At 43.6% G+C, this 144179-nt stretch overlaps 2 protein-coding genes and 1 long non-coding RNA gene across 8 annotated transcripts; 2 read left to right on the top strand and 1 right to left on the bottom strand.

Annotated features, from left to right (window-relative positions):
* Positions 1-33043: 33043 nt before the first annotated feature.
* Mael (maelstrom spermatogenic transposon silencer) lies at positions 33044-58976 on the bottom strand. The gene is made up of 12 exons (XM_048421561.3): positions 58822-58976; positions 58545-58637; positions 57174-57273; positions 55564-55719; positions 54276-54317; positions 47207-47331; positions 46216-46270; positions 45965-46106; positions 37197-37259; positions 35996-36128; positions 33889-33964; positions 33044-33401 (listed from the first exon to the last, which is right to left on the bottom strand). Exons 1-12 carry the CDS (start codon positions 58951-58953, stop codon positions 33214-33216), a joined length of 1305 nt encoding a protein of 434 aa, XP_048277518.1. The 5' UTR covers positions 58954-58976; the 3' UTR covers positions 33044-33213.
* Positions 58977-59938: 962 nt separating this feature from the next.
* LOC125391772 (uncharacterized) lies at positions 59939-62335 on the top strand. The gene is made up of 3 exons (XR_015001136.2): positions 59939-60488; positions 60936-61051; positions 61878-62335. It is a non-coding gene; the product is annotated as an uncharacterized LOC125391772 (long non-coding RNA).
* An 11485-nt stretch (positions 62336-73820) lies between these two features.
* Positions 73821-136240, top strand: Ildr2 (immunoglobulin like domain containing receptor 2). 6 transcript variants are annotated; one of them, XR_007229201.3, is made up of 11 exons: positions 73826-74000; positions 89723-90055; positions 90880-90999; positions 109860-109916; positions 112796-112942; positions 113937-114113; positions 122630-122743; positions 126984-127197; positions 128097-128775; positions 130047-135216; positions 135325-136240. XR_007229201.3 is itself a non-coding variant. In XM_048421092.3 (10 exons), exons 1-10 carry the CDS (start codon positions 73955-73957, stop codon positions 130080-130082), a joined length of 1923 nt encoding a protein of 640 aa, XP_048277049.3. In that variant the 5' UTR covers positions 73826-73954; the 3' UTR covers positions 130083-136240. The 6 variants fall into 6 exon arrangements, 5 of the variants coding, with proteins under 5 accessions (XP_048277051.3, XP_085544099.2, XP_085544100.2 ...); XM_048421092.3 differs by having other exon boundaries at positions 130047-136240; XM_048421094.3 differs by lacking the exon at positions 113937-114113 and having other exon boundaries at positions 73821-74000; positions 130047-136240.
* The last annotated feature ends 7939 nt before the right edge of the window (positions 136241-144179 follow it).

Raw genomic sequence — 144179 nt, 5'->3', positions numbered from 1 at the left:
TTGTGGCACAGAGACAACGCACCAGGTCTCAAAGGCAGAGCTCCCAGGGCCCGGAATACATCAATGGCAAGTGCTGAGATCGCTCCTGTTCTGAGCCTTTCCCACATCTCCTCTGTGTTCCTCCCAACAGCCGCACGAGCTAGATGCTGTCTCAGTCAGTGTTCTGTTGCTGCCAGAAGACACCCGTGTCCACAGCAACTCTTATAAAGAAAAGCATTTCATTGGGGTGGCTTAGGGTTTCAGAGGTTTAATCCATTGTCATCACGGCAGGGAGCATGGTGACATGCCGGCAAACACAGTGCTGGAGAAGTAGCTGAGAAGTCCATCAGGACCTGCAGGCAGCAGGAAGAGAGCAACACTGGGCCTGGTTTGGGCCTTCAAGGAACTCTCATCGTCTATACCAGTATTTACAAGCAGACATTGTATTGTGGGCGGAGATTCTAGAAGCTTCTCTGGTCTTGGTTCTATATTGTTTCAGGGCCCTAGTGGTCTTCACAGGTGATCTTGCACGAAACAGGGTCCTGTGGGCGGAGCCTCTTTGACCCCGCCCCTTATTTGCATGCCGGGATTGTTTCTCTCCAGGGCTCAGGTCCTTTTCCAGAAGTCCCCAGCAGATGTCTGTGATGGCCTCTGCTTGCTGTGTGGCCCCAGTTGACCATGTTGGCTTTCTTCTTTGAGTCTTCCTAGTCACACACTTTCTTCAGTCTTGAAAAAACCTTCTTCCAGTTCCAGTGGAGTCAGCTCTGCCCGAGCACTCAGTTTTAGGGGTAGAGCAGGGATGTATCGAGTTCCAAGCTCATCTCAAGCGGGCACTTGTTCCCTGTTTGCCAGGCTGTTGAACGGGTTTTCGTTTCAATTAAGATAAACCAAACTGCTGGAGAGACGGACTTAAAAATTTGTAGTGGCTGAAAAAGCAACGGAAGTTGCTTTCTTGCACACTAACTTGTTCAGGAGTTGGTTCTCTCCCTTGTATCGTGTGGGATCCAGCTCAGGACACACCTTTACCCACGGGTCCACCCACTGACCCTCCCATCTGCCTAAGCCACAGGTGGGACAGTCCACCCTCAGGGACCAGGGCGTTGTTTGCTGCCAGTCAGCACAGCAGACAAAACACACAATAACGGTTCAGGGAGCACTTTCAACTTTGGCCCTGAGGTGACCGCAGAGATTCTGCTCAGGCCACCCGTGAGTCGCCATGTTACACAGCGTCGTCAGGAGGCAGCAAGATGCCAGCTGGTGATATTGGCATGGGGAGAGCAAGAATTGGCTGCTGGTTTCGGCCAGCCTCCCCTCATTCCGGCCTCCACAAACAAGGAGACTAGGAAGTCCAGAGGAGACTAGGAAGTCCAGGGGAGACTAGGAAGTCCAGGGGTTAATGACATTAGAGGTGACAAAGCCAGGAGGTGGCAGGTGAGGATGAGAATCGGATCTGATGATGAAGGCCTTGCTCTTGCCCCCTGATCACCCCTGCTCCTGGCCCATGCACAGGCAGAGAGTAGGCACAAGGTAAAAGGGAGCAGAAGCCAAATCAGAGCTGCTTGCTTTAAAGTTTTATACACATGAGCTACATACCGAGACTTTGCTCAGAAAGCAATCAGCTTGTGTAATGAGTTTCTGTGTCATCGGGGATGAGTCATCCCTTGTACCTTTTGAAGGGACGGGGTGACTCATCCAGCTCTGTGAGAATGTAAAGGCTTATTCACTGAGAGTCTCACTTACCGCAGCACAAGTCTCCCCAAAAGGGACCTCAGAGATAGTCAGATCCTATTTGGTGGGGACAAGTGTCATTCATTCCCTTTCAAGATGCAGATGGGGGGGTCCTTAGCCATCTGCTCCTGCAGCAGTGCACCTAGGCACCAGAAGAGGAGGGATGAGGGTACCTACACACACACATAGCGTGCAGGAAAGGGGCGTGACCTTGCAGGACTTCCTCCCTACACATTTCATCTTAAACTATTTTATTTTTCAGTCCCAAACTTAAGACCAGGTCCAAGTATGATACACAGACCTATGCTTGAATGGTGGGAAATAAGTTGCCGACACACTGTTCATGCTAGCTTTAGTGTGGCACGCTGAACGCTTGGTGAGTTTCCTTCGTGTAAGGATACTCTCCCATAATTCTCCAGTAGATCTACCCAAACCAGGAAAGGACACCATCACCTTCCCATGACACCCGTATCCCCAAACCTATCAAGTCCAAGGAATGCCATGGAAGCGAGAAGGCCCAGGTTAGATTAGCTCACTGCATTTACGCCTCACACAGATTTAGTTTTCATTAGGCTAGACCAGTCTTTCCTTCTTTCCTTCCTTCCTTTCTTCCTTCCTTCCTTCCTTCCTCCTTCCCTCCCTCCCTCCCTCCTACCCTCCCTCCCTTCTTTCCTTTCCTTTCCTTTCCTTTCCTTTTCTTTTCTTTTCTTTATATTTCTTCTTTTTTTTCTAGATTTTTGTGACGTCGACACTTCTGATGACTACAAGCCAGCTTTGTGAAACTCCTCTGAGCTGCCTGATGGTTCCTCGTGACTAAACCTGGGCAGCCCTGATGAGGAAAGCCCAGAGGGAAGCTGCGCTCTTGTCCCTGCATCCCACCAGTTGGGACAGGCCTTCCTTCCCGGATTCCAGCTTCCCTATTGCTGGGAATATCAACTTTGTTCACTGGGTCATGGTGGCATCTGCAAGATTTCTCTACTTGCTTCCCATGGCAAACACTTGGAAGAACTGGAAGGATCTCAGGCAAACATTTTCTCCTCAACCTTTATTCACCTACTCATGACGTCCCTCTAGAATTTTGTGCTCCTGTTTCATTCTCCAGGTTAGAATCCACCCCTGACTTTTTTCTCTGGTGCTTGGATCATTCCACATTCCTAGGGAGCTCTTCCTTGGCCACTGGCATGTCTCTACCATTTCACATGTGATATCATGTTTTACTGTGAGCTTGCTTTGTGTCATTTCTATTCCAGCTCTGACATCAGCGGTTTCTCCATGAACTGCCAGTCCAGTTTAGGATAATGGTTTCCAGGAAGTGAGATGTGCTCATCGCTCTGAAGGAATCACTGCTCTCTGACTGTCTTAGCAGTGGACAGACCTACGACATGAAAGGCACGTGCTCTTGTGTAGAGAGCTGCATGATGCTGCGCCTTAAAGGTGGCACTGGTTTCCACCTTCCACCTTCCCGATGGTGAGTGCTCTCAGCTGTGAACAACTCCATATATGGCTAACGCTAAGGATCTGGCTTGCTTCCACATTTCTGAACCTATCTGCGTTTCCCACGTGGCCGGTTGTGGTGGTGCACGCGGTAGGATTTGCTGAAGGGGTGAGAGGGTGCGAGTGGGTGCGAGAGGGTGAGAAGATTATTCAAGGATCCTGAATAAACCGCAGTTAGAAGAGTCTGGTGTTGTGTCTTCCTTGCTGGCGAGGTTGAGCATGACAATTGGTGGCCCATACGGGGAACAACAAGTGGTGGACGGGGAAGGGGACAAGTAGTGAGCCGTACGGGGACACAACTTCTTGTCTGGACTCAGAACTTGCTGTGCGCAGGGTAGTGCACTGGTAAGTGCCCACGACAAGAGTGGGGTTAATGACCACGACAAGAGTGGGGTTAGTGACCGTGACAGTGACCGCGACAAAAGTGGGGGTATGCATGTTATGTTGATTGTGTTGTCTTTTGTGTTCTGGACAGGAGAAAAACATTTGATTTTAGGAACTGCTAAGAAAGGTATTTTGACTTTAAAATATGGGCCTAAGGATTTGATGTTTTGGAAAAGAGGTTCTGTTTTCGTCTCCACAGAAAATGAGAGCCTAAGGGTTTATTCGAGATTCATGTGGTTTTAATCATCGAGACCTCCTGAAATGTTGTAGTAAATACCCCTAAGAATGCAGCATCCCTGCTCAGCAGGAAGTAGCCAGACAGACTGACAACGCCCAAGTTCCCTAAAAGATTGTTTAAGTGGGGTCCTTTCAGTGATTGCAGAGCAGCAAGCCTGCTTCCCTGAGTTCCGCTCCACTCCATGCACCAGTTTGGACCCAAAACGAATGCACCTGGGGCTAGAAGGCAGCTGGAGCAGAGCTTTGCTAGGTGGCTGTGGTAAAAGGCACATTGCCCCAGCCCAGTCGGTGCCTAGCCTGGCGGATGCCACAGCAGTGCCAAGAGTGTCAAACCGGAAGTAAGAGCGGTGCCACAAGCTGTCGAACTGAAAGACCTGCAGTGTACCTGGAACTGTGAGGGGCTCTGAGGCTGGAGTGGCTCCGGCTCCACTGGGCTAAGCTGAACTGTGCTGACCTCTGGCAGGACTGATCGTAATTATCATAATAAAAGCGCAATTAAGGTTTAGACTGGCAGTAAACAGGCAGTACCATATTACCTCTACATGGTGCAGCTTAAGTTTTTAAGAACTGCTTAAAACCCTTACCCTTGGATTTTAAGGTGATTAAGTCCTTGGCTGAATCTGTGAGAATTTATGGGATTACAGTCTCTTTTACTGTGGCACAGGTGAAAGCCTTGACTAGATACTGCATGACACCTGACGAGGAAAACAGATATTGGACCAGGCCTATGTGGAGTTAGTTAAATTGCTTGAAGAATTTTAGGCTGGGAGGGATTATTAAGTAATCTTAGGTAAGTTAGGATAAGTTAAGATAAGTTAAGATAAAATAGGATAAATTAAGATAAGGTAGGATGTTAGGATAAGATAGGATAAGTTAGAATAAGTTAGGATAAGACAGGATAAGTTAGGATAAGATAGGGTGCTTTAGATTCTCCGAGGCAATTGACTAATGAGACAAGAAAGGCTTTACAAAAGGTAGAAGAAAGATTACAAGATGCCTTATTGCAGAGGTTTCGAGAAGGTCGGGATATTGTCATGTGCATTCTTCCTACATATTACCAGCCCACAGGACTGAGAATGCTACCCGTGCTGCAAACTTGTCTAAGCAATTGTCTAGTTATCATTTAGGTAATGGGACTGGAGAATCTGATACCATGATGGAGCAGCTGAGGGTGGTCATTGTCACGGTGAACTCTACCCGAGTGAATGCAGAACTAACCACAGGATTGTCATCGTGGATTACTGCCGCCATAAATCATCTAAAAGAATGGGCGGGCTTGGGAATGTTAGCAGGCCTCTTGGTGTTGGTCTCCCTGGCTTGCCTGTGGTATATATGCAATATCAGGTTTCCTCAACAACGCAATGCAGTCATGATTATTCAAGCCTTTACAGCCATTGAAGCAGGACAGTCCCTCATACATGGTTGATGACCATAGAATTGTTACGCTCAGGATGCAGGGCTAAGCACTGCACTCAGGGTCAGCCGCTTTGGGCCCAGAGAAGAGCATGCCTGATTGCATGTGGGTTGATACCCTAGATCCCACCTCTGAAAAAAGGTATCAGACTGGTCTGGTACTCTTCGAGTGGATGACACCTGAATGAGGATCAGTACAAGGTCCCAATGTCTTTCTATATTCAGAGATCAGGCCTCTACTCTTGCCTGTTGTGTCTAAAACAAAAAGGGGGAACTGTAGAGAGCTGAGTGATGCCGCGCCTTAAAGGTGGCACTGGTTTCCGCCTTCCACCTTCCCGATGGTGAGTGCTCTCAGCTGTGAACAACTCCATATATGGCTAACTCTAAGAATCTGGCTTGCTTCCACGTTTCTGAACCTATCTGCATTTCCCACGTGACTTGCTGGGGTTGGCTACCCAGAGGTTATTTAAGCTGTGGGCTGGCTCTGCCCTGGGTGAGAGGGTGAGAAGATTGTTCAAAGGTTCTGAATAAACCGCAGTTAGAAGAGTCTGGTGTTGCATCTTCCTTGCTGGCGAGGCGGTTGTGACACTCTTGAACTTACGTCTGTTTTCCTGTTGGAGAAAAATGTTCCTGCCAATGTCTCCATTTCCCATCCAACAAGCCAGAGGGTTCATTTGAATTTCCTTTGGCTGCAGGAAGCCAAAACCCCGTTTTCTTTCTTGTATTTACTTATTTAGGCAGTTTCTCTGTACTGTCAATCACTTCCCTCTCTATGCTGTGACCTAGCCCAGCCCGTGCTCTGCCTTCCCTGGTGAGGAGCCTGGCTTGTAAAGAGAGCCACTTACACTTCTTCCAGAAGCGTGGAGCTTCTGCTCTCATATTCAGTTGCCCTATTCATATTGACTTCTGGGTGCAGCGTGAAGGGTCAAACAGGAGCTGAAGGGATTTTTGCCTACGCAGCTGTGTACACAATTGTGTCAGTATCATTTACCAAAAGGCTTCTTTTCTCCCGTGGACCTGTCTTGGTATCTTGGCAAAAAACCAACTGGGGATCTGAGTGTGAGTCTGTTTCTGGATTCCTTCCCCTTGAGTTGTTTGCCTGTCCTTAAGCCAATACTGCCCTGCCTTGGACACTATACTGCAGAATATGCCTTGGTTGCAATAAATTAGTTAAAATCTCTGAAGTGCTTTTAAAGGATGCTTTTGTCCATTACAGATTCTTTGATTTTCTGTATCATATGAGAATTAATTTTTACATCTATAAAATAAACTCTTGGAAGTTTAGTTAATACATGAAACCGAGAAGTGATAGTAGAATGTTGACTCCTTGTAGTTGATGAAGACGCACATCTTACCTGTTATTTAGATTTCTTTAATTTCTCACAGAGATACCTGCAAATTCAAGGATAGGGTTTTGCAGGTATTTTGTTCCATTTAAAAATACTTTATGGTTTTGATACTATCATAAATGAAATTGGTTTTTACATTTTCATTTACTTTGCTTAATTTATTTTGCATTTCTATTAGATACACACATTTAAAATAATTATGTCTTCTCATTTAATTGATCCTATTGTCAGTAGTAAAAAGTGTTATTATCTAGCTATGCCAATACTCCACCTAGAAGTTTATATTAATAAATGTCAAACATAAACTGATATGTTTATAGATTATAAGCCTTTTGCTCTCATCATTTGTTTTGACATTAATAAAATATATTAAGAAGGCATATATATGTATAACCCTATGGTGAGGGAGTAGGAACTATGATTAATACAAACCTTTACTTTTTAAAGTTCATGTGCATGTGTGTGTGTGTTTGTCCATGTGAATGTGTGAGTGTCTGTGTGTGTTTGCCCTTGTACATAGGTGCAGGGGCCAGAAGGAGTTGTGAGCCTCCCAATGTGAGTGCCGGAACTGAACTCAGGTCCTCTGTATGAGCAAGAAGCATTCTTAATCACTGAGCAATTGCTCCAGCCCATAAAAAACATTCATGCTTCCTGTTTTCATGATACATCTGTTTTCATAATTTTGCATTTAATATATTTATGTAATTGTATCTCAATTCGATTTCCCTTTCCTAATCAATGCCAACAATCTCTTGACCTGGAGACAAGATTTTATTATGGGGCCCACACTGGCCTTGAACTCATCTGCTTACCTCTGCCTGCAGGATGCTGGGATTAGAGACATGGACCACAATTCCTGGACGTTCGCAGATTTATTTAAGCCTATTATTTTGTCATTTATTCTTTATGATTTTCTTTTATTCTTTTCCTTTGTGTCAATGGAACATTTGAAAACATTTAAATTCCCTTGCTCTGTGTGTGTGTGTGTGTGTGTGTGTGTGTGCATGTGTGTTAGTATGTACTCAGTACATCATTAATTAAGCCCAGTTTTGTTTTCTATTAGGAAAGCTGAACATATCAACCTCACAAGACTCTACTGAGAGGCGTCATAGTATTAATGTTGGCAGACAGCTCATAAGGTTCTTTGACTTTGGATGTGATGAGAGTCAGGCTTTCATCTCTGACCAAACAACAAGAAAGGAAAGGTTTCTGTTAGCTCACAGTTTCCTAGGTTTCAGTCTGTCATCACCTGGCTCCACTGTTTCTGGGCTTGTGCATGGGGAGCTATGGCAACACTGTGGGGAGCGTGTGCTGGAGGTAAGGGATTCACATTATGGAGGACCGCAGGCAGAGAACAAGACAGAAGGGAGTCCAGGACAAGACATGTCCCTAGGAACACACACACGTCCAGTAACCTACTAGAGCCAGGACTTTACAGCACCGCCCCAATAGTGTCCCCTTGACCCTGCTCTGAAGCCAAAAGGAAAGAAGAGAGGGAGGGAGGAAGAGATGAAAAAGTGGGAGAGAGAGGAGAGGAGAGAAAAAAGGAAAAGGAAGAGACAGTGCTCTGCTTTGGTTTGCAGTAGCTGTGAAGTCACTTGGCATGTTGTGCTAGGGAGCATCACTCAGAGCTGCAGAGAAACCACGGCACTGGGAAGAGTGGAAGGAGATGGAGAGGCTGTGATGTGGGGTTAGTCTAAGAAGCTACGGGGCAATGCTGGAATCTCTGGACTCATTTTGCTGCTGTAACCCTAAGCGACACGGCATAGTCACGATCACACTGGCCAGTGTTGTCCTCTCTGATCTTGCTAGAGGCCACATGTAGGTGACATGTAGCCCACAGTGGCGCCCTGCAGGAAGTATCTCCCCCATGGCCCTTCCAACCTCCTGCTTTCTGTCCACCACAAGACGAGCAGACATTTTTTTCTTCACTACGTTTATCTGTTGTAATTCTTATCACAGGCCTGAGAGCAATGGGGCCGGCCAGTCATGGACCAAAACTCCCCAAACCATGAGCCAAAACCAATTCTTTGCTCCTTTTCAATTGCTTCTCTCAGGTGTTTGTCATATAGCAAAAGTCTGAGCAGCAAACTGCCTTTGATCACCAGATGCCAAGGGAAGTGACCCAATGTCAGGCCACATCCCATACCCCCTGAGCTCCCTTTCCTGAAGGTAGAAGGGAGAAGGTTGTAAGAAGGCATTGAAGATAGTTATAAAGTTCAACAGAGATAATGTCTTCAGTCATTGCTACTATCTCACGTTTCCCCTGGTATTTGACTAAGGACCCATCTCGTGGCTGGATCTTCTGTATTTCCCGTTCCTTTATTCCTTTATGGAATAGTTCCTTAGCTCCTTCTTCCAGTTCACCAACTCTAGGACAGGGGTTGGCTCAGTTCAGGCTCCTCTAGAAGCAGAGCCTAGCATCAAAGTGCTTGTGTTCAGTGCCAGCAGGGAGCAGAAGTGACGGAGGAGAGGGAGGTAGGGAGAAAGACAGCAGTCTGTTCTGGCATTGCCATTGCTCCAGGCAAGGATCCAGTCCCACAGGGGAATCATTGAGAAACTTAGAATTGCTTCAGGTTGTTGGTCCCTCTAAGAGATGGCTAGGTAAGGCATTAACCTACTAACTGCTTGCTATTCCAGAACAAGGCTCTGCTGGATCTACTGGTTACAGACTGTAGTCGGACAGTGTTTGGGCCACCAATTTACAAATAATGACACAGAAACTTCTTATTAAGTATGAAAGCTTGACCTTAGCTTAGGCTTGTTACAAATTAGTTCTGAAAACTTAAATTTATCTGTTTATAAGAATCTACATTCTGCCACAAGGCTCATTACTTCTTCTCAGTCCTTTACATCCAACTTCCTCCGCCTCTGTTCCCCATCTCAGATTCTTTCCCGGAGTTCCTATCTCGGCTCAGTTACTATCCGGCTTATCCTCTCCTGCCTGGCTATTGGCCGTTCAGCTCTTTATTAACCCAATCAGAAGGTGCCTTAGGCAGGCGAAGTAAAACAGAGACACATCTTTACACAGTGTACAAAAAGATTATCCCAACAACAGGCCAAGTTAAACCAAACTTGGCCTAAATCATTATTTAGGGAGCTACAGTCTAACTCAATAAGTAAACAAATGGAAATCCTAACAACTGAGGAATTGGCCTTTATGAGGAATAGCTGGATCCCAACCACTCACAGTCCCGAGTGTCAGCCAATCACAGGTGGCCAACTGTTCAAACTACAGATAAAGCAAACAACCATCACCAACCCAATCTGTGCACCTACTTCCGTTCTCTGTATGTCATTTCCCTTTCTCTTGCTATAAATGCAATCTGCAAATGTGTTGAGCTGGAACATTCTGTTACGCTGGCAGATTCTAGAGCTGCAAATAAAAGCCAATTAAGACTGCAAAACTAGATTTGTTGTGATCGTCTCTCTAATAGGGATTTTCTGTGGCTGTCAGCTCTCTAATACTTGCTATATATGCTGTTGTCTAGGTAGGTGGCCTTCGCAGGCAAAAAAAGGATAGTGCAGTGTACACTACAGTAGCCGTGGAGGGACAATTCCTGGACCTGCCCATTACCGCTGTGCTGAAGTCAGGTGGGCAAGGGAGTGAGGCCTAGAGACCCTCAAATGTTTGTTTAGGCCCTAGCCCCTGAGACTACAAGGCTACCCTACCCTCAGGAAACCCTAATCCCTAGTGAGACCCTTCCTGGTTAAAAAAAAAAAACAACAACAACAAAAACAAAAAACTAAAGTTCCTCTTTAGGGCACTTCCTCTCGTGACGGCAATGGAAGTCTCCAGGGAGAGCAGAAGTTGGAACCCTGTCAAGAGCCTCTTTCTTTCTTTCTTTCTTTCTTTCTTTCTTTCTTTCTTTCTTTCTTTCTTTCTCTCTCTCTCTTTCTTTTCTTCCTTTCTTTCTGTTTCTCTGTCTTCCTCCCTCCCTCCCTCCCTTCCTTCCTTCCTTCCTTTCTCGTTTTTGTTTTTGAGACAAGGTTTCTCTGTAGCTTTGAAACTTGTCTTAGAACTAGCTCTTGTAGACCAGGCTGGCCTCGAACTCACAGAGATCTGCCTGCCTCTGCCTCCCGAGTGCTGGGATTAAAGGCGTGCACCACCACTACCCAGCTAAGAGCCCCTTCTTACCACTGCTTCTGACGCAGCACGCTTTGATGCCTCTGACCACTGTGTCATGCGCCCATGTTTAGAAGAGACCGACGATCATGCCTTTCCACAATGTCTGAACACACTGACTAATAAAACCTCCACAAGCTGTATCAGTTTTGTTAGCTGTGACAGTTCATCTTGGTTTTGCTTGCTAGCTGGCTGTTGGCAGCAACAGGTTTGTTTCTTTCAAGTACTAAGATTAGCTCTCGGATCACGTATTGTACTTAACACAATTTTAACCCACACTTGCGGATTACAGGGTGGCTAAGAAAGGGTTAAAGTGGCTGCAGAGTTCAGAAGCCCCTACTACAGTTGGAGGCCAGGACTGGCATAGGTGGAAAGAGGAGTCTTTAGGGGACACGGTAGGAGGTCTCAGATTCAGGAGCAGATGTCCGATCGGGGTGCAGGCCATTTTGGTGGTCAGTTTGATATTAATTGTCACGTGTAGGAGAAAGTACGATGCAACTGGAAACTGGGGACAAAGGCAGGGGTCCTTTCCTGGGATGGTTTTCCTGGAAGAGGCTCCATGGCAAACGACTGGGTGGCTAGTCAGCCTGCTCGCCAGCTCAGCCTTGGCATGCTCCTTGGTGAGGGGCTCCATCTGTGCGACTGATAAGCTCATGCGTCTGGCATTTCTGGTATAGCATGTTTTCAGGTATTATCATTCATTGGTGCGGATAATTACGAGTTTGGGCCTTCCAGTGTGCTGGCAGGTGGCAGTTGTTTATGTAAACAAGAAACAGTCTTTTCTTTTGTGGTTCTTAGACTCAAAATGGAGTACTGTGGGTCAAAGCCCTTGCTTTGCAAGATGGGATTACTCAATACAACACAATGTAATCCAGAGCAGGTTCAGCTTGGCCTCACAGGGTTGCAGTACTGGGCGATAGCAGCCTACTTTCTCAGCTGTGACACCTAGGGAATGGTTTGTCCAAGGTAACACAGAAGAGAAAGGGTCAAACTGAGCTGTTTCCCCAGGTTGAGAGGCCTAGATCTCAGTTCTGAAGCCTCCAACTTGCTCACTTTTCTCCACGGATTCTCTCCCTTCTCCTGCTGCAGTAACACCGTCCTACCTTTGCACACTGACCTGGGGCTACACCTGTTGACGTAAATGGTGTGCAGAAAACCTTGGAATGTGTTCTGTTTATCAGCGGTCCCTCAGGCCAACTCCACCTAGCAACGCGTGGAGTGGCCTCTACTTGGGCAGTGTTTACATCAGGCATTTTAGCTTCCATAAAAGGATACCTTATTACCTCCTTCTCGCCTTGACTGGAAGAACATCTTTCACCTAAACTAGGCAAAGAGTATTTGCAGTCCCTAAACTTCAAGAGACTAACTTTGGGCTCAATGCCAAACGAAAATTCCAAGACCCAGTTGAAGAAATTCTACTTAGAGTGAACTGTTTGAAGCAGGCAATAATTACTCTGCCCTGTTTTCAAGGCAAGCTCTCGGATCTGTATGCTTGGCTGTACCACTTTGACGTGGGAATTATTTTACATAAATACTTGGCATAATTCCACTGGGTGCTGTAGGGAGTTGTCAGAAGTAGCGTTAAGCCCCCACCTTTGTATTTATAGCTAGGATGTTGTTGAAGGCATGGCTGAGGACACTGCAGTGATTTGTTGAAAAGAATCCCCCTGAGAATTTTCTCTCAAGTCAGCCCATTAGCAAGATCATTGCTACTCATAAACAATGGATTTGCTCTGCATTATTTTAATTTAAAGACACCTCACACCCCAATTTCTTTATTCTTTGCAATGGTTGCTAGGCAACTCAGAGTGAAAACTGAACAATACGGAAATTTTCAAAATGGAGTTGGTGAACAAATTTTGTTCATAGTTTCACTTCTTTTTTCCGTTCTTATCTTCCCTTTGATGCTATCTCTCCTTAGTTTCCATCTTCTGTGCATTTATTGAATCTACCTTACAATCTTTGAAAAACAAGGCAGGGTTGAGTTAGCAATGAAGCAGAATAGTAACAACAGTTTTGGGGAATGAGGTTTAATGTGTGGAGCTCTGGAGAGGTGTGACTGATTTTGGGCTTTTGGGTCATGGGCATCAAAGAGGGGAGGATTCAGTCATGGTGGTATTCTGGGATCTAGGATTTTAGGGCGGAAGCAGGAGTAATCGTCAAAAGTTCTAGTCTACTGTATTAGTCAGTGTTCTCCAGGGCCATGGAACTTATGGAAAGAATCAATCTCTCTCTCTTTCTCTCTTTCTCTCTCTCTCTCTCTCTCTCTCTCTCTCTCTCTCTCCACACACACACACACACACACACACACACACACACGAACTTATTGAATGACGTACAGGCTGCAGTCTCACTGGTCCAACAATGGCTAGCTGTGAGCGGAAGTCTACGGGTCTAGAATTTCTCAGTCCCACGAGGCTGGGTGTCTCAGCTGGCCTTCTGTGTCTGCTGGAGTCTCAGAGAAGCAGGTTCCGATGCCAGTGAAGGAATGGATGTTGGGTGTGCTGACAAGGGGAGGAAAGCCAGTGGAGAGTGAATCCTTCCTTCTTCCATTGCCCTTGCAGAGGCTTCCAGGAGAAGGTTGTGGCCCAGATTAGAGGTGTGCCATCCCACCTCAAGATCCAATCAAAAGCCTGTGTCTTCCTGTTTCAAGAATGGGATCACAAGTGTACCCTCCATTTTTGGATTGTAATTCATTCCAGATACAGGCAAGGTGACAACCAAGAATAACCACCACAGCTTCCCTGTCAGCACAGGGCTGCCTAGACTGCAAGGTAAGACCTTGTTGGAGAAAAAGAAACCAGTCTCCCCCGTCCAAGAGAGAATGAAAACAAAGCAAAAAGAAGGGTGAAGTAGTCCTGGGTGTGGGAGAAATACCTTGGATTAGGGCAAGTGGTGAGAAAGGAGCGAAGGCCCCTTCTGGGGACGTGTTTAACAGCAGACGGAGGAACAGAACTCGCAGAGGAGAAGGGAGAGGCCCGAGGGAAGCCCAAGGCAGGTGACCCACAAAGCAATAGAATATACAGTACTCTCCTCCTTTAAATTATTTTTTAAAAGCTTCCAGGTTTCTATTCTATTCTGCATAAAACCAACCAAGCACAGCTTATCTGAGTTGTGACAATCTTCTGATTCTCCCCCTGCCCCCCCATAAGTCAATGCTAGGCTGCTCACAGCAATAGGCTTTTCTCTTCCCCCACATTCCCACCAGCCTTGACACACCTCAGTGTTGTGTGCAGCCCAGGTGAGGCAAACCTTCCAGCATGTTCAGGCCAAGGAGTGTGTGTAACTGGAGGTTTCTCTCCTGCCTGCCAATGGCTGAATATCCACTCTGAAGCTTGATATTTATTACAAACTGTTTGTCTGATGGCTCGGGTTTACTACCAACTAGCTTTTACATCTTAAATTAATCCTGTTAATCTATGTGTTGCCACGTGGCCAAGGTGTTACCTCACATCTTTCTTTTCTGGTGGCTGCTGGTGTCTCCCTGACCTTGCTCTTCTTTTCCCAGTATCTCTGATTGGATTTCCCCCCTATCTATGTCCTGCCTGGCTATTGGCCAAATCAGTTTCTTTACCAACCAATGGTAATAAAACACATTCACAGCATACAGAGAGGCACCACACACCAAGTGTGCCCTGGATGATGTGATCTCAAAGCATCCGAGACCCAGTGACACCATTGTCCACTTAGTATCTCTGGAACAGCAGGGAGGCAGAGGGCACTTCTGCAGGGAGACACCTGGTCTCTTAATTTAGGCCGCTTTCTCTCCCTGCCTCACTTAGCAATCAAAACCCGAGAAGCAAGAAGCTTTAGGTTCCTTTCAGCTGCCAGAGAGAAGGCAGGCTCTCGGGCTGATGGGAAATCACTTCATAGTGCTCTAGAAGGAGCAGTGGCAGCAGCTGTACTGGAACAGGGGTTTTGTGGGATCTCAGCATCTCATCTCGCTGGGCATCTAGGAAGAGGCTTCAGATCCCCCTCCCCCGAAACACTAACGAGCAATTTTCTGGAGAAACCAGACTCAGCTCCCCTCAGCTTGTCATCCTCCCCCTCCCCCCCCCCCCCCCCCCCCCCCGCCTTCCCTGCAACCTCTTACACGTGCACATTCGCTTCATGTTGCCAAAGGTGGGAATGTGTGGAGAAGCGGCCGCCAGGAGACAGAAGGAACACGAACTATATAAAGCAGAGCGAAGAAACCCGACCCATTCCAACCATGTCATATTGCCAGTTTTTTTTCAAACTGTAGATAAACTGAGTCTCGGAGTATTGAAGCAGTTTCTCAGGAGCCATGCTGGGGCCAGTGACAGGTCTAAGTTCTGGGTTTACTACTGAACACTTCTTTCTGGAGGTGCTGGGGGAGTAGAAGCCTTAAGGAAATGTTAATTGCTTCCATCTACTTTTCATATCCCAAGCCTTAGCCTTCCCTTAGTACAGGACAACTTGTATGGTTAATCAGCTCAGAGCAGCCTTCCTGCGCCCCAGCGTGCTACTTTGATCTCCTTTCTCCCACTTTTCTCCGAGTGGCTTTCATTGTCTTGTTTTCACTGTGACACTGAAAACATCCTGTAGTCCCTTTGAACCTGTTCCACGAGGCTGCAGAGTTCTGCGCCTTGGCCCAGGAACAGTCAGACAGAAACAATGCCACCAAACACTGCGTAGGCAGGGTTCATCAGGCTGGCCCAGGGGTCCAGGCTGAGGGCTAGGGTCGCAGCAGCTCGGCTTGTCTCTGAGCACTCAATGACTGATCCTGCAGAAATAGCTCAGGAAGATCTGAACACTAGATGCCACAAGACTTGGATAAGTGGCAAGATCTCTGGAATTTCTTTCCCTTTATTGATGATGAGAAAAAATGGGGCTGAAGGTCCTCTTCCAGGGCAATCCGTCATTTTTATGGTAGGAGCAGGACTATAACTGCATCTTTGACTCTCTAGTATTGACTGTTCCAGTAATGGATAAGCAACCTTCCTAAAGAAAATAGAAACAGAGGGCATGAAATATGAGTATGTTCTTTTGGGCTTTATGTTGGAGCTCAGATCAGAAGGATGCCATCGTCTTTCCTATGCTCCTTGAGAAAGGAGAGTAAGTTCACTGCTGTGTTTCTTGTGTCTCCAACAGTGCTTGGACATCTTATGCACACAGAAATTATTCCATGAATAAAATATGAATGACATGAACCTGAATACCCAGGATACCTAACCTCTACTGTTACTGTCTTGAGATAGGGTCTCACTATGTAGCTCAGGCTGGCCTTGAACTTTTGATTCTCTTGTCTTTGTCTTGAGATTACATGTGTGCACCACCACGTCTGGCTTCCAGTCTTTCTTGTCTTACAGTTTGGAACTATAATCAGTGAGAACTACTTTTGCTCTTGTGCGTGTTTTAGAGTCCTGTGATACTCCACGGTTCCCTGTCGCCCTCTCAACCCCATTTTTATAAGTCTGGGGTCTTTTTGACATATTCTGCACTTGCTATAATTTGAGCCTGTCTTAATTTATACAGAAATGATTTGAAGTCTAAGAAAAGGCCTCATATGAGATGTGAGCTGACGATTCACAAGGAAAAGGTGAAAATTCACCTTCCTCCTGTGCAATGACACTTGCTAACCTTCCTTTATCTTACTGCAAGATGAATTTAAATCGAACCATTTCTCATCAACAAGGCTGGAAACACTCCAAAACCTGACCACATACTTATTGGTGTTGCTGTGATAAAACAAGAACTTTGCCCCAGACTAATAGCAGAAATAAAACACACATAATTTAGAGAAGTTTTTGCAAAACTTAGAGAAATTATATAAGCATTTACCATCTGACCCAGAAATCACGGCAGATATAAGGGACCTCGATTCAAAGACACATCTGCAAACGTATGGACAAGACAATGCGCAGTCATGACATTATGTGTGACAGCAAAGGACTAACAAAGCCTGAGCCAACAGATCCAAATTTCAAAAGCATTAGCCCCAAAGAGTCAGTTCCACTACCCAAATGACGAATTATTTTAACAATGCACTGATCTCTAGAGCACACTGGTCGCATTCAGAAAACCAGCTTCTGGTTACAGTTTACACAATGGACGCCAAGTTAGCAGTGGCGAATGAGACCAAGATCCAGGTGCAAGTTTCCAGGAATCCGCTCCAGGCACAGGCGCTGGATTTCCCAGACAGTGATGGGTGGCGGCCTGCATGAGGAATGGCTAACCACATAAGATTTGAATCAGTTTCTGTTTTTGTGTTTATTGTTTTTATTGATCACACAGACATGGCCTTCTATAGCTCAACTGACACTGTGTGGCCTAGACACCTACCATAGACCATAAACCCAGCATGGTCCAAGATCCCAGATAAAAGACTTTCTTACTGGCAAGGACATCCTAAAGACTTAGCAGTCTCTTCTTAGAATCAGCCAAGGGTCAGAATTTTCTCTGAAATGCGCAGGGTTTGAAACCTAGGCCATTTGAAATATTCCTTTACTACAAACTGGCCCAGAAGCAATGTAGGTTTGCAAGTATGCATGCATGAACTTTTAAAAGTTTATTTATTTAAAAGTATATTTATGATTGTACAAAAATAACTATAGCAATTCATTGGTCTGTTTTGAAAAGATGCTACAGTAGGCCACATGATTAACTTAAAAATAAGTAAATTAAAGACTTGTCTTTTTCCTAAATGACGAGAGAAATGAGATGACGATGTAGGGTGGAGGTAGAGGGATTCCCCTTTGTAAAAGTTCCTTAGCTTGGAAAAAGAAAAAGGAAACAAGGATCCCATTCTTTAGGAAGAGAAGCAACAAAACATTCCTCTCTTTACAAATGCTACATGAAAAAACAAGACTGAAAAAAATAAAAATATGATTCAGCATCTGGGTATAGCTATCAGTTTATGGGCATTATGTGGAATAATTATATTAAATGATCCATGAAGGCAGTCAGCAAAATCAGTATTACGTTGAATTTGCTGAATTACAGAGTGTGATTTCCAACTAAAACCTTAGTTTAGATGGCAAATTGGCAACCTATAGATTGAAAGAGTCATCAACAAATTAGTCTCTGATACTTAGTTATATCCAAATTTGGAGTACCAACTTATAAAACAAAAAGCAAACCAAAACACTTCCAAGACGACTAAGTATAAAGTACATTATATTGGTGATGTGTCATAATATAATAACAAGCTTAAGCTGATTAAAGGTGGGCTCTGGGTTGAGGAGGTTCTCCCTGTCTCTTCCAAAACCCTCTGGCCTGGAGCAGCCTGTTGTCAATTACAATAAAGTCGTCCCACACTAGCTCAGAATGGCATATATTAAAGGTCTCTTTATTTAGGGGTAACCGCACAGATCAGCAGTCTTCTGCATGAGTGGGGAACAGGAACCGGATCCAGCAGCCAAGGCTGTGCACGCTTTTTACATCTGTGCATGCGGCCACACCCAGAGCAGGCCAGTATCTTAAAGGCTATTGGCTAAAGGAGTTCCCACAGCACCTCCCTCTTTTGTCTAAATAAAGAAGTTTTAAGCCTAATACAAAACTATATACAATAAGAACAAATATCAAGTATAAAAATTAGAATTACAACCAGCATAAACAATATCAAGCAAGAAACATATGCTAAATGTTTTAATAGTTATTTTATCCTAAGGAGTTTAAGTCTTGTATTAGGAATGGCTTGGCTAAGTCATGAGAGAAAAGTAACTACAACTGTCTAGTCTTTAACCCCACTGAAGACCTTAGAAGGGAAACAGTATTACTTGAGTAAACAGGAAGCACACTCAAGCAATTTTCAAAGGGATCTATAAATGACAGCTGGCTACCTGGGCAGTCACCCAAAGTCTCATTTGTAACGTTGAAATAACCAACTTTGGCTAAGGCCTAGAGTAATTGACAGACCATTTTTAGAGATACGAAAATTTTAAAACCGCCTTACCCTGTCTTGGCAGCAGCCTGTTCCTGAACTCTATTTTTTGTTTCAGAAGAATTTCATTGTCTTTCCTAGTGCTCCTTGAAAAAGGAGAGTAAGTTCACTGCTGTACTTCTTGTGTCTCCAACAGTGCTTGGACATCATATGCACACAGAAATTATTACATGAATGAAATATGAATGAAATGAACCTGAATACCCAGGATACCTAACCTCTGTTGTTACTGTCTTGAGATAGGGTCTCACTGTGTAGCTCAGGCTAGCCTTGAACTTTTGAGGACAATGATGTTATCTGAGGTTATCAGTTCCTATTGAAATGGGGCTGAGAGAGTGGTAGGGGACCACGGAATATCACAGGACTCTAAAACATGCACAAGAGCAGACACAGTTTTTATTGATTATAGTTTTGAACTGTAAGACAAGAAATGGTGGTACATGCATGTAATCTCAACACTGGAAGGCAACCCTGGGAGATGCAGAGAGCAGCAGGAACAGGAAGGCTTCTCTGATCACCCGTGAAGGAGGCCATATTTTCTGACGGACTCTGAAGCAGGTCGTGAAACTATAAAGGGAGACCTGAATTCTTGTTTCCTGGTGGAAAGCAGCATCCTTGTCTCCAAAGCCCAAAAGACTGAGAGGCATCTGAGTAGAAGTTCTTGCTAAGATTTCCCCAGGCTGCCACCACTTGGTCACACTCTGTTTGACCTATCATAGTCCCCGTGACTGTCCATTCCTCAACAGGCTAAAATAACACAATACACATCATTGTTGCTAACACAGAGAAAGCAAAATAGCGAGTAGTTAAGGACATTAAAGCATTCTATGAGCTGGGAGTGGTAGTACATGCCCCAGCCCTTGGGAGACAAAGGCAGGCAGATCTCTGTGAGTTCAAGGCTAGCCTCATCTACAAAGCTAGTTCCAGGACTGCCAGGGCTCTGTTAAACAGAGAAACACTGTCAAAACAAATGAACAAACAAACAAAAACACACTGTGGGCTTGAGAACAACTAGGAGGGAATACATTTACAACTGAAGTCATTATTGTTTATCCAATAAGAAAAAAGTGTCTGCAGAGAAACTGAGAAGCCACCCTTACCCATGGCAATGGCAGAGACGACACTCTGCCTGGGACTGTCAGCAGAGACCACTCATTCATTTCCTGACTGCCCCGACCTGAATAATCACAGGTAATGTAATAATATTAATTACAACACCGTTTGGCCAATAACTCAGGTATATTCTTAGCTAGCTCTTATATCTTAAATTAACCCATTTCTATTAATCTGTGGATCACCACGAGGTTGTGGCCTACCAGTAAGGTTCCCGTGTTCTTCTTCTTCAGCAGCTACATGGCATCTCTGACTCTGCCTACTCTCTCTGTAGATCTCTGTTTGGATTTCCCACTTGACTGTACTCTGCTAAGCCATTGGCCAAAACAGTGTATTCATCAACAAATAAACAACATATATACAGAAGAACACCCACATCACGGGACTCTCATTTGGAAACTCCAGCTGAATGTCTCAGCTTCCCCACCGTTAAGTTTAGCAAAACTTTGTGTTGTGCCAAGCAATTAAAGAAATAAAAGGATGGGTAAGTGGGAAGGAATGTGTGCAAGGGAGTGATTGTACGGCTCCAACTTGAACTTTTAACATAATAAGAAACACAGGGGGTACACAGAAAGACCCAGAAATAACTGATGAAATCAGCAGGTTGTAGATCCCACGTGCAATAAGAAAGTTTTTGAACGTGGGATGTTAAAAAAAAGTCAGCTCAAAAATGGTGGTTGAGGCCTCACATGGTGATGTATGCCTTTAATCCTATCACTCAGGAGGCAGAGGCAGGAGGATCTCTTTGAGTTTAATAAGGCCAGCCTGGTCTATCTAGTGGGGTACAGGCCAGCCAAGACTACATAGTGAGACCCTGTCTCAAAAATACAAAACAAACAAACAAAAAAACCCCAGAGTTTCTTAGCAGAGTGTATCCTGCTTGTAATGGCGTGCCTAGAGAGATGTGTTGTGGGTAATGAGGACAAGCGTATAGATAAGACCGTGGACAGTAGAAGTGGGGTGAATCGCAAGTTCACCGAGGAGAGGAGTCATCAAGTTTTGAAAAGATCATCTCCATGGAAACCGAGACAACCATAACAGCAGTAGCATTAGAGAGAGTGACTGAGCAGAGCCACAGTCAGTGAGCCAGTGGGAAAGACGTGCAGTTGTTTTAAGGGCAAAATTTAATGGAGGGGAGGATTATTCATGAGTTCAGGAGAGGAGCCCTTGGCATGAACTGAGATTTTCTTTGGGAAGAGTATCGTTTTTATTTCTATGTAAGGCTTTCAAATGTGGCAAAATATCAGACGCCTGAGAGGAGCAGGCAATTTCACAAGGCCAATAGTATGGAGATGACATTTTAATGAGGCAAACGAAAGTGAGTAGTGGCCTGGGTTGGCCATGTGGGTCCCAGTCAGCTTCAGGTAGCTTTATTGTGATACAGCCTGGGATGGCATTGGTCTCAAGTCATCAAACGACATTCCATGCCTATCCAGTCCCCTTCACAGATTCATTAAAAAACAAGAGTATGCCTGATATGGAATGGGGTCCCAGGTACATCAGGCAAAAGCATCCAGGTCAGGCTTGAAGGACTGCATCCATGGTGTGGGCAGAGAAGGGGCCGAGGACACACTTCCGCACACTGGCTAGGCTAAGCTGAGGGAGATGCAGAGAGCAGCAGGAACAGGAAGGCTTCTCTGATCGCCCCTGAAGGAGGCCATATTTTCTGATGGACTCTGAAGCTGGTCGTGAGACTACAAAGGGAGAACTGAACTCTTGTTTCCCGGAAGAAAGAAGCGTCCTTGTCTCCAAAGCCCGAAAGACTGGGAGGCATCTGAGTAGAAGTTCTTACTAAGTTTTCCCTGGGCTGTCACCACTTGGTCACACTCTGTTTGACCTGTCACAGTCCCCGTGACTGTCCATTCCTCAACAGGCTAAAATAACACGTCATTGTTGCCAAAGTATGCAGGATTTAACATTTGCCGGCTCTTTGTTTGTTAATCTGTTTACTGTCACAGTACTTTGGCTCTGAACTCAAGAGCCCTAGGAATTTTTTTTCTGGTTTTTGAAAGGGACAATAACATGTTTGACTGTGCATAACAGATACACAAGAAGCTGACCACACTGATTGCCTGGAGTAGGTGGGACAATGGTGTCACGCCTAGGGACCGCGTATCTTTTGAATCTGAACTATACTACACATAGTATGTATTCCGAACAGTGGGGACAGCGAGCCAAGAGTCCTCTGGAGCCTTCTGCTTCGCAGTCTGGCAACACGTGAGACACGTGAGCATGTCAGTTTCTTCTGAGACAAGTGGCAGGTGCCATCAGTGGTCGGGACCACCCTGCCAATTCACTCGGAAAGCTGAGGTAGGATCACAAGCTCATAGAAGCCACAAAGTGAGATCTACTAAAAACCTAAACTAAATCTAACCAGGCTTGTTGGGGATTAACAACTAAAAAGGAGGTATATTTCAAATATATAACGGAAGCTATAAGCTGCTTGTGTCCAATTTTTCAAGTGCTGGCCTTCCTTCCACAGGTCAACAAGCAATAAGCCAGCGCTGGTTGTTCAGTGGTAAAGACCCAGAAAGTACTTGTCACTAGCAGCAAAGCTCAAGATGAACCAGTGCCAGGGGCTTTACATTGATCCTGATGCTAAAGGGTAAACTGATGAGAGCGAGCACGCCTAGCTATTCCTCCCTGGCACAAAGCTAACGGACTAAAAGGTAAACCCATGGCAATCAATACAGCTGTTATTCCTATCTTGAGCACTTCCTGAAGTTTAGGTCACACAAAGTAACTCTTAGCTGCCCACAAGCTTAAACCAAGTAACATCAAGATGAAATACTTCTGTTCTGTGTGGGCCTGAAAGGGTGGAGCACTGCTTTCCTGCTCAAGGCAGGCACAGGGCACCCAGGGGCGTGTGACCTCATCAACATACGACAAGGACAAAGGCCTAGGTCCCGGCTGGTGCTTTCCTTCCGGTCACGCCCCACTTGTCCTCCTAGGTGTCTCCACTTAATTCAACTCTCTTCAGACTGTGGTTTTCTATTTCTTCCTCTTCTGTGTCCTCTCCCTGTCCCCCCTCCCTAACGCTAATGGATGGTGTTGACAGAGGCTTCTGTTCCACCAGGTCCCACAGCCGTTTAATCCCAAATAAATACACAGAGGTCTACATTAATCATAAACTGATTGGCCCAGTAGATCAGGTTTTTCTTATTAATTCTTACATCTTAAACTAGCCCATTATTCTTGTCTATGTTAACCATGTGGCTTGGTACCTTTTTCAGTGAGGCAGTCACATCTTGCTTCCTCGGCCGATGGGTCATGACAGTGGACTGTGTCTTCTTCCCAGAATTCTCCCATTCTCATTGTCCCGCCTATACTTCCTGCCTGGCTACTGGCCAATCAGCATTTTATTAAAAGTAATACAAGTGATAGGATGAAAGACCATTGTCCCACAGCAGGATGGTCCTCCAGTTCCCTTCTGAGTCTGCATTTAAGCTCTATCAATGAGACCAGGAATCTGCGAAGGGGACGCGACCTCAGGTGACAGTAGTTGTGATAATAAATTTTAAAAAGTATTTGTTCTCAAAATGGGAGACAAAATAAACTAGTTTACTACAGGGTGAGAAGTGTTCCAGGACACTGGCAAGGCAGAGATGCCTGTGTTCTGTATGCGACAAGACAGGGAGGGCTGCCGAGAAGCTAGGCTGGAAGGTGGGCGCCGAGATGCGATTTTAGGGGAAGCGGCCCTCTCAGCTCCGAGGCAGGCATGCACAGCAATGCTTTGGTTTCCGACAAGATATTTAGTTAAAAGCAGTACTCAGAAAATTTGAAGCATTCAGAAAGGGAATTGATTGCACCTGGTAAAAGTCAAGGGTCTAATGTTACTAGTTAAGGGCTTTTAAGTGCTCATCGCTCTCCTTTATGACCCGCTCCATCATTAAAGCAGTTGTGGCTAACACCCTGGTGTGCCGGCAGGAGACAGAAAATGCGTATTATTTTTAGCAAGTTCTAGAACAAATGGTAGATTCGCCCTGGACTCCACTGGCAGATTTGCCTTCTGGCTCCCAGGAAGCCCAATTTATTTAAATTGTCATCCCTGTCAATTTCAATGGTGAAATGGGCATTTTGGCATCCTCTAACAGTGATGGGGGGTGAATAAAATCCCAACAAGGCGCACAACTCGGGCCAAATGCAAAGTTCCAGGACTTTTTTTTTTTCCTTTCAAAAATTATTAAGCGAGGACAAAATTCCAGCTCAGCTCTGAGGACACCTCATTTCCTGAGAAAGCGCGTCTGCTCTCCAAGCCTCTAGTAGCTCAGTAACTGTAGCCTTAGCATGTCCAGTCAGAGAGAATGTACTTAGGATAGCATAATTTCCACTGGTTGTGGTGAACGTGCCTATAATTATAATTTTCATATTCTCTCCAGTTTGAAAGATTTTTAAGTGAATGTAATTTCTTAAATCTAATGCTATCTAATGCAGATAGCAATAGTTTCTTTGGAAGGGAACTCTTACAGCATCATGTATCTTAAAAATCCTTATGGCCTGAGGATTAGCAGGGGTCATTTTCTTTTAAAGATTGTGAATGTTTCTCTTTCACATACAAAGTACTTAAGCAAAATGGGACTGCTCTTAAACAGTGTGGAGAAGTGAAAACCAGGCTTTCCCGTTCCACACTCATTTTGATGGCTCCAGGACAAGCATCTGAGTGACATTGTTCTGAAGGGCACTTCTGTCACACACTGCTGTTCCACGAGTGGGTGGGACGTTAGATTCTGTTCCTGTGGTTAACTTGTCTATCTTTACTTCAGGGATTCGGAATCTTAATGCCATTATAATTTTATAACACATTAATGAAGACATGGTGAGCCAAGTCCCGCCCATCACCATATTACTTCTCTAAGGGGTTCTTCTAGATTTTTTTTCACCTTTATTGTTCATGGAATTGACAGGTCTCATGAAAATGAAACTGGCATTTTGATTGGAATTGCACTAAACTAATCAGCTAAGGAAAACTAAAATCTTTATAATATTGTGTCTATCTACAAATATGAGAATTTCCAATTATGTTCTTACAGTTTTCCATTAAAACTTGATTATTTTCTGCATATAGTCCTTATATTTTGACCAGATTTAGTCCTTGACAGATTTTTTATTACAAATGTTGTGGGTTTTTTGGTAAGATTTTCTAAATGTTTATAAGGATGTACAGAAATATATCTGAATTTTGGTGCCGATCTTACAGTTGAATGAATTTTGTTTTACAGATACATAAATTCTTTTGACTGTTTATGTAGTCAACTATACATGCACAATTTAACTTTACTTAATGTGTCCTAAATATGGTGGGTTTTTATTCATTTTATGTGTCTGTGTGTGTGCTTGAGTGTCTATATGTGCACTAAAAGCATGCAGTGCCCAGAGAGGTCAGAAGAGGGCGTTGGATGCCTTGGAGCTAGAGTTACAGGTTGTTGTGAGCTATTGATGTCGAGAACTGCACCCAAGTCCTCTGGAAGAGATGCATGTTCTTTTAATTGTTGAATCATCTCTCCAACCTAAATACTATTTTTATTTTCTTTGTCATTTTACTCAGTCCAAACTTTAGTACAATGTCGAGAAGCAGTACTAAAAGGTTTTGTAATCTTGTTCTTGATTTTAAAGGAAATACTTTTATTGTTTTCCTATTAAAAATAATATTTGCCAGGGCTGATGAAATAACTCAGTGGATAAAGTATATACCATGTAAGCATGAAGATCCATGTTTGGAACCCTAGTGACTACACAGAAGTTGGGTGTAACCACACCCCTAGGAGTAGGGGATGTTGTACCAGGCTTATTACTTTTCTTACTTCTGCTTCTCTATGGCTGGCTGGCGGTGGCCTGGCTTCTGGCCCCAGGCATGTCCCTCAGTCTCTCCTCTCTTCTTCTCCTGTTCTCTTTTTGAGCCTAGATTTCTCCTATTTATTCTCTCTGCCAGTCTCACCCATCCTTTCTCTGCCTAGCAATTGGCTGTTTAGCTCTTTATTAGACCAATCAGGTGCCTTAGGCAGGCATGAGGAAACAAAAGCAACACATCTCTACATAATTAAACAAATGCAGCATGAACAAAAGCAACACACTTTACACAGTTAAAGTGATATTACACAGCGTAAACAAATGTAACACACCTTTACATAGTAAAAATAGTATTTGACAACAGGATGAGGCAGGAGGATCCCAGGGTCTTGCTGCCAGGCGACCAGCCAGCCTAGCTGAACTGCTGAGTGATACTTCTCTGATGTCTGCTGTGACACCCTTTACAGCTCCCTGTTTACTAATCCGTGGTTTGCTCTCCTTTTTTCCTCTCGCTAGTTTGGATAGGAGTTTATCAGTATCTTTTAAAACAGCCTTTTGTTGGATTCCATTTATGGCTTACTCTCTGTTTCTTAAGTTTCTGCTCTGTCTTTCACCAGTTTCTGCTTTGGGGGTTGGATTGCTCTTATTGGTCTTATTGCTAAGACCTTTGGGTGCATTATTAGGTTATCAGAGATCTGAATTTTTTAAAGTCAACAGTTATAGCAATAAACTTTCCACTTAGAACTGCTTAGCTACGTCCCAAAGGTTCTGATAAATTGTACTATCATTTTCATTTGATTATATGACCCTTTAAATTTTCTGTGTTGTCACCAATGACTGCCAGTTCAAGGTACCCGTCTCCCAAATATTTGTAGACTCTATGATCTGTATTGCCAATTTCTCATTTATTTTTAGTTTATCCCATCAAAGTATGGTAAGATACAAATCATTATTTTGTTTCTTTTGTGCTTATTATGGCTTTGTTGAAAACATATCTCAGCATAATAAAGGTCAGATATGACAAACTCACATTATCCTTTTTTTCCTCTTTTTTATTACTTTATAAATAATACCAATCAAAACTCCCACTTCCTCCCTCCTCCCACTTCCCTCCCGCTCCCCCACACACCCTTCTCCCCACCCCCTCTAGTCCTAAGGGAGGGCAAGGCACCCTGTCCTGTGAGAAGTCCAGGGCCTCCCCCCCCCCCAATCCAGGCTTAGGAAGGTGTGCGTCCAAAGAGAATAGGATTCCAAAAAGCCAGTACATGCAGTAGAGACAAATCCCAGTGCCATTATCATTGGCCCCCTCAGTCGGCCCCAACTGTCAACCACATTCAGAGGGTCCAGTTTTCTCCCATGCTCATTCAGTCCCAGTCCAACTGGATTTGGTGAGCTCCCATTAGCTCAGACACACTGTCTCAGTGGGTGAACCAACCCCTCATGGTCCTGACTTCCTTGCTCATATTCTCCCTCCTGCTCTTCAACTGGACCTTGGGAGCTCAGTCCAGTGCTCCAATGTGGGCCTCGCTAACATTATCCTAAATGGAGGAAGAGTCAAAGCAATCCCATTAAAATCAGAAAGGAGACAGGGGTATCCACTAACCCCACTCCTTTTAAATATCGTGCTTAAAACACTAGCTAGAGAAATAAAGACAAGAAAAAAAAATAAAGAGCTTCAAGTAAGAAAATGAGAAGTAAAGGGAGCCCTCTTTTCAGATGTATGGCATTACACATAAGAGATTTCAAACATTCCACCAGAGGACTCCGGGAAACAACTACTTCAGCAAAGTGGCAGGACACAATCAACTACAAACGCCAGCAGACCTTCTGTAGACAATCAGCCAACACTGCCATCCACAACAGCTTCTAGGAAAATAAAAGTCTAGAAACAAACCTAACTCAGGGGTGGAAAACCTCTGAAGAAAGAGAAGCTCACTAGTAAAATCTAAAGACCTGGATTAGTAGAATTAATATGATTTTACCAAAAGCAAATACAGATTCACTGCAATACAAATCAAAATCCCTGCAACAAAAATAAGCTGAAAACTCACATAAAACCACAAAAGACTTGATGGCCAAAGAAATCTGAGCAAAAATAACAATGGTGGATTACCATTCCAGACCTCAAGATGTAGTACCATGCTGGAGTAATACAAACAGTATCGTGTTCGTACAAAATTACATGTAGACCAATGGAACAAAACAGAAGACCCACACATGAGTATGAGTAACTACAGCCATTGAATAATAGAAAAGATTCCAAAAACATACAGAGACAGCATCTTCGACATATGATACTGGAAAAACTGGAATTAGATCAGCATCTATAACCTTGCATAAAAAACAACTTCAAGTGTCTCAAAGACCTAAATATGAAACCCTATCCTGCTGGAAGAAAACAGACAGTGCCCTATGGCGTAAGAAGGGATTTTCTGAATAGGACTCCATTTGCTCAGGAATCAAAACCATAATTTAAAATTGGCTGTGGATTTGAACAGAGGGTTTTCAAAAGAAATAAATATGGCTAAGAAACATCTTTAAAAATGTTCATCATCCTTAGCATTAGAGAAATGCAACTTAAGATAACTTTGGATCCTCATCTCACCCCAGCCAGAATGACTTAGATCAAGAAAGCCAACAACAAATGGGATGGGGATGAGGGGGGGCCCTGCAAACTGCTGTGGCCACCCTGGCGATCACTGTGGAGACTTCTTGGAAAGCTAAAACTCAACGACCATGTGACGCAGCTATAGTCCTCCTTGGCAGATGCCCAAAGAACTCAGTAGCCCCACTCCACAAACACGTGTTCAGTCATGCTCATGATCAGCATGGTGAGGTATCTGTAAAGGTGCCAAAGCAACACACACATCTTTGCAGGAACAAAGAGCTATCTCATTGGACGTAAGCGTTCCTTAGCAGGACGGAAGTCACATCTGTGCTGTAAAAAATCCTATCTGCCCTTGTCTAGACTATCTGTGGCGAGTGAGGCCATGGATCTTAGAGGAGACTCTGTTACTGCCACTTTACTGGACTAGTATACTAAGTGCATTCTAAATACTTCCTTATACTCATAGAAAAATGTAGGTATCATTTCTCATCAAAGCAGCTTCTTTTTGAAGCAGGAGACCATTGTGAAGGTCACAGCTAGTCAAAATGCAGAGGACAACAGACCAAGAGATGCCCAGCCCACTAGTACATCTGCAATACAGTCCCTATGCCCAAGGTTCTGGAACATCATGGAAGGGGGTTCGGAAAGATTTTAAGAGTCAGAGGAGCAGGAAGTCTCCTGGGGGATTATTCCTTCTATGACTGGAAATCTACACCCATGAATCTCACCAACATGTCTACCTAAACAAGGCCTGAATAATTCCAACACCAGGTGACAGTCTAACATAGATGGGGTAAATCTCACAGGGCTTCACTCCTAGATGGGGAGCTACAAGTAATTAACACCTGCTGAGAGAGAGAGAGAGAATGTGTCATGGTGATGAGTGCCAATTGGTCATCTGATAGAAACACAGATATGCAGGCATCACAGAAAGCATGCAGCAGGCTGTATTTATGTTTATTCATTTGTATGCATATGTGATAACAATGGTAAAGAGGCCCTGAATGTAGGGCGGGGTGTGGACATGAGAGGAATAAGTAGGGGGACGTTTTGATTAAATGAAAAAGACAAAGCAATCCTGGTTTCAATCCCACACACAACTGCTTTCACTACAGCAGTTCATCTCAAACACCGATGTTCTAACAAACACTGTTCACATTTCTTTCTCCACTTTGTTTCAATTTTTTTTAAAGCTTTTTATGGCTGGGATCTCTCTTTAAAGTAATTTCAGACTTCCCTTTAGGTTGTTTCTTTCCACAAAAGATGAATCATCCTCTTTGTCTACAGCACCTTTTTTTGGGAAAGAAGTCCACACACTACAAAATATGCCTTTTAGTAGTGTGTACACTAAGTGCACCATTTAGTGGTTACTTAAAAATCATCACTACTAGCTGAAGAATGTTTCTATAATAATCAAAAGAAGGCTTACATCTAGTGACCCATTACACCTATGGTCCCAGGTAACAACTAATCTACTCTTTATGGTGGATGTATTTTCTGGAAATTCTCTGTGCAATCATACAACATATGGCTTCTATGCTGCAGTGTGCACCAGCATTATATATATTAATATATATTATATATATAAAACATTGCATTGTATGAATATGCATTTTATCTATGAGTTGACAGACATCTGCTTTGTATTTTGGTGGTTACTATAAGCACATATTCACGTACCTATGGGGAATTATGGTTGATCCTATTAGCCAAAAGAATGGACTTGTTGAACTATATGGTAGCTCTGTAAGTTTGTTTTGTTTTTGGGGTTTTTTTGTTTTGCCTTGTTTTTTGAGACAGGCTTTGGAGCCTGTCCTGGAACTAGCTCTGTAGACCAGGCTAGCTTTGAACTCAGAGATTCACCTGCCTCTGCCTCCCGAGTGCTGGGATTAAAGTGTGTCACCACACCTGGCTAGTTGTGTAAATTTTTAAGAAACCATCAAATAGGTTTCCACGGCAACTGTACCACTTCAAATTCTAACAACAATATATGAGTCCTGATTTTTCTCATACTCCCAGTTTCCCCCTTTTTGGGTAACAAGCATCTTCTAAGTGTTTTGTACGTTTTTGCAGTTTTCACTTGCATTTGCTAATAGTTAATGGTGTTGTCTTTTCACACACTTTGACCATCTGTAATTCTTTTTGAAGAAATATCCATCCTTGGCTTCCTTTAAATTTCTGTTTACTGCTAAGTTTTGAGAGTTCTGCACATACTCTGAATGCTACTCTTATCAGATAAATGATTTGTGAATATTTCCTCACATTCTATGGGTTTTCAGTCTTAATATAAAATGATTTTCTTTGCATTTAACTGGGAATTTACCAAGTTTTTCCTTTGTTGTGTTTTTGGTGTCAATTAAGATTGTTGCCTCATCTCAAGGAATGGATATTTACTTTTTCTTTTTGGTTTCCATTTTTAATTTATTTTAAAATAGTCTTATTAAAATAATCTTATTTTATATAGCAATCCCAGTTCCCTCTCTCTCCTCTCCCTGTTCAAACTGTCCGAGAAAGGTGCTGGTCATTCCCCACTGAGGAAGGCAGAGCCCTGTTGACTGGACCGGCCTTCCCTAACCCAATAACTCAATATAACTACTAGGATTAAGTTTCAGCATGAATTTGAAGGAAACACATAAAGGAGTTTTCTTTATGTCCATGTCTGGCTGTCCCAGGACTATTTGTGGACGATTCTTTGGCCTACTCAGGGATTTGGACATGCTTGTGGAAAGCCGCTCCAAGGATGCATTTCTGGATTCCCTCTGGTGCGTGTCCATCTCCCCTCATGCTGAAGAGAATTTTTACTAATGCATCAGTTTATCACCTCCCACAGTGAACTACTCAACATCAGGAGCTCTCTTCATTTTAGTACTCTAAACCCAACATTAGGCAGATGCTTAAGGGCATGCTCACTGCACATATGAGATTATCCAGGATAGAACAGAATCCACAAAAAATGGTGACTGGTCCTTTCATCTACACCTTCTGAGGCTCTGAAATTCTGTGTCTCTACTGGCAACAGTAGCTATTGATGCTGACACCTATTAAGTACAGGAAGTGGAACCTTACAGTAGCGTGGGTAAGTCATGAGCCCAAACAGTTACAACCAAAAGCAGTAGGTATGTGGGCACATGTACCTTTATGGGCACATGCTTCAGATTCCAGTGCTCAGGAGAGTACTTCTAAAACGGAGAGGCTTGTGTTAAGGCTCTGCACAGTCTAAGGCATGAACTGCAGATGACCCCTCTTCTCTGTTTGGAGAACCTGGCCAGATCTCAGGATCGAGAACGGGGAGTGTTTTTGTTTTAATTAAGATAGAGACCTGTTAATGTACTTCACATCCTTGACATCTATCTGGCCAATGTCTGGGAGTGGACGTGCACACTGGACCAGGTGTCTGGACGACTGCTGATTGTAGTGTGGGGCTGCTGGCAGGCCTGCTTTTCATCCCACACAGCTCCCGCACGGCTAGCTTAGCCCCGGAAATAACACCACACAAACTGTATTCATTTAAACACTGCCTGGCCCATTATCTCTAGAGAGTTAGTTACTGGCTAACTCTCACATCTTGATTAACCCATTTCTAATAATCTGTGTAGCACCACGAGGTGGTGGCTTACCGGGAAATATTTAGCATGTCTGACCTGGTGGCTGGCTCCACGGCGTCTGCCTCATTGCCCTCTTCCCAGCATTCTGTTCTGTTTACTCCGCCTACCTAATTTTCTGTCCAATCAGACAGAAAATTAGGTAGGCAATCAGAGGGCCAAGGCAGTCTCTTTATTAACCAATGAAAATAACACATAACAGAAGGCCCACCTACATCAGCCGATGACTGGGCAATGAACCCCCCCTTGTTCATGAGGCTTAAAAACTTGCCTCGGAAAGCCTCTAGCTGCTGCTGTCTCAGCCCGGGAGAGACATGCAGTCAGATGAATGTAAGCCTATGCCCGTGATGCTATACTGGTGATGTGTAAGGCCTGTTCCCGTGGTGTTTACTGGGATGCGTACTTTCGTGTTGCTCCAGTGCTGTATACAGGACGCCCAGTGGTAAATTCCCTCTCTTGGGCTCTTCCCACTCTATTCCTTTGTTTCAATTAAACTTCCTTGTAGAATAAATCTCTTTACTAATTTCATGGCTCATGAAAGTTCCTTCTCACAGATTGAATCAAAAATAAAAGTCTGTGCACAGCAAAGTGGCTAACATTATTTGCCCTTACAAGGAGGCAAAGAAAGGATGAGAATTTCAGGCTGGCATGGGCCACAAATGTTCCAGAACACCTGTCTCACAACAGCAGTAACTGATGTGTGACCTTACAGCAGTCACTGGCCTTGGTTACGGCCACTGCAGAAGTCAGAGGAGATCCCTGTTAAGCAGATGCCCAATGACAGTATCAGTTAATGTTTAGTTTTTAAAAGGATATTAATAATTTTTAGTTCAGTGCCCAAAAATTCTTTTTGAAGGGGAAAAATGGCTTGAATTACATTAATAATATATTTTTTTTTATTTGCTCTGGAACTAGGAGTAAATGGCAGTTCTCTCATCTTTCATTCTGTACTTTCATCCTGTTAACTGGTTTCTTTTGCCAAAGACAAATTACGTCAAAGACTACTTAAAATAACAAATCATTATTTGTGTTAAAGGCTAATTTTCTTAGTTATGTGCAATGCAAATAGCCTTTGGTCTCTAAGGTTAACATTTTATAATGGGAAGAATTAAGTTAGTATTATCTTAGAGTCTTTTGTAACGGATAACTTAATACCTTTAATTTAGGGGAAAGAACTGTGTAACATTTTCAAATACTCTGAAATTGCCAGTTTTGTTCTAGAATTCAGAACCTTAGGGACACACCCATCATACCACAAGTATTATGTCTGAGAAGAAAATAAAGGAAACACAGACACACAAACAAGCAAGAATGCCAAAATTCTTCTCCAACCACAATTATTTTTAATCTATGAAATAGTTTCCTTACAAATTAAGTCGTTTTTAGAGGAGTGACATTTACTATTGATGTGATCTGTTTGCTTAATATGACTGTAGTCAGAAAGGAAGTTAGGCTTGTTATTTTTCCAGAAATTGCAAAAAGTACCATCATTAAGAAAAGGAAGAGAAAGGTTTGTACCCATCTTTTTGGGACATGTAAGTAGAGAGTGAAGTTTCACAGTTGGAGAATCTGTGGATGTTGTTGGAGGAGCTGGAGATGCTCTCTAGCAGGCGGGTAATCCCTCTTCCTCGAACACTGCTGTTGGGGCCAGAAATTTTCACCCCAGATGGATAACAACCTAGAGTGTTGAAAAGATAATTAAACAGGCACAGCAACTTTATGTTTGATTTAAAGAGGCATTTCAGGTCACTTCATCCCACAGTAGGACTCTCAGTATAGAGTTTAATTTATAATCATGAGCAGAAGGCAAGTAGGTCAAGAAAAATGTTTCCTTTTGTTTTTAGGGCACGAAACCCCAACTGAAGTTCTTTAGGTATCAAATGAAGTTCCATGTAACTAGCTTTTGGAATTTCTCATCTCCTAAAACACATCATGTATCTGTGACATCAAAACTATGAAACTGTACTTGCTGTAAGAAAAGCAGGGTTTCTCAGAAATGTCCTGCACAGAAGTCTGAGGAATATTACATTCCACTAGGGACAAAATACATAAATTCATATCATTTTAACAACTAATTCCAAACAAAATGCTCCTCATGCCCACCCACGGACACGCAGGGATCTTTGTACGTGTAACCCCAATCTTATAAAGCTAAAAGTACTCACCAGTGGATGTGTTTGACCTTTGTTCCTGTTTGTAAGAGTTGAAATGACAGAATCCTGGACTCTCAACTCTTAGTTTCTGTAAAGGAACAGGAAAATGACAGAAAATATGTTTATTATTAATTGTTAAATGTCCTACTTTAACTCCACATTAAGAAGGCAAACTCCCGTATGTATTTCCAGTGTGCAGTAAAGAAGAAAAGTGACTGCGGAGACCTTAGGGTCACAGGCTGAAGAGTTTGCTTGTTTGTTGTTTTAAAACACATTAGATTATGGTATGTTTATTTTGGTAAGAGTGATTACATAATAGGGCTGGCAAAATGGGAAAAGGTGCTTGTTCCAACCTTGATGACCTGAGTTTGATCCCTGAAACCCAAATGGTAGGAGAGAAACAACTCCTGTAAGTTCGCTGACAACCACGTGTACATTATGTCACATGTGGGCAGGCATGTCTACAGACGGACACAGACACATAGACAGAGACAGACAGAAAGATAGACACACACACACACACACAGAGAGAGAGAGAGAGAGAGAGAGAGAGAGAGAGAGAGAGAGAGAGAGAAATGCAAAAGATGACTCAGAAAAGAGGGAGCCCTAAAGAGTCAAAAAAAAAAAAAAAACCACTAGAATCACTGCAGCTGTGTCTTTGGTTAGTGAAAGAACAAGATCTAATACATAAATTTTAGATAGGAACAGAGAATACTTACTAATATCAGAGAAAAAGCAGAGACTAGCGTATAAGCAGATAGCTGAAGTGGTAGAGTATGTAAAAATCTGTGATTCTGCTTTCCTGGAGAAGCAGCAGCATCAGTATTGGCTACAGCAAAGGTGGGAGAAAAGGAGATAGAAAGTGAAAGATAATACATGAAAAATTCATTAGACGAGAGAAATGATGACTGCAGGCAATGACAATGAATTGATTAAGCTGATCATAAAAGATATTTAGTTAAGATCAGTCATTATGGTGCTATAGAAGGTTCCTGCATGTGCGTGGGTGCGTTCGTGTGTGTGTGTGTGTGTGTGTGTGTGTGTGTGTGTGTGTGTGTGTGTGTGTGTTAACTAAACTCAGGGACTTGTACATATCAGGCAAGGACAGTCCTCAATTATTTAAGTTTAAGGCCAAATAGTCACACCTGCCTACGTTGTCCTCAAACTTGCTATGTAGCCCAAGCTGACCCTGAATTTGTGAAATTCTCTAGCTTCTAGAAAGCTGGGATTATAGCTATTTGCTCCCAACATGGCAGCATTGTAGTTTCATTCTAGATTCATTTCAATTCACAAATATAAGGAGTGGAAGTGAAGAGTTACATTTAATTAGGAGTAGTCTGTCAACCACGTATGATGAAGACAAGAGGATTAATGGAGTTTAGATAAGGTAGTAGAAAAGACAGACTAAAATTTCTAAGTTGGAATGGAAGGCAGTAAAGGTGGGGATGCAAGTGCTAAAAAGAAAATATGAACAAGAGGGCACAACTTTATACACACTTCAATGCAGTAGCTCCTATAAAGGAGCATGAGACAGCAGAGCTATAAGTGAATTACAGGTCACAGCAGAGGTCAAAGAACTGCTGGCACTGAGTTGCTAGAGGAAGACGGTTGGGGTCAGAAGAGGCTATCTGAAGTTGAGACTGGACGCAATAGCACTGGATGGGATACTATCATAGGAGTGGGGACTTACGTGGTATGGGCAGGGGAGGAGAAGAAGTAAAGAAACAGAACTAGGAGCTAGAAGAATTACATAGTGGGAAATGTGAAAATAAAAATATTAGAAAACTGGTTCCTTGGTTAAGTACCATTCTAATGAGGAGCCCCAACTAAAGTGCCCACTGGTTCCCTAGTCAGGTTGCCAGGTACTGTAGCATAGACAGCATGAGCTTCAGAACTTAGGTATTTTAGGAAGAAGATCTGAAGAAGTCTAGAAGATAAAAACAATCAAAGACACTACCTTCAAATGACAGAGAAAAATAGATCTTCACTTTAAAATCCCAACAGAGAAACTGTGCTTAGAATCAAACTAGAAACAAGAAAAAAAAAAAAAAAGAAGCACATTTTCCCTCAAAGAGGTTACGTATACCCAAGATTCTGCTAACAACAGACGTTTCCTTACCTGGTAACGCCCTGCATCCAGTACGACCATTTTGGGCGTCACACTGTTGCTGGCCTCATAGTCTTGTAGTGGCACATGAGCTCCAGTGAGCTGGATTCCAAACAGAGTGGCTAGAGAATTACTGATGCAGTACCTTTAAAAAAGAAGACGGATCTCACAAGAGCAACTCCATCCAATTCACACTGAAAGTATTCAGTTAAGTTTGTGAACAAAGGAAACATCTCAGAGGTATTATTCTAACTTTGAGGAAAATCTAAAGATTCAGAGATGGGAATAGACAGCATTCAAACCATGAACGTTATTACTGGGACGCCATCTCAGGATCAGCAGATAAATTTTCAGGTTTGCTCCAAGGGATGGGAGTGAGGGTAAGATTCAGTAGGATTTTCCAATGTTTAAGGAAAGAAGGCAGAAGCAGAAATAAAGCCACAGCAGTGAACAGTTACTCCTCAAAACTAAGAAGCATCTGCATGGAAAGGTGCTACCAGAGCACCCAGAGACTTGGCTTCAGCTGCCGACTTGACATAGCCTGGAGTCAACCTGAGAAGAAAACCTAGGTTGAGGAATTGTCTAGTTCAGACTGGTCTGTGGGTATTGTCTTTGTTGTTAACCAATCCAGAGGGCCAGGCTACCACTGTCAGCACCAATCCTAGGCTGCATAAGAAACCCAGTTAAACATGAGCCTAGGGTGAGCCAGCAAGTAGCTTTCCTCCATGGTTCCTGTTTCCTGCTTGAGTTTTTGCCCTGACATCCCTCAATGATGGGCGCTGTGACCTAGAAGTCTAAGTCAAATAAATCCTTTCCCCCCTTAAGTTGTTTCTGGTCATGGTGCTTGCCACACCACCAGAAAGCAAACTAGAACAGGACTGTAGGTGCTTCCACTACAAAACAAGAAGAACTGGTTTACAGTTTTAGGGCACCATTCAAGTAAGTGACATTCTTAATGCTAGCAGAAAATTGTCTCTCTTTAAGGGACCCAAGAAGGAAAAACCTTAACAAATGCTTCTGAAGATTCCCACAAATTGTTTGGTAAGTAGTGAAACAGAACAGTAAAAGAAACAAAGAAAAACCTCCACATTTGTTTTCATTGGGCTTCAGTAAGATAGGTAGGCAGAGAAATTCACCCCAGCTGAGGAGCAAGCACAACTGGCAAAGGACTCCCTGCACAGCACAGCACGGGGGGGGGGCTCCTCAAACTTACGCAATTTTCTTGCAAACAGCTAAAGCACAGAAGAGAATATCATTTTCTTCATGCCACTTGCACCTGTACAAGAAAAAGTAGTTTAATGTACTAACAAATGGTTGAGGTGGAGCTTGTGATAACTGTCTGGTGCCACCCCCAGTACGAGGAAAAACACAGCACTAACTGAAGTAGCTGAACTAAATTAACTGCATTAAGGGTTTTTGTATGCCAGATTTCCAATTCAACTAGCTGAGATTATTTAATAAAAACTGATACCATTATTAAAAATTTCTTACACTTTTTACTCTTATTTATTGTGTGTGTGCTTAAGTGGCAGTCAGAGGGAAACTTGCAGGGCTGGCTCTTTCCTTTGCCATGTGGGTTTCCAAGATCAAACGCTGATGGGCAAGCACCTTTACTCACTCAGTGATCTCGCTGGCCCCCAAAGATTGATTTAATATAGATTTTAAAATAGACTTGTATGGTAACTCCTCCAGTGAAAATTCTTAATATGCAAACCACACATAACCATACAATTAATTTTTAAAAATATTTTGCATTACATTTTTTAAAGATTTATTTATTATGTATACATTTCTGCCTCCATGTATGCCTGCCCACCAGAAGAGGGCGCCAGATCACATTACAGATGGTTGTGAGCCACCATGTGGTTGCTGGGAATTGAACTCAGGACCTCTGGAAGAACAGTCAGTGCTCGTAAACCTCTGAGCCATCTTTCCAGCCCTACAATTAAATTTTAAAGTGAGGTAACTGCACTTAAAGTGCAGTAGTAACTAATGTTAACATATACTCAGTCACTGAACATGAAGTGCACACATTTTGCCAGGCATTGATCTAGGTACAAAGGACACATTACTGAATGAAATCATATCACAACACTTACTTTCTAGTGGGGAAGGCAGATCAAAAACACATACAGGCATGCTTAATGAAAAACTATAAACAGCAGTGATAACACTGTGAAGCAGAAGCCAATAGTTTAGATGGAGTGACCAGCAAGGCACCACTGAGAATGTGGTGTTTGACAGGGAACAAGAGGAAAAGTTGAAAAGGAAATGACCAAAGTTAATGATTCAATCCAGAGTTACAAACACTGGAACACACTTTCATCAGAGTCAATACAAACATGCTTTCCCACTGAGTAACATCTACTAAGATCCAGACAGCACTGCTAACAATAAAGCTTACCAAGAATCTTCATTTAAAACCACAAAAATGCTATACAGTAACTATAAAAAGTTATTTGTGCCAAGTGACAGTTAACTTATCTAACATCAACCTAAAAATTCTCCTGTATTTTCAAAGATAATATGAAGTATGATTCATAAAGCTCGAAACTGAGGACTGAAAAACTAAACTATGTTTGTAGATAACCACATGGAAGTAGAAAGTTTAGTGTTGGTTGTTAGTTTTGTTCCTTGTCTAGAATTCAAGTCAAGAGAACCTACCCAGATACATGCTTTCCGCTACAGGTCAGACTTAGAATACACGCAGGGTCTAAGAAATGCTTCAGTGGTTAAGAGTGCAAATTGCACTTCCAGAGAACACAACTCTAGTGCCTCATGTATTTTTATACAAAATTTGCTCAATTTTTTGTTAAATATAAAAAGCTCATTTAATTGGACAAAGAAAGAACTCTAAAGTGGTATCACAGTATCACCTCACCTCTTAATACTACTATTGCCAAGGTTTTAGTTCAGATGGTGAGTTAAATACATATATATATATATTTATTTCTTGTCCCCAAAGTCTTTTGAAAAATCAGTCAAATAACTAGAGTACACAAGGAGAAAATACAAACAGGCTTCTCTATAGAAGATACTTTAATAAAATTGTAGAAAGAAATGAAGAACAGTGACTTAGGAAGTCACTACCTTTGTGTTGGACTCAGACATGGGATGAAGCATTTACCACGTACACTTGACGACCTGAACTCAATCCCTGGATCCCACTGTCCTCTCATCTCTAGACACAGGCACATCTGTACCCACACCATCTATGCACACATACACAAACAATTAACTGTAGAAGGGCCAATGCAGGTTATGAGGCTGAATTTCTGTTCAAAGAGCTGTCAGTTCTCTAACTCCATGTAAGGGGATAAGCTGACTGCTCTTGAATTTAGGATTCTGCCTCCAACTTGCTTCGCTCTTTTGTCAGCTTTCCCTGCAGCAAAGCCTGATTAGCTGGTAGACAAGACGAACCAGGTATTTGGTTTTGAAGCCTCATTTCTAAATATAACATAACTAAGGGGAATCAAACATCTGAAGAAAACCTGCAACATGAAAAAGGCCACAGAAAGACAATTTAAATTCCTAAAGAATGAGAAGACAAGGGAACAAGAGTGAAGACACAGTCCTAACCCGGGAAGTAAGTAGCTCATGGCGGTCTGTGAAGTTACTGCACTCAGCATGGCTTTCTTCTCACTTTCCAGTCTTCATCAACACTGGCAATGACTATCATTTGTGTCACACAGCGACTGTAGCTGGAGTGCTGACATCTCCACAGCCTCTGCCCAAGATAATTAGATAATGGCAGAGCCTATTTCTAAGGGTTCTGCATTAGGTCCTCTTCTTGCTCAGCCTCTGTAATGATCTCATCTACACAAGTTCATCAGACACTTCACCAGTCTCAGAATATTCTGTGATTCTTTCACCCCTTCTAACCAATTATTCATTGTTATTCTGTTTCAATTCTCTCCCCCAGTTCTAGTCCTTAAGCAATTTACTTAAGCAAATGGTAAAATTGCTTTTTACCAATCTTAAACCTCTCTGTCACCACCCTAGTCCCAATAATTTATTGCCAGCTCATTTAATAATCACAGGCTCCATACCTCCTTCCTTATCTCCTTTCAATACATCTGTAAAAAGAACCTCAGAGACCTTTAAGAAACCTAATCTATTTTCTTTCCTGAGACCTTTAAGAAACCTAATCTATTTTCTTTCCTAGTTAGTAAAATCCCATTTCTAACAAGGCTCTTCATTTTTTATCTTTCTTCTGCTTCAGTTTTTAGCTTTCATATTACAATTTAAATATTCTCCTGGACCATTCATTTTGTAGTCTCCCCTTCCACACACTTCTTGATTGACTTTTAAAAGCACCTGTAAGCTAAAATGTCAATTTTCTTAATTAGTTGTTGCATGTATCTTCCCTATGTTAGCTGCATGAAGGCAGGGGAACATTATTTTTGCTGTTTAACTTCATAAGTGTCTGCAAGGCATAGGAAAATGTGTGCAGTAAGTTTTGTTTTGTTTTGGCAGGGTCCTGATTGGCCTGGAACTACCTATGCAGATCATGATAGCCTTGTACTTGTAATAATCCTCCTGTCTCTGAGTGCTGGGATTAGAGGTGTGTACTACTATACCTGGGTCACAATTTCTAATTAGTTTCTATAGTTTCTTAAACTCAAATACCCGTAAAAATCTCACTATATATTAAGTGCTCAGTGAAAAGCAGAAGGCATTTGGTATAAATGCTTTACTATGCTGGCTGCAGCACTATGCCACCAGTCTCTCTCTGAACCAGCTCTGTGGCACAGGCCTCAAAAAATGCCTCACAGTAAAACTATCCTAGTCTTGCTGAACTTATATTTACTGAACTTAACACTGTATTTCTTCTGTTTAAAATTCATATTATACAAAGATATTCTACAGTTGCCAATGAAGTGTATGGAAACAATTACACGTGTGTGTGTGTGTGTGTGTGTGTGTGTGTGTGTGTGTGTATGTGTGTGTGTGTGTGTATGTTTTGCTACATTTTATTGATCTATTCTGGTAAGGTAAAGAAAAGGCCAAAACAGAAATGTGCACCAAAGATCAGTTATTTGGAAGAAAATTCCAGACAACACTGGGGATCTTTTTCAAACAAAGCGCTACTTTAACAACACTGCCAATGGCACAGGGGATAATACTGAATATAAACGCAGGCACCAAATACTTCTGAACATAAAGTTTTAGAAATTCTTTGGTCAGTAACCAAAGTAGCTGTGTTGAGCCTAAATATCCTAACACATCCCTCACACACTTCACAGATCAACAATAATGACAACAGAAAGTAGACAAGATTCTACAAAGGACAGAACATTAAAACTCTAGAATAAACAGAAAGCTTTATATTTCAAATGGAGAAAATTTTTGATCTCTCACTCTAAGTCTTCATGTCAGCTGTGGAGTTTAGAAAACAGCAGGACTGAGAGAAAAAGGAAACAAGAGTGCCTAAGACTAAATGTAAATCATTCCCATTCCATATAAAAACTGAAGTAGAGACTTAGAAGAGCAAAACCCTTGTCTATAAGAAAGCACCTTTATGTTGGGGAAGATTGGAAGTAGAAGAGCTCTTTAGATACCAGATTGGTGGTTCTCAGCCTCCCTAATGCTGCAACCCTTTAATATAGTTCTTCATGTTGTGGAGACTCTAACCATAAAATTATTTTAATTGCTGTTTATCTTAGTTAGGATTTCTAATGCTGCAACTAAATACTATGACCAAAAGTCAAGTTGAGAAGGAAAGAGTTTATCTGGCTTATATGTCAGAATTGCTGTTCATCGCTGAAGGAAGTCAGGATGGAAACTCGAATTGGGCAGGGTCCCCCAGGCAGTTGATGAAGAGACTGGAGGAGAACTCTTACTGGCTTACTTCCCACGGCTTGCTCAGCTCACCTTCTTATAGAACTGGGACCACCAGCCCAGGGATGGCACCACCCACCATGGGCTAGATTCTCTCCAGAGATCACTAAATGAGAAAATGCCTTACAGCCAGATTTCAAAGAGGTGCTTCCTCAGTTGATGACTCTAGCTTGGTCAAATTGATACACAAAATCACCCACTATGCTACTGTCATGAATTGTAATTCATTATCTGCTGTGCAGGATATTTGGTATGTGAGCCCTGTGAAAGGGACGGTCAACCTCCAAAGAGATCTCAAACACAGGCTGAGAACTGCTGCACTGGATGATGGTGAGGAGGAGCCAAAGAAATAAAGTTAGTATCCTGTAGGACCAAACAAAAATGGAAAATTAGCCACCTTCCTTCCACCCAAGTCACTAGCTTTTTTGGTTGCTGCACAGACAGAAGAGGGAGCTCTTGAACTGAACTCTCATACCTGTCAAAACTGCTGCCCAAGAGACAAGGGAAACAGAGGCCTCATTCACAGAAAGCTATTGGAACATAAACTAAGAAAGCACCTGTGACTTCCAAAAATATCATAGGGAATTCTAACATAACATTCCACATGGAATTAAATGTTCTCACACAAGTATGTAAGAATATGGAAACAGAGTCAGGATAAGAAAAAGAACTAAACAATTTTTAAAATGAGAAAGAGTTGACTAGACTCAGAAATCAAAAACAGTTAAGAATCTAAATACATTATGAACTGCCCAAAGAAATACAGACTCATTTTGAAAAAGAAACTAAAAAAGTCAAAAAACTGGCAAATAATTCAAGAGTAAAAAGAGAAAATAAAGTGAAAGATAAGATAGCAGCATATATCAAAGATCTCTCTAACAAAATTTAGAGTGGAAGAAAAATTATAACCTGTGAAAAAGCTCTAGAAACAGAAGTCAATCTCCGCATCCTGAAATGGTTTACCAGACACCACAGAGAGTAGACCTGAAACAACAAACGGAGAGGAGCTACCAACATAAAGGATGGCAAAGTAGTAAAATCTCTAGGCTAAAAAAACTACATCATTAAAGTTAGGCAAATTAAAAGCACAACACAATGGAGTTGAATTTTCCAGGAATTCAGACACAAAGTGACTAAAAATTTAACAATGCAAAAAAAAAAGCAAAACAGGAAATACCTTTTAAGCCTTCCTTCAACCTATTATACATCAAGATTCAGCAAACTTAATGTACACACATGAAAGAAAAGACCAACCAGTTTAAAATCACAGAATGTATAAGGAGGCATGAAAATACAGTAAAGTTCTACTCTCAATAGATGAGATCAAGAGGACAGAGAAGTAACTGAAAGTCTGCAGACATGGTGATGTCTCTGCTCTCAACACTCACAAGTGGGAGGCAGAATGAGCTCAAGGAGCAGATTGTTCCTGCTTAGTGTTATTGGGAGGTGACAGAAACTTATGTAAGAAACAGGGTATAGGGTGTGGTGCTGCAAATCTTTTATTCCAGCACTCAGGAGGCAGAGGCAGACAGATCTCTTAAGTTTGAGGCCAATCTGATTGACACAGGTTCCAGAACAGTCTTGTTTATGCAGTGAGACCTTATCTTAAAAAAGGTTGGAGTGGGAGGCTCTCATGTAGTTGAAACTAGTGTGTGTCCATGAAGACAACTGCAGAATACCAGTCCCCTCCCTCCTCTTTATTACCTTCTCAGTAATGAGGTGAGGCAGTTTGCTTTAACACATACACTCCCCACTGCAAGGCAGTGTCTGAACACAGTCACAGCAAAGGGGACAACTGATTGATCACGGACTTGAGCCTCCAAAATCAAAAAATCATCCCTTTCTCTTTATAGGCTTATTATCTTGGTTGTTGACTATAGTAACAGAAAACCAACTAGCTAACAATCAGTGTACATCTGGACAGAGTCAAATCCTACATTGCAAAACAAAGGGTACAGAAATTCTCATGTGCTTACAAGACAGGTCATAAAACTAGTTATATACTAAGTTATCAAAAATACCCTATACATAAATAAATTCTATGTAGTTTTTGATAAAGCAATCAACACTGTTTGGTCTTAATGCAAACACCCATAATTTACTAAAAGAAACAAAATCCAGGAAGGCCTTCCCATCTGCTCATTTAAAAGCATTTTAATTTGTCAGAGAATGAATTAAACAATACTTGTTCAAAATGACATTTCATAATCTACAGAATGTACCAAAACAATAAAACTTTAGAAACATTTTTTTGAGGCTACCTTCCTTACAGACATCTAAAAACATTTAAAAATCTATTTTACCATGTGTAGTTTCCCCCAAAAAATGAATCACCAAATTTACTTCATTAGAATTATGAAACAACCAGTTTTCATAGGAGAACAAGATTTCCTAGGAACTGCCCTTCAACAATACACCAATAATAAACCTACAAACCTGTGTGAAAAACAAAGATATCACAAAGATAGTGTTCATCTGAACAACAGAAAAACAACCTTTGTCCTTGGACACAACTCGACATAAAGATCCAGTTCTCTCCAAGCTAATTTTTAAGCTCTTGCAGGGTTTCAATGAAGTGAGTGACACTATTGAATATGCACTGCTGAACAATGCTAGTGCTTTATACATCCAAAGGATAATTAAACCAACAAAGTGGGGGGGGACATGGAATATAAACAAGCAAACAGAGATTGAACTATTGTGAAGGGGTGAAAAAGAAATAAGTCACTTTTGAGAAAATGACTGTGACTATCCTCAGATTACAGTCAACTAGAAAGGAGTCCTCAACTGTCAAAGTTCCACCAACACTGAAACTTCATTTAGTGCATCCCAAAACTCAAACAGTGAGACACAGACTGAACAGGTTCTCACTCGGCACCCTCTGCCTTTGAGAGGAACAAGGTCTAGTTGGAGAAACTGCGAATCCAAGGGTGGAGTAGATCAACAGAAGATGAAGCTAGAATGGACACAGAAAGCAAAGAGCACTTAATTCACTGAATAAAGTTAGAACTCATAGAAATTGTAAAGGAGAAAATCACTTTATTGTAGACTTCTAACTAATAAATACTGAAGGAATAATTAAGGAAAATCACTATCTTAACAAGCTTAGAAGGAGCTACGCCAACCAAATCATCACTGAACACCAGAACTTGCATTTGACAATCAAGGAATTACATTTCTCTGTAAAAAGACATTACTTTTGTGGAGACTGAACCCAGGGCTTTATGTTACTTAGGTAGCACCTCTACTGCTGAGCACATGTCAACCCATTATGAGGGAGGTGCACAATAATACCTGTTCAAAGGTGAATCTAACAGATCTTAGACAAGAGACCAAGAACTCAGGATCAGGAATGGGACAAACTGACATAATATGCTTCCAAGTGTGACATATGAGAAGACATAGTATTTTTATTTTTGGTATTCCTCCTAAAATGTGTAACCTTAACCTAGTCAACAGGAAATAAAAGCCAACTCAAACTGAGAAACATTTTATAAACTAATTGGACTTTATTCTTCAAAGAATAAAGATTGTAAGAGACTATGGACCCCAAGAGTGGTGGCACACGCCTGTAATATCAGCACTTGGGAGTCTGAAGCACAAGGGTTATGAATTTCAAGTAAGTCCAAGCAACAACACACATGCATACACAAAGATTCTATCAATTATTGTATGCTAAAAATACAATATTAAAAACAGTATCTAAAAATAAGTTTTCCCAGGCTGGAGAGCTGGCTCAGTGATGAAGAACACTGCAGAGGTCCTGGATTTGGTTCCTGGCACCAAACTGAACTCCAGGATCACCTGGAGTGGAGTGCACAAAGGTAAACACTCATACATGGAAAACTATTTTTTAACAGGAGGTGGTGGCGCACGCCTTTAATCCCAGCACTCGGGAGGCAGAGGCAGGCGGATCTCTGTGAATTTGAGGCCAGCCTGGTCTACAAGAGTTATTTTCAGGACACGCTCCAAAGCTACAGAGAAACCTTGTCTTGAAAACCACAAAACAAAACTATTTTTATAAGTTTACAAGGTTTAACTGAAAAGTGATTCACAAAAGGCAAAACAAAACAACCCAAAAGTCAGAAACCCAAAACCTAGTCCAAGCCTGTTTTCTCAGACGTTACAGACCATCAGTACCTGGTGTTGCTGGAATAGTCCCACATGGCCACGTCCAGGAGGCTCCTAACCCAGGTCTTAGAGGGCTCCTTGAGGAATTTTTGCTGGTAGATTCCCACTACAAGGTCCTCCACAGTGAGAAGTTCTAGATCTTGCCTGATTTCTTCCATTAGTAAACAGAAAAATATAATTAGTGAATTTGGGCACACAGAACATGTACCTCAAAATTGAAGTATACACTACGCTTCCTGCAGGATCCAGATTCTACTCACCTGATGCCCGCTCCATACGCTTCAAACACCAGTTGACTCTGGCTCTATCATCAGACTGCAGAAGGAAAATGATTACTTTTATTTTCTCCTTTTTAGAATTATTTTCATTAACACTGTTCTTTCAAACTTGGGTGTGTATAGAACAGACACTAATTGAAAATTATATAAAAATACCATACATTAGAAAATACATACATGTATACACACACATATATTTTAATACAGCTTATGAAGAGCAAGTGAGACTTAGGGTGGACTAATGATGAAGTCAATATTCAGAACATGTGAACTGGTCATGGCAATATTTATAATAAGCAGTAAGTTTAGGACCCAATTCTTCATTATGGAAAATTTAGATAAAAAAATGTCTTTTCTAAACATCACATAACAAGGATTAAGGGAATGAGTATCAGTTTGTTAGGCTAAAAAAATATTGTAGGTATTTCAGGAGAAATTTTAAGAAAATACAATACACAGCTTTAAATTAGTAATTTAAAGGTCATACTAATTACACACAAATAATTCAGAATGAGCATGTTTTAAAACATGTAACTAACACAAAACTGTAAACGAAGACTGTAATTTTGTTTCCCAGCCACCCAGACCAGAATAATCAATCACACAGAAACCATATTAGTTACAACACTGTTTGGACAACGGTTTAGGTGTATTCCTAGCTAACTCTTACATCTTAAATTAACCCATTTCTATTAATCTGTATATTGCCATGAGGCTGCAGCTTACCGGCATCTTTCTCCCTTGGCAGCTATATGGTGCCTGTTGACGCCACCTTCTTTCTTCCTGCATTCAGTTTAGTTTTCCCACCTACCTATATTCTGCCCTGCCACAGGCCAAAGCAGTTTCTTTATTAACCAATGGCCAGGAAACAAAAGCACAGTCTCTGTTTACACAAAACTGAAATTCTTTTAGTGACTTTTCAATTCTTCTGGTGTCTAAATGGACATCTTAAAAACATCTTATTGGATATTACCTTGCAGTAAATAGGTGGCCAATTCCCTGGGTTTGGATGAATAAATTTATAAAGGTTTTGTAACACAGTTGCTTGGTCATGCCCGAATTCAAAGTTTGAAATGGGAATCTTGTGACTAGAATCACCTGAAGGAAATAAAGAGGTAGAAGTTCAGCCACTGAGCAAGACAAGTATTATCAGGGTGGGAATAGGAATACAGGAGGAGAGCAGTGGGTAGTTTACCCATGCGTGTTTCTATCAAGCCTGGTTCTCATTAGGTACTTTACATACTTGAACCCAGAATTCTTATAGAGGTGGGAAACACATACATAAATTAAGAGGAGACTACAGAGACTCCCTGAAATAGTTCATGAAAAGTGAAGTCATTACTGAACCCAAGTTTCTTAATGACCAAGTTTATAGTGTTTGCATTGTTCCCATGGTACCTTTCAAAAATGTTTTGTTAAATAAGGCTGGAGGGCTTCAGAGTAGTACTGATTCTTCTCTTTTTCGTGCGTGTGTGTGTGTGTGTGTGTATGTGTGTGTGTGTGTTTGCCTGCCTGCCTGCCTGAATGGGGTGTATGTGAATGAGAAGGCCTGACAGTGTTATCAGGAATCATCCTTGATCTCTTCGACCTTATTCACTGTGGCAGGATCATTCAATCAAACTCAGTGCTTACAAATATGACTAGTCTCTGGGGATCTTCTGTCTCTGCCTAAGGCTGGAATTACAGGCACTAGACATTTAGGTAGGTTCTGGGTTATCTAAACTCTTGGCCCCACACTTGTGCAGCAATCACTTTATAACCAGTGATCAAATTGCTCTAGTCTTTGTTTTCACTAAAAAAAAATATTTACATTTTGTGTGTGTGTACGTGTGTGTAAGCATGTGGAGTCCAGAGAGCAACCTACAGGAGTTAATTCCTTACCATGTGGGTTCCAGGATTATACTCAAGTATTCAGGGTTAGCAACAAATGTCATTATCCCCTGAACGATATTGCTGGTCAATGACTGCTTTTTAAAAAAAGAATGTGGGATGAAGAGATGTGATTAGAAGCACTGGCTGCTTTTCCAGAGGACCCAGGCTCTAATCTCACCATCTACACAGTGGCTAACAACCATTTATAACTCCAATTCCAGAGGACCCAGTCCCCTACATATGGCCTCAATGGATACCCATACACATTAAAAATAACAATCATTTTTTTAAAAAACAATATGATGAAGAACCCCACACCTCCAAGTTAAAAAAAAAAAAGGCCAAGTAAATTCAGGTGAGCCCTCCCACAAAATAATACAGGTATCCTTGAAGATCTGAGCAGTACAAACAGTACAGCAGTTAAGACTTACTGATAAAGGAGCAGGAAGTGGGGAAACTGGAAAGGCTGGTTTTGGATTCCTTGTCAGTTCTAGAAGCAGCTAACGGTTTAGCAAAGTGCTGTCAGAACCCGTGCTCACAATTCCTAAATCCACTATAAGTGCCTCAAAAAGCAAGTAATCCCTTTCTCTTGAAGTTACTCTGAAATTTATTCTTTTCACACACTCTGTGTAAAAGCAGGTATACAGAGGCAGGAAGGAGAACCAAAATGAAGTTCATAGAAAGTTTCTTTGGTGTGGAAGTTACTGATTTTAAAAGAAAAAACTATGTTTGAACAAAATTCCTATTAAATTATTCAAATTTTATATGTAAATATAAAATTACAAAACTATGAAAAGATGAAGTTCAGCTTTGCATAACTACAGAGGAAAAGCTCATCAAGTGGAATGTCTGCTTCCAAGTACTGCAGAGCACTGCAGTGGGGAATTAGGAGCCTGAAATCTTGGAAGGGAATAAACACTGGAGAGCTGAGGAAGAAAGATTTGAAGACTCAGACACCAGACAGAATTTTTAGCAGACTCAATAAAAATGTAAGATATTTTCTCCCACTATTGTGTAAATAAAATGTTAAACATGGTGGTGCATATCTGTAGTCATAGCACTTGAGAGGCTGAGGCAGGAAGACCAGAAACTCAAGGTCATCTCTACATAGAGTCTGAGGCCATACTCGGTTACAAGAGACCCTATATAAAAATATTAATAAAATCTATTATTTTCTGATTTCCACTGTGTATGCTACAAATTCTATGTATAATTCTTTGGTGGTAATCTGTCTACTCTTTCTCTTTTCACTAAAAAGATGGATTAGTCCTTGTAAAATCTGAAGCATAATTTAAATTACCGCAATCCCTGTTCATGCACTAAGGTAATCTTAGATGTCCCCTCACTCTAGTTTTCTGCCAGACACAACATAAACATTTTTTGGATAATAATAATATGATCACTCACTCACACACAGTGCACAGGACAGGTATATCTGGCAAACATGATAACCAAGAGACTATGAAAACAGACCAACAAAGATAATTGTAATAGGATTATTAATACAAGTCTGTAAAATAACTAGGCCTCTTCAGTTCAAAGAAATAAACTTATTTATACTTTCCACACACCCAGAAACCAAATTTAAAAGAAATGAAAATATATTCCCCAATCCATTTTCCCTCATCTTTCATTACAGCAAAATAAACTTTACAACCAAATCAGACAACGTCAACAGCAACACAAAATGCAAAGACTCTAAGACAATCATAAGCAAGTCAAACTCAACAATTAAGAGACATATGGTTACTATGTTGGGTTTGTTCTAGAGGGCAAAACCAGTTTAACTTTGGTAAATTACCATACGAATAAAACATTGGAGATTTTGAAAAAGCATCCTTATTAAAATATTTAACTGTAATCCATAATCAAGTTGGAAATGGAAGTTCTTCACTCTGATAAATTATGTACAGAAAAAAAAAGCAGCAGTCAGGAAAGAGGAAACTATAGCAAGCTGGAAACTAAAAGATCCTAGCCTTCATACAATGCAAAACCAAGTAAACAACCAGAAGATGCAATTCAAAACACAACACTTACAAGATAACAAAAAGCCTCACGGTGATGTAGGCACTCAGGAGGCAGAGACACGAGGACTGCTCCAAATATGATGATAACCTGCTCTATGTAGGGAATTCTAGGTCAGCCAAGGTGAAACTCCATCTCAAATAAAATAAAATTAGCAAATGCTATTAAGATCATTAACAATAACTATACTAAAGTATAGACCTGAAGAAACAAGCTGTTCATGTTCACAGACGGAAAAGCAACATTATGAAGGCTATTTTCTTCAAAATGACCTAAATATTTACAGGTGGTCATGAAAAACTGATTCTAAATTGTGGATGAAAAATAGGGGTCAGAAATAGCTATGATATTACAGAACAAGGTTAGGGGAGCTATCTAAAAATTTTCAAGCCACTATGCTTAATCAAGAATATGACAGACAAGACCCCACAATGCTAGCAGACCAATAACAGAAAACAAGTAGAGGTCTGGTCTGACCTAAAAGACACTACATATTGGGGAAAAGCAGGTTATTCAGTAACAATACCAAGATACTGGTTGTCTCTAGGAGAAAACAGTGAAATTGCCGCCTCATAGCATACACAAGTCAATTCCAGGTGAAATAAGCATCAGATACAAAAAAAGAAACCGCAAATTTTAGGAGAAAATAGGAGACTAAACCTTCAGGTAGTGTATTAAGACACAAAGATTCACAGTTGATTAAAAAAAATGGCTGACTTGCTAAACTAGGACCCAACACTTGTGCTTATTAAAAGGTACCACACAGGGCTAGAGATATAGCTCAGTGGTACTTATTTAGCATGCACAAGACCTAAGGTTCAGCACCCAGTACTGAGACTTAAGAGAGACCTCATATAGAGTGAATAATGCAAGGCTAAAGCTGAGAAAAGGCATTCTCACACAATGTAGCAATTAAACAGATATGTAATATAATAAACACACAATGTGAGAATATCAAGTAGAAAAATGAGTAAAAGATAATGTATTTAAAATACAGGGACATATCTATAAAACAAAAACATTTAAATGAATATATATATATATATATATACATATATATACACACACACACACATAGTAAAACTATTCAGAAAAGATAATGACTAACAGAATCCAGAACACTTCTCTTGCAAAGGACCAGGGGAGAGGGAGAGAGAGACTGCCAGTGGTGCTGGGGACTGTGCTGCTGTCAGCTGACTGGTGGGCACACTGCTGCTCATTAATATTCTACACTATAAGTCAGTGGTACATTCTTTGTATTTAATGCATTTGAAAAGCCAAAGGACCTTTCATATAGAAAGCTGCAATCAGGATTCAAAGCTTTGCTTCTTTTAAAGCAGAACTTCTCTAAAGAAAAACCATTAACCAGTGAAATGAACAGAAGTTGAAGTGAGGGAGGAAAGTCAAGACCTCTTAGTCCCAAGCTCACACAGAAGCTGAAGCACCTCTTTGTGAGGAACCTAAGTGGGGAAAGAGCTGTCACTGGATTGCACACTAAAATGTCTTTCAATCCTGAATTATTTAAACTATAGTGCCCACCCATGAAGCAGTCACTTCACTTCACAGTTCTGGAAACACAGGCAGCACTTGTCTTCGAGAGGTATTTATTTAGGGAGGAAGTACATGTGGGTCTTGGGGATCGAACTCAGGTCATCAGGTTTGATGGCAAGCACTTTTACCCACTGAGCCATCTATGATAGCTCTAAGAAATCTACGTGCATGTCTGCTGGTTACTGCTTCAATAAAGCACATCACCACATAAATCTGTGCTCCATGGTCTTCTCCAGATCAGTGCACTCCCACCAGCACAGGCTTTTTCAGGTCCTGTGTCAACACAGCTGTCACCCTAACCATCACTTATCCTATTTAACTGGCAACTTAAGACATGCTTAAATTGGCAAGCTCCAAACATTTTAAGTTTGTCTGAATAAGAAATACTATCCTGCTCAATTAGCTGGAATAATAAATTAAGAAGTCATTCCCAGCTGTGGATGCAGCACATCAGGAGGGCCTTTGCCTAGCTGAACAAGAACTGCCTAGATTTGATGCTCAGTATGAGAAAAAAGAAACCATTTCTGGCCTTTAGTAAGATATATGAGATAGAAACAGCCTTTAAAAAGGGAAGATGCTTTGTGTTACTTTGTTTAATGTGAAAATACTGCCAAAAGATGAAACAGACTAGTTAAAGGCTTTATCTGCATTGAGGTAGCAAGGATATGGCAAGCCAGTGACACTCTCAACAATCAGTGACACACAGCAGGAAGGCAACGTGTTCATTCAAATGACGAACAAACATTGGGTTTTCAAGTACAAACATGAAAATTAAATTAGAAATTAGGTTTCATAAAATTTGTGTTTGGGATTTTTGTTTGTTGAGTTTTGAGACAGTCTTGCCCTGTGACACAGGCTGGCAATGAACTCTCTGTAGCCCATGCCAGCCTCAAACTGCGGGTGATCCTCTGTCTTAAGTCTTCCAAGCTCTAGGATTAGAAGCATGAGCTGGTTCTGGTTTCATTTCTGGATTTTAAAGATTTATCTTATTTTTATTTAGATCTATGTATGTATGCCTGTGAATGCTGAGTGTAGGTGCCTGCAGAGGACAGAAGAGGCAAAGGATTCCCTGAATTAGACAGCTGTGAGTTGCCTGATGTAGGTGCTTAAAACTGAACTCCTGTCCTTTAGAAGAGCACGGAGTGCTCCTAAGTATGAGCCACCTCTCTAGGTCCTCCCTTTGTTTTAACTACCATCTACTTAGTAGCACAATGCCCTTAAATAATGTAATTTGCGGGGGAGATTATGAAGTGTTTTTCTGTATAAGCGTCTTTTCCTGTTTTAAAATATATAAGGAAGCATAATTAAAAAAAGAAAAATCTCTTAAACTCTTTAGCCCACAACTTTTAGTTTCAGGGAAAATAACAGATCCATACTTTTTTCTTTTCTTTTCTTTTCTTTTCTTTTAAAACAAGGCATACAAATTTAATAATATGATGGGAAAGTACAAAACACAGGCAGTAAAAACAGCATTATAGGGCCAAAGACAGCTCAACAGGTAAAAGTATTTGTCTTGTAATCCTGAAGCCTGAGTTCAAAGTTTAAAACCCATATTTAAAAAAAAAAAAATGGATGTGGTGGTGGTCATACCTACCTTGAGATGGGGACAGAGGCAACAGCATCTGCCAGAAACTCATGACTCAGCTAGCCTGCTTCACAGTGGCAGAAACAAGAGGGCCTGTGCCTCAACCTGGCTCCCCATAGCTGTCCTCTGACCTGCACAGGTGCATACTGCACCCCCCCACACACAACTAGCATTACAAAAGTTACAATATGCCTGTTACAGCAGGCCTGACAAACACTTCTGTTTCACTTCTAATAGGCTAGCTGACCACATTTTTAAGTTAAACGGTACATGCCAGAATTAAATGGCTCCTTAAACAATATACTGAACACTAATTTACTATAAACTAACATAATTTAATATAAAATATGTTTTTTTATCAAACAGGAAACTGCTGAGAGCTCTTTCTAGTGAGAGCTTAGCTCTAATCTTAGATTAATTTAGTCATAGTCAAGCTTTCTGGTTACAAAATACTTAAAAGCCTGATTTCCTCACCCCTAAACTCAAAACTGTTCTACTCTGAACTCTATTATTTTTGAATGAATTCTAAAAGAAAGTTTTAAAATAGCCATTGCTCATAAATGAGTCTAAGCTTAGAGAACCGGAAACTTTCCATGATTTTCCTTAGAGACTGGCCCCTATAAAAACTCCATGGATATGTAACAATAGTTTCTTTACTTTCTTAGAATGAAAAGAGTTCATACATACATGTGAGTCAGTAAAGTTTTAAAGTTTGGGCTGGAGGTGCAGCTCTGTGGCAGAGGGGTTGGCTAGCATGTGTGAGGTCCCAGTCAGTCCCCAGGAGCAGGAGCGCACACGTGTAAGTTTGAGGTTCAGCCCCCAGGAGCAGGAGCGCACACGTGTAGGTTTAAGGTTCAGCCCCCAGGACCAGGAGTGCACACATGTAGGTTTAAGGTTTTAAAGAGCATTCCACCTACCATTCCCCGCATCTTACATTTTCTATGCTAAAAGGAGTTTTAGCAGGGCTGCACACCCTCAGTCCCTCTTATCCCAATTCCTTTATACTTACTTGCAGCCTGGCAATGGAATCGAAATCCTCGTGGAATTTCACCTGCAATACAAAGTGTTTCATTGAGAAGCAGAAATCTGAAAATTTTCTTACCCATGTTATGGTAATACTTCATGTGATGACCAAGTTTCTATGTGGGTAATCTTTATTATGTTAAAATACAATTAAAACTTCATATTCCTTTTATTTTTGTGTTGTTTGCTTCTGTCTTGGTTGTTATTGTTTAAATCAAAGGTATGTAAACTAAAATAATCTCCATGTATTTTCTAAACTACTTTGCACATCAAGCTGTTCCTTCCAGGGAAATTATACTAGAGAAAGAAAATTCATGCAAAATGACTTCTAGCTAGGGGTCCATGAAGGTATTTGAGGGTAGTAAAGCCTGTTATACTGCAGGCATACATAAATTTTTCAGAATGAAGAAAAATCTCAAAATTTTATCTTTTCAGTATTTCCTAATCCACACACCAACAAAATGTAAAGGCTACATAATTTGTCCTAAGCAGCAATGACCACAAGCATAAGACAATTAGCTTTGCTGTCCTCGGAGGAAAAAAAAGATGTCTAAATTAATTTTAAAGCTTTTTGCTATTTTAACACATTTCCCCTCTTGACTTCAAAGATACGGCGGTTCTCTTAACTGCTCTCTGTCCTCTTGGGAACTGAAGAGATCCAACATCTTTTTAACCATTTGCTTCTAATTTGTTTTTTGACAGGGTTATCAATGCAGCCTAATCTTCTTGCCTCATCTTTCTTCCTGAATGATTGCTAGGATCACAGGCTGGAATCTCTCCTGGGCTACTGTTTTGTTTTTCGTGGGGATAGAATAATGGAGAAGAGATGGCTACGGACGTTTAGAGAGCTAGGCTACCTCCATACTGTTTTAATAGTTTCTACAGACACTTTACAAATGATCTAACAGACTCAGGAAAAGGTTTTCACAAGGTTACAATGCAGTATCAGCTTCAAACTAAAGACTCCTAAGGTAAAGGATGGGATGGTGAGAGAAAAAAAACAAGGCGTAAAACAGAAGAATCCCAAGATGTAAGGCCCTGGGCAAACAAGTAACAGGTGTGCATTTTTGAGGTACTCTATACTCTGAGGTCTGTGTTCAGTGAAGAGGAGAAGATTCAATCAACCAGCCACATCAACACCTAATTCCTAATAGTTTGACAGTTAGGTATTATGTCCACACATTTTAACAACTCCACTGTACTTCAACTTTTAAGGAAATAATTACTAATAAATGAAGCCAGTTTAAAACCATCACACAATTTTAGGATCTTACCTGGATGGATAAAGCTGTGGAAGTCTGCTATAATACCTTCCTGGAGGGAGTATTTAACACAGCCAATTTCACAAGGGAGGAAGCGCTGCTCACAATGAGGAGGTAGTTCACCATGGCTAAAAATGTTCAGAAAATAAAAAACGCCTCCAAGGAGAGCTGAAAAACAAAACCCAAGAGCCAGTTTTGTACAGGTATATGTTCCTGTATTTCTTAATAAATTAATTATAAAAGAAAACTCAATTATACCAAGTAAAAACTTTACAGTCATATTCATCAAGAATTTAAGTAGTAACCATCTTTTCTATAAAGCAACAAAATGATTCAGTTTTGCCTCTACATAACTCAGCTATAGAGTAACACCGAATTTCATCAATAGCATAGTAAAAGTTGTGGCATATATGCAACAATTAGAAAGGTTTGGGAAATAAAGTCCAACAGAACAAGTGAAGTAATGGATATTACTATGGATAATTTAGTTCTCTGCTTTTGTATTCTCTGCTAATATACAGAAGCCCACCTATAATGCAAGAGAACTATGTGGGACCAGTACTGTCCACTGAAGACCAGTGTTAAAAGCTTGTGCTAAACAAAGGCAGAACATGGCAAAAACAGCCAGAAGAAACAACAAAGGCTCTTTGCTGGCTATGTTCTCTTCTAGGGTGGTGCAATAATTCATCCTTGCTTTATGCCTGTCCACCCCAGGATATTTTAAAATTCTTTATCCCTTGTCCTTTTTGTGAGACAGGGTTTTCCTGTGTAACCCTAGCTGTCCTGGAACTCTCTTTGTAAACCAGGCTGGCCTCCAACTCACAGAGATCCTCCTGTCTTTGTCTCCCCAGTGCTGGGAGTAAAGGCGTGTGCCACCACACCTGGGCCAAGTCTTTATCCTTAATTGGCAAGTGATACTAGCACATCTTTATGGGTTACCATAGGGCTTCAACAGATTTATGAATTGTGGGGTGGTTAAATCAGGGTGATTAGCATACCCATCAATCCATAAACTCTCATTCTTGTTGTTCAAATAAAATCTCCTCTCTTACCAGGCTATGTAATAGGTCAAAGGTCTTATTCTTCCTGTCTTTCTCTATAACCTAAATGTGGGAGCTACAAAGATGTCGAAGAATTATGTTTAATAATGTATGAAGTGGTATAAACCAACAGAGACTTTGTTACAAAAAAAACCTTTCCAATATTATTTCAACAAATGCAAATTGTTCATCCTGCATAATATTTAAGCCCTTATAGCCAATTATTTTGATATACAAGATCAAAATGAATATAAATAAAAACATTTTGGGGGTGGGATGCCATGCAAAGGTATGTCTTTAAGTAAGGCAGTCAAAGGTCAATCTCTAAGGTCATTCTTTAGGAGTTGTCCATGTCTGCTGAGATGGGACCTGAGGCTTGCCCATCGGGCTAGGCTGGCCAGCCACTCTACTCTCCCTGCTTCCCCAGCACTACCACACCTCACTTTTCATATGGGAGCCTACCTTGCGTTTACATGGCAAACACCTTATTGACTGAGCCATCTTCCCCCACCATAAAGAAGACCTTTCTGATTGCCCAATACGCCATCCAAATTTAAGCATAATATTTTAGGAATACTCTACCTTGATCATTCTTTATGGATAAATTTGACACATCAGGGGGCGAAACACTTGGTTTTGGTACAAGCATGCCTGGCCTTCTCAGTGGTGTAGATATGAATTTCTGAAAGAGAATTACCAGTCAAGTGCTTTCAACAGAGCTACTGCTGGATACTTTACTTCACATATTTAACAGAGTAACTTCAAAATTGTTGTGGACTACTTCAGCGTTCTCTCGTGGTCAGTGAAATCGCATATATTTATCAGCGACAGCAGCAGTCAATGGCAACAACAGCAAGCCTATAAACATTATAAGAAGGCGAGTGGCCAATAAACAGCTACAGCTGAGAGCCATTCGTTCACTACCGACCATCTCATTTCCCCGAGTCACTCACGACCAAAGGCCAGGCCAGTGTCAAAGCAAGATTTTTGAAAGAAAACAAAACCCCAAACCTTGTAACACTGTCTGGTTTTCTTTCACTGAAAAGTAAAAACCAGAGCACACTGTGCCTCCAACTGTCACAAAACACACACACAGTATGCTTAACTTTTGAGGAGAAATTTTTTAACATTATTTTTCTTTTCTTTTGTTATATGTACAGGTGTTTGCCTGTATGTCACATGTGTGCAGTACCAGTGGAGGCCAGAGGAGGGCATTGGAATCCCCTGGAGCTGGAGTTACAGATTATAGCAAGCCACCATGTGGGGGCTGGGACTCGAACCTGTGTTCTTTGTAAGAGTAAGATTGCTCCTAATCACTGAGCCATCTCCAGCCCTTTGAAGAGAAATGTTTTTGTAAGAAATTACAATGACAAGAAAGATCAAAATTCACAAGCACAGAACATTGTAAATCCACCTGACTTAAAACATAAATCTACCTTATTAAAAAAAATAATTTGCCAAACGAGTTTCCATCCAATACCAACAGCTCAAGAATGAAATTTCAGCATGGACAAATAGAAAAGAACAACGTGAGGGAGAAGAGGAAAAAATTCCATTAACGACCTTGTGCTTTCTGAAAAGAAACAACTGGAAAACGATTTCTACTTAGTACTTTACTGCCCCACCACAAGGGAATTTGCTTAACTTTTCCCCCAGAGCGTCTACAAATGTTAACCCAGGTCTTTAAGTTTTGTTATTCCAATTATTCAAAGCACAGTTAACGAGAATTACGTAAAAATACAGTTCAACTACTTCTAAGTACATACAAGTGTTTGAAAAGCTATCTAACCGTTAAGGAATGAAAGCGACTCTGGGAGGCCTTTTAGTGTAAGCCCCCGAACACTGAAGCCCCCCATCCCCTGGGCTTTTTTCACTGTCTGTAAACTCCCTGACGTTTCTCGGGCTCCACCTTGACGGGGAGCCCACGGGTGGGCAGGAGGGGGCTAGCCTTACCTGCTTCTCTGAAGGCCCAGAATCCTTTCCCTGGGCTGCTCTCCATTCCCGAGCCATTTCTGAGTATTTCTCCTTCTCATCCTCCCTCAGGAGCTTTGGGAGAAGAGGGGGACAGAGAGGGGAGCCGTGAGGCGTCCGTTCCACGACCCGTTTCTGGAAGGTTCTGTCGGTTGGTCCGACCCTGGGAAAGGGCCCTTTACCCCATCCCCTCCACAGACGCCCCGAAGGCCGGGTCCCCTCTGCGCCCTCCCCGTAGCCCAACTGCCCGCAGCCTCACCGCCCAGTCGGCCGAGCAGTAGGGGATGGCGTCAGCCACGCGGGCCACCGGCAGGCCTCGCCGGCGCAGTTCGGGAATCTTCTCCTGCACGAAGAAATAGTAGGCATTGCGGCTGGCCCTGCGGTTGGGCATGGCGTCGTCGGGCCTCGACGCCCTCCAGAGGCACAGCCAGCAGCCGGCGCCCTCGCCGGGCTCCCGCCCTTAGTAACCGAGCTGGGCGCCTGCGCGCGCTCCTGCCCAGCGCTTGGCCAATCGGGGCGCAGCGCGCAGCCGCATTGGCTCACCGTTGGAGGGGGGCGGGGAAACAGCCTGAAACTGGAAGATTCCACCTCGTGGGGAGGCCGCGGGGGCGGGGAGGAAGGAGGAGTGAGGCGCAGGCGGGGAGCCTGGCGATTGGCTGGCTGGCTCGCCTGGTGGGCGGGGATTGTCACGTGGAAGGCCTGGTGTTTTTTTCTGTATATTGTTGCGTAATGTGCCCCGTTGGTGTGGGGCTGAGGACTCGCAGGTGCCTTACTTCCCAGGTGTTTTTCGGCTAGACCTAGCGAGGGTGTGCAAAGCACCGAGGGAGAAGGCCGGGACATTGGGGGGTAGCATGGATCTCTCTGAGAAGGGAAAATATATCTAGTGGATGGACTGGGGGCTGGGGGAGATAGGAACATGAGGGACCAGAAGAGAAGGATGAGGGGAGAGAGTACTGAAAGAGACAACTGGAAAGGGGGGGCATTTCAAGGTTAGGTGGAAACCTAGTGCAAGGGAAACTCTCAGAATCTACAAGGATGACGTCAGCTAAGACTCCTAGCCATAGGGATATGTAGCCTGAACTGGCCATCCCCTGTGATCCGGCGAGACTTACAGTGGAGGGATTGGAACACCAATCCTAGGCTAGTCATATACTCTTCAACACACGGTCTGTTCTGCCTACAAGATGTGCTGGGATAAAAGGGGTGCAGAAATTGTGGGAGTGGCCAACCAATGACTGGTCCAGCCTGAAACCCATGCTACGGGAGTGAGCTCACCCCTGACACTACCTAGAGTGCCAGGAACCAGCGGCTGGATAACCGAGAAACCTAACAAAACTGGCAAAAAAAAAAAAAAAAAAAAAAAAAAAAAAAAAAAAAAAAAGGAAGAAGGAAGGAAGGAAGGAAGGAAGGAAAAAGAAAAATCAGTGTAAGATGCTTAATGATATGCTCATAGACAGGGCAGCTTTCCTTACGGTTCCAGAGTTACTATCACTTCATAAAACGAATGCCCTTTTTCTCTAATTAGAATTGAGTAAGTGGTGAGGATTACCGATTCTTTTGGAAATTTGGTAGATTTTCTTGTTTAAGCTCTGATACTGACAACCCTCAAAGGGCAGCAGGGGCTGAACCTTGCCGGTATCTGGCATGGGTTGCCTTCAGTCATTTCTCTTAGAAACGCATGCTACATTTGTGATTGCAAGTATATTGGTATAAAATGTGGTGAGGAGAGGAGGCTACAAAGACTTTTGTAAATATTGATGAGACAACAGCTTGACCAGATCTTCTCCTGCTTAGCTCAGTGACTCAACAAACTCACTCTTTCAGGAAGCGCAGACTTACACAAAGGTTTGTAGATGAATCTTCTAACAGCTCTATTCTTCAAAAGTCTCCGCGCTGAATACCTCAAAGTCATCAACAGTTGAATTGGTAAATCGTGATATATAATATGGCAGACTCCGGGGAGGGGAGGTTAAGAGGAAATGAGCTAGTCTTGACACTCAACATGAATTCTGTAATGTTGCTGAGTAAAAGAAAGCATACATAAAAAGTACATTTTTTTGTGACACAATGGATACAACCCTGAGAAAGGTAAGAACATGCATAGTTATAGAAATCAGATCAGTAGTAGCCCGAGGCCTGGAGGTAGGGGAAAGAATAGAACTAACACAGAACAGCTTGGAGTTGGCACGCTATTTTGTGCTCTGTAGTGTTAGTGGTGACAAGTAGGGCATGTCAAAATTCATCAGATTGTATTTGGAGATGTATGTATTTTCAAAAGTTATTATTTGACGTATATGGGTATGCTGTGGGACAATGGATTTTATCTTGTAAAGATTTGTTTCTTGTACTTGTTTTAAAAAATGTCAATTTTAGGCAGGAAGTAGAGGTGGGGCAATGGGAACAGGAGAATTCTGGGAAGAGGAAATATTCAGTCTGTAGTTGTCACCCAGATGCAGAGGAAACAAGAAGAGAATGCCTCACTGATAAAGGTACTAAGCCACATGGCTAACACAGACAAGAATTATGGGCTAATTTAAGATGTAAAAATTAATTAATAAGAAGCCTGACTAATAGGCCAATCAGTTTATAATTAATGTAGACCTCTGTGTACTTCTTTGGGACTGAACGGCTGAGGGAACAGGTCAGGACAGAAACCTCAGTCAACATGGGTGTGTTTCCTGCGCGTCCATCTTTGTACTATGTGCATGCCTAGTGCCCTTAGAGGACATTGGATCCCCTGAAACAGGGGTTATGGATGGTTTGTAAGCTGCTATGTGGGTGCTGGGAGCTGAACTTACTTCTCTGGAAGAGCAGTAAGAACTCCTAACTCGTGTCATCTCTCCAACTGCATATTGCATTCATTTTATTCTGTGTAAACTACAGTTTAATAAAATTGATTTTTTAAGACAAGATTGGCATAAAAATGAATGTAATACTTGTGTATAGCTTTAAAAATCACACACTGTCTCCTTTATTTTTTTCCTAATATTATTTAAGCCTTCCAAGCCTTTTCTTAATATTTGTTAAAGTGTTTTATTGATCATTTAAATAATCTGAATTTTTGTTCTATTCAAAAGCATTAATATTTTTCTTCTCACCTCTCTCTTATTTAAATGTATCCATCCCTTCGACTTCAGCCTGTTTTGCATTTCTTTTTCTAGCTCTGGAATAAAATATTTTATTCTTTTCAATGTCTATTTTTATAGGTTTATTTCTCTCGTTTCTGCTTTAGTTGGATTAATCAGTATTTCTACCCTACTTACTTTTCCTCTGACTTCAAAGTTACCCATTTTTTTGTTTTTCTTCATTTTACAGACAGGGTGTGGGGGCCAAAGGACAACTTTCAGGGTTCACCGTGTGGGATCTGAGCTTGATCATCATCAGGCCATTGGGCCTATAGAAACATCGCTACCCTGAGCCATCTCTCCAGCTCCCATTTCTGAAAGACAGCCTACAGATCCCTCTCTTTTGGAGAGAACTGTTAACGAAGCAGCCTCACATTTGGAGACCGGAGGGACTGCCGTCCTGGTCCTCCCACTGAAGACCACTTCAAAGATGTCTTGAGGAGACTACCCTCCAGCTGCGACCATGGCTGCTGCCGAAGCCGCCATTTCTCCTTCAGGAGGTCTTGCTCTGGTACAGCTGCACCAGCTTACATCAGTAACAAGAACATCAATCAGCCACGGCAGGGCTTCTCTTCCGGCAGCTGTTCTCACTCAGGATGGGAATGCTATCGGTGACTCAGAAAATAAAAAGTTGTTATTTGGTGCTTATGTAAGCCTTGCGATTGGTACTAAGGTAAAACTCAGGTGAGACGAGAAGCTGTGCACGTGGAAGGCTGTGATTGGTAGAATCACAGTCTGTGCATAGGTGTGATATAAGCAGGATGTTTTCCATGCCTTGGAAGCTCATTTAGGAGGATTTTCTCCATGTGCAGTCTCCAGGGCAGGAGCATTGAGCCCAATTAGGGCTTCTCTGAATGGCCTTTGGCTGAGATGCCGTCTTGACCATTGTTCTAGTGTGCTGAACAGGTTTCAGGAAGAGCAGCCTCAACAATAGCAACAACAGAGAAGAGTCAGTTAAGAAGTGCAGACAAGCCACAGGGAGCTGAGAGCCCTGGCATCCAAGCTCAGAGATATGTTATCAAGAGGCAGCTGAGCATTCCAGACATCCACCAACGGCTGAAGCTACAAAAAGCTAATACTAGAAAGAATGTTATTGTAAAGTCTCTGGCTGGTGAGACTGTTGTAAGCCATGGCTATTGGGACAGCAAGCCTTGGCCACTAGAAGAGTCCGTAGCATCCACTGAAGGTTAAAGTCAAACTGTAACTCCAGCCTCTGAATACCGGTCCTCTAGCCCAGAGAAGTGCTCATTTTGAGCACATCCAGCAATAAGCCTTTGTCTTTAAAAGCTTGGAGCTCTGGCTCAAGGCGTGGAGCTATCAGTCTCTCCATTATCTCTGCCTTAGAAACCTCATGAACTCAGGGTTAGCAACATTCACAGAGCAGCTCCCTGCTACCTGCGGTTGTATTTAAATAAAGAAAAAGAGCCCTTAGTCAACCACTTGTGACAGTTTCAGGGGTTTGTGGGATTTTTTTTTTTAACCAATGTTGAGAAATAATCATCATACAAAAAACAGCACATATCTAAAATATAAAGGTTTGGTGAGTTCTGGCATTTGAACACCTGTGAAACTATGCCTGCAAACAGATAAAGAACAATCCACTCCATTTCCTCATCACCCCCGCACACTGCAGGCAGTTCCTACAGCTCTCTACTCATTTTTCCTTCGTCTTTTTCTGTCTCTCACGGTGCAGACTTTTCTTCCGTTGCTCTGTCCTCACGTTCACTCGTATTTTCTTCTATATCCGATGTTAATCCTTTCAGAATATTTTCATACCAGATTATTCCGTTTCTATCAGTAGGAGTTAATTGAAACTCTTAAAAATATCTTCTACTTCTCTACTCAACATAGCCTTTCTTTCTTCCTCCACACAGAATTGAGTTATAATATATAAAAGTTACAGTAACCACTACTTGTCCGTGGCTACCCGTTTTGTCGTCTGAGTCATTTCTGGTTATGTCTCAACAGGTTGACTTTTTTTTTTTATGGGTTAGTGTCCTATGTCTTTGCTTGGTAATATTTGATTGGTCATTTTACTCTGTTAAATGCTGTATTTAACACTCTGTTAAATGTGCTTGGCTTTAGGATATGGTTTGTTACATGGACACAGTTAAATGCTTGCTTCTGCTTCCTTTGCTTCTTTCTCTTATGCATTGCCATTTGAGAGCAGAGCAACCGCTAAGACTAATTTTCTCCACCACTGATGTGGCACCCTTCTGAGCACTCCACCTGATAGCCCATGAATTCAGAGGCTTTTCCATTTTGGCTGACAAGAACACAAACTATTTCTAGCCCTGTGTGAATTCCAGGGATTGTTCCTTCTTTCAATCCTTTCAAGTTGTTCTTTCCCTGGCACCGTGGAGCTTCCTCCCACACGCGCACACTGATCAGTATTCAGCTAAGGCGTCAAGGGAGATCCTCCCAGAGCTCCAGGGTGCTTTTGGCTTTCTGTTCTTCATGCTGCTTCCTCTTCCTGGTACTCTGCCTGCAGGCTCTTCTCATTCTGGCCAACCTGGACACTTGGCTCCGTTTGCTCAATCCAAGGAGACTCTAGGGCTTCCAGTGCTTGTCCTTCTTGATGCTGCATTCTGGATCCCCTGCCCTGCAGCCTTTGGTATAGTAACAGAGCTTGCCTTGTTTCTGCTTTTTTTTTTTTCAGGGCTAATTAGTTACATTGGCTCCCTGATGTCCAGTGTCTGAAATCATTCCATGTATTTGGCCAGGTATTTAGTTGCTTAAGGTTGTTGGATGAATCTTGGTTCCTTTCTCTTATTTTAACACTTAAAAAAAAATACTCAATTACTAAATTTTTAGATAGGTGGTCAGGATAAATCACCCTGAAGAGTAGGTGACTTTTAAAATGCAAAAAAAAGAGAAAGGAACAGAGAAATAAGAGTTCTAGACCAAGGGAATGGGCTGCACAAAGGCTCAGATAACGAAGTTCTAGGCATGTCCTCAGAGCAGTGAAAGCCTGCTTGGTAGTGCTAGCATGATTCTCTTCAGACAGAGAATGGTGTATGTTGTGGTTGGGACAATAAAGAGGGACCTGCACGCGGTCATTATGAAGAATTAAAATTGTAATCTCAATAAAATGGTCATTTAAGGGTTTTATGTTATAGTATTTTAATTGACAGAATGCATACACTTTTTTATATATGCACACACCATGAAATGACTAAATTGAGATGATTAATATATGCATTATTTTTGTACTTGGGTTTTTTTGTGTGTGGTGAAAACACCTTAAATCTCTTTTTTACAATTGCATTTATTTGTTTGGGGAGGTGTTCATGTGCTGTGGCAAGTAAGGGAAATCAGAGGGCAACTTGTGGGAATCCATTCTCTCCTTTTACCCCATGGATTCTGAGACCAAATGCAGGACTTCAGGTTTGGTGGCCAACACCTTTACCTGCTGAGCCATTTCTCTGGACCAGAAACTATTATTATTTAAATGCTTTTAGAAACATGTCATGATGTGATTTATAGTTCAAGGTCAATGTATTTTTTTTTCATTTATAGTTAAAGTCAGTACTGTTTGGAGAATGACCCAAGGCGGTAAGAATGGGAGCTGGCGAGATGGCTCTTTGGTTAAAGATGTTGAGAAGCTGGACAGCCAGAGTTCAACTCTCAGAACCCACGTGGTAGTAGAAGAGAGTTGACTCTTGCAGGTTGTCCTCACACCTCCACATGTGCACCATGCTGCCCCCCCCCTATTTTTTTTTTTAAATAACAAGAATTGGCAGTTCCTTCAAGAGTCAAGGTGACAAAAGCTATGGATGAGCCTGAGTGATAGAGTGCTTGCCAGCATCCCTGGGGTCACTAGCATCACAAGATGAGGAAAGAGAGTCTAGGGGAACGCTGCATGTGAGGGCATCACAAGCTAAAGGCCAACCTATATAACTTATTGAGACCTAGCCTCAAAATGCAAAGATTGAAAATCACTGGGGATGTAGCTTAATGGTTCTTAAATGTAACTTCAAAGTTCTTGCCTAGCATGCACGAGGTCTTAGGACCTTTAGGCTGCAATCCCTAGGACCTAGGAGACTTAGAAAAGTCTAGGTGCAAGTGAACCTAGGTGGAGGCCTGGAACAGAAATGCACGGGCAGACATGGAAAGCAAGCAAGGAAGGACTAGAATTGTATTTCAGGGAAAAGCAGAACTTATAGATCACATGCAAAAATGAGGGAATTGGAGTAACCTAAAGGTCTGTGCTTGAGGAACGAAGTGACAGATGGTGCTTTTGCTGTGTTGGGAAGGATTTAGGATAGAGGGAAACAGTGTTGGTGCTAAGGAGGTCCAAAGCACTGCGAAACCTCCATTATCTGCTCATCTCATTCTTTGACACATGTCTTCATTATTAAGCCATAAATAAACAAACAACTTTATCTATTTTTCAACCAGACCAATTGTGTTTTTCAGAAATTTCAGAGGATGGCAGACTTTGGTTGGGGTAGTTTGGGGATTAATGGCTCCATTATGGACATGTTAATTTCTAGATGCCTATTATATATTCGAGTGAGGATATAAAGTGGGCAAGAGGCCACATAAGTTTGGAGTTCTGGCCCTGAGATAGAATTTGGAAGTAAGCCACATAAAGATGGTATTTAAATTTGTGGAAATGGATGAGATAGCCTAAGGAGAGAGTGGAGAAGCAAAAAGAGAGAAAAAAGGACCCAAGATGGAGTGCCAAGGAACACAAGCACTTAGAAGATTAAGTAAAGGTGACTAAGAAGAAATATAGGGAGAATTAGAAAGAAAATGAGGCAAACCAAGGGATGAGAGACCCTACCAGGCAGCAGTTAATTTCCTCAGTACACATTTAATAAGAGCCTCCTGAGCATCAGTTCTGTTATAGTTAAAGGAATAAGTTGAATAAAATAAAGGTTATAATGAGTAAAATGAATAATAAAGAAATAAACAATTATGTATCTACTTAGATATCAGAACATTGTGTTGCAGAAGTCCAATGAAGAAAAACAGAATAAGGCGATAGTAATGGACGAAGCCTGAAAGTTAGGGTGATCAGAAAAGCCATATACTAAAAATAGGATGGTCAGAAAAGCCCCTGGGTAAGACAACAGAATGTGGACAGACCTGAAGCAATTGTAAAAAAGCCCAACCATGAAAGTCCTAGATATCATTCCAGGCAGGAAGAACAGCAAACACGCAGGTGACATAGGAGCGTGTCTGGTGTGTTTGAATAGCAGCAAAGCCACTCCTATAAGTAGAATAAGGGAGAAGGTAAGGGTATTAGATGGTGAGTGAGGGCCAAGCCACACGGGACTCACAAGGCCACCATAAAGGCTTAGATTTTAGTCTAAATGAGGGAAAGGTGCCAGAGATTTGGGTGAATCCTCTCTCTCTCTCTCTCTCTCTCTCTCTCCCTCCCTCCCTCCCTCCCTCCCTCAAATATGAACACAGAATATGCAATCTTCCTCTACGTGTACTGGAAAGCACCTGATGTTGCTTGTTGTTTGTGTATCGACCCCACCTTGTTCTGGTAAAGTAACGGCAGTTAATATTCTCTGAAAGGCACTGTATTGGCCTCTGCTAAAACCTCCATGAGAGGTGTTTCACATCCCCCTCACAGCTGTAAGAAACAGAGTCTGTGATTAGCTCTGTCTGAAGACCAGGAAATCGGAACTCTGACTACTCCAGCGGACACTGCCCATGCCGCCAAGATCCGTGACACTTTTACACTCTCATACCAACACGGTTGTGATAGATGCACTAAGGTTTTTATGATGTGAAAATATGCCAAAGCCAAACTAGGAACTTCTGAGATCCTTTCAGACTTTGCCTGAATGTGTTCCCGCATTTTGAGTAAATCACCCCCAACCGTTTATTTCCTTCTGCCTGCTGAGTCTGTATCCCTACACTCTTTCGTTGGGTCGCATGATCTTGCTTCTTGTATTGTCCTATAATATTTCTCTCAATTCCTGCTCATGGTGTGCCGTGGCCTACTTTGGGTGGTTTGTCTCTTCCTGGTCTCTTGAAATACCCCCCCACACACCATGGAAAATGTCTCTGTCTGTTCTTACTCTCCTCAACTTATCCTATGTTCTGTGGCCAGAAACACCGTTTGCTGAAACACACGCCCAATGTCTTCTGCTTAGAATTTCTCATGAGTCTCTTTGAAACCCAGACCTGATTTGCTGTGTGTGACCGTATCATGACTGCTCCTCTGCCCACGTGAGGGTGTGCTCTGGGAAGCAAGCCCTGCTCTCACTTCTGCCTGCTGTTTATATCTCTGGATATCTACCTTCTTCTCTGCCCTCAGAGATTCTGTCCCAATGATGCTAAAGATTTAGATCCGTGGTTACCTTTCAGCAAAAATATTTCTGAGCAGAGCAAATGACCCATCCCCTCTGTTTTCATTCCCATAGCATACCTGATACATTCCCTAACATAGTCCCTGTCACACTTTTGCATTTGCCTCTCTCCCCACACACATGGCTTCATGCAGCTGTACGTTCTTTGGTGGGCTATGACTCATCATTCATCTTTGAGTTCCTATTCATCTTAAATTTCTAGATATTGTAGGCACTGAATAACTGAATGACTTTGCAGGAGAGCGGAGAAGAATGCGGTGAAGGGAAGGTGAATACCCTGGCGTGGGTGGGAATGCATATCGCCTCTCTCTGTGTGAAAGGCACCTAGAATTGTGGAAGAGGGGTACCGTGCATTAACACTTGTATGAGACACCCCCTTCCAGCATGAAAGTCGAGGTGGATGCTCTCTGACGCTGCCCTTGACAGTTCACCTGCCCTTTGCTCATTTGAGCTCCTTCCTTTCCAGGTACTCAGTGTTCTGCCTTTGTGTTCCATCTCACTACTCCCGTGTGTGGGGAACAGTTCCTGAGTGACCATGCGTTGTTGACTTTGGCATGGCCATGTCAGGAATCATAGCCTCAGAACCACTAGAAGATGGCAAAGTCTTCCCCTCACACCCTAAGCCGAGGCTGAGAGAGATGGCAGAGCCTGCTTCTAGTCCTTTTTAACAGTGTGTACGGACAATGTCCGTGGTATCTTTCTTTCTGCGGACATTTATGGCCTAAAGACTGCTCCCCTACAGAGACTACTCCTACCAAGTGCAGGCCTTGTAGCTCAATTCCCCTCGTTTAGTTCCAGCTTACCATTGGCACGATTGCTCCCTCAATTCCCCTCGTCTACTTCCAGCTCACCTTTGGCACCATTGCTCCTCCGCCCGTTGAACACATACTCTGGGAAGCAAGCCCCGCTCTCACTTGTTTGAGCTAAACCTGTCTTCTTGATCCAGCAGTAAACCGTACACCCTTCCTTCTGTTCATCTGTAGTTAAGAACCCAGCCTCTGTGTTCAACTGTATATGATAAACACACTGAGCTTCCAGTGTGCTGAGGTTTCTCCATCAGAGAGCCCAACCCAGCCCATCCAAGACACCTATCTGTCCACGGCTCTGTGGGTCTGTGGGTCTGTGTGTCTGTCTTTGTTTTCATTCCCTCACTGCCCCAGGCAGTCTGACCTTGGAGCTGTGCTGGGTGAGGCACCTACCCACATTCCGGGAGTGAGGTCATCAGATGATTTCTTTTTTTTTTTTTTTGTAGCTCACTTCTATCCCTTGGGTTTTTTTTCTGTCTGTGACTGGGGTCAGGGAAAGCCTCTAAAAAAAAGTGCTTAGCTCTCTGAGCAAGAACCTTTCAGCTTAACTGTCAAGACCTAGTGTTCAAGGCATTTTGGCCTCATGAAATCCCACTGGCCAGGCCACCTCTCTCTTTTCTTTCGGGCTTACAGACACTGCTCGGTCGTTGGGATCAGAATTGATCTGTTCACCGTTCCGGGAGTTGCCAGTGTTACTTGGGTTTCCAAAAGATGCTAATATTGGAACAGAAACAGAAGCACAAGGCAAAAATCAGAATCGGGACTCATAACAGAGAAAATAGCCTTATTTCATCTCTAGCCCTGTAAATTACAAACAATTTACAGATTGAAGTATCAGTCGGTAAGGGTTCCCAGGGCTTCAAATCCTCATAATTAACTTGATTAGTGGATCACAATTGAGACATAATGAGAGCAGGTGTACATTTGGGAGCTTTGTATCTGGCTAAAAATATAGGCTTGACAAAACACCTGCCACTCCTCTCTTTCTCCTTTCTCCTTCCTCCAGGGAAGTCCTAGACACTGAATAGATTTTGGGAGGATCATATCTTTAGTTAGAAAGTTTTCCACATTGTAGAAATAACACTGTATAGAAAATTATAAAGAGAGTATAAATGAATAAAAATCTTGCCTAGAGTTTTTTTTTTTTGCTGTTTCTTCTCTCTTTTTAAAGGGTATTTTTTCCATATTTGAGGTCATGCTGCTCTGTCCTTTTGTTCTGCACATTATCCTTGGATGGACCCTTTGGGGGAAAGTATTCAGAAAGCTAATTCAAACAGAGGAGGTTCTGACCCCAGGTAGAGCACAAAAGCATCACTTAATTCAGCATCCTGCATCACCCAAATTTGGAGCCTAAGACAGCAAGCTCTGAGATGAAACAGACACAGATGCACGAACTATAGCACATCCTCCCAGTCTTTGTTTATGGTATAATTACCACTGTTCTTGGCACTTGACATGGAGGGCATCATGAACTTTATATTTACATTGTTAGTCTTTAAAGCTTTTAATCAATGAAACAATGTAGCTCTCGTTTACGAGAGAGCTTCCAGATTGAAAATGCTTCCATTTCCAGTAGAGTCCTTGGTTTAGTTGTTTTGTTTTTAGCTCAGAATCACTGAGGGTGACTTTTGCTGTGTGAGGTTGAGGAAGACAACAAACCCAATAGGTAGCATCAAGAAAAGAAGGATGAACCAAACTCAGGTTTTTAAAAATATGTGGCACTTGCTTTAAAGTCCTACCTCATCTCTTTCTCCTGGAACAAAGAGCAGAAAGAGGCAGAAACCTGATTTTTATCTGTGTGCTTTAAAAAGACCCACGTTAAGCAGGATTCATGTGCATGCATGCCTGTGTGTCTGCAGTGAAATCATGTTTTAAAGAGGACTCAGCTGCATTATATTTATAACTGTGTTGCTCCCAGCTCCCAGCTCCCAGCATGTCTCCTGGTGGTGGCTCACGTCTCTCTTCTCTGTGTCCTGATTTCTGTTCTAAAGTATGCTGCTTTGAAGAAAGTAGACATTTGTCCATTCCCTCTCCTCACCAAACCCCATCCTAGTCGTGACTTTCCCAGACTCCTACTCTGGTCCAACGAAGGCTCTTGTTCAGACATGTTGAGCTCATTGCAGGAGAAAGTGTGACCTGTTGGGGATAAAGCCCCTGCCTTTGTATAGATTAACCAGACTCCACCTAGAGTCCTGCTCTGCTTGGCTAGTATAAATGGACAATGAAAACTTAGTCACATCATGGGCTCATTTGTAAATACTAACCGGACAGCTTCCTTAGAAAAGAAAAAGTGTTACTTTTTAAAAACTAAAGTTTATTGAAAGTACTTGAGGAAAGGAGTTAAATGCAGATTTCCAGGCTCTATATTGATTTTGATTTCATTATTTTAATTGAGATTCCAGGTGTCCCATATTTTACTATCCACCACCAATATGATAAAAAATAATGACACTGTCGCAGCATCCTTCCAGCCCCATCCTTTAGGTTGGGAGTTTTGGATCAGTAGGGGTAGCCTAGTATTTTCATATTGACCATTTATCACCTTGATAACAATGTGCATTGGGGAGGGGCATGTAGTTCAATTTAGAGTGTAGCTTGGGGCCCCACCCCTCAGGTACATTTGGGATAGACCACTGTATCTCTCTAGTTGTGAAGTTAACATGCAGTATGACACGCTGCAAATAGTTCCGAGGATGAAAGACAGGGCACCTGTATTCTATGATTCACTATGACATAGCTCTTCTGCAAGACTCCTGATTCCTGTTGACATACACATAGGGACAGACTCCAAGCACACATTCAAAGTTCACGTCTGTGCGCATTCACTTTTCAGTTCAGCCTACCTCCCATATTTCCTCCTCTGTATAAACTTGCTCATATGTCTAAGGTTTGCACAAAATGCTCAGCCAGATATTGTATATACATACATAGACTTGCAGAAATAGCAGAGCATACATAACACAAATACACTGCTATTTCAACCCTTTGATATAGACATGCTTTTTGTAGTGGGAAGCATACATGTTGGAGTCAGAAAGACGAGGTCATATTTTAGCTCTACCATTTACTGGCTACTTGATCATAAAGGTGTTAGTTACAATCTTTATGTCAAAGTCTCCTAATCAGGATTAAATGAGGAATCTTGGAAAACATCCATAACCATGTGTAGGCTCTAATAAGAAGCCTACAGATGTTAAGGTCCTCCTTTATTTTTAATTTTCTGGGCGCTAAAGGGAATAACTCTTGAATTTCTCTCAGAGGGCTGCTTATTCAGGGTTCTTAATGGCATACATTAGAAATAATCCAGGCCAAATGAAGTAAAAAGACCATTTATGAAAATGTAGTGAGTGTATGAAAGCGTAGCGAGTCCCATTCTTACTAAAAATGCTGAGGATCCAGATGTAGGAGACAGGTTGGAACCCGGAGAGGCCACCCCAGGACGGCAGCTCAGATCACACCCTGGAGCAATGTAGCCCCCTGACTTCATCCAGTGCTGGCCCTGGCCCCCCCCCCCCAGATGCCTTTGCAGCCTCATGGCAAAGTAAACTCCCCAGTGTCCCTGCTGGCAATACTTGATCTACTTTGAGAAAACTGAGTTCCAGGTCACTCTAAAATGTGCTGGAGGTGGGGCCTAGATTCCCGACTTTGGTAGTTAAGGGGTTGACTAGACTTTCTGACTTCTGTATTTGGAACCATTCAGATATATGGGAAGAACTCAGAAGGCTCGTTGTGGCAAAAGACCGCCATCCAGGACCTTCTCCTTACTCCACACGCGTCCTGGCGTACATCACCGCTGCTCTCACATACATCCGTTCCTAGGGAGAGGATTTTTCTGTTGCGGGAATTCAAGGGCTGTTTTAGGCCCTTGAGCGCTCTTTCTCCCTGCCTCTAGATAGAGTATGGTAGCCTGTTTCTTGACCACCACCAACTCTAAACAGCCCACATCTTGCCCCATCTTTCAAGTGTTAACACAAATGTCTCTTACATGGTGGTCCTCAGCCCCAACCCATGACTAACTTGCTCTTCCCTTTGTCCACCAGGCCCTTTCCCTACGTCTTCCAAGATGACATCGGCCCAATTTTTACAATGAATATGCATATGCCTCTAATAGTCCGGCCTTCTTCATCTCCTGAACCCAAGATGTGGCTTCTCAAGGACAGAATGGCCGTACTAATACTCATACCCTGTAGTCTTAGTTCTTAGCACCCAGTAGGGCCTTAGTGTATGTTTGCTGATCCAAGCACGCATTTCTCAACATATTGTGATTCCTTGCCAATAGACAGACGACGATATCTCCATTGTAGGCATAAACTATATAAATATGCTCTGCAATTGGCGAACGTATAGGTATAGGTCATTTCGGTCACTTTTTTTTTAAAAAACTTATTTTTCTATTTTAAAAGACCTTAAACCATACCATGTTTTAGAAAGATGTTGCATAATGGCTTTGTCCCCTGTGGATGCCTATTTGACTGAGGCCTTTTCTTTTGTCTTTGAACCAGGTCCACCGGCCAGAGCACAGCAAAAACAACCACATTGTTCTGCCTTCAGGGGTTGCTAGTCTTCATGAGAAGTTATGTCAAGTTCTTTCAGCCTCTCTGTCCCTGTCACCCAGTTCAGGTGCAAACTGTCACTGGCATCCGGGGGCATAGATTCCCAGCCTGCGTAGTGGCCTGGGCAGAGCACGGAGGCAGCCCCTGCCACATGGTCCGCCCTCCGGAGTGGACTTCGCTGATGGGCTCTGACCTCCCGCCCCCTCCACCCCCTAGGCGGCACGTGACCGAGAAACTTTGGCGGGCGGCGGCGCGGGCGGTGGCGCGGCGGCCGAGCTCCCCCGCGCGGCGAGCTCTGCTGCGGGGAGGCGCTCGGCCCGCGCCGCGCTGCCTGTGCGTGCGGGAACGGCCCCCGCAGCCCTAGCGGACTCTGGAGCAGGCGACAGCGCGCGTCTGGCAGGCGGCGGCGTCCAGCGCCCGGGCCCGGGCTGCGCGGCCAGCCCCGAGGGCTGCGGCGCTAGGGACGCGCGCCGCCCGCGCTCCGCCGCCGCCTGCTTTCGCGAGGTCGTCCGGATCCTCGCTTGGTAGCCGCTGCCCACTTTCCCCACTCCGGATCTGGATGGGAAGTTGGGGAAGATGGACAGGGTCGTGTTGGGGTGGACCGCTGTCTTCTGGTTAACAGGTAATAGTCGTTTGCCATGGCGACGGATAACTTTATATGGATTCCCACAGTGTGGTGTTCCACTCCACCCTCATTTTTCTCCTTTTTGACTGTGTTAAAGCTGCTGTTGCAGCTGGTGTGTGTGTGTGTGTGTGTGTGTGTGTGTGTGTGTGTGTGTGTGTGGTTGGTTGGTGGGGGAGGCAGGGGAGAAGCCGATTGCAAAGGAGCTGGATGGAGGAGATGCAGGTGTTACAAGGTTGTTCTTAGGATGTACATTTTCCCCTCCAGACAATGGTTCTTCCTCCTTCTTTCCCTGAGTTGGATAAGCTGGGAGTCCTGGTCAGTGCCTGGGGAAAGCTCTGAAGGGGTTGATTCATGAAGAGGACTAATTTTTCTAGAGGGTGGGGGATGCGGGGGAGTGTCTCCCCAGCTACTTCCCTAGGTAGAGACGGAGGGGCTTTTGTGGCTCTCTGGCTACAGGGGAATGGGTCTGGGGAGATGGAAACAGGCTGTCATGATTGGTCCTGGAACTTAAGACCTGATTAGTCTCACTGGACCCATTTGGAGAAGATAATAGATCAGCTCCCCTTCCCCCAATAAGGTTAATTTCTAAGGTTCAGAGGCATGGAACTTTGCTGGTGCCTTCGGTGTACCCCTTCCCCACTTCGTGAACTTTCTTCCCATTTTCTGGTCTAGCAAAGGCCCTTGTTTGTCCAATGCGGCAATTCTGGGTTAAGGAACAAGGTGGTCCTGGGGTGGCCACCTCAGAATGATTCACAGAGCAGCCCTGCTGAAGGATAGATGGGGCCAAGTAAGAAGATGGCTTGGGGTAGGTCAGAAGTCACCAAAGAGACAGAGTCAAGGAAACAGAATAAGGTGTCAAAAGGTCATTTGGATGGGATGGGGGCAATGGTAGGCAGAAGAGAAAAGAGCAAATAGCAACAAGAAGAAAAAAAGTTTGTGTTCTCTAGGGCATCCACTAGCTTGTGGGGGTGGGGGTGGTGGCAGTGGCACAGGAATCAAGACACTGGGAAAATGGGAATCTGCTTAAAACACCCAAAGCAAATCACCGAAACAGGAGAAAATACAGTTAAGGAGGAGGAAAGGCAAATGCCCCTATCTTCTTCAGCTTTAGTCAATTGCCTGAGTTCCTTCCCTTTTGCAAATGATAGGCCCTGACTCTGTTCTTGCCCCCAGCTGGGATGAGGTGGGGGGCGCCCTCAGCAGAGTTAGCCTCTTATCTTGGCTGCTCTGAGTTCATCCCTCCCACATTATTCAGATATGAATCATCTAATTCCAGGGTTTGGCTGATCCATGCTTCCCCCTCCTCTGGCCTCCCGGTGCTTTCCACTGCCACCCTCACAGATTCTAACTCTTTGGGTTGTCTCTATGGCTCAGTTGCCTTCTTCAAGGGGGAACTTGGGCCCGCAGCCTGTGTCATCCGGCTTTTCTGAAGTCGGCCAGGTGTCTTAGGAGGGGTCCATGACTCAGGGGTGCTTTCCTGGACCCTGCCCCCTTCCTGGGTCTGCCCAAGAGAAGTACTCTGGGACTCACAGAGAGTAGGAGAAGAACATATGGTCTCTCTAGATGGCTAACAGTTTCTTATGAAATGGAATCCTATTAGTGGAGGGACCACAGGAACTCTAATTCAGCCTCCCCTGGCTTATAGAAATAGAGGTACAGAGAAGCCATGTATGTATTTGTGGCTGGGGCTAAATGCCAGTCCTCCCGACCCTAGCCAGTTTTATTGGCACCACCTCCACCTGCTTTGCTGGGTTTCTCTTCCCGTGGGAGGCTCTGTTGCTTTATTTTTGTTTGGAGGGAGGTGCTGCATTGTCCCTGCCTTCTGCTGTCTGCACCTGGAGAGCTGTTTCTGCCTGGAAACCGGCAACAGGTTACTGAGCAGGGTGTCTCTGCTGACAGATGGCAGGGGTGATCTGCATGTGATGCCGTTGACTACCTGCCCCTGCCATCCCCCATTCCCTGTTGTTCGGAGGTGCTGATGGTCAAGGCGCCTCTCAGCCCCTGCAAAGTGTGGGAAGCTAACAATGGCTGCAAGAGAAGGGGCCTGAGGAAGGAGAGAGAGAGAGAGAGAGAGAGAGAGAGAGAGAGAGAGAGAGAGAGAACAGTCAAGGCTGAGAGGGATTTAGACTCATTCCTCACACAGGAACCATAGGAGGTAAGGTAAGAAATTACGGTTCAGTCCAATCAATGAATTCTCTCTTGAGACATGGTAAAAAATGGAGAGAGAGAAAGGGGGAAAAGCAGATTAAAAATGAGACAGAGAGCCAAGAACTAACCACATTCATTCTCTCCCGCCCTCCCCTCCCCCATGCTCTCTCTCTCTCTCCACCATTCTACTTCCCTGCATTGCTTTAAGGCAGGCTGAGCAATTTCTAATCAACACTTGGGTTCTTTCCCTCAGGCTGGAACAGCTCCTTCCTTGTCTTTCATTGCTAAAATCCCCTGCTTCTTCCTGCTATATATTTAGCCTCATGATTTCTCATTGTCATTGCAGGGCTGCTTCCTGCAGTAGATTGGTTTTGTTGTTGTTGTTGTTTTGAACAAAACAAAATGCTTACCAGCTGCTATTTTAGCAACAGGTGCCATCTAGCAAACCAGCCTTGAATAAGGGCTCATTCAGTCTTTGTTCCCCAGTACAGCGACGTTGGGTTTGTTTTCTCTGGTGGTAGAGGCTGTGAGAAAGGCCATGAATCTACTCCGAGAGAGTCCACTCCGTGAGACTCTCTGTGATGGAGACTATATGCCCCCTCAGCGTTCTTGTTGCCACTCTTTAGTCCGCTTAACCCACTCTGAAAGTGCATGCTCAATTCCTGTGGTGTCTAAGTGTGATGAGAGGTGCCGAGAATAAAGCTCCCGAAGAGACAGTTCTTACCCTCAGAGAAGGGTCAGTCTAGGTGGTGACTAGGTACACTTGGGTAATTTATTAGGATGGTTGGCGGTTCTGAATGAGCTACCTTGGTGCTGTAGCACATGGGATAGGCATATTCAATCCAGATTAGGGGATTCCAGTCCAAGCTGACTGTGAATTAACAAGATGAGTAAACTGTGGTCTCTGCCTTCTAAGAGCTCAGTTGGGAGGCAAAGACACCGGCTGTGTGACGGTGTAGAGCAGTATCAGCACTGTGTGAGAACAATAAGAAACCTTCCCTAGAAGTATTGTGAGGTACCTCAGAAACACTCCTGACCCAGTCTAGATGAGCCCGGGAGCACTGAAGCGTGGCTGTTCCCCGGGCCACTTTGCTATCTGATGACCATGGAGGAATAGTGGGTATGGAGACCTAGAGTGTTATTAGTCCTACGAAAAAAAGACTCCCTTTTAGAGATTGCTGGTACATCAACTTCCATCATCCTCTTTTACGTCCTGTACTGCGACTCTGCTCTTCCCCTTCTATTTTCTGCCATCTTCGGCAGAAGTGGCATTGTTTATACCAAACTTTTTTCATTACTTTATCATGGCTGTCCCCATGCTCACCATCCCCCAGCCTGGATGCTTCTCACTGGGTTAGAAGAAGATGGCATGAATCTGCTGAGTGGCTGCTTTGCCAAGATTCTTGGTATTGCTTGTATTATTGTAAGCTCCGTGCTACTGTGTCCTAGGAGCTAGGAGTTTTACTCCAAGTACTTAATGCTTGGTCTAATGTTAGCTGTCTTAGTACTGGAATTTGATGGCTGGAAGACTCGCTGACCTGGGACTTGAAGGTTGAGTTCAAGAACTAGCCCTTCCACAAACAGCTGTAGAGCCCTGGGCAGGTTTCTATCTTGATCTTACAGCCTGTTAAACTATGGGGTGATTTCTGGGGTTCCTTTTGGCTATGTGATTCTGAGCCTGAACTTTTTCTCCATCTAATTTTGATGACTTGAATATCAAAGCTCAGAGTGACCAGTCTGTTCATTCTTTTATAATTCACCCCGTGACGGAAACCGAGGTAATCTCAGCTTTCTTTAGTGATTAGAATGAAAAACACCAGCTAGGAAGGGGGAAATCTGTTGTTGAGATTTTCAGAAGAACAAATGGGTTAGCATTAAGTTTTTGGAAGACAGGATTGGGCGGTCACTGTGGGAACTGATAGAGTGAGGTGAACGCATTAGAATAGATGGGCTAAATCCTCCTACATCCAGCATGGGCCTGGACTATCCCTTCATTTTTCGGGACTCATTATCTTTTCCCTCCTTTGGCATTTATCCTTCTCTTTCTTTGGTCAGAAATACACAGAAAAGTAATGGCTTGTGGGGGTGTCCTTACTTTGTGCTATTATCTATTTCTCGGTGTTGGGTAGCTTTCATATATATTATCTCAGTGCTCCTTCTGCTCAAGAAGACCAAGTCTCAGAAGAAATAAGGAACGTATCTGTCTATGTGGTTTTATTTATTGAAAAATGCATGAGATACAGTGTGTCTCCACTTTAGCATAAGTTGGTTGTTTCGAGTGCCAGAATCCAAGGGAATCATTCTATTTTGGTTAAGGTGGATCAAACTATAACTCTTGACTTAAGTGAGTATGCATGATGACCATTGTGGCATCTTGAGTATTGAGGCTTAGAGTTTATAGAATTCCGGAAAATAGTAGAGGGGAAAGTGAGAAAGATTGGTTGGTGGTTTTTCTCTAAATTAAGTTCTGAGGGATGGGGGTGGGGGTGGGAGTGAGGAATATTCTGGAGAGGCAGAGGCTGTGTCCCCGGGACAGCAGACATGGCTGAGCATTTGGGGACTAGGCGTTGGTCCATGCAAGATGTGGCTGTGCTATAAGCAGGCTTCAAGTTGTGGTGGTTGAGATAGGTTTTTGGCTCTCTGAAAATGAAAGAGAGCGTTTTGGATGACTGGAGCTCTTTATGAGCCAAGAAACAAGAAAGAACTAAGAAGAAGATGCTTCTCCTTCCGGGTCTGGAGCTTCCAGGATGCTGCACTCTGGCTTAGGAACAGGGCCCTCATGTTACTACTCCCATACTGGAGCTTGCCAAGGGACTGATACAGAGGTAGAAGCAGGTCAGAGGGAGCTCTCTCTCTCTCTCTCTCCCCCCCCCCCCCCCCCCGCATTTAAGGGTAGAATTACCACTAACTGACTTGAATTTGAACACTAGATTAGTATTTTATCTTATTTCCATTGACTTTGACGTGGAAAGCTAACTCACCTCATAGTGCTAGTCAGATAATTAAAATTAAACCATGTAAAAAGCTCTCAGAACAATGTTTGACACACATACCAATAACTCAGTACTTCTCATGAACCCAACTAGATATATTCATTAGCATCTTGATGCAATATCAAGAAATAAATCTCAGTAGCTCACTGTAGATGATACTTATTTTGTAATCATGTCACATGAAGCTGCGCTCTGCTGTGGGCAGCTGGCTGTCACCTAGGCTTGGTGGACTTGACCCAGTACTAGTTGACTCTTAATTCCAATACCCAGTATGAAGGAACAGGCACTAACTGGATATTTTGTTCTCACCATCGAGGGCAAATGCTTGGACATTGGGTAGGAGTATAGAGGCAGTGAGGAGCCAAACCACACAAGTGCCTTCGAGACTTGGACTTACGCATGCCGTAAGCCTTATGCCTTCTCTGCTCGTAGTACACTGGGCAAAGGAAATCCTGTAGAGTTTGACTGTACCCTTGCCTGTAGAGCCCAAATGCAGATTGGCGAGGGAACAGTGCAGCCAATCAGCCTGACTAAGTCATCTAAGAACGGTAATGTCATCACTACTGTGCTGCAGACTCTTTAGAAATCTGCAGAATGGAACTGTTGTTAACAAAAGCCCCAGATGACTGAAAAGGAAACTCTCAGGCAATGAAATGTGATTCTGCGGGGTACAGTGATTGCCGTAAGAGCTGGAAGCAGCTTTTAGAGACAGTGATTCGATGAAGTCCTGGAGAATAAGTAGGAGTTAGAAGGGTAGGGGTGCTATGGGGAGAAAGGAATGTGCAGACGGAATAGGCTGCGTAAAGGCTGGGGATCAAGGGAGGATGTGATATTTTCTGAAAACTACTAATATTTATCTATGGTTGAAGCATTTAGTGCTGCAGGAGCAAAGGAAAGAGAAGCCCCTTTGTCCTCCAGAAAGCTAGAGGGAACATTGAAGAAAGAATCCGAGGCAGGGGAGTGCCATGTGGGAAATAGATTAGATGTGGGTAAGAAACCTTGTAGGAGAAGGTGTGATGGGACCTGACCCCACATGGTGCAGTGAGATGAGAGACAGACATGGACAGACAGACGGGGTGGCGGAAGTGGGTCTGGCTGGATGCAGAGGTCCAAGGGGAAGAAATGTTAAAGATGCCTCCAGATTTCTGTCTTGGAATTTCTAGGAATACCATCCTGGATATGAACTAATATAAAAGGGGAAGCCCATAAAGCGTGGAAATCTTTTCAACTCTTTCTCCTGATTATAGCATAGCCTAGGCTGCTATAATTAAGGTACCCTAAATCAGAGCACATCAGCTACTTTATGCAATGCTGGGACAAATCACCTGATAAAAAGCAACTTAGGGAGAGTTTGTTTGGCTTATGGTTCAAGGCTACAGTCTACACTATGTAGGGGAGTCATAGTGGCAGGAGTTGAGACACTGATTACATTGTATCGGCGGCAGAAATGCTTGAGTTCAGCCCTTTCTCTTTTTCATGTAGTCTGGGACTCTAGCCCATGGCAGGGTACAGTCTACAATTAGGTTGGGTCTTCACGCCTTACTTAACCTTATCTCAATAATTCCTACCAGACATGCCTAGAGTCTTGCCTCCTCAGTTATTTTAGGTTCTACAAAGTTGGTGATTTTAACTATCACACATAGTGACTAATAATATAAAGTTCTTTTTCTCTCTCATTACAGTTCGAATCTGTCAGGATAGGGCTACCATTTCCAGCATGGGGCTCCTAGCTGTAGGCTTTTCTCAGCAGGAGGAACAAGGGAAGTAGAGTCGAAGGCAAGCAGCTTGTTGGCATAGATGACAAAGATGACGCCTTACTTCCCTCTTGCTAAACCTGGTCACATGGCCACAGCTAGCTGCAAGAGAGTCTAGGAAGTGTGTAGTTTTGGGTGGTTTGTCTGGCCAAATGAAAACCTGGAATGTTCTATTAGTGAAAAGGAGGGTGTAGTGATATTTCGTTTGTATTTTAATAAATAAGGCTTGCCTGATGATAACAGAGCTGACTAGCCCCACTGGTCAGCCTTACAGACCAGACAGTAGTGACATACACCTGTAATCCCAGTAGCCACACTAGCTCACCAAAGAAGCAGGGCAGTAGTGGTGTATGCCTTTAATCCCAGTACTAGAGAGGAATATAAGACAGGAGGAGACAGCTCTCAGTTCAGTCTCATTCTGAGGATTCCTGGAGGCAGAATGGCCATTTTGGTCTGAGGTAGAGGTAAGAGTCAGTGGCTGGCTGTTTTGCTTTTCTAATCTTCAGGTTGAAGCCCACTATCTGTCTCTGGGTTTTTATTATTAGTGCTACAGAGGGAATGGTTGTGTCTCCTTCTTTATCAGAATGAGTGTGAATATGCTTATGCAACACTAAAATATCAACTAATGCTATGTATTTGGGTCTGGAGCTCAGGGAAGAGCTAGACAGGAAATACAGATAACAAGATGACAAAGGTTGGTAGGAACTTTCTTATATGCTCTCTGCCCTATTTAAATGACTGAAGCCTGACCCATCTGGAAGAACTGGGATGGTTTCTAAGGTCCCTCCGCACTGCAGGATGAAGGCTGACCCCGTTCAGCCCGGCTTTGGTCTCATTGGAACAGCACATAAGCCAGCTCGACATCACCCGTAGTTCATTTCAGATCTGTGGACGATGAGACAAATCAGATAGAAAGGAGGCATGGGTCTGGTTTTTATCTACATGGAGGTGGCAGAATGAGAAAGTGTGGCTCAGCTGGAGACATAGGAAGTTTGCTTAATGAGTGCACAGGCATCAGAGCTATTGGCAGCAAGAGATAACTAGGCCATGAGCAAAACCCACCAGGATGTCATTGCCCACAGTCCTATCTGAAATGGGTACATGGTGTTGATCTTTGAAATTCTTAGACAAACATACTAGAATACTAGTATAAGAAAAGAAATACTTCAGCCAGGCAGTGGTGGTGCACACATTTAATCCCTACACTCAGGAGGCAGAGGCAGGTGGATCTCTGTGTGTTCAAGGCCATCCTGGGCTACAAAACGAGTTTCGGGACAGGCTTCAAAGCTACACAGAGAAACCCTGTCTCAAAAAACAAAAACAAAACAAAACAAAATCTTCAAATGGTTTATCTGGGTACCCCACCGCTAATGTAGATGAAGGATTCAGGTACTGAGGTAGCAAAGAAGAGACACTACTGGTTCTGGCCAGTTTAAGCAGGGAAGAAATTTTTTTGTAGAGAATCTGACTAACTTGGGGTGTCACCTGGGAAACTGAGAGAACGAAGCTCAGAAAACAGGCAATACTAAGGCACTGTCTACTACTCTTAGTAAAGACTTTATTTTATTTTTTGACCATCGTTGATTAAGAAGATGGTTTCCACTTCTAGAAGAAAACTATCAAGTTGTACTTCCTTGGTCTCTAAGCTTTGAACCTGCAGGTGAACGCTAGGCAAATGCTCCCATCCTGAACACTCAGGGATGTGCAGGCTCTCTGTACTTGACTGGACTATGGGCTAACCCCACTGGAGATATAAGCATGCTGTCTATTCAATGCCTACGTTTAGAAAGCCTGCCCGTTAGGTGTCTCTTTAAAAAATGTCTTGGGAGATTGAGACAGCATGTTTAAAATGTGAAAACAAATGATAAATTTCTTAGGACAACTTGAGGACAGGAGAAGGAAGATTTGAAATGTCAAGCAGAAGAGAGACACGCCTTAGGAGTCTATGGGATACTCTGGGGATGAGAATTTATCAAGTCTGCTCTGGAGACTAGACACTAAGTGATGGTAAGCTCTATAAAAAAACCTGCTAAAGATGCTTTCTTCAAGGATGCTTCTCTGTGACCATTAGCAGCAATTTTGTTTCTCTAAAATGGGGGTGTGCTTATAGAACTGCCTCTCAAAGATGCTGGAGGAATAGCGAACAAGTGGGGGAAAGGAGCTTAAAAAAAACTGAGGGTGCTAAAATAAGAACACTTTGCTTTAGAATTTGCTTTTGTTATTTCCATAAGAACACAGTTTGTCATATATAGAATCCTTTTCTTCAGACGAGAATTGGGGTAGGACCCTATTTTGCAGGCAGTGTCTGTACTTGGAGCAGACTTTCCCTACTCTGAAAATAATCCAAGAGGGCAGCTACTGTTCTGAGCGGTCGCCTCTCACTTCTACTTCCAGGCAGCTTCGTAGGTATTGGCCTGAATCCATGCTCTGCCCTGAGGCCACCTGCTAAGAAAGCCATACAGACCCACAGTTCATGTGTGCATCCATTTCTTCACACACACCACGGTTTTAGACCTCAGTGTGTTCTATGGCTCTGCTGTATTTTGGGGATGCAGACTCAACTAAATTCTGGCAACTAACCTTGGGGACTTTAGAGTAATAAAATAAACAAGGTTAGATTAAATGTACCAAGATCTGGAATTTTTTTCTTGGTGTTGCCAAAGCCTAAAGAAGAATTTTAAATACATTTGAAAGAATTAAAATACTCATGGCCAATGGGCTTTGATAGCCATCTAGCACTTCCTTCAGTCAGTGTTTAACTTTTTGAAGGTTCTCTAAATTCTCCAGGTGTGCTCGGCACCACACACCCTCCTGCGCCCCTCACTTATTTCTTTCTTTTCCTCACTGTCCTTCGCTTCTCTTCAGCTTTCTGGAATACCTACCTTAGTTTGGAGGGTGGAACAGATTCTTTCTGTACCTCTAAAATGATTAGGAAAGAATTCAAAACTCAAGATCCCTAACTTGATACCTGAAAGTACCTGAGCTTTCCCACTGCTAGTACCCAAGCTCAGGACAGCAGCCTTCCCATTGTGTGCTAGTGCCGAAGATCAGAATGCCTGTCTTCCCACTGTGTGCTAGTGTCCAAGCTCAGACTGCCTGTCTTCCCACTGTGTGCTAGTGCCGAAGATCAGAATGCCTGTCTTCCCACTGTGTGCTAGTGTCCAAGCTCAGACTGCCTGTCTTCCCACTGTGTGCTAGTGCCGAAGATCAGAATGCCTGTCTTCCTACTGTGTGCTAGTGTCCAAGCTCAGACTGCCTGTCTTCCCACTGTGTGCTAGTGTCCAAGCTCAGACTGCCTGTCTTCCCACTGTGTGCTAGTGCCGAAGATCAGAATGCCTGTCTTCCTACTGTGTGCTAGTGTCCAAGCTCAGACTGCCTGTCTTCCCACTGTGTGCTAGTGTCCAAGCTCAGACTGCCTGTCTTCCCACTGTGTGCTAGTGCTGAAGATCAGAATGCCTGTCTTCCTACTGTGTGCTAGTGTCCAAGCTCAGACTGCCTGTCTTCCCACTGTGTGCTAGTGTCCAAGCTCAGACTGCCTGTCTTCCCACTGTGTGCTAGTGCTGAAGATCAGAATGCCTGTCTTCCTACTGTGTGCTAGTGCCGAAGATCAGAATGCCTGTCTTCCCACTGTGTGCCAGAGACTGTGCTCAAAATTCCTGCCTCCCCACTGTGTGCCAGTGCTTGTTCCTGTGTTTGCCACACCTCCCCTCAGTTCTTCTCTCTGGCTCCAGGAACACTTTTTAGCCATCTGTCCTTTTATTATAGACAAAGGGTGAAAAGTGTATAGCTGAAGTGTATATGGGGCCAATCAGGGATGAGATCTGTCTTTAAATGGTAGTTTGTATGTGTTTGTAGCTGCCATGTGTATGTGGATACCCCTAGAGGCCAGAAAAGGGCATTGGATCTTCTGGAGCTGGAGTTATAGGTGGTTGTGAGCTGCCCAATGTAGGTGTTGGGAACCAAACTCAAGTCCTTTGGGAGAACAGCAAGTGCTCTTAACTGTTGAGCCATCTCTTGAGACCCATGAATAAGATGTTATATCATCCCAAGGCATTGAGATTTGGGGATTTTTATCCTGGAAAGAATGATGAATGAGTATTCTTTAAAGCAAGAAGCTGAAATGTTTGAAAATGAAACTGATATGGATAATAATGTGTTTAAAAGAGATGCTCTAGAAAAAAAAATGTGGAGTGTAGATTGGGCTAGAAGTAGGAGGCTACACAGGACACTGTTCTCATACCCAGATGGTAATGCTATCTATATAAATGATGGTTAAGAACTTTGGAGCCAGTCAGCCTGGGCCTCAGTCTGGCTGTCACCTGCTACCCTGGTATATTAGACAGGATATGCATGTTTGAGCATCAGTTTTTAATATGTAAAATGGGTGTGATAATTACCTCTATTGTATAAGCCTTTGAAAGAATTCATTCAAACGCTATAGGAGAGGGACTTAGCACAGAGTGCCGTACAGCTATTACCTGGTAGGAGGGACTAGAAGCCGGTTATAGTGAGAACAGAGGAAATCCAGGTTTGAGGGGTATGTGGTCTTAGTGACTAACTGAATGGGGTCAAAGGCAGGGAACAAATCATCAACACTGAAGTTTTTACCTGGGGTCCATTCGTTACTTGTGCCTCACTGTGATCACAGTTCCCAACAACTCTTAGTTTTGTAGGGTTTCAATCCCTCATCGAAGGGAAGGCATAGTGGTTTCAGATGCATGATGGGATAGAGGAAGAATTCCCAGCCCTTCAGAGAAGGGGCTGCTATCTGGGTCTGAGAAAAGCAAATTGAAGGTTTGGTCAGGACAATTAGGGTACAGGTTAGCACAGCAGAGCGGAAGCGATGTCAGTAGGAGGCAAACAGGATGAGAACAGGAGATGCTGTCCAGTGGGCACAAAGATCCCATCCCTCACCCTAGACATTAGGGTTGGGGCCAGAAGAGTAGTTCTAGACCTTCATCTTCTTGTGAGGATGGGTTCCTGATGAATAGGGTTAGAGCAACCTTTGGAGCTGAATGGTTCTCACCCTAGCATTGGAAACCTACAAAGTAGAGACAGGGATTGTCATTTTTAGTTTTAAATCTTAACACTTACGGTCCTCAAAAGTCCAGTAAACTGATACTCAGAACCCAGCTCTGTCCTCAGTACAGGGCCCCATTGCACCAGCATCTGCGTCTGTGCCCATACAGTGTGCATGTACACACACACACACACACACACACACACACACACACACACACCACTCTCCATTCTGACTTCAAGGGCCTGTACTAGTGAAGTGATGACCATAGCCAGGCACTGTCACCGTGAAAGTCCTAATGTTATATTCCAGCATGCTTGTGCATTTTCTGCCCATTCTGCCCCTTTCACACTCAACATCTCATACCTGGCTCTCTTCATTTGCCTAGCTTGGGGACCACAGCTCCCCAGAGGCCAACTGATACTCCTTGCTAGTCGCAGCAACACCAGCAGCAGTTGCTTGTCTTCGGTGCTTAATATGTATCTGTCACCATCAGTATTTAGGATAAAGTGCTTTTCGCCATTAAACAACCCCGTAAGACTGTTACTGTTACTGTGGTTTTACTCATGCATTGAGTAACTTGCCTAAGGCTGCGTAGCTGGATTTCTAATTTAGGATTGATTCCCAAATCCAGGCCTTTAACTGCCATGCTGTGAAAAGGCAAGCCTTTCCGAGAACACGTTTCTTATTCTTCCTAGCAGGGGTTTGCGTGTCTATCGCGGAAGAAGCTGAGAATTGACTGACTAACCTCTATTAATAATTGATTAAGAGGGTTCAATGGCTTGGCTTACTCAAATGACTGATCTCATTAACAGAGAACAGAGCTGCTGAGGACGTTATTCACAGCAATCATCTAATGAATAAAACCAAACTTGACTCTTTCTTTTAAAAAAATGACATTAAAAACCTCACCAATGCTTTTACGTTGCACTCTTCCCCCTTGCTGATGGTATTTACCCTAGAGAGGCTAGGAGCTGTGATTTTCCCAATCGGAGTCTCAGCAGGGCCCAGAGCGGAGAGCTGGCATGGTCAAGTGCACGGTGTGTCCTGGCAGCAGTGCCTGTGTCTCCTCCAAACACAGCTGCTAATAATTGAGTCCGTGTCACCTCTCTGCTCCTTTATATCTCCGGGGAAACTGGGATATACATAAAGGTTCCAGGTATTACATGCTCAAAACTTGGTGCTGTATACGTTCAGGAGTAACCGTAATGTGTGTTCCTGTCTCAGCGGTGTGATTCAGGGAGAGTGGAATTAGCTACAGCGTTTGGGGTGGGAGATTGCAACTGAGCTTCCAGATGGAATTGTTATTTACCCCTTGATGGGGCTGGTCTACATAATATGGGTATGCTCAAACCCGGTGGCAGGAGATGGTCCTTGAGATGGGGTGGCATCAGAACTGGAAGTAAGAACAAAGGTGAAAATGGTGAGGGGGGGATTGTCATGTGAGATCTACCTCTAAGTGAACCTCTGTTAAGTCTGCTCCTTGAAGGAGCCCAGTGAGACGTCATGTTGTGACCCTGGGAGAAAGCAGTACAATACTTAGTGGGTAGGTGAGGAGAGCGAGTCTCAGATTACTACACAGATTTTAAGGCCTTGCCACTCGTATGTTGTCAGATGATATTCTAAGCCCTCCTGTTGGATGCCAACACTATTTTAATATACTATGCGATCTATGACTCACTTACTACTTTCCTCTGCAAAGCCCTCAAAATCCTCATACTAATAGTCACATATTTGCTCATCCATTCCTTCATTTATTCATGGGTCGCCTCCAAGCACATAGCTGGTCCAAACACTCTTGTGTTCACTACCAAATTCCATGGAATGAAGAAATTGTTTTTCATAACAAGAATTAGGGCCCATGTTTCCCCTGTGCTTTTCATGGAGGAGAGAGGATATGGGTCTGGAAATTAGGAGACATGAGTACATCTTATCCTTGCCAAGGCTGCTTTGGTAAAGAGACATGTTCCTAAGAAGTGTGTTTGAGCTGTGAGGGTGAGCGCTTTGTACTATAGACACAGAGAAGAAGGTTCTCAAGGAAAAGGTATCCTTTCTCACCTGTCTCAAGTCTGTACTGCAGTTCTAAGGCAATACCTTCTGCCCCATGTTGGGCATGGTGGTGCATGCTTTTAATCACAACACCCAAGAGGCAGAGGTAGGCACATCTCTGAGTATGAGGCCAGCGTAGTCTACAGAGCAAGTTCCAGGGTGGCCAGGGCTACACAGAGAAACTCTGTCTTAAAAAACCAAAATCAAAACCAAGGGGGAAAAAGAAACCTGCTCCAAGGTACCAAAATCAACTTGGCAATTCTTGTATTGAACTCTGAACCTCTTCCATATATCTCTATCTATCTATCTATCTATCTATCTATCTATCTATCTATCTACCTACCTACCTACCTATCTCTATCTATCTATCTATCTATCTATCTATCTATCTATCTATCTATCTATCTATCATCTACATCTATCTATCATCTATCTATATCTGACTATCTATCTTCTATCTATATCTATCAATCATCTATAGCTAAATCTGTATCTATCTATCTATTTATCTATCATCTATCTATATCTATACTCCTCTTCTCTGCTTCTCATCACAGTTCTTTTTTCTTATCTTTCTTTTTCCTTTTTTTTTCTTCTGACGGAAGTTTCTAGGCTCGAATCTCTAACTCTTCCATTCACTTAAGTTGTGTTCTCATTGCTTAGAATGTCTAGATTTTATTAATGAGTTCACGCAGCTCTTTGTCTCTAACTCACTTGGTCTCTCATTCACTGTAATTACCTGGCATCTCTTCTCACTTGATTTTTGTGTCTTTCCTTCTTTTGATTGCTCTTCAGAGCTGTTCAACCTAGTCTACTGCTTTGGTCCTGAGATCTCTCTGTCATGAAGAGATTTCTTTTCTCCCTTACTTCTTCCCTTTGCTTGGGTCACCATCAGGAAGGGAAGTCAACTTCTCTTGAAGCCATACTTCCTGATTTCAATGTTATTCATCAAGTACTTGTTCAGCACCTCTGGGCTTCATAATTCAGGGTGGCAAGACGATATACTCTCCTTTCCTGGAAGGGCAGGAAAAGAAATACTCACCGAATTGTTACAATGACTGTGTGCACAAGAACGCTGTGTGTGGCTGACATGAAGGGGGAAGGGACAAGCGGGTCAAAGAATTCATCCTAAGAGGCCTTTGAACTGCATTTTGGATGATGGAAAACAAATTCCAAGGGAAGTGAGGCAAAGCATTGCAGAAACAAGGGTCATCCCGTGCAAAGATGTGGAGATGCAGAATAACACGGCTCCTGTTAAGTTTGGTATTTGTGAAGCGTGGTGCAGATAGAGTTCCATCAAAGGGGTGACGCTGAAGGCAGGAAGCTAGCTGATGTGATTTAGAATGTCTTGCCAATGTGGTGGTTAGTTTCAGTTATGAATTTGATGAGATCTAGAAAGACCTGGGATACAGCCTCTGGGCATGCCTATGCCTGTGGGGGTTTATCTGGATTGGGTTGAGGTGGGAAGACCTACTCATTGTGGGTGGCGTCATTCCCTGGGCTAGGAACCCGGACCGGATAAAAAGAAGGTGAGTTAAGAGCACACGTTTATAACTCTGTTTCTTGACTGTGGATGCAGCGTGACTGGTGCCTCAAGCTCTTGTTGTTCTGCCTTCCTCACTGCAATAGACCGTTACCTGGCACTGTGAGCCTAAATAAATGCAGGATAGGGGTGTGAGCAGGAACGCTGTCACGTGGTGAGAGGTGAGGCCCGTGATACGCATCCGGCTTGGACACGTCCGTTCTGTTTTGCAGCCATGGTTGAAGGCCTTCAGGTCTCAGTGCCCGACAAGAAGAAGGTGGCCATGCTCTTCCAGCCCACCGTGCTTCGCTGCCACTTCTCCACGTCCTCCCAGCAGCCTGCGGTGGTGCAGTGGAAGTTCAAGTCCTACTGCCAGGATCGCATGGGAGAATCCTTGGGCATGTCCTCTCCCAGGGCCCAAGCTCTCAGCAAGAGGAACCTGGAATGGGACCCCTACTTGGATTGTTTAGACAGCAGAAGGACCGTTCGAGTGGTCGCTTCAAAACAGGGCTCGACCGTTACCCTGGGAGATTTCTACAGGGGCAGAGAGATCACGATAGTTCACGGTACCAATGCCTTTGTTCTGAACCCAGGGAGTGGGAGGGAGCTCCATTTTTTTTCCCCCAGACTGAAGGGGAAGTCCTCTTTCTGTTCCTCAAGGATCTGATTTTTGTGGGGGATGGGAACGTCAAGAGCCCTGGCATATTGCTTTGAATGACAAGGGAGGGACAATACATTGTAGACAATGTATTATGTAGGGAACACAGACATAAACTCTGGAGTAGCCTTTTAGAGCCTGAACGCCAATCTCAGAAATTGCTTTCAAAACTGTTTGAAATGAGTTTCGGAGGAAGACATTCTGTACCTGGACAGGCCCTTTCTGCCCTTTACTGACCCTGAAAAGGGGACTTTCCTAAAAATTCCTTTTCCTGGAAAAGGGATGTATGCATACAAGCAGCAGAGCCAGGTAGATGAATAGATCCTACCCTCTCTCCAGTTCCCTAAAGCTTTAGATCAGAAAAGTTTCGTGACCTATTCGATCATTGGATGATTTGAAGAAATAAATTTATTTCTAGGAACCCAAAATTATTTGGGAACTTACCTAGTTCTTAGGCTCCACTGTAGACCTGGCTCAAAGCCGTCAGCTCCTCCCGAAAGTGGGCTAGAACCAGATCTCTTTGTGGCTGTACTCTAATTCTCTTGCCCTACAGATGCTAGTTTGTATTATTTTGTTTGAGATAAAATGAGCATTTCCCAGCCACTATGCAGGCAAAGAAACAGAACCATGTAGATGTCCCAGCAGGGCGCTCCTGTCCCAGGCCCCATGGTTCGGTGCCTTTCTTTGGGAGGACGGGGGTTCAGGAGTGGGTCCTCCTTTCTGTGATCACAGATGCGGATCTGCAGATTGGAAAGCTCATGTGGGGAGACAGCGGACTCTATTACTGTATCATCACCACCCCGGATGACCTGGAAGGCAAAAATGAGGACTCCGTGGAACTGCTGGTGTTGGGTAAGTGAGAACCAGGGGCAACCTTTCCACCTTAGGCTGCTTGCATTGTGTTTCTTTTCTCCCTGCATGTGTTAGCAGACTGCACATGTGGTCTTGATCTTTTCTGCACAGACAGCCCTGTTGTAGGGTAGTCTCTTTCTGAGTAGTGGCTGTGTCTATCGTGTCTTGCTTCCGGAAGGCTCTGATTCTTTGGAGCACTGTCAGAAATGTTTCTCATTTCCTCAGTGCCCCTTACTTTCTACTTTCACTTCTAACCCTCATTTGCCTTACCTTCTTTGTTACCAACTAATGCCAGAGACCTTGGAAGTATGGTAGAGATGAAAGAGAGATAGGAACCCATTGGTGTGCAAGCACTCCTGGAGCCCCCAGGAGTCTCGTCCCACTCCCACAAGTATCAATTGTCTCTACTTAAGATACTCAGAAGGCAACAGGGCTGCACAGTGGAGAGTCTAGTGATAAAATGCGTCCCATGAGAAGAGTTATTTCGAAGTGTGCTGGTTTAGCTGGAAGGGGAAGCATCTGAGTTATTTTCAAGCAAACACATCTCATCCTTATTAATATTCACTGCTTCATAACTGGGGACCCCTTACTTTGGCTACTTTTCCTCTTGTGGGCTGGAAGGATGTTAGTGCAAAATGATCTTGAAAATTGAGGGCCTATTTTGTGTTTTATAAATGTTGGTTAGATAAAACAAACAAACTAACTAAAACAACTTAGACTAAACCAACACAGAAAACAAGAAAAGACAAAACCTCATCTAAATTGTAGCAGGAAAAAAATCATTGATGAAGTACCCTCTAAGCCATGATTTAGAAGACATTGCGTTTCTCTTGTAGTAGCCTCTTAAAGTCAGCTGACACTAATTTGTGGGAACATGCAAGAACTCCTTGTTTGAAGGGAAAACAAAGTTTAAGACTGATTTTTTTTTTTAACCCACTGTGAGAAACTCAATACCCCAGGATAAAGTAGCATTTTCTATTTAAAATTTTTAGTGTTTTGGTTTTTTTTTTTGTCATGACTTTGACAAAGCAATTGCTCTCATGTCTTCATCTTACAAACGTTTACAAACGGAACCGAGGTAGCATTGGCTTTCCTTGTTAGAAGGTTCGCTTAAACATACTCCTCAGGGCCAACGTGTGAACTGTAACTGCTGTGGCTTGTAGGGAAATGGAAATTAAGGGAGCAAAAGGCTTATTGACAATGCCAAAAAACATGGTGAGGTAAGACTTGAGATATCTAAGAGATAAATTTTGCCTAATCTCAGGACTGTAATAGTCAAATTTTCAGGAACAAGAAGTTTGAGCTTGCAATTAGATAGATAATTGTGAGCACAGTGGTTTGACTGCGGCAGCCATCGGCAGGGAAGAACTGTGTGTGGGGGGAAAGGAGGCCAGCTTTAAAGAAAAGAAAAGAAAAAACCACTCTAGACAATTTAGTCCCACCTGAGAGGATGTAGAGGAAATGAAGGAAGGGCAAGTTTTGCCCTCTGAGGACGCGCTAAAATACATCCTGGAAATACCTCTGAATCAAATCCAAGTTAACTGTGGGCTGAGGATGCCTTCCTTGGGGCCCAAAGGGTTCCGCAGACAGTGAGTGAAAGGAAGGCTTGGATGAAAATGGTCACCAGTGATGGCAGTAGAGATGAGGAGCAGAAACCAGCGTTGCTCTGAGATGAACCGCGACTGAAAGTGAGGGACACCGCCACCAGGGCTCTGCATGGAATCAGGGTTCGGCATCGATGCCCCCGAGCGACCCTTGTTCTGCTGCACAGTGATTAGAAACATCCAAAATGTGATGGTTTTCCCAAGGCAGTACTACTTGTGTTAATTATTTAAAGGAGCTGGTTTCCATCGATGAAAGTTTTGAATCCTTTAAAGGACTAAATGCAAATTTCTGAGTCTTTGACACCCCTTTATAAAATTTTTCAAAATACTGTCACATTTAAAAAACATAGAGTAGTTTGGTTGTTATATTCTGCAGGGCACTTTGTTTAACAGTCTTTTCTTCTGTGAGACCAGGAAAGCAACCTGATTTCTGGGTTCTCTGTCAAAGAATGGAGTTGCCTGGGAAGATTTCTGGGGTTCACAGTTTGCTAATTATAACACCATGAACTAATGCTTATTGAGTTTTCTGTGAGCAATGGCTAGAGGATTCATTCTAGTAAAAAGGGACTTAAAAGCCAAGGGACTTGTTTTCAAATATTTGGAGTGAAGTTGTGTACAAGAGGCGTTGGAAACAGAGACTGCGTGCCCGGCAGGTGGTTCACTGGAGGAAGAGTCTGCATGCCAGGTGGGTGGTTCGTTCACTAGAGGAAGGGGAGCAGAGCAGGGTTTGATAGGGAGACTGCCAAAGCACAGACAAAAGGTGTGAGACTCTGAACCAGAGCAGGAAATGAAGACACCCTAACAGCTGTTCTGAGATCAAAGCCAACGACCTTGGGGATGTGTCAGAGGCTGTGAGAGAGCTGAGCCAAACAGGATTTCTAAGTAGGTGGGGAACCAGTCACCCATTAACTAAGAAAGAGGACACAGGAGGAAAGCAAACATAGAAGCAGAGGGATGAGTCTAGCTGTGAACATGCAGAATTTAAGATGCCTGTGGGACACCAACGGAGCTCCAGGGGCTCTGTTTCATTGGGACATTTGTCATAGATTGAAACCAATTCCTTTAAGTAAGCAATGTAAATGGCATTTTACCCAAAACTGTCCATGGCAAATTGTTGGCTGACACTTGTAAATGTCAGTCTGGAAGTCAGAGGAAAGGGAAGACAGGAGACGGTGGGTTTAAGAATCAGGACCACATGAGAGTAGATGAATCACCCCAGCTATTGCTATAAAATGAACGAGGCCAAGAATAGAACCCTTTGGCGGGGTGTTTTAGTTTCACCTCATGAGCGTGGTAACACTGATACTATATGTGTGCTTTCCTTCGGTTCCTCACAAAACTGAGAGTTCCTTAGTAGCACTGAACGATGGACTGTGCAGAGCAATACCTCTCCATGTCTGTTTCTGCCCTGCCAAGGAGGGCTCTATCATAAAGAGGCTTTAACTGAAAATGGCAGCATCTATAGCTAGTTCTCACTTTGTGTCTCTTAAATGTTACTGAACACTGCATATGTCTTTGTTGACTTGACATAGATATCTACAATCTTGAGTGGGTTAATATGGTTTGATTTTGGTGATGATGAAGATTTGGTCGCAATCTTCATCTAGGTATTTCATCAGTTATTAGTGATAGCTCCACCAGAGAAAACACTGGTTCTGGTGAATGTAAGCAGCAAAAAAAAAAAAAAAAATGTATTGCAAGATATCAAAATTAAAAGGAGAGCTAAAGAATATATTCCAAAAGTTTATTTCTACATTTGTTGCAGTGAGTTGAACAGTTCCCTCCGAGTGGTGGCCTGTGATTCTAGGCTTCTGTTTTATTTGGCTCTGCTGTGCTGGAGACTTTTGCTCCCAGCTAAGGGAGAGTAGGGATAGCAGATGAAAATGAAAAGGGATAAATGAATGAACGGTCATCTGGGGCTCTTTAGGATCTAGCTCTGTGTGGTGACACGGAGCGCTTCTTGAGTCATTTGTAAATGCCCTGGAAGAAAATGACAGTGGCTAACATGGCAGTTATTCTTGGTACTGGCAGAGATGCCTGAGGGCCTCTGAGTTTATGTTGCAGAAATTGTTGAAAAGTATCTTCAGGGCTCTCTTGGTAGAAAAAAAAGACCAAGCAAACAGACTTAAACGTTATTTTCCATTCTTGTATTTTCCCAACCAAAAAAAAATAGCCTTAAGAGAGTAAGCCCTATTGACCCAATTAGATCAGTTGTGCACTGCTTAGCACAGGGAGATCAGCGCTTCTTGGGGATAGTCCACCAATATGCATAGAATGCACACACGAATACCTCCTCCCACCTCCCCTCCCCTGGCCAAGTAGATATCTGTAACCTGAGGGCCAGCTCTTTGGGGTTTCTGTCCTGCCTAGTTCCCATAGCCGGCAAGTCCCAAAGAAAATCACACAGAGGTCTCCATAAGATTATAAACTGATTGGCCCATTAGCTCAGGCTTGTATTAACTCTTATAACTTATATTAACCCATTACTCTTATCTATGTTAGCCACATGGCTCGATACCTTTTTCAGCAGCAGGTCACAGTCACATCCTGCTTCTTCAGTGGTTTGGGCAGGACTGGGGAGAGAGCTTCCTTCTTCCCAGAATACTCCTGTTCTCATTTCTCCGACTCTACTTCCTGTCTGGCTACTGGCCAATCAGCGCTTATTTGAAACGTAATTGACAGAATATAGAACTATTCTGCACCAGATATCAGCTGAAGTGATATCTGCACAGATATGGTGGCACTGTGTCCACCTAATGTATCTATACACCGAAGCTAACTCACAGTGCTTGCCTGGAATACTTTTATGGGTAGGAGTAGGAATTAGTCCCCTCACTTTCCAAATTAAAGAAAATCAATGTCCTGCTTTTATGACTGCACACTAGTTTTTAGAAAGTGTGAAGGATTAGACCCCATTGTTGTGATCCCTAACTTTCTCTGCTTTCACAGTACCACAAATCCTATGTGTACCGAGACACTGTAGATTAAACTGTTAAGAAGTGTGGTTGCTGCTTGGGGCTGTAGGTTGTGACTTCTACTTGCCCTGGGCTTGCCTCCTCCATTCTCTACATTTCTTCCTTAAAATCTCTGTCACCATTGACCTAGGCCCCTCCGTCAAAGGCACAGTTGCTCTGGTCTTGATGGAATACCTCCCTACTGAGCATGACTCATGCCTCTCTCCACCCGATATATCTGAACCTCCACCAGTGGCTACGGATGCTTCGTTCAGAGGTTTCAGAAATATCCAGAGATGTGTGATTCATGGCAACGGAGGACAACCACTGCTTCGACATTAAACAGGAAAACTATCCCAAACACCCTTTGCTGTCTTTTTGATGATTCAGAAGGTAAAGTCATTCTGAAGTTGGAAAAGCACACAGTGTTTTGGTGCTTTGAGATGACAGTGACAGATACCTTAGAAATATTTAGACAGGGTGGGTGACGGTGGTGCTGTACGAGCAGACAGTCACAGAAGATGGGGGTGTCCAGAAATAAGCCACCTGAGGTTAGACATTGGTCTGGGATCGGTGGCAAGGATTGGCTGTTTATAACCTGGAACCATGCCACTGTTTGGCTAGGAATAAAATTCCCTGGGGCAGCTCCAGCTGGCAGGAAAAGGACTTCACCGTTTCAGAAAGGCTCATGCAGGGAAGTTATTATTTTAAAATCTAAAAGCAGCTTGCCTTGCTCTTACTTCTTTCTATGTACAGTATAAGGGCCTGACCTTTTCTTTCTGATGTCCCTTGTGGTAGCTTGTTGTTTAAAGGGCTTTAATTTTAAAAGGGGGACAGAGCCTCAGAGGAAATGAGGCTAAGCGAACCTTCCTGCCTCCAACCAGGCATTCCAATAAGAGGACATGACCAAAGAGTGCTTAGGTTCAAGCTAAGGGAGACGTTCCTAATGGTAAATAACAGTTTTTTTTTTCAAATTATTATAATGAAATTATGGGTGGTTTGGAGAAATCACAGAAACTCCTTCTCTGATGAGCTTTAACACAGAGAACAGGTTCAGTCCAGGTTGCCTAGAAACAAGGATAAACAAGATGGCATTCCAGAGGTTTTCAATGATTTTTTTCACTCCTTTTCAAAGACCCTGGATTTCAAAATTAATTCTCCATAGAAGACGGTTCTTCAAATACCATTTGTTTTGCTTTAATACTGTTTCTGTCTCAGAAAAAAATAATTATGCTTATTGATCATACTTCAAACCAAACAGTAAAGTACAGAAGAAGAAATGATCCCTGAGAAGCCCATTCTTTTGAGCCGTCATATTGTTTTCCACAGTTATTTTGATTGCAAGGGATGGAGGCTCCAACTAACTTAGCTCTATCTTTTGATTTAGGTAACAAGTAACCCCTGGGGGCGGGTATTTCCAGCTTCAGTCAATGAGATCTGGTGATCTCACCAGACCAACAAGCTGGTCTTTCCTTGACTGGCTCCTCCTGCTCTGCTCAGCATCATTTTCAGGCGGGCTCCCTTCCCATGAAGCAAAGAGGACCTGGGCAGGCCCTGCTTCCATCCACCTCAGGAGGACAGAGCCCTCCGCAGAGGTCCTGCAAAAGCCCCGTTGTTGAAGGGAGGGAGGTAGTCAACCCCCACTGGGGGCTGCAGAGGGAGAGAGAAGCAGTTTCCTAAAGGAAACTAGGCAGTTGTTTCCAAATGAAGATGAAAGGGGTGCCAGGCAGGCAAAAACACACACTGCTAACATTTTGTGGAATTCATCATCAGTTTCTGCTTCTTTACGGGCCAAATGCAGCGCTAACTGCGGAGGCCAGAAATAGGTGCGCTCTCAGCAGGTCCTTCTGAGTAGGCACTAATTTGGGACCGATTCTTTCCCGTAAATACAATGCTGCAGAATTACCTTTGTTTTCCTGTCATGTTCCTATTTTTTTTCTTCCATCTCCTCCTGTGATTTACCCAAGAGTACAGCATATATTACCTAGACAAGAAGGAATGGGCAGGCATAGATTTCTTTTTTTTTTTTAATGCAAGCTATTCATAGTCATATGTCTGGTATAAATAAACGTCTCTGTTCACTGGTATTTTAAAAGGCCATTAAGAACTGAATAAGTAATCAATGAAATTTTGGGAGGGGACATCTCCTACGAGGTGACTCCAGGGATATTTAACGGGAGTATTTCCTGAGACTGTGCAGGAATGCCCAGGCTCCCACCCCTGCTAGCACCCACCCCTGCATTCCTGCAGTTCCAGTCTGAATCCTGTCCCACATCCCAGTGATTTTAGTTCAGGCTGTTCAGAAAGGCTACTTGTTGCCAAGACTCCCCATCCCCCCCTCTCTCCCTCTTTGCCAGCCACAGCCTGGTGCTGCAAACCAGGGAAATTTGCCTATTAGAAGGGCCTTAGCTCCCAGAGTTCCCATAGCAACAGCCTCCTTGGAGGTCTTTGTTGCCTGCTAAAACTTTGATCTCAGAGTGGCTGCTGCTGTTTCTCTCTGGAAGATTTACAAACAGAGGAAGAAGGGCAAAAGAACTAAGGAAGAAAAAAGTTTACTCCTGGCAGAGGGGAGAGGGGAAAAAAATGAATTACAAAGCCACACTCTTGCCATGCTTCTGAAGAGAACCTTTGGAACATCTTAGGGTCTGGGCTGTGCCCACATTTCATTTGCAGACTTGGCCTTGTTTCAATGTGTTGGACTCACCCCTAGCAAGGGTGGGAACATTCTACTTCAGCACATGCACCCTCAGGATTCTAGAGCGGCTGAGACAACCCCATGAACTCCCAAGAAGAGAGGGACAGAAGACAAGGAGTGGGTTTTTGTAGGCTTTGCCCTGATGTCTCTCCTCCAACCTCTGGCCGACTCTGCCTTAAGCGTACTTAGATGTCTCGGTTGGCCGTGTTTTTATAAAGAATGAGAAAATGTATTGAAAGGATAGAGGAGAGGGAAGAGGCAGAGGAATTACTCAGGCACCAAGCGGAGTCTAACTCCCCTTAGCGACTGTAGCTAAGAGAAGACTATGATTCCTTCAAAGATGCAGGGCCAAGCCTTTCATGCCCTGCAAGAGCTTCTCTCGGCTTCAAGAATTCATTGCATAATCCTGGTCTTGCTCATTGATAAGCACCACAGAGTGGATAAGTATTGCTTCAATTATGATTTCTGCTTAAATTATGATAAAAAGATGTAATGAGTATTTTTAGCTGTATTGGGATCCCACACGATAAAGATACAAAATACGTAAATAGCCATCTTGTCCCTGTTAAAAGTTTGTGTCTTTTGTGAAGATAAAAGTTACAGTTTGGCCGTGATGAAAGAACAGTATAAGAAAGGGTTAAAGCTGTGCTTGGATCGTCAATGTCTGGGCCACTGATGCGCAGCAGAAGGGTGCTTTGCCCTCCAGGAGATGTTTGGGTGTCTGTGAGTGTGGCAGGCAGAGTGAGTAGAAGCTGGGGAAGCTTTGGAACCTCCCATAACACAGACCAAGTCACTGACACTCACGCTCTCATCTGTACTCTAAGTGCCAGTGGGGACGGGGGTCAGTGTTTCTTAGGTACAGGACATGGTTCCAGTGAACAGCAGAGGCTTTGGGGTCAGACAGCCCTTGGCGTGCTAACTTGAACTCAGTTTCCCAATCTGTGGAAGTAGGAGAGGGGTCATAAAAGTTACCCTGAAGTGTAGTGGCATTTCATTTGTATTTTAATAAAGAAATCTTGCCTGAAGATCAGAGAGCCTTACAGAGGAGGCCGTGGTGACACACACCTTTAATCCCAGTAGCCACACTAGTTACCATAGAAACTGGCCTTTAATCACAGGGGTGCACACCTTTAATCCCAGTCCTAGAGAGGATTATAAAATGGGAGGAGACAGCTCTCAGTCTCATTCTGAGATTCCTAGCAGTAGGATCGCCATTTTTAGACTGAGGTGGAAGTAAGAGCCAGTGGCTGGCTGCTTTGCTTTTCAGATCTTCAGGTTGAACCCCAATTTTTCTCTCTTTTCATTTGTATTTTAAGAAATAAAACTTGCCTGAAGATCAGAGAGTAAAATAACCCCACTGGTCAGCCTTACTGACCAGGCAGTGGTAACACACACCTTTAATCCCTGTAACCACCCTAGTTGCCTTAGAAACTGGGCAGTGCATGCCTTTAATCCCAGCCTAGAGAGGGTTACAAGACGGGAGAAGACAGCTCTCACACACAGTCTCATTCTGAGATTCCTGGAGGCAGGGTCGCCACTTTTGGACTGAGGTGGAGATAAGAGTCAGTGGCTGGTTGTTTTGCTTTTCGGATCTTCAGGTTCAACCCCAATTTCGCTCTCTCGAGTTTTTATTAATCACTCTTCACTGAAGACCTATTGTTAAGGATTAAGAACTCAGCAGATCTTAGTTTCTTCTACCCTTGCCGTTCTCCCCATGTCCCCCTATCCGTATCTGAGAGAACCCTCGTTAGGGAAATCTATGTTGAGAACGCCCGCTAAACAGTCGGTTTTCCTTAAGCACAGTCCATTAGAGATTTAACGGACCCCTTGCGAACTGACCCATGAAGAACAGACTCACATTTTCTCAGTAGCATGTGAGTCCTGTTGAAATTGTCATGATGGTAGACTTGGGGCAGTCTGACCCAGGACTCTTCTTGTCTTTGGGCTGCCTCATTTGGGTTACTATTTGGAAAGCCTTTTTTTCCCCCTGAGAGGATGGCGCTTAGCTAACTGTAAAGATTCAGTTGTAGAGCTTATTCGGTGATGTCTACTGGCATCTGGAGAAGACCTATGACTTGGATTAAGGATCTACCTAGTGGGCCTAGGACGACAGTGTCAAAATTTATAATCTAAACTAGGATAGGCTTCAGAGTGAAGGGCGAGAGAAATGTCAAAGTAACTTATGGCAAGTCCAGGCGCAAACACTGGTGTTTTCCAGGAGAGCAGGTAATGGTGGTCACCCATCTCAAGAGTCTTCTGTGGTTTGAACAAAACAGAATCCTGTCTGCTCGCTTTAACCAGCCCAGGTCTTACTGCTCGCTGGCATTTCATTTATGAGGACTTAGGGATGTATGTCTCCCTTCATCTACGTGAATCAAGCATTGGGGCCCAGTGAAACTTGGTGCTTTCACGGAACGGTAGCTGGTTGGAAAATACATCATAAGATTTCTGACCTGCCGCAGCTTTTCATCGCCCCCGCGTCGTTTAAGAAAACAAATGAGGCCTCGAAGGCGCTCTCTACGGGTCCCCAGTCCCTCAGCCACCAGGGCCGAGGCTGAGCTGAGCCCCACCTCCCCTCCTCCCTCCTCATAGGCAGCCCAGCTCACTATTTTTGCCTCACTTGTTGCTCATCCCTGTGGGAGGAACAGGCCCTTCAATTAGCGTGCATTCCTGACCACCGCGGTTGCTTTGGTTACCCCGGGTGGCTATGGAGCAGCTGGGTTAACCTGCGCGCTCCCTTTGTGGTCTGCCGGGAGCCCAGAGCTCGCCGGCGTGGGGGCGGAGATGTGCCCCCCACCCCCCCGCGCTGGAGTGGGTGGTACTGGGAAATCGGCTCAGCCCGGGAGGAAAGAATGGCAGTCCCTCAAAACCGGTCAGGAGACAGTTCCTTTTTCTTCAAAGCCAGATGCTGCTATTCAAGCATGCAGGTTTGGTTCAGATGAGGACTGCGCCACTGATTTTGTTGAATTGGCTTCCCAGAGAGGGCTCTGGGAAAGGGTCCTGATGGAAGCCCCTTATACTAAGAGAGGGCTGGCCACCAAAAAAAGGGCAGGAACTCTGGCCTTGCATAACCTCTTAAACTATTACCCCCTGGGCCTGTCTGTGACCTCGGGGGTCACCCCTCCCCTCTATTCCCCCGCTCCCCACCCCCACCAAGGAAAGTAGAGGTCCCTGAATATATCTTTGTGCTCGCCTGTTTCTAGCACAAGTAAATATATATATATTATTTATATATATATAAAAATAAATTTATATATATAAATAAATATATATATTATATATGTATATATATAAACCTAGTCCCCCTAAACTCAATTTCCTCCTTCAGTGGCATTGCACCCTCCCCATCAATTTTAAGTCAGCCCAGTTCTCCTTTACGTTTCACCTCAGACCAAGTCAAGCATGTTCTATTACTAATGCTATTTTCCACCCATTCACTCTCGCAGGGCGGGAGGCTGGATCGCTACAGCACTCTGCACAGGCTAAGTACCTTTGCAATCATTTTTATTATTGTTTATTAGTTTGCAGCAGCGGCGAATGCCTTTTAATTAGATCACACTGTGTTACGATGTATCCAGTAATCATTTTCTAGTTGCCACTGTCAGAGGTTGCTGGGATTTTTCAGCAATCTCCAACATTTTCTACATCCAAAAATCGTACTTTCATTATGTAAGTAGTGGAATTCCAGAAGCACAAGGGCCTCACAGACATTCGGTTCAAATGGCGGGAGACCGAGAAGCACTTAGTATATATTTTTACAATGAGAACAAACCAAAACTACTACTCTGTGACATCATGGGGGTGAGGGGCACAGGTGGAGTTAAGTACTCTATTCCTAGCTTGGGTTTCAGGCGGATGCGTGACTTTCTTCCAGATTCTTAACTCCTCTTTGTTTTTTGTTTTTTTTTTTTAAAACACTAGGCAGGGGTTGTGATCCGGACTAACTTCTGTGGTTCATTTTTAGCAATAAAATATGACTTAAAATGTGTAAATAGAAGGAGTCAATGTCTTTGGCCAACCTTGCAGTCCGCTGCCAAAAATCTGGAAGCATTTATTATCAGTTAATTGCAAATGATCCAATAGTGGTCATTTTATAGAATGAATTTGCTGTCCGAATTATTGTCCTCTAAGTGTGTAATTTAAAGTGAACTAAAATATAAAACACACAAAAAAGAAAAAAATAAACACATGAAATGCTTAAATACATAGTTTATAAATATATGTAAAGGAAAGGGAGGCTCCATCCGCACTTGTGACGGATAGTTATAAACTATATTTATTGGAAGCATGGTTGCCATGGGAATCTAGAATAAAATCAGGCATGTGTGTGCCCCTGGGAAATTTCCAATATATTTGGTGTTTTAAATAGCCATAGAAACAACCCTTAAAGCATAGCCATAGAAACATCTTTACACATTCATACAGGGGCCAGAGAAAGGCATCTGCCGTCCTCGGAGATGTAAGAAAGCAGCATTTTGGAGGGTTTGGAGCAGAGAGCACAGAGGGTGGATCCAGTACAACCCTGAAGATGGATCCAGAGCATCTAAGAAAAGCTTGGAAGCAGATGAAGCCGAGATGTGCAATAAACAGAAGGGGGAAGCAGGGAGTTGCAAGGAGCTGGGGAGGCATTTGCTGTCATCCTAAAGAGGAAGTTCACTCACACAGTGTATTGGCACACCTCAGAGTCTCTAGTTAATTTACTCAAAGAAATGAATAGAGATCACTGTGTTCTGGGCATCGTAAAGATGAGAAGAGCGCTGTTATCCCACACTTACATGAGTTTCCCAACACCTTGTCTTTGCCCATTGTTGTCAAGGAGCCCAATTTAGTTTCTGAAAACAAGGTTGTATGAAATCTAGGACTTCACCTTCCTTTACACTTTGAAGGCTTGGACAATCAGAACTTGAATGGTAGTATGAAGGGCATAGACAAAAGCAATCGCTTGGGGGTAAAATATATTCAGATTACATCGCCATAATGAATTCTTTGAAAACACACTAGCTTGGTTTATTTTCATTGGTGTGGAGTGGGATGGTGCTTCCAGTCTCTTAGATGGCAAGATGTTCTATTGCCCAAAGTACGTTCTTGGCATTGAACACTGACTCCATGTTTTGCTGTACACTGAAAAGTGCAGCATGGATGAATTGGCAACTGAACAGTTCCTTCATCTTTCCTATTAAGAGCCTACGGGATTGGGTAGAAGGTACTGTAATGAGCAACACATCAGAAACCTAGCTAGAAGCCCAGCCTAATAAACTGTGGGGATTTGCTATTGGAAAGCCTCAAAGAATCTGATGGGTGGATAGAGGACCTGTCTGCCGAGATGCTAAGCTTGGAGCATAGGCCCTGTTCTAAGGGGGCTTCCAGCCATTTAAAGGAGGTGTGTGTTAGGGAATCACTGAGAAATGAATGTTCTGCTGAAGGTATGTGCAGTGTTTCTGGGGACCTTGGAGGAGGAAACAGCTTCTTATAGCAGCCAACCAGGCCTCTGTCAGAACATATTTTGGAGTCCTGTAGACTGAGCAGTAAGCACTTGATGAGAGCAGTTCAAACACTTGTTTTGCTAAAGAAAGCAATGAACTTCTGCCTTGGGGGCCCCAGCTACCAAGAAAAGAAATGGGAGAAATGCCATCGGAAGTGAACTATGACATGTATGAAGAGAAAGCTGTGAAATGGAGAAGTAGAAAATGTGGCTAGGACTGTGTTTCTGGCTAATGCCCTGTGACCAGATGGATCCTGATGTCCAAAAGGCAAAGGAGATGGCTACTAGGTCGAAACACTTGTGAGCAAGCACGGCAACCTAGAATCCCTGTAAATGCCTGCTGAAGAGACTGCCTGCAATCCCGGCACATAGAAGGCAGAGATAGAGGACACCAGAGGAACCTGGCTAGCTAGCTGAGTCAAATCAGTAAGTTCTTGGCTCAAGTGAGAAACCCTGCCACAAAAATTAAGGTAGAGAGCCACTGAATAAAACACCTGATATCAACCTCTGGCCTACATGGCCATGTGCGCACATGCACAGATACCACACACATGCGTGCCCAAGCACATCCGAACATGTATGTATGCATGCCCATCACACATGCACACAAGTAAAGAGATTGAGGAAAACAACCATAGCAGGTAGAACGTCCTTTGCGATTAGTACGCTTGATGACAAAGAAGCAAGTGACTAAATTGGAGTCTTCTGTTGGTGTTCAAGCACCTGTGGCTAAGAGGACCCTCACGAGCGACGGTGTTTTGTGGCCGTTCTGTCTCCACTGGACAAAACATACTCATCTTTGAGTGAGTGAATAGATGAATAGATGCGTGAGCTGGAGACATTTTGAAGTGAGCTGGTTTTCCAGGACTATGTACAAACAGCTCAACTGGGGATAACTTGAAAGTGGCCGTGTAGGAGAACAGCTGGATTTGACAATTAGGAGGTAGGATGTGCAAATCGTGCATTCACAGTGCATGTTTCTACTCTGAGCACTCCACCCAAGGAACGCGTGTAGCTGTGGAGTGTAGACCAGCATGCTGTGAAGCTGGTGCTTGTGTGTGTGCACGCACACGCTTCTAGTGGGCTTGATGCATTTGGCTTATTCATGTGGAAATTTCCTTAAAGCAATGGATTTTGCAAGCTGTGCAGAAAACCGAGTGCTTCCATGAAAACCGTATTTTCTCCTGATAGCTAGAGCTTTGATTTGGAAAGAGTAAATATGGCCTTCTATCCACAGGGTCTGCTTCCCGTCTTTCCCTCAGACAGTGAAGTGACTTGTAATTACCTCTCTTAAGCTGAATCCTGGAAGAATAACAGTGATTCGCCAGCACGGTAAAGCGCGCCTGAAACCCAGGGTGTATTTACTGCTATTGTTTCCATACGCTAAGATCAGACCTTCACTCGGTGCAACAGCAGAGAAGAAATGAGAGCGCCTTTCTAACTGACAGTAACATTTCTTAGGAATTGTTAGGGAAGGAGCTGAAAGCAAAATGGTTTTCAGAAATAGAAAGATCGCAGTATAAATTCAATTTTTTAAAATGCTTTTCGCTCCAATAAAATCAGAGTCATGGTGCAGAAGTCAGAGAGCTCTACATTTCTGTGCTGTTGATATAGCGGTGTTGTCTGCTATTCTCAAGCTCTCACTGTGTCTTGAATTCTAAAGACATTTAATTTTGCCCTCTTTACTGCAAGACTCCCTCACCCACACCTCCCTGGGACTAACTCTACTCAATGCTTTATGGGAACTGGAAACATCAGCTATTGACTGTTGCTTCAGGGGAAACGAGAAACTTGATGTCGGTCTTCCTGTTGGAGTAGCAAAGGTTGTGAATTTCTTATAATGCATATCTCTGGTACTTTCCCTCTTTAGTTTATGGTTTCAGGTACGGAAACGAAGAGGTCTAGAGTGCAGAATACAGATCTCTTTGATGTTCTCCTGGGGTGCTCATTCTGGTTCCCCAGAAGTAAGGAAGGCTAAGGAAGCAGTATGTAATACGGTTGTTTTGAAATCTGAATTTGAACACTGGTAACCAGAACTGTCATTCTGCATGTGAACGCAACGTTAGAACACTGTCAAGGTAACCCAAACAGCCTCTGGGGAAATCTAGCTTTTTCTCTGTGTGGGTACCTTTGGAGGTTACAAACTCATGATCCCAGGCTTCTGTACAGCCCACAGACATATTTTGTTTTGCTTATCCACTGGTTTAAAAATATATGAATTAATTGCTTAATGTTTTAAAGTTAGATTATTTCACTATCAAATCTGGGGTCTGGTGAACCTGGGTAGAGGATCACCCAATGTATCCCATCAGGCACCAGTTGGCTAGAGCCCAACGGCAGTGGCCCCCTAAAGACGCTGCCATTTGTCACCCCCACAATATTCTCAGTTATCTCACACATAACCAGCTATGCTCACTTGCATCTCTAGCTTGTTCCTATGGACAGTTGGGATTGAATTCCATTCACTGGGTATCAGATTTGAGAACTAAATATGGTGACCATATCATTAATTGTCCAAATGAGGATATTTTGCAAGCAAAAACCAGTACCTATTAATAATTACATTAAGGCCATGGGCAGAAGTCTGTACTGTCCAGAAAGAAGTCAAGATGTATGTACAGTGTTACGCCCTAGTCCTTCCATCTCCTATGAGAAAACTGAGACCAGGATAGGGAGCGATTTACCTGAAGTAGTTACCAAGTAAATCAATAGCAAAGCATCCCTGGCCACTTTGACTCCTGTTCCGGTGTTTTTCTGACATAGCAGGTGGGATAAGTACGAGGACCAAATCCTCTTTAGCTATATGAATGTTCTATTGGTAATAGCTCTCATAGCCAGATGTGGTGACACACATTTGGAATCTAATCTCTCAAAAGGCAGAGGCAGAGGGATTGTGAGTTGCATGCCAGGCTGGGCTCCATAGCAAGACTCTCTCAAGAAATCATAATGAATACGTGCATAAATAAATAGCTAAAATTATATGCGCACATATGTAGATATATCCCTATCATCTATAAATCATATAACTAATACCACAAGACAGCCTACAAATGGGTGGCTTCTATAAAGAGTACTTTTATATCATGATTCTCATTAGTTATGTGGCCCACAGCACACCTGGAGATGCTATAAACACTGGTAGACTCGAGATCTACAGAATAAATGTAAGCATAGTTTCTCATTTAACTAGATACGCGTGCGCACGCACAATACACACACACACCAATTGTCTGGGGAGGAAAACACAACAAAAATCTGATTATCACTAAACATCTGATAACTGTTTTGTTAACCTTGTATAGTTCTCATATAATTGCCTATTATATGGTAATGAATACTAAATATGTGCGAAAGAGATGTCTAAGATTTGAATTTCTTAAATCCTTGACCATCTGTTAATTCCCTTGTTGAGTTTCCAAGGCATATTTTTAGAGAACATTCCGGATGAGACCAGTGTGTGCTTTTAATCACGTCCTCAGATTTTGGTCCCAAATTCCGTCTCATCTCTTACCTAGGGAGTTGTGTAATCCTTAGGGGCTTACTTCTTAGCATTTTGTAAAGGCATGAGCCAAAGTCTAGGGTGAGAAGTCTCTTTCAGGACACCTTTCTTAATGCCCACTTGGCTCTCCTTCTAAGAGACCTTGCAAACCTCAGAGCCATCTTCTGATGCCAGTTGTGCAGAGATGGAGGTTCAGTAAGAGAACCCTCCTTGTCAAGGCTTGCTGCAGCTAAACTGGCTTAAAGCACCAGCCAGTGAAAGTATTCCTTTGGGATATACATGTAGCTTTCCAAATGTAGACCTGTCTCCCTTGCAGGAGCCTTGACCAGGAGGATGCACGTTACAATGGTATCCTCCTGCTGTTGTGGAAAGTCAAGGGAACAGAGCAAGCAAAGGCTGCTTTCTCCCTACTCACTAGTGTCTTTCCTCAGCTGCTGTATCCTCCCCTAGTGCCCCAGACGTACCTTTCCCCCATTGGCCTTTGTCAGAGCTGCTTTTTGGTGGACTTCCTTATAGAAGAAGGAACCGATGACTTCTAGACTCAAAATATAAACCACATGTTTTGTTTTCCACACTGATCTTAGCCAAAAGGCTGAGAAGCAATATAGTTGTTTCTCAATGAGCAAAATCCATGTGCACAAGTTTGTTTTTGTATGGAAATAGGACTGTGAATGGGTGGGTGGAAAGGTATAATGTGCAGTTTGTGTGTGTGAGTGTGTGTATGCTGCGGGATAATTCTCTTGTACACTGTATAGATTTGTCACTCATATTGGTTTAATAAAATACTGATTGACCAGTAGCCAGGCAGGGAATATAGGCAGATCAACCAGACTAAGAGAACTCTGGGAAGAGGAAAGGCAGAGACACAGTGGACAGCCAGATGCAGAGGAATCAAGATGAGAAGGCCACACTGAGAAAAGGTACCAAGCGACATGGTTAAACATAGACAAGAATTATGGGTTAATTTAAGCTGTAAGAGTCAGTTAATAATAAGCCTGTGCGGGCTGGAGAAATGGCTCAGCAGTTAAGAGTACTGACTGCTCTTCCAGAGGACCTGGGTTAAATTTCCAGCACCCACATGTCAGCTCACAACTGTCTGAAAATCTGGTTCCAGAGGACCTGACATCTTCACACCAATGCACATAAAATAAAAGATAAATAAATCATAAAAATTAAAAAAACAATAAGCCTGTGCTAAAAGGCCAAAAAAATGTAATTAATATAAGCCTCTGTGTGTTTCTTTGGGACTGAATGGCTGCAGGACTGGGTGGAACAGAAACTTCCATCTAAGTGTGTGTGTGTTCAATCTGAACTAACGGTACTTCCAAATATACTTTTTGTTGCTTCTAGTTAAATGAGAAGATTCATTTGTATTTACCATTTAGAGTTCAAGGCTACCAATGTTTTAAACATATCTAGATATGTTGTGGTCTAAGGCATTAATTAGATTCATAATAGAAAGTTATCGTGGGTATAAACTGTGGACCCATAGAAGTATGATGTTCAACAGTTACATGTAGTCATGAGCCCTAAAAATGACAAAATGTTGTGGATACTGATACTGATGTAAATGAAAAATAAAGACATTAGGTTAACTGTTTCTGTTTGCTTGTACATTCCTAATGTTACTGCTAAAAAAGCTAAAATCACCATGTTGTTGGCATTAAACTGCCATTGAGCAGTGCTGTTCTGGAGACACTTGTCATGCACCAAGGTGAAGAAGGATTCAGTTGTATGCCTAAATGTACCCCAGTGACCTTTTATCATCACAGGTCAGAGGAAAAGGAAGTTTGGTAATAAGGTGGAAACAGGCAGAGTAGCTTCTGTCACGCAGGTTAGCCTCCTCCCTCACATCTTCTAGCATCGTATTTCCTGTACAGCCAGCTCTTTGCTTCCCAGAGCCCCCGAGAAGCACCTGCTCTGACACCAGCTTTGAAGCTTCTCTGCACTGTCACACAGAAGGCACTTGGGTACATGCAACACCAGCTGCGGGTGCCATATGGAAAAACCATACCATGTACATATGTACAGAGTATTTCTGAAGCCAGAAGGAGTGTAGAGGAGTGTGGAGCCAGTCTAGCGTTATCTCTTCATTGCCTTTGAATATTTTAATCATTGAAATATCTTTAAGCCATAAATAGAACCATGAAGCTAGTTAATTCTAAGTTAAAACCGAATGTGTACTTTTGTTTTTATATGGACATGGGACTGTGTACGGATTGTATGAAAATGTAGATGGAATGTTTAGATACAGATGGGTTTGACTTTCCACTGAAGTGTGTGGCGAAGGCTGTGCTCATGCACGGAGATGGAGTATGTCAGTCTGCTCATGCAGGGTTTCTCCTATGGAGGCAGAGATGTCCTCTTTCTATACACAGTCAGAGATAAGGAAAGCTTCCTTTTCTGCTTCCCCCTAGGCTATGTATGCTCTTCCTTTGGATCCCTGCCAGAAATGCTCAGCATAGTCATTCGCTTTGACTGAGCCCAGCCTTGATGCAACTCTCCAACCACACAGCACACAGAGCAATGGCCCTAAGAGGTCATGGCACTGGTGGGTGCCAGGAATTGGGCTGCATTTTCTTTGGAGTAACCTCTTTCCTTCTTATGTTCCTTCTACTTCTTCTAGGCAGGACAGGGCTGCTTGCTGATCTCTTGCCCAGTTTTGCTGTGGAGATTATGCCAGGTATTCAATCATTTAACTCTTTGTTTGCTGTCACTCCAGCTGTCCGCTTCCGCACTCGTCACTAATTGCTTGTTTGATTTGGGGGGGGGGTACATTTGTCTGCATAATGTTTGTTGTCTTTTTCCAGGATGAAGTAAGCCCTTTGGATAAGCCTTTTGTGTGCCTTCTGTTCCTAGGCCCTAAAAGAATAATGGGAATTAAGAATAAGTGGAGATGGGGACCCAGACCCTCAGTGTCAGGCATGCAGTATCATTGGTCATGTTGAGGCCCATCTCAGTATTTCACCCATACCCAGACAGTTCTGTGTCCTTGAGTATTGTTTATGTGTATTCCTTATTTCCTAAATTATATGCTTATCCATTCACTAGTGTACATTACATTGAAGCGTCTTTTGTAACATTACCAAAAATCTTGTTTTATACTTAGGAAAGACATGTCCTCTTCCTTCCTGCCAAAGCATGCATTCACAGACCTGTATTGCTTGTATATTTAGACACAGGAAATCCCTAGACATCCATGGACCATATGTCAAGGTCACCTTCCCCCAAATACATATCTACATGTTTTCATGTAGCTTCGGGTGAAGGTACCAGCATACGAACCAGTCTGGTGCTGCACTGTAGCTTGTAATTGAAGGAGGTTCAGGGAGAAATAAAAATGAACTATAGAAAGGTTCATACCCATAGAAGAAATAGCAAGAAGTATGATTAGCCTTGATTTTTTTGCCAGATCTTTAAAGTCTTTCTGAGAACAACAGAGAGATATAAAATATCTGTGGTCATTGAGTTTGGCTGGTTGAAATTTTGAGAAATGTCCAGAGCCTCACTAATTGTTTTCTATGAACTTGTCCAGTCCTTTACCTTTAGCCAGCCAACCAAACTCGACCTTTTCCTTGATGCCCTCAAGGACACAGGGAGACATTCTCCTTGTAACCACCCTGATCAAAAGCTCCTTCAATTTGTAATCATTTATTTATTTGCATAGATAAAAATGTCACAAGTAATGTTTCAAAGTAAAAATTGTGTCTCCCAAGTCCACGAGTTTCTGTATTTTCTATCCAGCCCTGTCCACCTCGAGTTCCTTCCCTTTGACTCCAAGAACCTACTCACAGGTTTATTTATTTGTTTGCCTGTTAAGTTACTGAGATGTAGGCCCGGCTCATCTGGTACTTGCTGTGAGTCTCAGGCTAACCTTCAGTTCGCAGTGGTCCTTTCTTTGGTCTTCCAAGTACTGGGATTACCAGCGTACTCTACCAAATCCGGCTCAGATAACATTCTTTTGCTTCTCAAGTTTAACTGGCTGGTCTTTTATCCTTCTATTCCCTATACTACTACTTCTATGCCCTATAGTTGACCCAAATCACCTCAGAGATAAACCACCACTTTCTTAAGTTATGTTACGTATACGGTCCCATCTAAAGTCTCATTCTGTCTATTATCCTCAGCAAGAATGTTCTCCACACAGTTCAAGTCAGACACAAAGTTGAAGAGAGGTTGGCCTGGACTTGAATGTATTGCAGATGGATAAATGGGGGGGGGGGGGTATTCAGAAAACATGAGATGCTTGTTTTCTCTCTGAGGGAGTGATGTTCCAATTAAAGGTCAAATGATTCGATTACTGTCATAAAACTCTTTACATGTAAAAGTCACATTCTCAAGTTCCCAAATTAAAAATCAATTTCATAGAAGTCATAGTTAATAACCAAACTTTAAGAAAAACATTGTGTGCTGAAGCTCATTATAAAGGGATTTTGAATGGATGGCTTCCAATCATTTTGGTCTTTTAGCTTTTTAAAGAAAAGTATGGGTCACACCAGTCTGTCCAGGGCTCCAGGGACAAGGTGGACTCTTCCCAAGCCAAATAGCTTAACATTGAGACAAGCCACCTGAGAGTCACAGTCACCTTTATGCAAGCCAGATATAATTTACTTCTTTCTACATCTTTTAGATGAGTAAATTAAAATTCATGGTCAGCCTAAGACAGAGCTATGAAAATTATAGAAGTTGACAAACACGTTAGCTATGAGCTATGCTCATTTCAGCCTTGTCATTCATCAGCGGCCTGAGCCATTAATTCTTCGCTATGCTGGCTGGCATGGTCATCTTGAATGTGATCAAACCAAACCCATGTCTTGGGCATAGGGGCTATGTCTTCTCTATCTTAAAATATGCCTCCCCCCCCGCCACACACCCCCACTGTTTATAGGTATTGAGGTTTAAACAAGAGTTTTGGATCTCCATCCTGGTGCTAATGGCAGGAAAGATGCCCCAGGAAAGTAGATGAATACACACTGAGCGCAGGCCCCATAAAGATGATCTCCGCAGGCCATAGAGGTACATTGCCTCCCTGTCCCCTCAAGATTTAGATTTGCAGATTTTGTTTGCTTGTTTGAGGTCTCTTGTCTAGTTCAGGCTGCTTTGATCTTTCTGGCTCACTCAGCCTTTGGAGTCCTGGAACTGTAGGCATGGACCACCACATAAGGCAAGAACTCTTAGTTTATAAACAATGAAGATACTTCATTATGAAGGATAAGCATTTACAGACTCCACCAGTTAGGAACCCAGCATACAAGACCCCACCCCCCAGCTTTTGTCCCACCTTTATTCTGATTCTCCAGTCAGGAGCCCCAAAGTCCCCAGTCACAGGGCTGGCTACTCAGTGTACCTCAAGAGATACAGGTTACCTGGCTCTCTTTTCTCTGTGCCCTAGCATTTGTCACCCCGAGTTCTTTGTGAATCTGGGGCCCCTCCAACCTGGTTAGATGTCCTTTCTTCCCCAGGTCCTTCCCACTCACCTCTTTTGCAGGGAGACGCCCATCCGTGTATGCCGTGCCCTGAAGGGGGGCTACCTCGAGTAGATTTCTTTGTGCATCCTTCCAGAGTGGGTGTTTGTCGGCCTGGTGATCCTGGGGATCTTCCTCTTCTTCGTGCTGGTGGGGATCTGCTGGTGCCAGTGCTGCCCGCACAGCTGCTGCTGCTATGTCCGCTGCCCGTGCTGCCCAGATTCCTGCTGCTGCCCCCAGGCCTGTGAGTAGGACGTTGTGGGGAGACGTGGGATGAGCAAAAGAAATATCACCTCTCCATCTGACAGCCATGTGCCTTGAGTTCTTCCTCTACCCTCTTACCTCTGGGTACAGGGAAGACCATTCCTGCTCCCCTCCTACCTCCCCTTTGTGCACATCTGCATGCATATCTGTTGGTCCACACCTATCGTGCATTCCTAATGCTCATGACACTGTAGATTAAAGGAAGGGCAGGATCAGAATGGTGACATTGTGGAGCATTCAGGCCGAGAAAATCTGCACTGGGTCACCCTCCTAGATGCAGAGAGCATCCGTCTTTTATAAGTGAGGTGTAAAAACTGTGACTTTGGGGCAGCATCCAGCACACACCCATACGCTTTATTTACTCATATGATGAAAATGGCCACAATAGGGACCAGTTCTTATTTGAGGATTCACAGGTTTAGCTTATTAGCCAAAACCATGAAGGCACTGAGTTTGACATTCCAACCATAAACTAAAAACATCTTGAAAGAGAGTGGTACACTCCATCTTTAAAATCTTTAGGAATAAGACAGTGTTGGAAGGAACTGGATTACTGGCTTTGCTTTTGAAAACACAGACAGGAGCCATGTGCATGCACAGTGTTTGCTTTGCTCTGCCTAGAAGCATCCCTGGAGGACCCCTTGCTAGACCCCTCTGGAGGGAGCATGGTAGCTTAAAGACAGGGTGATTCCAAGTGAGGATACCACCATGACAGCTCCCTGGATCCACTTCGGGGTTGCTCAGTTGCCAGATTCTAACCACTGTAGTTCCTCACATTGCTGCCCTTTTCATGGAGCCGGAGGAACTCAGGGAGGACTGGCATTGGTGACTCTAGTGAACTAGTTCAGTCTTGGAGGAATGAACACCTTTGTCTAGGTGCTCCCTTCGAAGAATGGAACCTCAGGGATTTGGGGTATGAGGGTTGTGGAGGGTGGGACTACATAATCTCTCTCGCTCTTCATCTCCCTCCACAGTGTATGAAGCAGGGAAAGCTGCCAAGGCCGGGTACCCTCCCTCTGTCTCCGGTGTCCCAGGCCCCTACTCCATCCCCTCTGTCCCTTTGGGAGGAGCCCCCTCTTCTGGCATGCTGATGGACAAGCCGCATCCACCTCCCTTGGCACCAAGTGACTCCACTGGAGGAAGCCACAGTGGTAAATGTAGTCCCAGACTGCCCCACCCCCTGCTTGACTTGGGCCCCTCCCTCATTCCTTGCCAATAGGCACAGTCAGTTCTTCAGTGAGGTAACTTTGGGAATCAGTGATCCCCTTTCTAAATATGGGGCCCTTCCAACTGAGACAGGTATCTTTAAGAGCTCATATCAGGCTTTCCAAGGGCTACAGAACATTCTGACCCTTGCTTTCTTTCCTTTTTTTTTTTTTTTTGTAAATGTTTTTAGTAACTAAAACTCTAAAGGGAAGAAGTTTGCTTCTTAAAGTATAGTCATGTGGTTAAAAAGAAATCTCATCCCCCATCCCTAGTTCAGGACTATACAAAGCACTGCGCAGGACAGCGGGCTGTAGAATATGGCTTCTCAAAGGAGGGAGTGGACCTTTATTAGGGCAATTAGATGCTGAAGAAGATGGTACTTAGAGTCCAAAGATGAAGAGGCTGGAGTTATTGCAGTCTTCATGGAGGACATGAGAGCTGAACTGGTCCAGGAAGGATGAGGAAGATTCAGGAAAACTGTGAGACTGCTGATTGTCCCAGAACAGGAAGGTCGGTAGGATAGTCAAATTCCAGAGCACAGATGTGACCACGTCAGTGTCCTGCTTGTCGGGCTGCCTGGAAGAAGATAGAAGGGTTCGAAGGGTGTTAGAGAGGACCTTGATACTTCTCCAAAAGATCTGGGACTTAGTGGGGCAAACAAGTGAGAGCCGCGGTAGGCAGATTGCTGAGCGGAGAGACAGCAGGTGGTAAGGTGGGGGAGGAGCTCGCAGGCAGAGAACCAAGCTCTAGACTACAATGCGCAGGTATGGTATATGAGCACCTGGTTTATACTGGAGACAGCGGGAGTCGAAATGCCAAGGTAAATCTCAGAAATACTTTGAAAGAAATGAGATGTCGAGAAATAAAGCCAAGGAAGACTGCAGAATGAGCCCATCACCAAGAGAGTCTTAAAGAGAGCTACCCACATTGCCCCGTGCTACAGACCATAGGCAGACCTTAGATGATTGGCAGAGAGGGCTGATTGGAGGGGCAATCAGCTGATTTGTGCTGAGAGTGGAGGCCAAGGGGCAAGGTAGGGTGGAGAGCTAGAGAGCTGTGGAAATACAGCTTTCCCAGAGACATTCGAACAGGATTGAAAGCTGTGGAAGTTAAGACTGTGTACGCCGCTGATGTAAGTGACTTCGATCTGTAGACGTGGGAGGGGAGACAGGGTAGTCAGCCCCCATAATGAACCCCCAATACCTGGCTGTGGCAGAAGTGGATATCCTCAATGAGTAACTGGTATTTGTGTTTGTCTCTTCCCTGGAACTATTAGTAGAATTCTGACGTCTAAGGCTGAGAATGAGTCACAAACTGAGAAGGAAAAGCTAATGATTAAGGATGTGTAGGGAAAGCAAGAGATAAAGACAGCATAGTCCGTTTCCCTGGAGGAAGGAGTGGGCAAAAAAAAAAAAAACCTGAGTGGAACTTTACACATGCTTTCAATTGCTGTTTTCTCTCTTCACCCTATGTCTTTTTTCTGTCTGGCCAGAACTCCTTCACCTTACTCTCTATTTAGTGAATAAGCACAATAAAATAAATCTTATTAATAAACTACTAAGTATTTAAGTATCCCTCCCCTCTTTTGAGTAGGGGCTCAGGGGCTCATTGAGTAGCCCTGGCTAGTCTGGAACTCGCTATGTAGATCAGGCTGGCCTTAATCTTCATTCCTGCTTGTTGCAGTTTTAATCATTTGACCCCATCATATCAACCAAACTGCAATTAGAAGCAGAGAAATGAACCGACAAGAATCCCGAGGCGTGGCAGTGGCTGACTCGGCTGCTCACACTGCAGTGGATCTGTGCACGAGAGAGTTCTTCTGCCTTTTGTGCTGTCCTCTTCAGCACAGGCTTTGTCCCCGTTGGGTGGCCCCCTTGATGACAGCTGTCCTTCTGAGCATTAGATATTTGGGGGACAGAAGGTGTGTGCCATTTTTGTACCACTTTCCCCAAAGTGAGAACATGTTTGCCAGGAGCTTCCCCTCTTCTAGAAAGCCCCTTTCCAGCAGTTTCATCTGGAAAAAAAAAAAAAAAAAAAGATTATGTCCCACATCCCTTCCTAAACCAGAAGGGCTAGAGCTCACGAAGACCCAGCTCTCAGGCAAACAACCAGTGTTGACCACAGTTGGTCAGAACCGTGTGATCATGCCATGTGTGTCTTGTGGCACCAGGACGGAGTTCTTGATAGTTCCCAGGAGCACATTCCTAGACACATGGGCAGCATTAGTGATGATGGTTGGCCAATTTTCATTTAACGAAGATAGATTGGGCCAGTGTAGATTATTCTTTAAAGAATATCAAAAATGTTAATGAATGCTGATTTATAAAAATATGAATTTCGTCTTTTTGTGTCTGTATGCTCTTTCATACATGTTAGGGTAATCCATCTAGCCGCAGTAATTTTTGGGGTTGTATTTGTATACAATACTTTTTGAGCGTAAGTTAGGAAAGGCATCTGTAATGAGATATTTAGAAAAGAGCCCTTTAGTTACCACGTGGGAGAGGATGAGGGGTGTCCTGATTCCCTTTTCCCTCGTTTACAGTGGCTACTCAAGCCCTTCTCTGTTACTATGACTATGGATGGCTTCTCCGGATCCATCTCCTTCAGGTTCTCTGCTGAATATCCACACTTGGTCTGTTCCCACTTCACAGTTCTCCCCTTTTGTCTTAGTGACTCTTTCCTTCAGCATTCAAAACATGGTCAGGCCTCTCCCATGGAAATGCAGCCATTTGTGACCCCCCCCCCATGTTGCTTCTCACTTCTTCTCTGCTCTGTGCAACCATACTTCTTGGAAGTTCTTTTACTACCCAGTGTCTCCCTTGCTGCCCCCTTACCAACTCAGCTAACTTCTATCCTGCTCCTGTCAAACTGCCTGATTGCTAAATCCAGTGTTGCATTGCAATCCTCAGTCTGCCTTGAACTCTCTGAAATGCTGGCCACCACTGACCCAATTATCCTTCCATGCTTGTTTCCCTACCTGTTCTGCCCCGCGCGACTTTCTGACTATGTGCATCTTGCTGGTGTTTGTGACCTGCTTTTTCTATGGTCTGCTCTCTGGCAAATCCTATCTACTGCCATGGCCTTAGTCATCATCCATATGCTAATGATTCCCAGTCATGATTTTTTCTGACTTCTCTTCTGCTGCTAAATCCCATATATCCCGAATATACTATTCTGTGTGTCTATTTCTGAATGTCTCCAGCTGGATGTCTTACAGGCATTTAACCTTAGCCTCTAGGAACTCAGTCTACTGTTTCCGCTTCAACCGCATCGAAGTCTATATAGCTTATTTTAGTGGGTAGCATCATTGCCTGCCTAGCGGCTCAAATCAGAAGCAGGAATTCCAGTCTTATTCCTTGTTCTTCACTTCTTTTCTCATTGGGTACCAAGGCCTTTAGATTTATACTTTAACCTTGAATTGTTTTTATTTCCCTCCATCTCTACTGTAACTATCTTGGTCTTTGTTATATGACCTCCTAACTTGCTTAGTGAAACCAGCTTCTACCCCTCCTGTTGCCTTGCTCTGGTCCACTTTATCTCAATATCCCTGGACTCCATTCATCCTTCTGGCAAAAGAAGTGAGTAGACAAGTAGGCTTTCGAAATGTCATTTTAAAATTAATAGAGATGAGTGCCTATATATATGCCTACTGTACACAGAATATGCAAATTTTAAGAAGCACTTCTCCCACAATTGGGCTGCTGTCACCCTGGGGGTGGAATCTGGCAGCTGTTCCGTCATCCATAAACAGCCTTTCTGAGCTCATTAAGACAGGGCAGGAAGAACAAGCCTCTACCCATGGAAGTACACCTTAGAGACTGCCTGTGCAGGTTTTCTACGTCAGATTTGGGCTATATATGGCGAAATTGGTTGAAAAGTCATCCAACCATAATTGGGTCAAAATAGCAACTTAAATTCTTCAGTAATAATAAGGTTTTTTTTTAAGATTATAGTTTGTCATCACTGTGAGTTTTCTAATGTTCTGTCTCTGGTAAAGCTGAAATTGGAAGACTAGTAAGAGAGGACCTGAACCAAAGGACTTGGGCCAGGTTGGACTGGAAAGCAGAATAAGTCACCAGTGACCCTGAGCTGAAACATCACCAGGAAAAGTCATTTTCTAAATATGCTGGACTTTGGACGGTAGTCTAATGCATTTCTTGCTAAAATACCACCGAACTTCAAAGAGTTCTCTTGCCCTTAAATTATATATAAAAACCAACCTGATACCATTCCATGTGGGGGTTTGGGCTGGTTGGTTTTGGGGCATGTTAAATATATATATGTAATGTATGTTTTTATAGATATATTTTACTTTATAAAATTATAGAATATATTATAATATATTAAGTAAGCATATTATAGTCTTACTCTGTAAGGTTTTAGATGGCTTCAAATGTGTTATGCAGTTCAGGCTAACTCCAACTCAGGGCAATCCTCTGGCTTCAGTTTTCCAACTCAGGGAAATCCTCTGGCCTTAGTTTCATGTATGCTAGATCATAGGCAAGTGCCATAACACATGACTCTAGGTGTTTTCAAATTAAGATAATCTATAACTGGGGCTGGTAGTACGCACTTACAGATCAGCACTCAGGAGACAGAGGCCAGAGGAGCTACAAATTTGAGACCAACCTGGACTGCATAGCAAGTTCAAAGTTCACCATCTTGGAAAATTTTACAAATTGTCCCTGCCCTCATAGAAATTATAGTCTTAGAAATTTATAGTTTAATTAGAAAATTGCAGTCTAGTAGCATGGTTGCTGGAGGCTTGTTGATGGAAGTAAAATGGGTAAGAAATACAGAACAGTATATAGAACAACTGTAATGCGGTCAGAAAGGAAGTCTGTTGTTGGAGAGGATCAGAAAAGGTTTTCTGGTGACTCATATACTCTTGAGCACATATGTGACACAGAGCCAGATTCTGTGGAAGTGAGAGAAGAGTTTGTGTGCTGTACAATCAAACTTACAGCTTATAATTTTATATAAAAATAGCCACACCCTTTAAAGGGAGAAATGTCTTGATTTTTAGCAACTAAAACCAAACGGATGATGCTCTTAGAGTCTGACGAGCAATCATTTGCCTCTGTCTTTTGACAAATTAGAAGAATTTAACTCTCTGAAGTCTCCTGGCCGCTGTGAGGGAGAAGTCGAAGCTGAAGTATTCTGCTGCAGTGGAGCTCTTTGTGATGCCAATATTGAAAGCTAGAACTGTCATCTTCCCCCGAGGCTGTAGTTGCTGTGGCTTCTCAGAGATTGATAACCCGTGTGCACAGTCTCATCTGTATCATAATGAGGAGTGTAATTTATCCTAATGACAGTGAAGACAACCTAATCTCTAATCCAAGCTTCTCCAGCTGTTGTTCAGCATAGCTCCCTCCCTTTCCCCCCCTCCCCTCTCCAGGACAGCTGGTACCTAGTTACAAATAGCATCAGCTCTCCCTAACCAGTGACCTTTATTTTGGTGACACTGAAGATTTGCCATTAAAGTGCTTCCCATATGAAGAAGACCTGGCAGAGCCAGGGCTGCAGGTAGAGTGGACCCCTCCCTAATCCCTACAGCCGTGCCGTGTTCTTTCTTTAGATGATTAGTAATGGTAGCCACAAAGCCTTCTTGCTTCCTTGGGCTACCTACCATTCAAATCCTTCCCTTCTTGGTTAAAACTCTCCAGTAAATCACCTACATAGCTTCCTATGTCATACTTTGTAGTCCACGAAAACAAAGCAAAACAAAAAACCACTTGCTAGCTCCAGTTTATTCACACCTTCATTCATTTGTCTGAATGTGCATGCTTTGGGTGTCTAAGATGTGCCAGGCTCTGTGTTAGACGCTAGCGATACATAGGTGAACAGAGGAATCTAGTAATTGATTTCTGGGAAGTTACGGCCTGTGGATTAATGCTTACAAAGAAGCCACGAACCCTTTCCATTCCATTACTAGGCTGGGAGTAATTCAGCAAACTTTTAGTATTTGTTATATGTGAAACACCGTCGTAGGCACATGGACATCTTAAATCATAATATCTTCTGGAATTTTTAAAGAAGATTATGCTCATCTATATAAAGAACTTGGAATGAACTAGAATATATTAAGGCCTATAATACAAATTCAAATCAAATGATTTTTTAAGTTAGGGAAAAGATTGGAACAGAAAGAGACAGAATTAGAAGAACCAAAGGAAGCTCTTTGGGTGAGGTGGCATTTAAGATACCCCAGTTCATTATGGAACACTCAAGCGCTCCACTAATTAGTGTTTAGTTCTCTTCTCTTGAAGCCATTGCATGGAAACTGAGTCCTGACGGGTCTTCACTCCCAGGAGGTCCCTCAGGAAACCAGTACCAGCATGCCTGTAAGATGCCCAGGCCCCTGCTTTTTAGCTCTGCACCTCATTCATCAGACATAACTGCCTTGGTACAGACATAGCAGTTCTGTGGGATAATTGCATTTTAATTGAACAGTCTGTACCACTCTGGAAACGCCTCTGCAGAAATGGAAGAGTGTGTAGCTTGATAAATAAGATCATTTCTGCTAAAAAAAATTCCTTCTGCAGAGGGTTATGGATGGACCTAACCTCCAGAAGAAGGTGCCACTGAGAAGTGTGTGCTGGGGACTTGTTCTTTTTTTTTCTAAGTCATTTGACAATTTGAGATGGACATGGCCTGTCCAGTGTTTTCTCACACAGAAAATGTGTGCACCTGCAAATGGGTGTGTGGGTGGTTTTCTTCTTCAGTGCCTGGACCGTGATTAGAGCCTGTAGAATTTTAGATTTTGATCTTCCATGTAAATAGCCGGGAGGCGAACTTTGTCATAAATTCATGCATCCAGAGGCATAAAACACCAGTTTTATTGAATGTATATACATTTCTGTGGTTTCCTTAGTTTTGCTATGTGCACCACTGTGGGAACAGGGAATGTTGGCGTGGGATGGTTCGCTACTGTTTCCATCCCTGCTGGCTAGAAGACAGGGCCACGCTTCAGACCCCACACTCTGGAATACCCAAGATCGCTGCCCACTTGGGGCTTTACTCTCTTGTCTTCTTCATCTGTCTCTTTAAAAAAACAACAACAGGGGGCTGGAGAGATGGCTCAGAGGTTAAGAGCACTGATTGCTCTTCCAGAGGTCCTGAGTTCAATTCCCAGCAACCACATGGTGGCTCACAACCATCTATAATGGGGTCTGGTGCCCCCCATAAAGATAAAAAAACAAAACAAAACAAAAAACAACAGATCAACAAAAACAAAACCTGCATCTCCCTCTGTACTTTAGGGGAGGTATGATGCCCTAATCCAGTTAAGCTTCAGTCAACGGGACCACATGATTTCATGCCTGGTGCTGCCAAGCCAAATATTTCTGGTCATGTTCTAAAATCCTCCCTCGCCAAAGTTTTTTAACCACGAAATGTGGCTGGAGGCAGTCCTTACTTGCATGGCTGCAAGGAACAAACACACTTGTAGACATTCAGCATAGAACCTGGCACGTTCTCAGTGTCCAGTACGTATTGTCTGGTTGCCCCTTTCTCATCTTCATCCGTGCCCCTCCCCCATCTATCCATTATGTCTGCTGTTGTCTTACCCTTTGGGCTGATGTTGGGCTAGACTTTAGGGATACGGGACGTGAATAGCCTTGGTCTCTGACAATGTGAGGGATGGAGATGGAGAAGATGGTATTGTTTCCCCTGCTTTAGTTTTGTTCTTTCATTAAGCCCTGGAAATGACACCTGTCTCGAACCACAAAGCAGCAGGTCGAATTAAATTATTAGTCCCATATAAAAGATGGCGTTTTCTTTTCCTAAAAGGAAAAGGCTAAGGAAATAAAATGGAAGTGTGATTAGGAATTCATGTGTTGTGCGGCTTGTTTTGTACTCCTGTGTATGTAGTCTAGAATCTAATATTAGCTCTCAGGCACGCACCATCCAGCTTAAGGGATTTTTTTCCCCATCTCCCAGGCAACTAGAGGCTTTCAGTTTGCCTTTGTGAAGGTCTGTGACGCTTGGGGAGCTGTCTTAAAGTTACGTGCACTTCTACCAAGTGACAGTGGGAGCCTCATGCTGGAGAGTGACATGTGCCCTAAGCTTGGAAAGGGGTCTTTATCTCCTTTCTTTTTAGTAGGAGCTTTTTCCTCCAGTGAATCTCAAAAGCTTTGCAGAGGCAAGCCTTCAGTGTAGCTGTAGAAGGTCAGACAGCGGAAAGGAAAAGATGGCCAAAATGGCCAAAACAACAAATGGCCAAAAGCACGCTGCAATGGGGTTTGGTTGTTGCCCTCCAGGTTCTTTGTTCCAATGGCACCCTCTGGTAGAGGATCTCAAGTGTGCCTCCTGCGTATAAACTGTAGTGTTATGATTTCTGGGTGAGTCCAAAAGAGCTGTTCTAACTGGGAACCATGTTTTCTGCTTGGCAAAATGAATGGAGCCGTCCTTTTCTTGCTGCCCTGGTTTTAGCTCACTCTCTTGTGCTTTTCCTCAACAGTTCGAAAAGGTTACCGGATCCAAGCCGACAAAGAGAGAGACTCCATGAAGGTCCTGTACTATGTCGAGAAGGAGCTGGCTCAGTTTGATCCGGCCAGAAGGATGAGAGGCAGATGTGAGCATCTGTTAGTTTTATGTGACCTGTGCTTCATTCAGGATTTGGTAGCTAAAGAGGAAGTGGGGGTCGCCAGATTTGAAGCGCTGAGCCGGCACTTTCGTGACACTACCACAGAACAGTCCCTCTGAGTACTCGGAAGGGAATAGGACCGCTGGCGGGAAGGATGAGCCGATCATGTGTGGTTCATGTTGTGTCTGCCAGTGGGGTGGTCCGTGTTGATTGCTGCGGTTTTATGATCCTGGGTTTAAAATGTTTCATTAGGACAGTCCCCTGACAACCCCCTTTAAGTAATCCTCAAAATAGTCGCTTAAGGTATGGGATGGCCCAGTCAATAAAGCTTGAGCAAGTATGAGGACCCATGCTCAGATCTCCATCACCCATGTTAAAGCTGGGCCAACATCACATCTACAGCCCCAGCCCTGAGCTGACAGAGACAAGCCCATCCCTGGAGCTCAAAGGGCACCCATTCTAGCCAGTCAGTGATCTCCAGGTTCACTAAAAGACCCTTTCTCAAAAACTAAGATGGAGCACAGCGAGGCGGCTCCTATGACAACCTCTTGCATTTACATAGATGAGCAACCTCACACACGAATCTGCGTAGATACACACATACACACCCAAGATGTGACTACTCAGGGTCAGCTGTCTCCAGCGTGAAGGGCCCTAGTATGGCGACACCACATGCTGACTTGCCACACGGAGGCTGCAATGAAAGTGAAAGAACTCTGGTAAATGAATCTAGGGAAAAGAGGCTGGCGGTCCTCTGAGATGCCCAACCACAGACTGTGGGGTGAGCAAAGCAGCCGTGCCTCTTGTCAAAGAACGTTTAATTACCAAGTCTGTCGGTGGCAGGGCCCCAGCCCTTAGCTTACCCACAGCCCTGGAGACTGCAGCTGACACTGCTGATTCTTTAGAGTGGGCTCCAAATTACCGTCTATCATGGGAGGCAGAGCAGGGCAGGTCTGACTTGGATGGGCTAATTATCAAGAGGATGCTGGCAAGCCTGGCAGTGAGGTCACTAGGCACTTTCTTTGAACCCTCTTCTTGGAATCAACAACAGACTTGATGGAGCTGTTGGGAAAACAGTCCCAGACTAGAGGAACCTTATTCAGATTAAGGACAACATATTCCACCCAGTTTACAATTCTAAATTCATCCTGTCTGTGTTGCAGCCATTGCTGCATCCTCCCACCAAACTCACTATATAAAGACCATCTCCAGATTGGAATGTCAGGAATGCAGATGTCAGTGCACTTGACAAGCTCATTGTAACATCCTTGTTTTGGATCTCTGTAAGGAGACAGAGACAGAGATCTTAGATCAAGGAGAAGCTGGGGCAAGCAATCTACCAATATCATGGCTTAGAGGAAAAGTTAATAACTAGGATTAAAAGTGAAGAATGGGCTTGAGTGTGTGTGATGTCTCTGGACTTGACTACCTGGATCCAAATGGTCTTCAAAAACTGGGTGGTGTCAACGTAATGGAATCTCAGAGTTGAAAGGGATCTAGAGATGGTCCGTGTCAGCCTGTGCAGTGTTCAAATGAGGTATCAGAGGGCTTGGAGTGTAGTAACGGAATTAGAAGAACTTGGGTGGTTCCCAAACCTTGTGACTTATATACAAAACCTTCTGAGCTAAGCGGAGATTGGCCTCCTAGCCATGATACATGTTGAGACAATGGTGACTGATTGTTGAGACCTTAGGTCATTACTGACTCCACATCCTTCATAGAGGAAGAAATAATCCAGGAAGGGAAAATCACCACTGCCAAGACTAGAACCTAGATCACCTAGCACCTCCAGGTTAGCAGTGCAACAGTGGTGTGTAATGACCCAGGACTAGAGTTCACTCTAGAGGTCAGTTACATCTTGGAGAGCAAGAAAGCCCCAGAGCAGATCACGGCACGGTCAGTCTGGAAAATCTCATTAAAAAAAAAATAGGTACCTTGATTTCACAGATTCTGTAAGAATTGGGGGTTTGAGGTCCAGGTTCATAATTATGTCGGCCGCTGGGATTCTCCTTTATGTGGCCCTTATGGTAGCTACTGCTTGATGTTTACATTCTTGGAACGTACAGCACGAGACAGTAAACATCTCCTGGACACAGGCCTTTCTACTTCTGGTTTTTAAAAGGTTTTATTGAAACACAGCCAAGCTAATTCACTTATGTACCTTCTATAACTTCTTGTTGAATGGTGAGACTGAATGATTATAGCCAGTATGGCTCATAAAGCCTACAATTCCCTGCGTGGTGTTTACAGAAAATGTTGGTGTGCCCCTGTCCTAAAATGGCATTATTAGATGTCTGTCAAAGGGTAGATCGATGTTCGTGTTAGCCATGGCAGAAATTTCCGTGTGGCAGATAACCTGTATAGCTTGTTATTGTGAGCGGTCAAGTGGCGATAGTATTGACGGTCTGAGGGCGTGAAAATGTCAGATATTCCCTAAAATTTAGAGATATTCCCTAAAATTTAGAGAAAGTTCTGAGACAACAATATTGTTTTGCATTGGCCTCATCAAGTGTATTTTAAAGGGATTTTTTTTGTATGCTTTCTAGGAAATTGGAATTCATGGGAATTATGAGGGGTGTTCTAGATTTTAATCAATAGTCTATGAGATGTTTTCTTTTAAAATAGGCATAAGGGCTGGAGATAGCTCAGAGGGTAAGAGGGCTTGCTGTGTGGGCATGAGGACCTCAGTTTAGATCCAGACATCTGTGTCAAAAGCTGGACATGGTTGTAGTTTCCAGTAACCCCAGCTCTGTAAGGAGGCAGAGACAAGAAGATCATTGCTGGCTACCAGCCTAGCTCCAGATTCAGTGTGAGAATAGGTGAACACAAAAAGTCCTCTGACTTCCAGATACACACACATAGGCAAGCACCAGACACACATACACACACACACACACACACACACACACAATTGACATCTATCTCTTTAAGAGGTAGATAAGTTTAAATTTTTATTATAATTCAAATATTAAATGATCGCATGAGTAACTTGCCATTTCTGTGTATTCTTGATAAGACAAGACTAGGAGACAAGACTTGGAGGTCTTGCTGTTGTCCAAAGTTCCTCTGCTCCTCCCAGTATCACTGGGGCTTCAAAGGGAACCTGAGGTATACATTTCTGCATTCCCACATCTAATCTTGGCTTGCCTTTCTCCCAGCAGCAAGGACTTTAAACTAGTAAATATTGTTTTTAATAATATTTTTGAAGTCTCAATGGAAAGGTTTAGAAAACAAGTAGATCCGGTTACGTTACAAATAGGTTCACTGGATTTGTTTTTTAAGGAAAGTGAAATTCAGTACATTTCTAAGTTCTAGAAATAATCAAATTTTCTGGGTTTTTTTTGTTGTTGTTTTGTTTTTCTATTTTTTTTTCCAGCCTGGTCCTAGTTCCTAAATGCCTCTGCACAAAGCTAATTAGAAAATGAGAAAGCCGTGATTAGGCACCTTTGTAACTTTTTAGCCTGGAGCCAGAGTTCAAACTCCAGCCCAGTAGATATAAAGGCAAAATTCGTTCTCCTTATCCCAAAACTTCTAGCCTGGCCGCCCGTGACCACATAAACCTGGAGTACTTTGGTAGGAAGGGGAAGAGACCTTAGAAATAGATCTGGGGCTACTTGGGCGGTATATTATAGGTTCCTACATGAGCATGGTCAAAAAGGTAAGTGTACTGAAGCCAGGTGTATACATACTCTTGACCTTAACACTGTGCTCTTTGGGGAGCAGAATGGTGGGAAGAGGGCAGAATGGTGGCCGTACTAAAGTCCCTTTCTTGGGACTGGGCCAGCAGTAAGGAAGATGCTATGATTGATGTCTTTTTTTTTTCCTCCTCTTTGTCTCTTTTGGCCCAACATGGCTGGGATCGTCCAAGTTCATCACAGAAATTATATAGGATGGAGAAAAACATTGGAACGAAGGTGGTGTCCTAGGAGGCCAGCTGCAGGCAGCCTGAGTTCTGGGAAGCCGGCCTTAGGTGGAACAAAGGCGATTGTCTTCCTATTCCAAGAACATCGTGTAGGATGGGCTCCCTCTCTGTAAACAAGCTGGGATTGAGCTGGAGCCAAGTCCCGCTGAGCTAGGAACACGAGTCCCACCATTGCAGACTGCAGCACACACTGGCCAGGGCCAAGGCCCTCGGGCAGGAGTTTCCAGGGTATTCCACCCCAGCCCTTGACGGCATTCCTTTCCTAATATGTAGAAAGCTCTGTGATGCCTGCTTCTGTCCCTGCAGATAACAACACCGTCTCAGAACTCAGCTCCCTGCACGACGATGACAACAACTTCCGCCAGTCTTACCACCAGATGCGGAGCAAGCAGTTCCCTCTGTCTGGGGACTTGGAGAGCAATCCTGACTATTGGCCAGGTGTCATGGGAGGCAACAGTGGGACCAATCGGGGGCCAGCCCTGGAGTATAACAAAGAGGACCGAGAGAGCTTCAGGCACAGGTGAGGATTGTCAGCGGGCAGGGGCCACCATGTGTCTATTCTAGATTCTTCTACCACGTCTCTTTCTATGGACTGTGGGATAGCTCTTTCTCTCAGATATTACACCCTTGTGACATCGTGGGTGAGAAGTGCTCATTTAAGACTTTTTGAAATGTGTGTCTTAGGCCCCTTAGTGAACCCGGACATTGCTTTCCTCATGTTTTGTCCTATAACCTTAAAAGACTCTCACCTGTCATCTCCTGGTCACTTGTCACATCACATTAGCATCCTTGTAATTAATCCTTTTACTTCTAAAAGGCAGCTACTGTTATTGTCCGTTTCTTTAAGGCAAGACCACAGAAAGTTCCAGACGCTAAGCAATTTGTCCACGGTGATAAGCCCAGTCGACATTTAACAGTTTGGGAGACACCTTCCTCCCTGACTGGCACCTTCACCCATCCTCTGCCCTTGAAGGACAGTAGGCCCCCACCTTTCTTTTACCCATTACAGAGGTCTCTTTGGTCTCCTGACTTAGTGGATAACTTGGTCCTTGTCTCTGAGGGAGAGACAGTCCTCTCTATGTCATCAGATACTCCAGTCTGCAGGGACCAGAGTTGCTGTTTGCTGTGGCTGGGTGGGCAGAGTGTGTAGCTGTCACCCAAGGGTCTCATCAAGATCGGAAGGTGATCTGTTTCAGCACTACCCAGATTGCAAGCTATTTTCAGATACACAGCTCCATTCTGGTCTGTCATACAAACGCATGAAAGAGCTAGAGTTGTCCTTGCCGGACATACGGCATGCTAGGTACCAAGGTGACTCATCCTCCGGGGTGGAGGGCAGAGGTTGGGCCTCTGGAACGTGGGGGGTGCCCTGCAAGGTTTCACTCGCAGATACAGTAACCAGTGATCATTTGCCTGCAGCCAGCCGCGCTCCAAATCCGAGATGCTGTCACGGAAAAACTTTGCTACGGGCGTGCCGGCGGTGTCGATGGACGAGCTGGCGGCCTTCGCAGACTCGTACGGCCAGCGGTCGCGACGCGCCAACGGTAACAGCCACGAAGCTCGGACCGGGAGCCGCTTCGAGCGCTCGGAGTCGCGGGCCCATGGCCCCTTCTACCAGGACGGCTCGCTGGACGAGTACTATGGGCGCGGGCGCAGTCGCGAGCCTCCGGGAGACGGGGAGCGCGGCTGGCCTTACAGCCCCGCGCGTCGCCGGCCACCCGAGGATGCCCCGCTGCCGCGCCTCGTGAGCCGGACCCCGGGCACCGCGCCCAAGTACGACCATTCGTACCTGAGCAGCGTGCTGGAGCGCCAGGGGCGATCCGAGAGCACCAGCCGCGGTGGCAGCCTGGAGACGCCGTCCAAGCTGGGTGCGCAGCTCGGCCCGCGAAGCGCCTCCTACTATGCCTGGTCGCCTCCCGCCACTTACAAGGCCGGGGCCAGCGAGGGCGAAGACGAGGACGATGCTGCGGACGATGACGACGCGCTGCCTCCCTACAGTGAGCTGGAGCTGAGCCGGGCCCCGTCCTACCGCGGCCGCGACCTGCCCTTCCACAGCAACTCTGAAAAGAGGAGGAAAAAGGAGCCCGCCAAGAAAACCGTGAGGATGCACCCTGAATCCTCCGGAGCTGGGTGGGGGTTGTGGGGATGCAGATCCCCTGGCGGGAAATACCGGGTTAGGGTCACCAAATCATCTACTTCACTCTTTTCAGGGTCAGGTGGAGGAAGTAAGGGTGTGACCCTCAAGAGACAACAACAGCAACAAAACACACACACACACACACACACACACACACACACACACACACATTAAAGTAGATAATGTGTAGGTTATTGTAGGAAAGGCCTTCAAAATCGTCTCCGCTGGCCTTTACCTGGGTTTTTGTGGTCTGCGTGCAAAATATCCTATGCATGTTATGTGGCCATTCTTCTCTCTCAAAGAGCACACATCCCAGAGACACCAACCAAGGACGACTTCCTTCCTCCTGATTATGACTGAGTGTATGCCGGGTCCAGTACCTTGCATGCATGAAAGAAGCCTTTGCCTCTGCTCAGTTCTTCTGTAAATGGACTTATATAGACTTGACTGCTTCTTCTCTGAATGCAAGAGCAGTCTGCACTTCTTTCAACCTCTGAAAGTGAGCTGTGCACTTCAGAAACATTGGGGAACAGTCACATGTCCGCGGAGGGGTACCAAAGTACTTCTGTTCCCCATCTCCCAACCCCTCCCCCCCCACACACATACAGTGTGCTTTGGATATCACTCTCCATGCCGAGAATTTCTCTTCATCAGGTAACCTGCCCACTCGGCATTTTGTTTGCTCTGCTCTAAGCTGGGCTGCCTGCCTACCTTCCTGACTTTTTCCTTTTCGGTAGAGCACAAACCCAGGGCCTTGCCCATGCTAGACAAGCACTCTACCCCTGAGCTACAGCCTCAGGTCTGAGTATTTTTTTTTCCCCATAACAGGAAAAAGGTGTTTGGCTTTATTATTAACTTCCCCCACGCAACTGAGTGTCTTTTGTTGTTCTTGAACTAGAGAAATGCCATGACCAAGGTACCGTGAACAAGGAGGAAACTTTGGGGTGACTCAGGTTAATGGCGCACTACCCACACTTAGTATCATAGACTTCCAACTGTCATTACTCTTCAGACAATGGAAAGTTATCCTTTGGCCGTGGAACTGAGTTCCATCCGATGTATACTGACTTTATTTTCTGGGCTTTGGGATAATCATCACACGTCTAATGAAGTCGTGAGTCAAAGCGCGCCTGGCTTTGTGCAGGTTCTCAACTCTCCCCGTTAGCCATCAGTTGTGTCTGCTGCTCTGTGGGTCTGGGGTTTAATGTGGGACTCTTTCTGCTTTTCTCTAGAGTGACTTTCCAACCAGAATGTCCCTTGTGGTCTGATGGTCTCAAGACGCATCTCCGGATCCCTAGAAATCAGATGCAGACTGCTGGGGCGAGGCACAGATCTGAGAGCCCGCAAGCCTAGGACCTTCTCTGACCAACAACCACCCTGGAAGATTTGCTGATCTCTGCTTTTGCAAGGGATAGGAGTTTCCTTTAAGGGGGCTGATTACAAATCCTAGTGCCCATTTAGTTTGAGAAACTTACCAAGAAAACAATAATGTGTGAAATCATACCACATAATAACCCACATGGTTTCTCTTGCCCTGCCCCCCCCCAGCCCTTCCTTAGCAGCATCAAGACTCTATGTCCAGTTCTGAAACAGGTAGCTTTGGCCCCGTGACCTCTAGACATTACTATGCTTGCGGTATGTTTTTCTACAAGTGCTGTTCTGTGCTTAGAGGCAGAACGTTTTATTGCTAGCGTTAGAAGACCTGCTCACAAGAGAGATAACCTCAAAGTAAAATGTACCTTTTATCCCCATCACTTTCAGTCACTGGTCAATGAGTCTTGTTATGCTAAAATCAGAAGGCCTTTGGTGAGCTTAGTGGCCGTGACCTCCTGGGCAATCACAGAAATGGCTTCAATTTGCTGCTCTGACTCACAATTCTTAAGTGGCCAGGAAAAACAGAGGGTAGCATTTTTGCAACGCTGTCTAAGTGGTCTTTCTTTTTCCATTCAAGAGACGTAAGCTGCTTTTCATCTTTCTGTTGTACACAGCGGTACCCAAGCCTTGAACTCCTAAGGTCTCTCTCCCTCTCCTCTTCTCTCCTCTCCAGAACTTTCCAGGGGCTGGTGCATCTGAGGGTGTTCCACCCCGCTCTACAGTGTGAATAGCTTGTGATCGGGTGCCTTTGACAGATGTTTAAAATACACATGTGAAAGAGAAGGAGAAAAAGAGAAAGCAATGATGCAAGCTGAAAAATGGGAAAGGCCTTAAGAGGAAAATAATGAATAGGCTCATTATATTTTGAATGTGGGCTGCTTTCCCCGCAAACACACTCTAGTTTTTTGTTTTTGTTTTTGTATTGAATTTGTACTTCATTTACAAATGATTTCTGCCATCCTGATCCTGCCACTGCAGGGCACCAGGGATGTGGTGTCCACATCTTTTGGCCTCACTGGCCTGCCCCTGTAGATGCTTTGGCAAGAAAGACACCACTTTCTCAGCAAGAAGCATTTCCTCTTCCTACCCTTGCAAAAAGTAATTGGTTTTGCCTAGCTCCCAAACTGAGAAGGCTCTGGACTTTGTAATATGTGTAAACTGCCAAAGTAGCCACAGACGCTTCCCTTTCCAAGTTCCTGTGCATGGAGTTTGTCCTCTCTCGCCGCTCACGGACCCAAGCAAATGCACCTGCACCATCTATCCTACGTGGTGAGAGAAGAGCCTGGCCACTGTCGTCGTTGTGTGTGACAGTAGTTTTATCAACTCAGCAGACACAGAAGAGCATCTAGTCATGACCAACAAAAGAACTGCCTAGCTGAGCCAAGCCCAAACTGGGGGTTCCCAGTTGAAAAAAGAAGTTTGGTACTCCTATGTGTTCATTTATTGTCAAGGTGAAACCTCTCTCTTGTCAGAATGCTTGGCCCTGAATCAGTTACTCACCCAACCTCAGGTGTCCTACAGTCTTCACTTTCTTTGACAGACTTTGCAGTTTGCATGTTTGTGGTGAGTCACGTGATTGGGTGACATGACTGGAGGAAGATGATACTTGCCATCTCACAACCCAGCGGTAGTCTATTCTCTACTTCCTGATCTATGTATAGCCTCTGAAGAAGGTTGGTCAGAATTTCCTCAAGACTTTTCCAGGGCCGCCTGACGGGAATTCCAGAGTCTGTTCTTCTAGCATCCATTGTTTCTCATGACATTTCCAAAAAAAAAGGTCCCATGTATGCGATGGGTGCGGGTTGGAGGGATAAGCTAATATCATTGCCTGGAGGAGTATTGGCCTGCCAAAGGATGTCATGGTTACTTTGGCCTGAGCTAGGTGGAACAGGAAGCTACTTCAGCCCAGCGCTGGCACTTCCAAGGGCTGGAAGACAAAAGCCATATCCCTGGTGCTGAGTTTTAGGCTTGCGAATGTCCCTGGCCTCAGAAAGCCTAGATCCGGTCTGTCTGTTTGGGCTCTAAATCAATATGACAAAAAAACATCATTTCCTAATCACCAGCTTTTGAGTTCCACCTGCTCAGGCACTTTTGAAGAATATTGGCTAGCTGCAGTAGCTATTGCTATACTGAGCACTGTGTCAGGTTTCTGAGCACCAAAGAGCCCCATAGCACAGGCTTCAGAGACCAAATATATTGCTTTGGAAAGCCAGGGGCATGTATGAGCTTGGTGAGAGCTGAGGGGAGCAATAGTAAAAACTGTTAAAATTGGAAATGTAAGGTTCCAAGGCAACAATACTATAGGTCGGCAATTTAAAAAAAAAAAATCAATGTAAAGACGATAACAGGATTTTGAAATAACTGGGAAAAGGGGGGGGGGCAATAGATTGCTCTTTGTAGGGCTGCATAAATCATTTGGGCTTCCAGACCTTCAGTAGAGGGGAAAAGCAGTTATTTCTGGGTATGTGGATAGGAGATAATGCTGCGCGGACAAGGCAAAGCTGGCTGTCCTCGGTGCCCTTGACTTTTCTTTATACGGCCTTTTGTTTCTTCTCCACATAGTGTGTCCTGCACAGGAAGTGCCTATACATATTAGTTCCTTTCCTGTTTTCCTAGGGCATAAGGTAAGTCTGGTATAAGATGTGATCTCCATCCACTTGAGTCCCTACAATTTAATAAGGATGCTCAGACATGCCCAAGAAAGGATAAAGATATTTTATGCATATGATAGGAAATAGTGCTATGGATAAATTATAATAAACCCAGAGATTTAAATTTTTTAAAACTTAAATGGGAATATTTTGATATTTAAGTGTTGTGTTTGTCCATCCATCCCATTTTTTTAGGACCTGCTCAGTGAACGGCAAAGCCAGGCTGTAAAACTAAGCTGTAAAAAGATAAAGGAAAGCGGAGAGGGCTGAGTGGCAGGGCACCTGCAGGCTGGGGCTGGAGCTCCTGTCTTTGTCTCTGAGTCATGGCTGAGTCAGGGACAGGCTGGAGGAGGGAGTGTGGAAGCAGGTGGCGGGAGGTGTCCTGTGGTGCTCAGAGTTCTTCTCTAGGCTGTGTAGAGACTCATTAGGAGACTGAGGATGGTATTCAGTTCTTCCACCCAAGCAAGCCCAGGGGGAGCTCAGCATCTGGTCCTTTGAGCATTTGTATCTATAGCTTGGGGTGCAGGATTTGTGCAAAGGCAAGAAGTCTCACACAGTCTGGGTGTCTCTCCTCGCTTCTTATGATCCCCACTCTGCACTTGGTGTCGGGCTGGGCACACCAGGGTGAGCAGGGGCTGGTACTACCTATTGAAATCTGGCTAGAGCTCAAGCCGTCTTCAGGAGGAACGAAGTGACCGGTGCTGTTGTAGCTCCTCGCTCCCCACCTCTCCTTAAATAGACAGATAAACTCTCATTCTCCTAAACGACGTCACAAACCCATCCGATCTTTAGATTCCAGTCTTCAGACCTTTCCTATTGGGTCTGTGCTTCCCAAATTTTCCTGGCCATAAGAATTACTTAAATTAGCAGAGGACCTGAGTTTGGTTCCCAGCACCGTCATGGTGGCTCATAATTTTCTGTAGCCCCAACTCCAGGGGTCTCAGTGATCTCTTAGAACATCCAGGAGCACTATACTCACATGGTGCACTGACATGTAGGCAAAATACTTACAACATACAAATAAATGCATTCTTAAAAATTAAAAAGGAGGCTGAAGGGGTGGCTCTGTGGTTAAGAGTACTGGCTACTCTTCTAGAGGGTCCACATTCACTTCCCAGCCCATGGTGCCTCCCAGCTCCAGTTCTAGGGGATCCAATACCCTCTTCTGGCCTCTCCAGGAACTGCACGCAGTGGTGCACAGACATCTGCAGGCAAAATACACACATTAAAAAAAGTAAAGCTTTTAAAGACTACTTGGTAATTACTTGCCTGCAGGGCTTGGAATGTGACTCGGTTGGGAGTCCTTGCTTAGTATGCACAAAACCCTGGATTCAATACCCAACACTGTACAAGCTAAGAGTAATGCCACATGCCTGTAATCGCAACATTTCAGAGGTGGATGCAGGAGGTTAGAAATTCAAGGTCATTCTTGGCTAGTTAGTGGGTTCAAGGCCAGTCTGGGCTACACAATACTCTGTCTTAAAGGCTCAAACAATAACAAGTCAAAACACAAGGATTACTTGGCCGCCACTGTCAAAAAAAAAAAAAATGCTGGGCTGTGCCTTGGAGAGTGGATGGGCAGGTCTGGAGTAGAGGCTTGTACTCCAAATATGTACTTTCAGAAAGCTGTGTAGTAGATACCTTTGGGTAGTGTTATACTGAATCGTACCTCTGGTGCACCCCTGGCTGCTGACCATTCATATCGTTTGGGCTGGGGATTATTTTATTCAAATATTGATGTGAGGTCCCTCTGACTCCCTTGGGGTTGGCACTAATGAGGTACCGAGCAGTCTGGCTGTGACACTGAAGATTGGCATTCCACAGTCCAGCTGAAAGGAAGCGTTTCAAGGGGGAGAGATGGAAACCCTCCCTCGGAGCCTGCTTGATATGTTCCAACTCCCAGAATAGTGATCTGTTGTGACAGCCTCAGATCAGACAACAGGAATTACAGGTAATTTTCTTATTCCCTTGATGCCATCCTGAATAAAACTTAGATCGTGAATAGAAAGAAAGAAAGCCATCAGGGAAAATGGCAAATGTAAATCATTTTTAAAGGGTGCAAAATAACAGGCTTGCTAATAACATAACTTTCATGTTAGGACCAAAAGCGGGTGGAGAAAAAGAATAAAATATACAACATTAGCACTTCCAAAAATCAGGTTTAATTGCTGTCAGAATCTTGTGGGAGTTTAGAAGTGATGTGTAAATTTAGAAATCATCCATGGGAAGTTTAAGGTCCTAGAAGCAAGATAGTGCCTAGTTTTCCCTGCCAGGACCCTGCCTCCTAGTTCCCGTGGAGTGATCACTGAAGCTCAAAGGCCCCTGGAACATCAGAGCTGAGAGGGAGAAGCTGAGTTGCTTCAAGCAACAGCCTCAGGTTAGCATCGTTGGGGTGATAAGGTCAGTTTCTAATGTACATTACCTCTGTGATACATTGCTGTTTACAGACCAATTCTGCAAGCATTCTCTCATCTGTTCTTCACAGCAAGCCCTGTGAGAGAGGCGGGGTAGGTGTTCTCCCATCCTGCAGAATGTGGAGCTCCCAAGGGACTCGCCTATGGCAGAAAGGCTTTTAGAGTCTCTCGATGACCTTCTGACGATTGAGGTTTCTTGCCGATCCCTGCGGTACTCCTGGGCCCAGACTCCAGATGATTCTTTGCACAGATGTGTAGCGAGGAGAGTCCTGGACTCTGTGTGTGGTGAGGAGGCGCCACGAAGACAGGCGTTTGTCACTTCATCTATCCACATGCCGTTCCTAGAAGTCGGCCCCAAGAGGGAGGTGTTTCTGCTGGAGAATTTCATTCTAGACACCGAGCTGTGATGGGGGAAAAGCTTTGATAAACGCGCTGCAACTCTCTGGATTCTTCTCAAAGAGGAGTTTCTAAGCCAAGCTACAGGTTCATCCAAGGTGCGGAATTCCAGGGCTGCGGGCAGGAGCCATCATCCTCGCTATATTTTGAGGTTTTTAAAGGTAGAGCTAAGGATCTGGGTCTAGAGGGAGATAAAGAAGGCGAGGAGAAAGTTGTAGCAGTTGAGGTAGAAGCCTCGTTAGAGGTTTTGGTGGGGCTGACTGGACAGGGTTAGATGTGGTCCGACTTCTTTTATCTAGATGACTGAGAAAGACGCCCATAGCTTCTCTCATGCCACATTTATTAACAAAGGTGTTAGACACGACTCTATGAGGAATCTCCTTGCGAAAACCAAGAATGTGACCTCTGAACAGTGGGATGAAGAGGAGACGCCTGCTTCACGAGGGTCATCTGCCCAGTTGTTTCCGTGCCTTGTCTGTGACATCAGAACAGAAATGCTTGTGTCACTGTTGCCCATGATTTTTCCCGACGTCAGACATACAAAGTGCATTCGATTGTAATGTTTTAAAGTAAATAAAGCATTTTCATCTACTTGTGCTATATTCAGTTGACTACACAACTAAATTCCAGTTTGTTATGGTCTTGCAGTAAGTGTTCTCTCCAAGTGAAAGAGTCATACAGAGTGACAATGTGTGGGAATGGAATCATGAAGCCAAGGGCTTGGTACTGCTGACATCCTGATCCTCATCCTCACACTGCAGGACACTGTCCAGAGAATGGTCTCAGTGCTGTGTTGTAGAGGCGGACACAGGCATCAACTGTGGGCTCTAGCAGATTTCAGTGAGCTACGGGCCAGGTAAATTCTGTCGCCACTCACTGCTGTAGCATTCCAGGACGCAAGGAGGATGAGGTAGTTGGACCAGGATGGTATCTGACTCCTTTTCAAGAAGGGAGTCAGCATTTGCCTGATAGAACTTACATTTGGGGAAGGGAGGAGGGAAGCCATTGGTGGGAGGACATTTTAGTTTCTGATGAGATTTGAGAAATTTGGCAGCACCCTAATTAAGGGGAGGCAGTTAAGAACCTTAGTGACCATAAACAGTGGTGAGGACCTTGGGGAGCTATTAACCCTTTGAGGGCCAGTCCCTGTCAAGGGATTCCAGAAAACCTGCCTTTGCTTAAAACATTCGGGCTTAACTCTCTTCTAGAAATTCTGTTAAAATATTTCCATGTAGGCATAATTTAAAATTAGATTCTAAAACAGACTCTTACACCTCTTCTGGACTTCCTGCTATTTGATTAATGTTTTAACTCCATTTTTCCAGCCTTTAAAGTATATTTTTTTAATTTCTCAAGTATGTTTAGAATCACCCTCTTCTTCTCTATACATTTTTTTTCTGGCTGCATTTTAGATTTCTTTGTGAATGGTTTTCCTTCCTGAAGGAAGTTTTCTTTTGTGCTGGTCCCTTGGTAGGATATGCTGTTGGTCTTTGTTGATCTCAATCAAAGAGCCTTGCTGTCCCTGAAGGAGAAGCTCACTCATAAAATGCTTTTCTTCACCAGACTGAAGTAGTTTTTCCACTTCCTCCTGGTTCCCCCGTGACTTCTGAGCGGCCAGCCACCATCTTCCTCCTTTGTCACACACCTACCTTATTCTTCTGGCTGCCTTTTAAAAAACTTTCCATTTATTTATTGTGTCTTTCACAACATGCCTCCCCATTCTGCCCGTCTCCCTCCCCACCCCAAGTAAAGTAAAATTTAAGGGAAAAGGGGGAGGGGGAGATGGGAAATCTCGCCATGGAGGTTGCAGTGTGACACAGTGAGTCACGCAGTAAACCCCTTTAGCCGTACATCTTTACATGCTGGTGTTCATTGCAAAGAGTGTTTAGTCTGGTTCGAGACCCCTGTTCTCTGCTGCTCTTCTATGATGGGCCCTCACTGGGACCCTTCTTGTATAGCCTGCTTCTGGCCACTTTTAAACTTTCCCCTCTGTCTCTAGTGTTCTTAGGCTTCAATGCACACGTCACTGTTGGTTTCTTCTTATTTATTCCAGCTGGGACTCATGCTTTCTCAGTCCGTGGGTTGGCTTTTCGTCAAATATGGAAATCTTTAAGCTATTAACACATCAAATATTTCATCTTCAAACTCTCTTTTGACAAATCCAATTAAACATTAACATCTTCTTGTTCTACTCTGTATTTCTTAATATAGTTCTGTGTTTTCTCTTTCTTTGTCTTCTGCTCTCTATTCTGGGCAATTTCTTCATGTTTATCTTTCAACTCACTAATTTTCTCATCAGCCAATTCCAGCTATGATTGTAATAGGTTTTTCTGTTCTGGCTGTTCCTCTTAGCTCTTTTTACAAGTCTATGTGGTCATTTGATGCTGTCACCCCTTATTCGTATGTTCAGCTTCATTTTATTTCTTTGTAATTATCCATCTAAATTTTATATAACCCATATTGCAATACCTACAATATTTGTAGCTTTGATTACAAATATTTGATTATGGAGATTGCTAATTAGCTAACTGTTTTTCATGATTTCCTGTGTTTTGTGTGATTTTTTGCATTTTAGTTGTGAACATGTGTGGTGTGATATCGTGATATGTTAGTATTAGTCAAAAAGAACCCTTTCCTACTTTTTAACGAACCCTGCTGCCCCAAATCTATCTATACACAACAGTTAGAAAGCTTAAGACCAATAGGCAACTAAGTAAAGACATGCTAGGGAGAAAATAATAAAGTATGTAGTATATTTCTAATATGATTAAACAGGTAGTAAGGAGCCTTGATTTTACATGTGGTTCAAAATTGGATTTTTATAAGAGTATGGCTGTTTAAATAGCAGACATAAGATTATTTTAGGAATTAAATGTGAACAGATCATTAATGTGAGGGCTACTAAAGAAATTATTGATGTAGATTTCATTAAAGAAGCAGGAAAAGACTAGACCTATAGTATGAGATAGAAAAAGGAGAAACAGAATTATCTATTTTCCTTTACTTTTTTTAGATTAAAAATTCAATCTAAGTTTTTATATAATTTTGTTTTTGTTTTTTTGGTTTGGTTTGGTTTTCGAGACATGGTTTTTCTGTATCTTTGGAGCCTGTCTTTTCACTCTGTAGACCAGGCTGGACTGTCTCTGCTTCCCGGGTGCTGGGATTAAAAGCATGCACCACCACCGCCCAGCTATACACTTTTAATTCAAAGAAATAAGTAGGCCGATTTCAGATTCTTCTGGCAGAGACATTTCTCTTGGCAGAGACAACCCAATTCTTATCATATCATGTATGTGAAAGTTCCATTCTCTGCTGAATTGGTTTTAAGCATTTTCCGAATGCCTTTCAGGTGGCCTCAGATGACTCACCCAACATGGCAGGCGAGGAGATGGCAAGGCCAGCCAAGGGATGTTAAGTTAGCTTGACACGCCATCTAGCGGCACGCATTCACGGAACGCCCGCCTTTCTTAACTTTCCAGGAGTCAGCGTGCTGGACAGAGGCAGGAGTGCATGGCTCTGCTTAAGAGGTGGTTCTTTAAAGGCAGTGCTTGGAGCGTCCTTAGATGAAGAGCTACAAGTCCCCAGTAGCTACCGGAAGAGGGAGAATTTGTCTCCTCCTGGGACAGACTCCCACATAGGATGTCTAATCACAGTGCTTAGTTTTCCTCTCACGGTACCCTGAAGAGTCTACCTTAAAACATTATGGAAAATTCCAAACTCAAAAACCACCCAGAGAAGCTTACCACCTCCACAGGAATAGCTCCCGGTATACATAAAATGATCGGCCAAAAGCTAATTCACCTATGCTCCTTAGAATTCCATTTTAAAAAACTTGAAAACTTTATACATGTACACTGTACATATATCACTTCTTCTCCTTCTCTTGCCTTCAGGACTCTCAGAATGAGAACATGGTAGAGAACTGTTTCTTTCTGTTTTATAATCCTCTCTAGGGCTGGAATTAAAGGCATGCACTGCCTGATTTCTATGGCAAACTAGTCTGGCTACTGGGATTAAAGGTGTGTGTTACCATTACTTGGTCTGTAAGGCTGACCAAGTGGGGCTGTTTAACTCTCAGATCTTCAGGCAAATTTTATTAAAATACAATCGAAATGCCACTATGTGTGTGTGTGTGTGTGTGTGTGTGTGTGTGTGTGTTGATTTGAATAAGAATGGCCCCCAAAGGTTCCTTATGTCCTTATGCTTAGTCATTAGGGAGGAAGTGGCAGTACTTGGGAAGAATTGGGAGGTGTGGCCTTATTGGGCTGGCGTGATCTTATTGGGGGAAGTGTCCCACTGGGGTTTCAAGGATCCAAACCATGTCTAATGTCTTTTGCTTTCTGCTACCTCTGGCTCCAGATGTAGAATTCTCACCTCCTTCTCCTGCAGCATGTCTGCCTGCATGCTGCCATGCTTCCTGCTAGGCTGATAATGGAACTGTAAGCAATCCCCAACTAAATGTTTGCCTTTGTAAGAGTTGCTGTGGTCACGGTGTCTCTTCACAGCAATAGAACTTTGACTAAGGCAATACCATATTTGTGTTTTGGGGTACAGTTATCTCACTTGGGGTGATTTTTTTTCCTAGCTCCATCCATTTACCTGAGAATTTCATGATTTTTCTTCCTTCTTTCTTTCCTTCCTTTCTTCTATCTGTCCTTCCTTCCTTTAATTCAGTGGTCAAGTAATATTCTTTTCTGTGTAAATATTCTGTGTAAATGTTCCACATTTTAAAAATACAGTCATCCATTGACAGGCATCTGTTTCCAGTTCCTGGCTATTATGAATAATGCAGCCATGAACATGGATCAGCGTGTGTCTCTGTAGTGGGATGTAGAATCTTTTGGGTATATGTCCAAGAGTAGTATAGCTGGATCTTGAGGGAGCTCTGTTTCCAGCTTCCCGAGGAACTGCTGCACTGATTGCCGTAGTGGCTGTATAAATTTTCACTCCCACCAGTAACGGAGGAGTGTACCCCTTTCTCTGCATCCTCACCGACATGAGATATCTATCATATTGGTCTTGGCTGTTCTACTGGTATAAAGTAAAATCTCAAAGTAGTTTTGATTTGCACTTCTTTGATGACTACGGATGCTGAACCTTAAGTGTTCCTCAGCCATTTATGCTTCATCTTTTTAGAACTCTGTTTAGATCTGCACTTCATTCTTAACTGGGTTGTTTTCTTGTTCTTCACTTTTTTTTTAGATCTTTACATAGTTTAGGTATGACCTCTCTATCCTCTGTGTAGTTGATAGAAATCTTTTCCCATTCTGTAGGCTGCCACTTTGTCCAAGTGACGGTGTTCTTTGCCTTGCAGAAGCTTCCCTGTTTCATGAGGTCCCATTTGTAAATTGTTGATCTTAGTGGCTGTGCTATTGGTGTTCTGTTTAGAAAGTCTTTACCTATTCTGACACTGCTCAGGTGACCAAGAGCCTGAGACTAGAAAGGCCAGGGAACTAGGAGAAAACCGAAGACTACTCTTCTGCTTAAGAAACGGCACTAAAACAACACAGGCATTTTGCTATGCTCATAGGTCAGCGCCTGTTCAGTCATCATCGGAGAAGTTTCCTCCTGCCGTCGATAGGGGCAAATAGAGACCCACGACTGGACAATATGCAGAGAATGAGAAACTTTGGAATGTTATGACCAGATCATGGGGGCCACCAAGAGACCACCACAGAGACCAAATTCAAGATGTAAAAGCAAAGAGCCTTTCTTCAAGTTCTAACTTGGACTCTCTGGGTATTCAATGCATTGACATGATCAGAAAGCCTCCAGCTCAGTTGGGGTGGGTTTGTTTTTTTCAATCGTAGCAGAGGTTGGGGTGAGGGATTTCAAAGGTTCAGGATTCCTGATTGACTGAGATTTGTCTAGGGGTGTCTTGGTGAAAGAGTGTGTGTGTGCTGGGCTAAGGAACATCAGGTGATCCTATCTACAATGACTAGAACATTAAGCATTTCCTTTGGAACTTTAGGGACTTTCCCCTTGAATGGTCCATTCATGGGTGGTGCCTGGGCACTGGGTGGTCTCAGTTTGTGGTCTTTCCTGGAACCAGGAATCTGAAACTCAGGCAGGCCTCTACTGAGCTTGTCATGTCTGGGCCCTACCGAACATTCTGTTGTAAATGGGATGTCCCCGTCAACTCCCTCCCCTCAGGGTCTAGGAAACTAAGTATTGTAAGAGCCAGTGGTGATGGCAGACACCAAGGAAACAAGGCCTTGCGACCACCAGGTCTGACGATACACAGGGCCTGCACAGGTCTAAGCCAGGTGGGGTTCTCAGCGCTGAGATGGAAGTGGGCAGAAGAACCCATCTCTAACCCGGAAGCTAAGTCCAACTGGTAACCACTCTCAAGGGAAGAATTAATTTTCTCCAGTGGAGTCTCATTGGGTATACAACCCAAACTGAAGGGCAGGCCCCACGCCCAGCAGTAACTGGCCAATGAAAAACAAAGTCACTGGACTTTGGGAAGGCGTTTTTTGGTTTTTGGTTTTGTTTTTTGTTTTGTCTGGAAATTTTATTTTTAAACTTTGCAGGTCTTTACTGTATGTATCTATCCTTTTCTGACCACATGAGTCTTTAGTCTGCTAAGCAATATAGCTAGAATTAAAGTTGCATCTTGGCAGCTGGCTCCACCCTATTCCTTAGCGTTTTGAGAGTTTAACTTCATGGCAGAGGTACTGGTAGGAGCCACAATTATTGTTACAACTCTGTGGAGTTTCCAGGTTGATGCCACCAAGAAGCATACTGCTGGCTGCTCATAAACACCATTTAAGTGTTCTGTGACAGTCTCTTAAAAGAGCTGCGAGGTTTTTCCTGCTAATGCTGAATCAGGAAGTTTCGCTTAAAGGAGCCACGCCTCTGCTCTCAGCCAACAAACAATCTACTGTAGTAAAAATGGTTGTGCTTGACTCTGTTCTTATCTGTCTAGAATCCCTGTTATAAAAGCTTTCTTAGGCTTTGTGTGAAAATTCTTGCCAAATGTTTGGGCACCATTTGTAAATAGAGACTGTACTTTCATTTCCTGGCCGCCCAGGCCTGAATAATCACACAGAAACTATGATAATTACAACACTGTTTGGCCAATGGCTCAGGTGTATTTCTAGCTAGCTCTCACATCTTACATTAACACACATCTATTAGTCTATGTATTGCCACATGGCCGTGGTATTTCCTCATTTTCCACATGTCTTGTTTCCTCGGTGAATGGCTGGCATCTCCTTGATTCCACATCCTCTCTTTCTATATCTCTACTTGGATTTCCAACCTGGCTTTACTCTGCTAAGCCATTGGCCAAAACAGATTTATTCATCAACCAATAAAAACAACACATATACAGAAGGACATCCCATGTCAGGAAGTGACTTATTAGAAAGATGCTGGAGTGACTTGAGGAACGGAAGGTCTGTAGGAGCTGGGTATGCATCTCACGATGGGTATCATTATCACCCATGTATATTTGCCTCTGCACCCATGCTTTCTATCAGGAAGCAGTCTTTCTATACAAGACAGGAGCATGGTCATTAGCAGTCCAAGAGAAACCTGTTGTCAATGTATTTAACCAGACAGGAGAAGAACGTTACTCAAAAGGACAACCCTAGACTGTGAGCTAGCCATATTGAGTCACATTCTGAGCACGGCGATGAGGAAGTGGCAAACCCACCTACGATCAGGAATGTCACCCAAAGATCCCAGTATCAAATGCTTTGGGAACTACTGTGTGACACTGGAACTTTGGAAGACAGTGTCCTCTGGGAAAGGTCTCTTAATCATTAGGGGTGTTTCCTTTAAGGGAATTGTGGGTGCTTAGCGTTTCTTTGCTTGCTGGATCATGATACTTTTGCACAATCATGGGTTCCTATCATTGAAGAAAGATGACCAATTGTCCATCTTTTTAGCTGTAACTTCCAAACGTATGAGCCTAACAAAGCTTTTCTCTTTATAAGTTCATAGTTACCAGTATTTTCATTATAGTGATGATATATCTAATCTAACTAACACAGCGGAATACAAACACTTGTCCGAAAGCAGTTAAGGGTACCAATAGAAATGGGAAAGACAAATCACATGCATAACAGTTGTCCGTTCTGCATCTATATTCTCCTGTGGTCATAAAAGCATGCAAAACAGCCTGCCTGCTCCTTTCTGCTGCCAGACTCCTCAGACAGAAAGAACAACTACAGCCAAGACTCCAGGGACAGTTTTGCTGCAGCTCAGTGACAAATCCCACCAAAGCCTTCCATGCAGCCACACACCTTCCTTGTTTCACTCAGCTTATTCTTAACTTAGAAATCTAATTGCATCATCACCTTCGTTCAAAGAGACTTTTAATCCCGTCTCTTGATTGCTCTGGTGTCTTCATTTCTCCTACCCCAGGCCTTATCTCCTGTGTGTTTGTTTTCTACTTTGTTTCCAGAGACTCTAGGCGGCTTAGGGCAAATGCTGGGTGTTGGGCAAGGTGCCTTATGCCATCCCAAGTCCTGCAGAACAGAGGAATTCTTTGTTTCTCTGTTTCTATGGACTGTTTGTGCCC

Source organism: Myodes glareolus, chromosome 5 (assembly GCF_982192425.1).
Source record: "Myodes glareolus chromosome 5, mMyoGla1.1, whole genome shotgun sequence".
NCBI lineage: Eukaryota > Metazoa > Chordata > Mammalia > Rodentia > Cricetidae > Myodes > Myodes glareolus.
This window is presented reverse-complemented; position numbering and strand designations above follow the sequence as displayed.

Coding starts and splice junctions, on each gene's coding strand:
- Mael (XM_048421561.3), bottom strand. CDS start 58,953: ATGCCCAACCGCAGGGCCAGCCGCAATGCCTACTATTTCTTCGTGCAG. Junction 58,638..58,821: donor ACTGCTCGGCCGACTGGGCG/GTGAGGCTGCGG, acceptor CTTCTCCCAAAG/CTCCTGAGGGAGGATGAGAA. Junction 33,965..35,995: donor TGGATGCAGGGCGTTACCAG/GTAAGGAAACGT, acceptor GTTCCTTTACAG/AAACTAAGAGTTGAGAGTCC.
- Ildr2 (XM_048421092.3), top strand. CDS start 73,955: ATGGACAGGGTCGTGTTGGGGTGGACCGCTGTCTTCTGGTTAACAG. Junction 91,000..109,859: donor CGTGGAACTGCTGGTGTTGG/GTAAGTGAGAAC, acceptor TACTTCTTCTAG/GCAGGACAGGGCTGCTTGCT. Junction 114,114..122,629: donor CACTGGAGGAAGCCACAGTG/GTAAATGTAGTC, acceptor TTTCCTCAACAG/TTCGAAAAGGTTACCGGATC.